This window comes from Colius striatus, chromosome 7 (genome assembly GCF_028858725.1).
Source record: "Colius striatus isolate bColStr4 chromosome 7, bColStr4.1.hap1, whole genome shotgun sequence".
Classification (NCBI taxonomy): Eukaryota; Metazoa; Chordata; class Aves; order Coliiformes; family Coliidae; genus Colius; species Colius striatus.
In genome coordinates this window covers 22,364,281-22,467,995 of record NC_084765.1, presented here as the reverse complement: position 1 = coordinate 22,467,995, position 103,715 = coordinate 22,364,281, and the positions used below count along the sequence as shown (strand labels likewise).

The 103,715-nt window shown below is 44.7% G+C and overlaps 3 protein-coding genes and 1 non-coding gene across 7 annotated transcripts; all 4 read left to right on the top strand.

The window, feature by feature from the left end:
• The first annotated feature begins 617 nt into the window (after positions 1–617).
• On the top strand, positions 618–36,981 carry MYO5C (myosin VC). Its single transcript, XM_062000387.1, has 41 exons — positions 618–717; positions 4,709–4,819; positions 5,712–5,877; positions 6,132–6,276; positions 6,679–6,835; positions 7,368–7,511; positions 8,747–8,828; positions 9,428–9,535; positions 10,075–10,181; positions 10,798–11,063; positions 11,501–11,582; positions 11,894–12,034; positions 13,468–13,593; positions 14,173–14,256; positions 15,122–15,256; positions 15,617–15,714; positions 17,742–17,828; positions 17,915–18,026; positions 18,966–19,177; positions 19,856–20,021; positions 20,564–20,710; positions 21,634–21,798; positions 22,028–22,121; positions 22,673–22,736; positions 23,726–23,906; positions 24,473–24,566; positions 25,330–25,393; positions 25,480–25,560; positions 25,770–25,950; positions 27,832–27,925; positions 28,956–29,007; positions 29,213–29,372; positions 29,630–29,717; positions 30,414–30,509; positions 31,456–31,610; positions 32,740–32,829; positions 33,974–34,124; positions 34,532–34,814; positions 35,800–35,974; positions 36,489–36,569; positions 36,810–36,981. Exons 1-41 carry the CDS (start codon positions 691–693, stop codon positions 36,960–36,962), a joined length of 5,205 nt encoding a protein of 1,734 aa, XP_061856371.1. The 5' UTR covers positions 618–690; the 3' UTR covers positions 36,963–36,981.
• Positions 16,372–16,453, top strand: TRNAS-GCU (transfer RNA serine (anticodon GCU)). The gene has a single exon. It is a non-coding gene; the product is annotated as a tRNA-Ser (tRNA).
• An 89-nt stretch (positions 36,982–37,070) lies between the features above and the next one.
• On the top strand, positions 37,071–68,708 carry GNB5 (G protein subunit beta 5). 4 transcript variants are annotated; one of them, XM_062000388.1, is made up of 13 exons: positions 37,071–38,960; positions 42,132–42,272; positions 48,054–48,165; positions 51,478–51,614; positions 53,246–53,287; positions 54,072–54,148; positions 55,674–55,806; positions 59,601–59,744; positions 62,696–62,787; positions 62,909–62,957; positions 65,463–65,559; positions 66,490–66,656; positions 66,990–68,708. In XM_062000388.1, exons 2-13 carry the CDS (start codon positions 42,150–42,152, stop codon positions 66,999–67,001), a joined length of 1,185 nt encoding a protein of 394 aa, XP_061856372.1. In that variant the 5' UTR covers positions 37,071–38,960; positions 42,132–42,149; the 3' UTR covers positions 67,002–68,708. The 4 variants fall into 4 exon arrangements, with proteins under 4 accessions (XP_061856372.1, XP_061856373.1, XP_061856374.1 ...); XM_062000389.1 differs by lacking the exons at positions 37,071–38,960; positions 48,054–48,165 and having other exon boundaries at positions 42,173–42,272; XM_062000390.1 differs by lacking the exons at positions 37,071–38,960; positions 42,132–42,272; positions 48,054–48,165 and adding an exon at positions 48,185–48,431.
• Positions 68,709–71,322: 2,614 nt separating this feature from the next.
• Positions 71,323–74,557, top strand: BCL2L10 (BCL2 like 10). The gene is made up of 2 exons (XM_062000248.1): positions 71,323–71,819; positions 73,395–74,557. Exons 1-2 carry the CDS (start codon positions 71,418–71,420, stop codon positions 73,524–73,526), a joined length of 534 nt encoding a protein of 177 aa, XP_061856232.1. The 5' UTR covers positions 71,323–71,417; the 3' UTR covers positions 73,527–74,557.
• The last annotated feature ends 29,158 nt before the right edge of the window (positions 74,558–103,715 follow it).

The following is a 103,715-nucleotide window of genomic DNA, read 5'->3' as shown; positions in this document are numbered from 1 at the left end:
CTGTGCCATGAAAGCTCTTTGGTGCCAGGCAGGAAGGGCGGGCTGGCGTGCCTCTGGGCATATATCTACCTGCCAAAACCTGATAGTAAACTTATTCAAATCTTCTTCCTCATGAAGGATATTTAAATACAATGCCTATTAGTGCCCTAAGCTTAATAAATTCAGTCCAAATTGTTTATCTTATTCTAAGTTTGCTAGAGAAGCTTCTTCACGGTGTCTTACAGGAAGGTGATTAATGTTTCTGTTGGTTTTCCCTACTCGGGCAGGAGTGGCTCCCTCTTGGCCACTCTGACTGCCAGCCACCTCGACGTTCCTAATCGTTAAAGCTGTGTCCAAGATGCCAGGTTTGCAATATAGGAAATGGGATTACTGGTCCTCTCCACGGTACTTAGGTCCCTGACAGTACCAGGCGCTAGCATGCAAGCTGTTTGCACAAGAAGCCCCGCTGAGCTGGGCATGCTTTGACCGGGCGCCGCAGGGCACTGAAGCGAGCCGGCCGCCTCAGGGTGCCCGGCGCCGGGAGCCGCCCTCCGCCTGGCGGGGAAGGGCCGTCCCCGCGTGGGTCGGGCCCGGGCTCCGCGCCGGGCCGCTGTCCCACGCCTCGAGGGCGGGCCTCGGCCACCTGCCGCTGCGGAACTTGCAGCACCACGTCCGTGCCCGCGGGTGTCCCGGAGCGGCGGCTGTGTCGCCATGGCGCTGGGCGAGCTCTACACCCAGGTGAGCGGGGCGGGGAGGGGCCCGAGGGGCGCTGGGCCGCCGTGGCCGGGGCGGCGCCTGAGGGGAGGCGGGGGCGCCCTCCTTCGCGCCCGCCGCGGGGGTAACGGCCGGCAGCCGAGGGGACGGGAAGGGGTGGCGGGGCCCGGCGGCCGTGGCCGCCTCGGCGCAGCGTCCTGGAAGGGCTCGGGCGCTCGAGCTGGCGGCGCCGGCGCGGGCAGGTGTCGAACCCGTCGCGTCACGAGCAGAGTTCCCTGGTTGGGACCTGATGGAGGGAGGGCGCCCGCCGTGTGTAAGGAGGGCGAGTCACCCGCACGGGACGGCTGCACATCTGAGCGGCTAGGAAATCCCGGGGAGCATGGGAAAATACTTCATTTTCAGAGAAATAGAAATACTCTTTTTTTTTTGAGACTCTCGGTGATCAGGTGTGTCTCCGATGTGCTGGCCGGCCATTCGGCAGTTTTAACAGCGCTTTCCTAACCTCTTAATCGCGAAGAGCTCGCCGGTTTTGTTACGCAGATATTGAATATTTGGCAGAACTTGGCACTAAAAGAACGAGTGTTCCTTTTAAATGCGACCGCTGTATTCTTCGCACGGTTTTTCCCTCTTTTCCTGTGGGCACCAGAGTGTTGTGACATCGAATTTGTTCACTTAGCCTTAAATTACAAAACATACATGCTTATTAACAGTCACATGTGGATATCTTCTATCACGAAGGCAGCTGCGGTAATAAACTCCCGTTCCACCTTGCGCTGCGGTGGTATTTATTCGTTTGTTGTGTCGGTACCGCACTCCGAGCAGCTGAAAGGACGAATGGTTGGGGGTTTTTTTAATCAGCAATAGTGTTAGGCAGGTGAAGGGGAGGAAGGAATGTGGGTGTAACTTGATACGAAAATGAGCAAACTCTCTTCTGTTTACTTGTGAGGCAGGGTTTGGAGAAGGCGAACTTTGGCAGGTCGGGTACATTTGCTAATGGAGGCTCCTGGAACTGCAGGGACCTTTCCTGAAGAATCAGCACTTTGATCACATGCTTTTTCCTCCCTTTCTTATCCATGACCTAGTGCAGTTCAATTTCTTAGGTGGGAACTATGTGCACCTGAGGCTATTTGGTGGTGATATCCTTAACTCACATAGAATAACAGCAAATAGAGATCAGATTAACAGCTGTGACTAGATAAGTATTTTTTATAAGCCTAATACCAGGCTCCTAATTTCCAGAGATTCCTATAGACCCCTTCTCATTTATCCCTCCTAATTTAATTCCATATTTCATATAAGCATGATTTGGACTTTGAGTTGAGTGATAAATGCTGAGAGAATTGCAAGCAAAAGGTTAGAAGTATTTAAAAGTGCCAGTGCCTGTGCAGGCATCGGCAAAAAAGAGGCTGCAAAATCAGCATGAGAAGTGAGCCAGCGATGTGCCCTCGTGGCCAAGAAGGCCAATGTCATCCTGGGATGCATCAAGAAGAGTGTGACCAGAAGGTCAAGGGAGGTTCTCCTCCCCCTCTACTCTGCCCTGATGAGGCCTCATCTGGAGTCCTGTGTCCAGTTTGGGCTCCCCAGCTCAAGAGGGACAGGGAACTTCAGGAGAGAGTCCAGTGCAGGGCCACCAAGACAATCAGGAGACTGGAGCATCTTCCTTATAATGAATGGCTGCAGGAACCAGGGCTGTTTAGCTTGGAGGAGACTGACGGGGGAACTCATTAGTTAGTATTTAAAAGGTGTATGTCAGGAAGATGGGGTGACACTTTTTTCTGTAGTGTCCAGTGATAGGACAAGGGGTAATGGACAAAAGCTGGAAGACAAAAAGTTCCACTTAAACATAAGGAAATCTGTTTTAAGGGTGAGGGAGCCCTGGCACAGGCTGCCCAGGGGGGATGTGGAGTCTACTGTGGAGGTTTTCAAAACCCACCTGGACACGTTCCTGTGCAGCCTGATTGAGGAGAACCTGCTTTAGCAGGGGGGGTGGACTAGATGGTCTCTAGAGATCCCTTCCAACCCCTACCATTCTATGATAAATGGCCACAATACAGCTATGTTTTGGCTATAGTAGATGCAAACGTAGCCATCGTAGTGGTTTGGGGTTGTCTAGAAAAGATCTTTGTGGGTTTGGATATTGTGTGAAAAAACACTGTCATGTTGAAGGCGTGAGCAAAGAGGTATTATAAAAGAGGCTCTTGTTTTGATTCGTGTTTATCACCTGACATGGGTGATCAGATTAGTGTACACTTGACACCAATCTATCTCCATTCTCAGAGATACTGTAAATTCAACTGGAGAGGTCACTGAGCAACCCAATATAACTTTCAGGATGTCCCTACTGAAGTCCTGCTTACCCTAAATCTTTTGGTGTTGATCCTCAGGGGTTGCAGTTGAGAGTTCTGAGGATCTGCTGGAGTTTCCAGGGCTTCCTCCAAACTGGAGAGAAAAAAAGGCATTTGTACCAAAACCAACAGCTGCAATACCAAAATGAGATGGGGTATGAGTCTCCAAGGTATCTGTGGGTATGCTGGCACTTCATTAAATCCTTGACTAGTGTTAATTTTTCAAGTAAGCAGCTGCAGCAGTTCTCATGGATTTATTTAAATGTATTTGATTTAAACTGACCATGAATACAGCTTAGAGCAGGGGAGTTAAGTTTAAGGTTCTGGCTATCAAAACAGCAAGATGCTAGAAGAATATTATACAGCATGGTTGCTTGTGTGAATAGGAATGTTTCTTTGCTTTCTAGTGTTACTTTATCACAAAGTAGAGGAGAGATGACCCATAAGAAACTCAGTACTAGCATGTACTGGTGATTTTCAGGTTTTTTTTCTGACAACACTGTCCCTCCACCCATCCTCAGTTTATATCCAGGTGTAATCTTCAATGTTATCTTCATTGCCATGCGATAACAGACTATATGGTATAAAACATATTTAAACCAAAGTTTAAAGAGAATGGTGGCATGTCAGTCTCAAACTGCAAGTCCCTGAACACAAGTGGTTTGAATGTTATTACACCTGTATCTATTAATGCATATTTGATACATTAGGGAGGCTTTTAGGAGTGCAGCTGCTTTGTTAAATCCTGGCAGGATGAGGAGGACACACTCCACATCAGTGAAAAAATTCCTGACTTACTGAGATTGCCAGCTGTGTTATATCCTTTTAAGGAATGGTGTTTCCTATAGTTTCTAGCACAGAGCAATTAAAGGTGTTGCTAATGCTTCAGTATTTTAACTTCAGCGTATGCTAGAAGTTGCTCTTCTGTCTTAGTTCTTCAAATATCTAAACAAAAACTGTAATTCATCTGCTTCGACTGGAAATACATGCTTTTAGGAAGAACGTTTTCTTCTTAAGTCAGAGCTCAAGTACCTTACTGGGACAGCTCAGCTAAAGCATCTGATTGCTTGTAAAGAAGGAAACCTGCTATTAGTCTTTGAAGTTCACCTCACAACTGGGGAAGATGTTATTTGGAGGTTGCTCTTCAGTCCCATTAAAAGAAACCTAACTGTGCAGAGTGTTTCTGTGCACACATATGTGCTTATGGCAAAATGCTTTCTAAATTCAGGATCATACATTTGAATCACAGAGAAGTGATTGTCTATATTCTGGTAAATTAGATGCTTTCTGTGGTACTTGCTAATTTGAAATCTCTCAGAAATCAGAGCTCTGCCTTATTATCTTTGTTCAGTGTTAGAGGGTTTGGAGAGCCTGGCAGCTGTCCAGCCCTTGTTCACCTTCCAGCACTCTCTTTTTCTGGAGACTACACTGAACAGGAACAGAAGAACCATGTCTGAGATGAATGAATCTGCTCTCGTTTTTTCCTACTTCAAGAAAAACTAAAATACAAAACTACAGCCCACTGTGCAGAGCTAATAATAATTATTTAAAAATCTTTACATCCAGTTCAGAATTTAGGTTGCACTCATCGTTTGAAAACTATTTTTTGGATGCTTGGCTGGTGCTATGGTAAAAGCTAAGCTAACCTTTATCTTGTTTTTGTGTTGTAGTACAATAGGGTTTGGATCCCTGATAATGAAGAAGTTTGGCAGTCTGCAGAAATCACAAAAAACTACAAAGCTGGAGACCGTTTTCTCCATGTGCAATTAGAAGATGGAACTGTAAGGAGAAAAGCCTTATTGTGGGGTTTGCTGAGATATGTTTATGTAGAAACATAGGAGTTGCTATTACAGCATCTAAATGACTTGTCTGTATTTTCTCTTATGTAGTAACTAGAACTTTATTACATAGAAATTTGTACAGTAAACAGCTGTTATCTAAAAATACAAAGAGTGCAGTTCTGTGTACAACGTTAGTCGAGAACACATATCCTGAAGATGACCTTACTTTTGAAACAAATGCTGAAGCTCACGTCTAGTTGAAGTAAATCAGAAGTGCAAGGCAGACATAGTTACCTCTCACAGAGCTGTTGCTTTTTTTCCCGTAAACTTACTTTATGTAAGATCTGTTCGTTTTAGTATCTTGAGTTCTTTATAGGTTTAATATTTTGAAAACAGTGTTTCTATATTTCTGCATTCCTGTTCTGGAGAGACGAGTATTATATATATGATTAAGTGTATTTGTTGAAAGAAACAGAAATGAGTTTTAAACTTTGTGTAAAGAAAACTGAAAGGTTGCAAGTAAGGATCATCAGATCTAAGCTCAGACCAGGTGCTTAGTTTCATTCAGTTGCAGCTGGTCTACTGTTTTCATCTGTTGTTGAAATATGCACGAGTTTAGAGGGCTGAACACATTGCCCACCTTTAGAGATTTCTGTACAAAATATTGAAAATATAGAGAATATGCCTTTCTTTTTAATAAACAATGAAGAGCTCCATCTTACTTTCATGATCTCCAAGTCTCTCTAGTTCAATGGGATATATGGAATTGATGAAATACAAGATCAGAGAGAGCTCTGTCAACCCTGCAACTCCTTATGAAGGCAGAAGATCTATTTGTGTTTGTGCAAAAATCATGTGTTTTTTTGATATTTAAAGTCGTTTGTGTTGACAGGAGCTGAATTACCCAGTAGATCCAGCTGCTTTGCCACCACTACGAAATCCTGACATACTTGTTGGTGAAAATGATCTCACTGCACTTAGTTATCTCCATGACCCAGCTGTTCTACACAATCTAAAAGTTCGTTTTGTGGAGTCTAAGCTTATCTACACATATAGTGGTAAGGAAAGTAAAATGCAAGGTTTAAAAAAAATCTTAAGGTAAAAAAAACCCCACCTTGGGATTATTTGCAATATGATGTGGGCAATGTTTTCCTCAAGTGTATTTTAACTCATTCAAATTAACTTGTTTGTTGATCAGGATCTACTGTTCAGTTTAGAAAATATTGCTGCATTTTATCAGTGTAACTGTTGTTGCCAAAGCCTGGCATTTGGTTGAACTAACCAATGTTTTATTTTGTACACTTGGTTATAGGAATAATTTTGGTTGCCATAAACCCCTATAAACAATTGCCAATATATGGAGATGCTATTATCCACGCATATAGTGGGCAAAACATGGGAGACATGGATCCACATATATTTGCCGTGGCAGAAGAAGCATACAAGCAAATGGCAAGGTTCAGTATGTTGTTTGATGTCCATTTGTAACACTTGAAGTCTAGTGGCAGTGAGTGTTGATTGTCATTTCATTTAACTGCGTGTGTGCCACCAGCTATTAAGGATACTTTTGAATAATGGGTACCTTATCTAGAGGAGGAGTCATTCCTTAAACAACTGAGGAATTTCTAGAACTCATAACTATTTTCATTCTTGATAAGGGCTGTCTTAGCTGAGTGAATGGCAATGACTTCAGCCTAGAGGTTACAGCTGAAGAAGAGTAAGAGAAAAACGGATGAAAGTTCCTGATATGAGAGTTGACCACAACTATGTTTTCATACATTTGTTTCATATGTAATTCTTACATTTACTCATGAATTTTAGACACATCTGATTTAAGCTGTCTGATTATTTGGTTTTAGAAATAACAAAAATCAGTCTATTATAGTCAGCGGAGAATCAGGAGCTGGAAAGACTGTGTCTGCGAGATACACCATGAGATACTTTGCCACTGTGAGTAAGTCAAGTAGCAATGCACATGTGGAGGATAAAGTACTGGCATCCAATCCAATAACTGAGGTAAGTTTCAGAGAGTATCTGTCAAATCTGTACTTGACAAGGAAAGAATTCTGAGAGCTGCTGGGATTCTTGCTTTGAAAACTTTAGGGGTGTTTTGCCTGCCTGAATTAAATATCTATGTTAAAAGTTTAGCCTCTGAGTTGCTGATAGAAAGAGATGGCTTCAGGAACACCCAGGTTCTGCCGAATTTACCAGTGGCCCTTTGGAGAAACTGCATTGAACTGCTGAGAGGAGGAACTGCGGTTGTTTGTTTTTATTAATTGGACTAGAAACTGATTAAGGTTCCTTATAGTGGGAAAAGGTACTTTTTCTAGTTCTCAGTTTATGAAGTATTACACCATTTGACTTGAGGCTTATCTTCAAATTTGGGCCTCAGAATTTAAATCTCACAGCTCAATGCTAAAAGTGCTCCTTGAGTACCTTGAGCTCCTTGAGCACTTTTGTTTTTAGGAACTTGTAGTTGAGTCCTGTTTTGACCAAGTTAAGAAAGATGCAAGTAAAACAAATTTTTTAAGTTTCTTATGTTTTGTAGGCTGTCGGCAATGCAAAAACCACGCGGAACGACAACAGCAGCCGGTTTGGAAAATACACTGAAATCAGTTTTGATCAGACTTACCAAATCATTGGGGCTAACATGAGAACATACCTGCTTGAGAAATCCAGAGTTGTCTTTCAGGTGGGTAAAATAAAGTTTTAAACAGTCAGTGTCAGTCTAGCTGCTAATGTACAATCCTTCACTTGTTTCATACAGAAAAAGTTCAGAATAGTGTGTCTAATCAGCATTTGATTTATTTTTTAAATAGGAGATAGTTTTATTTATAATAAGAAAATTATTTATTCCATGTTTTTATTTATTATTGCTGTGTCACAGCATAATTGTGATAATCTACTGAAGAAAGCATTTAATCTTATGAAACTGTTTTTACAAAGTTTTTCCTTTTAGTAGTATTGTAAGTTTTTAAGTACCATGAAAAATACTTCCAGATATCTGCTGCCTGAAGGATAGTTTGGAAATAAAAAGTTTTCTGAGTTACCAGAGGGCCATGTTTGAGCTGGCACTCCTGCACAGTTGTTCTTTGCATTACTTGGCAGTTCTTACTAGCAGAACACATAATCATGGAATGGTAGGAGTTGGAAGGGATCTTTAGAGATCATTTAATCCAACCCCCTTGCTCAAGCAGGTCCATCTAAATCAGGTCACATAGGGACTCATCCAGGTGGGTTTTGAAAACCTCCAGAGAAGGAGACTCCACGCCCTCCCTGGGCAGCCTGTGCCAGGGATCCGATGTTTGTTGAAACTGAAGAAATTACAGAATCACAGAATCTTAAGGGCAGGAAGGGACCTCGAAAGATCATCCAGTCCGACCTCCCTGCCAGAGCAGGACCACCTAGAGTGGGAACTCATCCAGGTGGATTTTGAATGTCTCCAGAGAAGGAAACACAACAACCCATCTGGGCAGCCTGTTCCAGTGCTCCCTCACCCTCACAGTGAAGAAGTTATTCCTTGCGTTTCTTTGGAACCTCTCGTGTTTCATCTTGTACCTGTTTCCCCTTGTCCTATCAATTGGACATCATTGAGAAGAGCCTGGCTCCATCCTCCTGACACCCACCCTTTACCTATTTGTAAACATGTTACTAGACTAGCAGCTTTGGGGAAAGAGCTCAGATTATCAGTAATGGAAATAAAGTATATTTGAATTTATCACTTTCAAAGCTCTTGTTGAAATCTAAGATGTGCTATTTTAATATTGGGCAATTTCTTTGCCAAATTGTGTTGCAGCAGGATTTAGCCTTCTGGTATCTTTGTCTCTTTAAAGTGGTGTTGAATAGTGAATGTTTTTCTGTTCGTTTGTTGGGGATTGGTTTTTTTGTTTTTCTTTCTGTAATGGTATTCTTTGCTTTAATTTACAGTCAGAGAATGAGAGAAACTACCATATATTTTATCAGCTGTGTGCATCTGCTATGCAACCTGAATTTAAGCATCTTAAATTAGGTAGGTCTCAAGAAAATAGCCTACTGTTCATTTTTGCAGTGGAGTGTTTCAAAGATTGGATTTTCAAACGCTAGGATGTTAAGTGCTTTATAGCGTAAATCACTCAGACTTACAACAGGATTTGCATTTTTAAGTCACTTAGCTATTAATCTTGCTTGTATTGAACTTGGTAGCAAATCCCTAGTAACTTGAATAGCGCATGATCAAGTACCTAAATGTCTTTGAAAATCCTACTCTAATACTTTTCTGTAGTGACAGATTCCATAATGACAGTTTAGGGGCTTGATTCATTTATCTGTAGAGAAACTGTAATGCTACCTGGAAGAAGCAGACTTTACATATATGTTTATTAAGTTTTCATTCCTGTTTGTTTATTAGATCTAGTATTAAGATTGCTAGGAATTGTATTCATACTAATTAGAGTCAGCTTAACTGAGTTAGATGTGTGGATTTCTATCGAAAAAAGAGGACCTCCGGCTCATAGCTGAAGAGCTCTCATCTGATGATATCTAATTTTCTGGAGTTCCAAGAGTCTTTAACAAGTGGCTATCCCCAATCCCAAATTTTTCGGCATTACAAATTTTGCTTTGTGTCTACAGGAAGCGCAGAAGAATTTAACTACACAAGAATGGGTGGCAGCACAGTAATAGAAGGAGTTGATGACAGAGCAAATATGGTGGAGACTCAGAAGACTTTTGCCTTATTGGGTAAATTCTTGGGGAATACCTTTTCAGTAGATTTAAAAATTGGGGTGTTTTCACTGAAATGGACAAAGGTGGATTGTTTTGGAAGTGTCCAAAATGTTAGTAGTAATTCTTCTCCTAAAATAATTTCTTTCATAGCTTATTTATCCAATTGTTTGTTTTAAAAGTACTAGACAAGAAAAAAATGGCTGTTAGCAATTAGTGCTCATTGTTCCTGGTCAAAATCGCTAAGGATTGGAGTCTTCTTGGCCCTTAAGATAACATACTGTGACATGTTATTGTGGAATTGGAAGTTTCTTTGCCCCTTTGTGACTTGTGTGAAAGCCAAAGCAGACTGGAGCTGGCACTTCGAGAGGTACAGGAGTTTATGCCTAATTGCTCCATTGGATCAGACAGGCAGAAAGTAAGCAGAGCCAAGGCTTTGTGTAGTAGTCTGCAGTGATGCTATACAATTCTCGGCTACAAAACAAAGCAAGTAATCCAACATTGTGTTATTTTTATTGTACTGAGTATCGAAAATAATCAGGACTTGATTTTTTTAGGTCTGAAGGAGGATTTTCAGATGGATGTTTTTAAAATGCTGGCAGCAATCCTACACTTAGGCAACATGGAAATAACAGCTGTTGGAGATGAAAGGTCGACCATCAGTGTAAGGAAGTAGATCATTCAGATACCAACATTTTCTTTTATATTCTATGCCAAAAGTCCTTTAGCAATGTTTTTTCTCATATCTGGGGCTCAGAGCAGCGTTCAGTCTGGTATGCTAAACTTGAGAGGTCTGTATAGAATCACAATAAGTGTTTATGTGAAAATCCTGTTTTGTGCCCAAGATCAGAAAGTCTGAACAAAAGGCAAAATGGGACTAAGACAGTCCCATATCTAATTGATTCACAGCTGTTGGAAAAGCTATTTGGGACTATCTGCAGGATTCAAGAAGCAGAGCATTGTCAAAGCTGCTCAGAATGTGTCCCAGCAGACTCTGCAAGTCTAAAAAGCAAGGACACCTAAACATAGACTGAAGTAACTTTTCCTTTCAGTGTCTTAATGCAAAGTATCTTGTCTAATCTAAGGTTTTCACTTCTGTATCAGGAGCTCTATCCAGTATTATTTGCTTCAGCTCTTCTTTATACTTTGCCAAATGAAAAAGTGACAGAGCCTCTTGTCTATCTAAAAATAAAAGTCATAGTTTTATCTCAGTGGTGCCAGGATTTCAGTGTCTAAAGTATTAAATATAATCTGGTAATATTTATTTGTCTTCATTCAAGCTGGAGAATAAACATCTCAATATATTCTGTGAACTTCTGGATTTAGACTGTGACAAAATGGCACAATGGTTGTGCCACCGCAAGATTATCACTACCTCAGAAACTGTAATAAAGCCAATGACAAGAGCTCAGGCTGTTAATGCAAGGGATGCTCTGGCAAAGAAGATCTATTCCCACTTATTTGACTTTATTGTGGAAAGAATTAACCAAGCTTTGCAGTTCCCTGGCAAACAACATACTTTTATTGGTGTTTTGGATATTTATGGGTAAGAATATCTCTGGAATCACATTTACTTTCAGTTGTGCTTTTTCTTTGGATTTGATAAGAGGCACTTTTCAGTTCATGCAGCTATTCAGTTTGAAGGAGTTTGTTTTGCTAAAAGGTCATAGTCATTTAAGTTCTTTAGGATTGTGAGTAGCAGAAATGTTCAGCAACTATAATTTTTGGTGAATGAGGTTTAATTTGACTTTTGATACTTAACGATTTAACTCTGGATTTCTTAGTTCTGTTATGTCTGATAACATTAACTTCTAGGGGACTTCTGAAATGCCTCAGCATCTTCATTAGTCTTACAGCAATTTGTTTTTCTTACAAATATTAAGAAATGTTAGGCTAGCTTCCAAGTCTTACAGAGACTTACAAATACCATTTGTATTTAAATGTTAAGAGATTTCTTTTTTTCTTGTTTGACATGTGTTTCAGCTTTGAAACATTTGATGTGAACAGTTTTGAACAATTTTGCATCAATTATGCCAATGAGAAACTGCAGCAGCAATTTAACCTGGTATGTTCTTTTATTTTGCTTTGAGTTTGAGATTACCAATAATGGGTATTAGCAAATGCTATTTGTATGTAAGTAATGGATGTTTCTGGATAATGGTTATCCAGTACTAGATGAAGATATTTTCTTTTTATATGCATACATATATATATATATATAAAATGAAAATTTCTGAGTGTATTTTCTTACGACAGACATGCAGTATGCTAAAAATACATAAATATTTTGTTTCCATCTTATGTATGCAATCACATATTGTATTTGTTTTCTTCCTTAAATGTGAATTTACATTTTCACCATTTTTACATATCTAGCATGTCTTTAAACTTGAACAAGAAGAATATATGAAGGAAGATATCCCATGGACTTTAATAGACTTTTATGACAACCAGCCTGTCATTGACCTTATTGAAGCTAAAATGGGAATTTTAGAACTTCTGGATGAGGAGTGCTTGGTAATTTAAAAATTCTTGTATTTAGAGCTTATAAAAAAACTACATAGATTTTTACAAGTGAGCTTGTAATCCATATTCTGTCATTTTAAATGGGAAGTAGAGCATTTTCCTCATAAAAGGAATATTAATGTTTGCCCTGTATTGGGTAATTTTATTGTAAGATGCGTAGTCAATTTTTCTCGCATCAAATTAAGATCCTAAAACTAGATTCTGACCTAGAAGCTAACTTGGCAACTAGATCTCCTCACTGTGAGGGTAGTGGAGTATTGGGACAGGTTGAGCAGTTGTGCAATGAGATCTTTCTGGGTTTGAGTTCAAGTGATGTAGATCTTGGGCCAGCTGGGATTGGAGTGACGTGCTGAAACATACCAAACCCACTCAGGTTTGCTGTAGGGGGAGCATTGCCAAGAGAAAGTGCTGCCATGCTGTATGCAAGCCCCCAGTTTATTGTCAAAGTTACATAATGTCTGGTTTTGGTTTTACATTCTGCTGACCTTCAGACTTTGTCTTCCACTCTCACACTGCTGTTTCTCATACTCGCAACAGAGTATTCTGTAACATCAACTCGTTTGCCAACAATCAATCTCATACTCTGACTGTAGATTTACATTTTTTGCCAATTACCAGTTCTTTCTTCCCACAAAGTGGCAACTTTATCTAGTGTTGTGGGTAGACTTGCTCTGAGCAGGAATTTGGACTACCAATCTCCAGCAGTCTCTTCCACCAGTATTTCTACAATCAGACATTCCATGAATCACTGATTTTGATACAAAAAAGTCTCCCTTTCCTGTTTTATAAGTTCTCATGGAATGCAACAAACCTACACCTCTGCTTTTTCTTCTTCAGTCTTAGTATGTTTTCCCTGTGCTCTCTCCTGACTGTAGGAGTTCCTGAATCTGTACTTTTTTTTCCCCACTACATATATGTAGTTGACTTCAGCTTCCGAACATACTGAAGTAGTTTTGTCAGGGAAGGACAGGGGAAAGAAAGGTGAGCCTTCTTAAAATGGTATCTAAAAGGTGTTTTGGTGATATTGGAAAGTTGTACTTCTCAGAATCCAAATCATGGAGTAATGTGGGAAAAACTAGGGAATACTCCCTAACTCTTTAGTTTATCTGGTATTCTGCTCATTATCCTTCTCAGGGATCAGGTTGTCTCTGATTGCAAGTAGCATCCTCTCAGGACAAAATGATTTATGACTCATAAGAAAATTAATCAGCAAATTTGTGAATTAATAGGATCCTTTTTTCTTAAAAAAAATTGCTACAGAGCGCCACTGGCTATTCTGAAAAGACAAGACCTTGTTGTTATCAGGCCTCATAACTCACTGAAGGTGCTTTATTCAGACGGTATTTGTTGATAGTAAGTAGTTTTGCTGGTTTTAACAGTCCATCAGAGTTTTGTTAAAGAGATTGCCCTTCTCATTTTTACAGTTACCTCATGGAACAGATGAAAACTGGCTTCAGAAGCTGTATAATAATTTTGTCAATAAAAATGCACTCTTTGAAAAGCCGAGGATGTCAAACACGTCTTTCATCATTCAACACTTTGCTGATAAGGTAGAGTGTAAACAACCCAATATTATTTCACTCAGTTTCCAGCAGCTCATTCAGAAAAGCACAAACTTAGGAGTTAGAGGCAGTATTAACCACACTTGTTTGGAACTTCTATAAAACTGATCTTCAATGTATAGTGCTATTTATTTATGGATAATATGGCCCATAACATTCCATATAAACAGAAGAAGTGCTTAAGTTAATGAATTTGAGGGTATGAAAATAAATCATCAAGGTAAAGTGGTGGAAAAGAGCACAAATAAAATTGTTAAGAATGTAGTCTGTACACATTTAGTCTCAGTTATTTACATTTCAAATGTAGTATTCCTTTTTTTGGTATTTTGATTTGAAGTCATAGGACAATGAAGAGAGGAAGAAAGTAATTCCTAATGAAGGGACAAGGAAATTGCAGTTGGATTGTCAGTTTGTCTTGCTACCTATATGTGTACTTGCCAGAGTTTAGCTATCATGTTTAAGAATAATAAAGAGCTGTTGGCTATCACAGCTTACAGAATGAAAATTATTGTTTTGCTCTCTTTTAATGTATTGCTGAAAAGTTAACAGTTTCACCTGTTTGCACAGGTAGAATATAAATGTGAAGGATTTCTGGAAAAAAACAGAGATACAGTACACGAAGTATTGATCGAAATCTTGAAAGCAAGCCAGGTCTGTGAACGATCACTAATGATTAATTTTCTTAATACCCGATTTTACTGGAATTAATCAAAGATTTGTTCTGATAAAGGTTTTTTTTTAGTAAGTTGACTCAGGTTACTCTTAATTTCTATTAATATTCTACAAGTGTGTATTTTTAACATCAAAATAACATTCAAGATGGAAAACCGCAGTATTCAACTTCTTCATATATGTGCATTCACTTTGCTAGTTGTGATAGGTTTGGATTTTTTTCTTAATATCTTCTTTGAAGAGCATTCTGGAATCCTTGTAACTGAACAATTGACTTTTTTTTTTCCCCTATAGTCTTTACTTGTAGCTTTGGTAAGTAGTTTATCATTAACAACTGCCTTTGTTTATTCTTCAAAAGCGAATGCCAGGGCAGAGAAAACATCAGATGTCTTATATGTGCCTGTCACTTCCCATCTGCTTGAAAGCCCCATCCCTTTCAAGTCTACAGCATTGATGCTTAAGGATTACTATTAGGAGGCTAACTTAATCCCACCAAAAACCATATTCTTAATTTAAATTAAATATTATGAAAATATAACCTTGAGAGGACTTTTTTTTTCTATATTTCTGTCCATGTTTGCTCAAAATTTGGGGTTTTTTTTCAGTCTTACTTAACTGTTGCTGAGTTTTGCCTGTGAAATGTGTAAATGCATCAGAATAGAGTTGTTGCAACTATTTCTTCAGTTGTTGTTTGTGGCTTAAAGATCTAGTTCCAAGTACTGCAATACCTGACCTAAGCATTAAGATGGATGGGTTTTTCATTTTGCATTATAGTAACTGCAGTTATTATTTGAATGTTACTGATACATAGTATTTAACTGTGATTCTTTCACCACACTTTTAGTTTCCTCTGTGTGCAAATTTCTTTCAAGACAATCCAGTGTCCGTTTCACCTTTCAGTTCAACTATAAACATCAAATCTGCAAGGCCTGTTCTCAAGGCGCCTAACAAGCAACTCCGGATGACTGTTGGCAGTAAGGTACTACATGAACGTGTTGCTCTGTGATGCTCACACTTTCAGGGAAGTGTACTGAGCAGTCCCAGACTATGATACTGTATTCTGTTACCATTCATGGGGGAATATCCAGTTTTCAGCACAACAAGAGCAAGCCACAGTGCAGTACTCCGAGTCTGGGTGTAAGGAGGTGTGTTTAATTTATATATAGGGGACTATTAAGTATAGCAGGACTGTTAAATTTCCTGTGTTCAAGTTCTGAACCATAAGGAAGTCTCTCAGTGTCCAGCTAAAACCTAAAAAATCATTAATAAACTAAGATTTTACTTTTTACTTAGCTGTAAATGGTTCATTAGCAAAACTGTTATGTCTGGTATTTTCTAGTTCCGGAGTTCTTTGTCTTTACTTATGGTGACCCTCAATGCAACCACTCCTCATTATGTCCGATGCATAAAGCCAAATGATGAGAAGTTGCCTTTTGAGTAAGTATGTCAACACTGTTGAGCTGTTTTATTACCTTTAAAATGAAGAGAGTATTTTTCTATTTCACAGTAGCTACATGTCAGCAAGCTAAATTCTTTACTGCTGAACAACTTCCCAAGCAAAACATATTTTTCCTTTCAGGGTAGCTGAAGTGAAAAAGAAATACTGTCTTCTTACAAAACCTGAGTCATTCAGTAATAGTTATTGATAAACTAAAAATTCATTACTACCCTAAAATTTTTCAAGTTGTATATTGGTGTTTGTGTATTCATCATAACATTTTTAGGGGAAAGGTTGTCCACTTTCGATTTAATTTGGTGGATGTCTTATATAGATGTGTTTGCTCTTATTCAGTATGGGTTTGCACCAATTCATATTTAGGGAATAAAAGGCATTGCTCATTCTTTCTGAACTTCCCTGTCATCTATATAAATATTTAGAAGAACTTTAGAAGTCAGAAGAGGTATGAGCAATGTTAAACATAGCCCTGGCTATGTTTTTACTTTCCCACAATTTGTGTTGCTTCAATCTTATAATACAATTCTGTATGCCAGGTAATTTGCATAGTTCCTATGACCAAATTGCTAACCACTAACTTGTGAGTAGGCGTTAACCGTGATGCATCTGCTGGTCTTTTTTGTGGGCAGACATGAGCGGACGAGGTGGCTGAGTAGTTAAGGCGATGGACTGCTAATCCATTGTGCTCTGCACGTGTGGGTTTGAATCCCATCCTCATCAAGGAGCTTCAGTTTGCCCCTCAGTTCAAGAAGGACAGGGAGCTGATGGAGAGTTCAGTGCAGAGCCACCAAGACGGTTGTGACGAAAGGCTGAGGGAGATGGGGCTCTTTAGCTTGGAGAAGAAGAGACTGAAGGGTGACCTCATTAATGTTTACAAATATGTAAAGGGCAGGTGCCAGACTCTTCTCAGTGATGACCAATGATGGGGCAATGCGTACAAGCTGGAACACAAGAGGTTCCAAAGAAATACAAGGAAGAATTTCTTCACTGTGAGGGTGAGGGAGCCCTGGAACAGGCTACCCAGATGGGTTGTTGAGTCTCCTTCTCTGGTGACTGACATTCCAAACTCACCTGGACGAGTTCCTATGTGACTACTGTAGGTGGTCCTGCTCTGGCAGGGAAGTTGGAGTAGATGATCTTTCAAGGTTCCTTCCTGCCCTTAAGATTCTGTGATTCTGTGACATGAGGAAGCACTCAAATTTCAGTTATTAAGAAAGTTTTGTATCATATCTGAGTAGGAGAGAAGAGGCAAACTTGATTTTAAATTAAAGTTTTAAAGTGTATTAGCTTGTTTCCTTGAAGCCAGAGAAGATCTCTCCATGTAAAACGTGTTACAAATGGTACTAGAATGTTTCACTGTCACTGCAGTGAGACCTCATTATTCTGTGTAATAGCAACGAAGGGAGGAATGGCTTGGGTAGTACAAAAAACTGCCTGAATTAAACTGGAAGAGCGTACCATAAGTTTGTGAAGGAATAACATAGTCATCTGTCAGCCATGGGGATTGTGTAGCTGGTGCTGGATAGACACCATAGCGTGGTGTTCTGTGGACATATCAGCTATGGTCCAGAACTGGAAAGAGTCTTTCCATGCCATATATTGATGATCTTGAACTAAATATTCATGAGTAAATCCTGATTTATTGATAATCAGTGTGCCTAAAGAGTACTTAGAGAGTTTCTTCTCAATAGACTGCTGAGGGAAATTATTTCTGTGTATGTTTTGTGCTGAGAGTGACATGATTTTTCAACCATTGCTGATATGGACTGTCACAGTTAATATTGAAATGAAACAGAACTTTTCATGGGAGAGATAAACACAATCTTCCTTTTGTTTTGAGGGAGAAAAAGATAACAAATACTCCCTATCACATATTAAAAAAAAAAGAAGACACCATATAAAAAATAGGAGACCCTGTGTCCTACGGGCAGAAATACAAATCCAGTAGTAGGATGGTTCTAATTATGCCAAACCAACAAAAATGTAAAATATAACTCTGCTTTTTTAGATTTGATTCAAAAAGAGTTGCTCAGCAACTGCGAGCATGTGGTGTTTTGGAGACTATCCGAATTAGTGCCCAAAGCTACCCATCCAGGTAAGGACAGCAGTGGTCCTCTGTATGTCAAAAAATACTTATGTCTCTCTTGATTGAATTGCATTTGATAACTTTTCACTTTCTAGGTGGACTTACATTGAGTTTTTCAGCCGTTACAGCATCCTTATGACACAGCAGGAGCTCTCTATAAATGATAAGAAGCAGATTTGCAAGATTGTTTTGCAACGGCTAATCCAGGTTAGTTTGCATGCACTGACCCAGTATGTATTATAGCTTTTGTATTATAGCATTTATTATTAATAAAAGGTATCTTTTGCCAAGAGTAGTATCTAGTACTCAAATAGGAAATATATGTACGTTATTACTGTCTTTCCCGATTTAGCATGTTGCTCATGGGCTTGTTGGTCAGTAACCTTGTGCTGTGACACAGCCATCATGTAGCCACTTCTCTGTGCTCAACAGAAGACATGAGGAAGCACATGACATGAAGACCCGAGTAGACATGATGGAAGATATTCTATCTCTATGCATAAACCAGTGACCAGTAAATGGTAAATGATATACAGTTGTTGAGTACTAAAAGTTTATTTGCACAAAAGGACTTTTGATGATTAGAATACAGCATATTGGAGAACTGTTTGATTTTGCCTGTTGCTGCTGATAAGGTCCAAGACAAACCGGCAGTTCAAGTCAGTGTTGCAGCACTGAGTTCAGACTCTGGGATATATAAGACTAAACACAAGCACAGCTCTGGCACAGGCCAAGGGCAAGAGCCTGAGCTTAAAAACAGCTTCTCCCCTTAGTTTTCGCTCAAGCAGCTTGCTGATTCAAAACCTGACATGTGCATTAAAAGGTAGTGTTGAGCCCAAGGAACTAGACATGTAGGAAGGGGTGAGAAGGTTGTTTTCAAGGCCTTGATGATAAGTCCAGATCCACTCTTTTATTTGAGATCACAAGGGCGATATTTTTGGATGTAATTCTTTGGTTCTTTCCTGCCAAGTGGATTTTCCTCCCATATACTCCTGTCTACAAAGGCAGCAGAGAGGATATTCTTACTCAGAGAGCTCATGTCATTTCAGAAGAGCTTGCCTGAAATGACAGTTTACAAGAGGAAGAGAGTGTCTGCTCTACGATAATAAATGAAAAACTTAATATGACTATTGTTTTCTTTTCCAGGATCATAACCAATATCAGTTTGGGAGAACAAAGATTTTCTTCAGAGCAGGACAGGTGGCTTACTTGGAAAAGCTGCGATCAGATACCCTGAGACACGCGTGTGTCACCATCCAAAGGAGCGTTCGAGGCTGGCTGCAGCGCAGGAGGTTCCTGCGCGTGAGGCAGGCCGCTGTTACCATACAGCAGTACTTCCGGGGACAGCGCACCCTACGGTACTTCTGCTGCAGAAAGGAACTTGTTGTTAGGGCACGCCTGAAGAGGTGGAGAAGGTCCAACTAATGCCCAGCACTGATTTGGAAGTGCAGTTTTTACAGAATAGCGATTCAGATTGTATTCCCGTTCCCTCTCGGTGGTAATTATGGACTTCAAAATGTTCCAAGTATTCAGCTATTAGGAAGAAAGTGCTGCAGCAGATTTCAGGTGTTTTGTGCCAGATTTCTGCGAAGTCGTGCCTACCTGTAGGCTCAGTCCTTAGCTAATGAGTTGAGAGCTTGGGCTTACTGCTTAGCTTCAGAGCCAGAAAAGAAATGGGATAGCAGAAAGGAAAAATAGTTTACAAGGGTCTACAAGTTAGTGTGTACAAATTATTACAAAGAATTACGCAGTAGAGAAACTGCACCAGTCATTCACAGAACAGACTGAGAGGAAGATAGCTCTATGTTGACTTTGAAATTTTCAGAAAGAGACCATCAGAACAATTTCTTGTTGTGGAACAGATTTCAGAGTTTGGGGCTAATTGTCTCCCTTTGATGAAAAAGCTGCATTTTAGATAGTGGGTGCTCATTTTCAGTATCTTCTTTTTTTTGTGTGTGTGTGATTTCACTGACTGAGGGAATGAGCATGAGAAATCTAATGTGACCTCAGTAAACTTTATTGTCTTTTGAATTAAGGAAAGCTATAACTGCAACAGCTCTGAAGCAAACATGGGCAGCTATAACTATTCAAAAATACTGTCGGGGTTACCTGGTCCGTAGACTTTGCCAGCTCATCCACGTGGCTGCTGTAACCATTCAAGCTTATACAAGAGGATTTCTAGCAAGAAGAAAATACCGGAAGGTACAGCCTATCAAAAACTTTCTTTTGGTAACTGGAAACAGTTATTATTCTGTAAGAAAGGTGGAGACAAGGGCAAAGATCCCTAATACTTTAGCTTTTGCATGTCTGTTTTTTGTCCAGGGAGGGTGTGGAGTCTCCTTCCTTGGAGGTCTTCGAGACCCACCTGGACTCGTTCCTGTGTGACCTGATCTAGGTGGATCTGCTTCCGCAGGGGAATTGGATTAGATGATCTCTAAAGGCCCCTTCCAACTCTACCATTCTATGATTCTATGTCTTCTACTCTATTTTTATGTTGATACTGTATAAATACTAATACGCAGAAGCTTAGATCTAATCTCCGACCTCTGTCTGGTTTATACTTGGTGCAGATCATTTAGTGTGATTACAACAGTAGTTCCAATATGTCTGCGGTCTGAGTGTTTCAATACTTTGATATTTCCATGAGAAGCATTGTCATTACCAGTGTGTGTAGATTCACAGAATGTTATTAGCTGATTGAGCCTCAGCTAATTACAGATAGATGTTAATATTTTATTTCAAAGATGCTGGAAGAGCACAAGGCTGTGATCCTTCAGAAATATGCCCGTGCGTGGCTTGCCAGGCGCAGATTTCAGAATATTCGGCGGTTTGTGTTGAATATCCAGCTTTCCTACAGAGTTCAGCAACTACAGAAAAAGATAGAAGAACAGGTGAGGGTTTACAAATCAGTTTATTATTGTTACTAATTTTTTAATCATATCTCTTTTATTTAGAGCTCTTGTGTTGGCTGGAGGCTTACACAAATTATGATATTCATACTGTACAAGACAGGACAGTATGTAAGGGATATAGTTCTTTATAGTAAACCACTACTATTCTTTCTACATCCAGGGTAGGAAGAATCATACAGGGTTTCCATATATTTCTTGGCTAGTTGTACCAATGAGAGGAGTCTACAATAAGCCATTTTACCATTTCTTAAGGTGTCCATCCAATCTCTGGATGAGGTTACGTGTATTAGGATGAAGAGTGTGTGAGATACTGCTCTGGTGTAACCCATTTAATAACATTTGGGAATTCCATGTTGTGTTGCAGCTTATTATTGAGAGCTATACCAGCCAAATCACCTTTTAGATTGTCCTGGTTTGGTTGGGATAGAGTTGATTTTCACAAGAAGCTGGGAGGGGGCACAGCCAGGACAGGTGACCATAACAGCCAAGGGGATATTCCATACTGTATGAGGAGCTAGACATCAGGTTCCAGGTGGTGATAATATGAAGCATCCCTCACTTCATATACTCTTTTGTTAGTGTTATTGTTGTTATGATTCTCTCCTTGTATTTTCCTGTTAAGCTGTCCTTATCTCAATCCATGAGTTTTTACCTTTGTCTTCCAGTTCTCATCTCCATCCCACCAAGGCAGGGAGAAGAGTGAGTGAGCAGCAATGTGGTGCTTAGTTGCTAATTGGGCTTAAACCACTGCAATAATCGATTGAAATAGTCCTTGGTTGGAATAATCATGACTGATATGGGATGGTGAACAGGAATAGGTTGGGTGCTTCTGTCAAAATTATGTTAATCTGTTTCAGATGTGCATTTTTCTGTTTTCTTTTCACCTGTCTTGCTCACTGTAGAGCAGAGAAAATCATGGTTTGCTGGAACGATTGACCAGTCTGGCTTCAACACATATAAATGATGTAGAAATGATTCAGAAGCTTGAATTAGATCTTGAAAAGCTAACTGCTCAAAAGAGAACGTACGAAGAGAAAGGGAAAAAATATAAAGAAGACAGTGAACGGGTAACTTTTAATTGCCATCTGTGTGCTTTTATTTTAGTTTAAATATTTTCTTCAGTTACTGGATTTATCAAATACATGATTTGAGAGTTACTAGTCACTTCAGTTTGGGGAGAGGGGGTGGCAGGGAAGGAAGGGAATCTATATATTCCTCTTAAAACATACGACCTTCTGTGACCTATTTCTTCCTCTTTTGTAATTTGTATATTATGATTACTTTTTCTCTGTACAGAGAATCTTAAAACTTGAGAGTCACAATAAAGAATTACAAGAACAGAAAGAGACCTTAGAAATAAAGCTGCAAGAAAAAACTGAGGAAATGAAAGGTACAATAACTAAACAGAGTTTTAAGGAGTTATAGTGGGGGAAGCTAAAAAGTCAGGTTTTCAGCAAAGGGAAATTACTTTCCTTCTAATAAAAGCAATATAAATGCTGAACTTACAGTAAATTAAAAATTGGTCTTAAAAATTTGTAGTGCAAATGTTTTTAATTTAATAGTTAAGTTAAATTTGTTCTTTCCATAGCAAAAAGTCTCCTATTTGTGTCCTGTTTCATGCACGTGCATTCCTCTCAAGTGTCACTTCATCCTTAGTTCCCTTAATATACTGCTTTTAAGAATCTAATTTCAAAGGACACAGGCAGCCCATGAGATCAAGTATACTTTAAATGAATAACACTTAGATGTGTCAGAACCTTTTCGTTCTATAGCACTACTTGTAAAATGTATTGTGATCATTTTGGGCACTTGAGTCATTTCAGTCTTAAAGTATGTCAAGATTTACTTACTAAAACAAAATTTATCATTGTGGTCATAATGTTTTAATAAATGCATGTAATTGCATTAAGGTCTTTGAAATATTGGAATCTTTTTTGACAGAGAAAATGGATGACCTCACGAAGCAACTCTTCAATGATGTACAAAAAGAAGAAAATCAGAGAATGTATGGAATCTACGTTTTATTGCTTTTGAAACAGCATTCATTTTTTTTCTCTTTCCCCGCCTTTCTTTTTCCTGCTGTACATGTATTATGCTGATGTCACTTATGAATCTATGTTCTTGAACATCAGTGGTAGTACAAGTTCTTTGTGTGCGGTTGAGGTGAAGCACATGCTTGTTTGTGAGTCAGTCACACGTAGGAAATGATATTGTAGACTTGGGACTGTTCTTGCTTTTGCACTTTTCTATCTTCGCATGTGTCTTTCTGAGAACTGAAAGGCAGCCCTGATCATAATGGTTTCTTTAGAAATAGTATTTTAAAAATACTATTATTTAGCAATAAATGGATGTTGCTTTGCAGCACTCTTCTCAGATCAAGAGTTTATTTCCCAGTAACTCTTTTCTGGCATAAGACAGAGAACTTCAGGTACCAGGTAAATGCTGCTCTCTGAAGTGTGAAGAGTGCAATCAGTTACTGTTTCTGAGGGTTGGAAGCTCTGTGGTTTCATCTGAGTCTGATTTCAGCTGCAAATAACCTCAGGCTATACAATAAGGAGTTCTTTGCTAGTTTTTCTGCTTTGCCCAATAGCTATTTTAGATTGGAAGCCAGACCATTCCAGCAGGGACTAGTATAAAACAGAAAGCTTCTTGCAATGTTTTATTGAGAAGGACACAGGGCTTTTTGTTGCTATGTCCTTCTTCAGTGCTGACTGTGGCTGTAAGTATGGCAAAAAGCTGCTTAGGTATACTGTCAAAGAGAGAATTAGGCTTTAAGGGAAAAAACTTCAGTTTTGTCTTAAATTCAGTCCCAATATCTGAATTAGATGTTGGAAAATCTAGGGACATTCTCATCCCATTTTGTAGATTGATTCTGAGGATGTAGGATAGAATTTTCAAGTAATTATGCTTCATTTATGTTTTCTTCAATGAAACGTGTCCTTCAAATGAAAACAAAGCCCACTCTTTCACTTGTCCTTTTCATTTTCTTGTTAGGATACTTGAGAAAAATTTCCAAAATCAGAAGCAGGACTATGAAAAGGAGCTTGAATTGCTCAAGGGAGAAATTAAGATTCTGAAAGAAGAAAAAGCTCAGCTACAAAACCAAATTCAGCAAGAGACTGTCATTCAGGATGACCTGAAAATGGAAGTAGAGCAACTTAAAAAACAAGCACAGGTAAAGTATGACACATTTAATTTTGGAGTCTTTGCTGGATAAAGCAAGTAGAGAATGTGGGTGTTTAATTCACTATTTTTAAAAATCTGCAGTGCATTTTTAGAAGTTGTAGTTAATAAGCTGTGTTTGGTACATCACTATGTTGTATTGTTTTCATGTAGCACACAATATGAGTAAGTTACTGCTTGCAGAAATAGGTTCATGTTTTGAATTGTGCCTGAATATTTGTACTTCTAAATGTGTGAACCTATTTTCTTCCTTTTTTCAATAAAGTATTCATTTCTCAGGGGATTTTTCACAAATGTAGTTTATAAACCAAACTTGGGAATAGTACGTTTGTGTAAAGCCATGGCTTTTTCTCTGAGTCAATTCCATATCCCATACACATACCGTATATTCCAAACACATATATACGTTTTCACATTATTGTTCTGCTCTGATGCCTGAGAACCAGATAGTTTAAACACAACGTATTTTAAGCCTTTTACCATATGAATTTGATCTTTATGATAATTACCTTTATGCCATTCATTCCTTGTCTCAGTGTGTTATTTTGTCTGATTCAGAAAATACCAGAGTTGCAAAAGGAAATTGAACTGCTGCAGACACAAAAACTGGATGCTGAAAAGCAGGCCCAGTCACAGAAGCGAGAACTAAGGGGTGAGCTACATACTAGATATACTAGAGAACCTACCCAGTACAATGTGAACCAGACAAGTTTCACTTGATTTCTCCCATGTAAGCTTTGACAAAACCCAGTTCTCTTTCCCATCCCATAGTGATTTCCTTCTATTTATACCTTTGCTCACAAGGGGAAACAAAACTCAACAGGTGAGTTTTACAAAACGATCACAGAATACTGACATCTGGGTATCCCTTTGAAGAAACTCTGATTTCAAACATGTCTCTTTTATGTTTATAAAACAATACTAATAATTTAAACTTAATACTTAACAAGTAGCTTGTAGAGACCCAAGAATATGAAAACAATAACTTCTGTTCATCCTGTCTTTAGCCTTAGGTCCAATAAATGTCAAATGTGCCTAAATAACTTGCTGAGTTGGGTTCTCTTTGGCACTTATAAGAAGCAAATGTATCTACAACATTTAATGTGGTAACCTAGCACTAACTGACAAATCGTCTGTACAACATTAGCAACTGTCCAGATTCAGAATAGAGTGATGTAACTTTGCATTGAAATTTTTGTGTGTTTAGAGAAAACCCAATATTGGTGGTATACCTATCCAGTACATCTTACATGTCCAGAGTAGAATCAAGTCCCCTATCACGTTCTTGTAATAAATCAGAAACATTTATTGAGTTCCAGAAAAGAAGCTTGTAGATTTAGGAAGAAATTGGTTGATTTTTATAATCAAACTTAATTTGAACTGTATGGAAAATGAATAAACTTTGTTTTTTACAGAAAAGATGTCAGAAGTTACAAAACAGCTTCTTGAAAGTTATGATTTTGAAGATGTAAGAAGCAGGTAATTTTGTTCTGAGGTCTCTTTAAAAAAGCTTAAGAGATGCATTTTGTTCACTTGCACACTAAAGATGCTGCCTCGTATTCTAGACTCTCTACAGAGGATTTGGAACACTTAAATGAGGATGGAGAACTGTGGTTTGCTTATGAGGGCTTGAAGAAAGCGACAAGGTTAGTTCAGTTCTCCATTGTTTTCATAACTCCAAACTATAATCTAGGAATTAAATGGAAAGATTAGTAATTTGACAGTGCAATACTGCACATCCAGTGTCTGCCTGTTAACCACAGTACTTTTTTCTCACTTGGTATTTCTTCTCATTTGACCCATGGCATCAAGGTCCTAATACATCTGCCATGTTTTTTCTCCTTTTTTTTAACAGAGTATTGGAAACCCATTTCCAGTCTCAAAAAGAAATATATGAAAAGGAGATTGAAGGCTTGAACTTTAAAGTTGAACATCTCAGCCAAGATATTAATCATCTGCAAAAATTATTTAGAGAGGAGAATGACATAAATGATGGTATTCGATTTGAAGTTAGCAGGCTAACCTCAGAAAACCTGGTAAGATCAAGGTGTAGTAAAGCAAAGTATGTTCTTGTAGAATGGCAACCATTTTGCAAACTCTGACTTGATGTGTAGTGCACACACAGGCTGTGGCTTCTGTTGGTAGCTAGGGAGACACTGAGAGCCTTCAGAATGTGTTTGAACCCTTGCACGTTTGAACCCTTGTATGCTCGTGTGGCTGAACGTCAGGTTTTATAAAAGGTGGTTCAGACTTTGAAATGTTTTCAGGATGTCCATTGCTGACCTCATACAAACATTTTGGTTGTGCTTTTTGCAGTTTGTCAGCAATGTGAGGAACTTTTCAGAGGTGCAATTGTTCCTACAGATACACAGCATTATACTGGAAGTCATGAAGAAACAAGTTTAGGCTTTAGGATTTTATTTACACAGAATTTTAACTAAAAATGAGTCAGAGGTTTAGCAGTGACTAGGAGGTCAGCTTCACTGTACTTTTTTAATACGTATCTAATTTAAACTTCTCATCTGATGATTTTTTTTAAAATAGCTATTTTCTTTGGTCAGGCCATATATTTTTCTGATGCAACACTTTTGATGTTTCAGACTTAAGAAAAATCAGATTTGTGATGCTGTACCTTTCTATGGGTCAGTATTCTAACAGTGTACTGAGTCTGTGTGGGAGGGAGTTAACTTTTTTGGTAGCAGTCCCTGTGATGCTGCATTTTGGATTTGTGGGTAGAGCAGTACTGATAGCATGATGGTGTTTTAACTGTTGCTGAACAGAGCTTGCACAGTATCAAAGTTTTCTCTTTTACCTGCTCTGCTCCCACCTCAGCAAGTTAAACTGAGGATAGGCAAGATGTTGGGAGGGCATGCAGCCCAGACAGCCAGCCTGAGCTGACCAGAAAGCTATCCCCTGCCATATAAAGTCATGCTCAGCTATAAAAAACTGAAGTAGAGAAAGAAGAGAAGGGGATGTTTGCCTTTATCTTGACCTTATCTTGACTCAGACAGTTTTTAGCTTCTGCTCTTTCTTCTCTTTCTTCTTCTGCTGGGGCATGGGTAGCAGGTAGTGAGCATCTTTGTGGGTGTTTGGCTGCTGGCCAGACAGGGTCAGCCCGCAGCAACCACCTTCAGTTATTATTGTACTGAGGCATTCAAGCTTAGAATTTAGTTACTTCACTCTTTCCCTGTAGTCAGAGGACAGAAGCTAGCATCTGTTTCTTAAAAGCCTCTTTAAGACTATTTCTGTCTCTCAGGTTGACAAGTTCTATGATTTGATAGTGAAAAGCCAAATGCCTGTGGGATGTATGGAGGTTACAGATCTGTGCAGTCCTGAGGCTCTCCCCACTCGAAGGCTGCTCAGTAGATCACGTTTCTTGCAAATTTTAGGCAGGGCTTACGAGGCTGCTTATTAGTACTGTGTAAAACCTAATACAAGGAAGTGCTATTGTTCCAGAAGATGGTATATACCATATTATTTTTCTGCTTAGTGAAAAATAACTAAAGATGTATTTTCAAAATAAAATTACTAAAATGGAAAATATAAGGAAAAGTTGCTTATAATGTTGCTTTTAAAAATGGATTTTATAACACACTGAGTTTTTCACAGTGTTCATTGGGTGAGGGAAATTGAAGTCACGATGCAATTTCCTCTGAACTAGGACAGATGGATGGTAGTATTAGGCCAGTACAAACATTTTGTTAGCTCACTATTTCATTTTGAAGAGTGGCCAGCAGCACATGCTTTCAGAAACGTTAAGCAAGCCGGGCCATCAGGTAATGATACTCCCCCACAGTCTCTCTCCCCTGTCTATTTGCAGTTGAAGGTCTTCCACTGTCATAGGAACTCCTTTTTTGAAAAGCATTTGAAAAGAAGGAAGGGTACTGAAATACTCAAATCTCCCTTTTCTCTTAAAGGTGATCCCAGATCTTAAGCAGCAAGTTTCTGAACTTGAAAATCAAAAATTAGATCTTGAAAACCGTCTTCAGGAACAGACTGCAAAGCTGAAAGGTAAAGTAGAAATATGGTCTCAGTGGTTCAGTTGTTTAAGATGAACCTTCTGAATTCCATAGGTTCAATTTTTTTTTAAGAGCTGAAGTAGTATTACATGACAACTTCATTGCCATATTACTTAAGGTTTGGATGTCTACAAGTGTATTCAATAGGACTCTGCTAAGAATATATGTAGTAGAGTATGCACTTTGGGAACAATCAAAAATGAAAGAATCTTGGAAATTAAGGCATTGATTTGTGAGGTGGACTTTAGGTGATGTTCAGAAATTCAGAGTGGGAGACAGAAAAGTTCCTGCTAAATTTGCTTGTTTTAAAGTTCTCAATTTAGGAAGGCATACCTTGTGGAGGATTCTTAGTGCCTCAGAACTGCAGCATCTTCCCAGGCAACCAGTTTAAAACCTGCAAGTAGTTTTACAGCCAATCACAAAAAGTTAGGAGTGTCAAAATTCCTCATTCCATACAATTTTCTGTGTGGTGTGGAATAGTCAGATTTTTCCCTGATACATTGTCTAGCATTTAATTTAATTGAATCCTAGAATCATAGAATGGTAGGGGTTGGAAGGGACCTTTAGAGATCATCTAGTCCAACCCCCCCTGTGAAAGCAGGTCCACCTAGATAAGGTTGCATAGGAACTTGTCCAAGCGGGTCTTGAAGGCCTCCAAAGAAGGAGATTCCACATCCTCTCTGGGCAGCCTGTGCCAGGGCTCCCTCACCCTCACAGTGAAACGGTTTTTTCTTATGTTTAAATGGAACTTTTTGTGTTCCAGCTTCATCCCATTACCCCTTGTCCTGTTGTTAGATATCATAGAAAAAAGGGATGTCCCAACCTCCTGGCATCCACCATCTAGATATTTGTAATTATTAATAAGATCCCTCCTCAGTCTCGTCTTTTCTGATGGAACAAAATTATGAGTGTAAGAAGACATTTACTGAATACTAGTACAGAACACTAAGCAAAAATGATTTTGTTGGTTTTTTCCTTTCTTTTGGGACTTGTCACTAATTATTATGGAAACACAATGAAAGAGCTCTCTAATCGGCTGCCCTGTGAGTTAGAAGGCAACAGAACACACAGAAGGTAAACATATCGGTTTACTTTTTTTTAATGTAAAAAATGTAGTTGCTATACTCTAAGGTAGCAAACTCACTTAAACACTTTAAAGCACCACATTCAGTGTAAGATTTGCCTTACAGACTTCTGTACAGTTAATAAGTAATGGACAAGTATGATATAACTATGCTTTAAAGAAGAACAAAAGACAAAGCTTCTTATCTATTTTTAGAACTAATGAAGCCCAGAATGAAGTAGACATAAATGAGAGACTGAAAGTCAAAACCCAAGAAATGGAGGGGCTGAGCAATGGTTTGGTGCAAAATGAAATCCAGGATGAAGTACAAAGCAAGATAAAGCAGGAGACAACTCGACTTACTGCAGAAAACATGGTGAGGAAATGAAGTCATCATTAAGAAACTGTATCTGAAATGCAGGATAAAAAGAAAGAAATCGTGATTTTGTGTTATGAACAGGATGTTTTCTCAATTCATTGGGAGAGAAAAAAGATGTCAAAGTTTTATGATTCTTCCACCAAATAGAAGTAAAAGCACATTATAGCACTCTCTGATTATGGCCATAAAACGTGGGGATATAAGGCATTTAAAAATTGTGATTGTTCTGAACTCGATGACTTTGATTATTACAGGAACTTGAAGAAAAACTAGACATGAAAAATAGAATAATAAAAAAATTGGAGGATCAGATAAAAACTCTTACCAAGACTATTGAAAAAGGTAAGATATTGTTATGTTAGGAGGGTTTTTAAATAGCTATGAATGTTCAGTGTGTGTTTGAAGGAAAGCATATTTTTTTTAAAAAAAGGTAGGATTTGGGACAGGGTCAGAAATGTAAAACATCAGAAAAACACAGTCATCAGCAGAACCATCAACAGAAATTGCATAAAAGTCCTTTACTGTATTATTTTTTTCCCAGCTAAATAGTGGGCATATATGGGACCTAGACTGTACCCTAAAGATTAAGCTAAAGGCTTAAGGTTCTGTCAGTCCACTCACACAAACTGTCTCTGAACCAACAGAATGTTAGTTTTGCATCAGATAAGTAACTCCTCCCATTAGCCTTCAAATGGCAGATGGTTCCTGATATGAAGTTAGTTTGTACAAAATTCCTATATAGCAAGTAATTGTTCACCATAGAACACTTAAAAATATTGCTGAGGTGACTAATGTAGAGATGTATTGATGCTGGTTTTTTGTCTTATTAATGCAAGTAATTCCACTGAATCCAGTGAAACTATTCACATGAATAGTGTAAATGTTATTTAACTCCCAATGCTTGGAACCATAGGCTAACAACATGATTATGACCAATGCCCATACTCTGTTTATGTAGATAAAAGTGCTTTCCTCCAATAGCTTGTTCTCACATGAAAATAGCTTAGCTGCCAGTAATGGTGATTTTGTGTTTGACAGCTGAAGTTCATGTGCCAACTCTGTCCAAAGAGTACATTGGAATGATGGAGTACAAGAAAGAGGATGAAGAAAGGATCATCCAAAATCTGATCCTCGGTATTTTAGTAACACTTCAAATGTTACCAGTAGCCGGCGATACTCGGTGGAGCAGACTGTAACAAAACCTACAAGGCACCGTGTTTCACTGATGTTCACTGTTGCCTTTTCCCCCACTCTCGTATCATCAATTGGAGGCCCTATATTGCTCTTTTTCTACTGCCAGACATTTCAAGGACAGAAGTGCTTTATCTGTGTAAAAATCATTTGTCTGACTCTATATAATTCTGACTCTATTATCTTTCTTATTATTCATTCTCTTATAAGATTATAAATCTCAAGAGCACACCAGAGACTTGAATTTGCTTTCTGCCTGGTCTTCTACTAAGCCTGTAAGTTACTGGGCTTATATCCATGTGTGATGGATTACTTTTCTGTCTGTCCTTTCCTTGTCATTTCCCTTCACTGAAAGGAACTATACTTTCATGTTTCTCTTGGAGAGGAATTTTGTCCTTCATCAGAGTTGTTTTATGATACCAATTTTACTGCTTTTTGCATTATCTTACAGTTAATAGTAAACTTGACAATTTTTCCATGTGCATTAGTAATTTTATTTAAATATTGCTTGAAAGCAACATCTTCCTTTTCTTCTCACCTACTTCAGCCTTATGAATGTTTCCATCCTTGTGAATAAAAGTGTTTCATTACGCAGTGATAGAATTTGTTGGGGCCTCCAGTGGGTAGTTAAATGCAAATTGCTTTTTGACACTGTCCTGTCCAGCATAGCCCCTGCTGGACCTTAAAATTTGCTATAATACTCTCCTACCTCTCTTATATGAACAGTAGCTTAAACAGAAGTTTTCAGAAACAAGCAATTCATCAGTACATCAATTAGCAAGTGACTGGACACTGAAGAAAAGAAACCTGTAGTGCTTGCCTTTTTTAGAATGGTACATTGAATCATCGAGTTTTTATATAATAAACCTGTTGACTCTCCTTTATGCAGATTTAAAGCCACGTGGAGTTGTAGTTAATATGATCCCTGGCCTTCCAGCTCACATCCTATTCATGTGTGTGAGGTATGCAGACTATCTGAATGATGCTGACATGCTGAAATCTTTTATGAACGTAACCATTGATGGTATCAAACAAGTTTTTAAGGTAGGAATTATGTTTGGCTGTACTCTAATTTTTGGGAATTTTTAATGTAAGGTTTACAAGATACATGCTTATACCTGGGGAATATCGACACTTTCATTGGCTAGCATTCCTCTAATAGAATAATAATAATTAGTGACACTCTTTTCGAAGTTTGCAATAGTATCCTTGTAAGCCTCCAGACAAGCTTCTCCTGTGCTTGAACACAGAATGCACAGAATCCAGTAACATAAATTGTTTCTATCCGAAGAGTTTGTTGATAAAATCATTTAAAGTGTTTTACATTTCACAATGAGCAGCTAGATACCAGCACTGGTAAAAGTTGGAATGGAGAGAAATGAAAGTTAATATGCCTGGCAGCAGGTGGCTATTGGAATTTTAAGAGTTTTTTGCACTGCCATTTTGATAGAATAATGGGAGATTTTTGACGTATCATTTGGTACTTCAGCATTACTACTCAAACGATTAAAGTTACATTGCCAGCCATGTTACAAAATCAAGTTATAAAGAAGAATTGTTAGCCTATTCTCTCATCTACATAACAAATTCAGCTATGTGAATGCTTTATTACAGATTTATAATGCAGTAAAACACTATACATGCTTTGTAGCACAGCCAGGAGCGGACCATGGTTTATAGAGTTAAATTTGCTGTATAGAGAATGCTTACAGTTTGTTCACAAACAAATTTATTTCACAGTTTATCCATTAGGAAAAATATATGTTTACTTAGCTAAGAAAAAAAGTTCCCCGTACTCACAGAGTTGTGTTTGTGTGTAGTTCAGTTTTGTTTGTGTATACTGGTGGCGTTCACACTTTTTTTACAGGAAGACTTCTGGTACACTACAACACAATGCTTAGAAATGGGTAAAACTGTGTAGTTTGGGCTAATTTATTAGACTTGGTGTTTACCAAATAGTATATTTGAATACACTTAGTATAGAAGAAGCATCTTTGCTGTGTGTGTCAGCCTGAAAACAGCATGATTTGTTCAACTAGCATGTAATAAGTGCTGTATGCTTCTGCTATAGATAGGCTCTGTTATACCAGTTCTGTAATGGTCTCAAGTTTAGTTATTAAATTAACTTCAGGAGACAATACCATTATAAGATTGCATTACTTGTAATTTTCAGGAACATTCAGAAAACTTTGAGATGCTGTCCTTTTGGCTCTCCAATACCTATTATTTTCTCAACTGTTTGAAGCAGTACAGCGGGGAAGAGGTAGGACTAATTGAATCAAATCATTTCATCGCCTTTAGCAGATTGGAATTGAAATTCAATATAATGATAATAGATAATTATTCACCAGTTTACCACTGTTCCTTCCAGATATTTACATATTTAGGTTGCTCTGCAGTGTTTTTTTATGTCTTACACAAATCATAAGACTAAGTGCTGAAGTGGGTTAAAAACATTCTATGGAAAGCACTGCTTCAATCGGATTCTTGCATATGAGTTTAATGTGAGCTGGTCTACAGATGTCCAGCTACATCTAGAGATGAAAAACAGTTTTACTATTTTTTGTGACTATTCAGATTCCTGCTGCTACCATAATAAGGTTCTATCCTGAGATTAAAAATGATTTAAATTCCTTTAAATTGAAAATCCTTACCATATTTCTTTTGCTAAGTTTTATCAGCCTAGGTAGACTGCACTGAAATATCTGTAGATGCTTAAGAATACAATCTTCAGGATTAAAGTTAAGAGAGGAGATACCATAAAGCCTTGTAATGACAGTAGCTGTAACAGTACTCCCTCTCGTGGTCATATCGATAACATCTGAAGAGCAGTGGAGAGCTGAAAACATTTAAACTTGATTACTCAGGATCTTAGTTGCAAGAGTAGGCAAAGGTCTGAATCCAGGATTAGCTACTCTGTTTCTAATGAACATTCAAGACTTTACACAAGTTAGGATACCATCTAGATTTTTGAAGCCAGAAGTTTCCTGATGAAAAGCCCAAAAATGAAATCTTTTTGCACCAATAAAATGTTTTTTTTGTTGTTTGCCAGTACAGTTTAAAGAATTCAGGTTTATCTTTTCTTTGGAAGGAAGAGTAGGATGATTTTTTTTTTTTGTTTAAGTGATCTAGAAATTACTCCAAAGTTCATTGAAATCTGTGTGTGTCTTTCCTATGGCTTTAGCAGGCTTTAGGAACAGAGTAAACATCCATATAACTGGAAAATTAAGTACCTGAAGCCCAGAACTGGAAGCATCCATTGCAGTTACTATAGCTTTGTCTCATTCTGAGACTGTGCTCAGCTGTAGATAGAATAAGTTACTCTAACATATGTATTACATCATAGTATCAATTTATAATCAAAATACACATTATGTCTAATAATTATATTTACAACTTACTTGTAGGAATTTATGAAGTGTAACACTCCATGTCAGAATAAGAACTGTTTGAAGCATTTTGATCTCTCAGAATACAGACAAATTCTTAGTGATCTGGCCATTCGTATCTATCACCAGTTTATTATTGTAATGGAGAACAATCTTCAGCCCATGATAGGTAAGACAGCAGTAATCCAAACAGACTTCAATGTAGCTTGTGAAGTATACTAATAAATAATAAATGGCTGCAAAGGATGGGACAGACTTCTTACTCCTGTTGATTTATGCATATGTGTACCTGCATGTATGTTTCCTTACATTATCAATTCCACTCAATGGGATGTCTCCACAGACTTTGGAACACTTTTTCCTCACATTTCCTAGTGTGGGACAGGGCTTTCAAGCTGAACAACATTCTAGAAAAACAAAAAGCTTTCAAAACTCTTATGTGTTCCAGAAGCCTTTGTCAGTATCTTGTTTTTCTTGTATCATTTAACTTTTAAAATGTCCTAAAGGTAGGTTTTGTTCAATAGTTAATGTAACTTAGGAGTTTCATCTTATCAGTTATTTTCTGTTGTATTTCAGTACCAGGCATGTTGGAATATGAAAGTCTTCAGGGAATTTCTGGCCTGAAACCCACAGGGTTCCGTAAACGTTCTTCTAGTATAGACGACACAGATACCTACACAATGACCTCTATCTTGCAACAGCTCAGCTATTTTTATAGTACTATGTGCCAGAATGGCTTGGACTCTGAGCTTCTAAAGCAAGCAGTGAAGCAGCTTTTCTTTCTGATTGGAGCTGTCACCCTCAATAGTCTCTTCCTCCGCAAGGACATGTGCTCATGTAGAAAAGGAATGCAGATAAGGTAAAGCCAGTAAAGTTTCAGCAAGCTTGAGAATGAATTTTTAACACTTCTATGTCTCTTCAATCTAAGTTCTGTAACCATTCTGCTGGAAGTAGCCAAATGTATTTTACTCTTTTTAAAACAGATCTTTGCATTTTGGGCTGAACTTTCTCAACATAATACAGATTGATCATTCCATAAAAGCACTAATGGAGGAAAAGACAGAGAATATTGTAGTCTGGGGTTTAAAGTACAACACAGTTAGGATTCTTTCCATTCTGATTCACTCATGATGTAACTAATAGTATTTTAAATCCTTTTTTGCTATTTGTAAACAAGTGCAGCATCTCCTGAATGGCAGACAGACAAAAGCTGACTTGTATTTTTTCTGCTCTGTGACAAGAAAGAAATTGAGACAGAACCTTTCAGGATGTAGATTGGGCATCATCTGTCTTGTTAGAGCATCAAGAGAACATGCTTGTAACTGCTTTGCAGCAGATACAGTTCATTTGTTCAGCATTAGACAGTTGGCAGACTAAGGTGAAAGAAAATCAGTAAAATCTTGACCCATCTGGGAATATTACTAGAAGAGAGCTGCTTTAACCTTTAGGTTATCAGTTATAATCCCAGCCCTGCTCTGAAGAGTGCAAAGATTGTTCTCAGTTGTAAATGAGTATTTGAAAGATGTATAGTGCTACAGTGTAATAGGCAATGCCAGTATATATTAATAATTTTCATTAAACAACAGCTAAATTAATAACTTTGTTTCTATTATTGAAGCTTTAATAAATAATAAACCAAAAGAATTTAAATATGCAAGGGATTAAACTTACAGCTCAATAAGCCAATAAATGTTTTATTTTTTGTGACCTACAGGTATGGTTGTTAACTTCAAATGCATGAATTTGAATATAGCATTAGAAGAGCATTCTAAAGAAGTCTCTCATGTAACTTACTTGTTAGGCAGAACCTGACATTTCTGTTGTTCATTCATGGTTAAACACAGATGTAATATCAGCTACTTGGAAGAATGGCTTAAGGACAAAAATCTTCAAAGCAGCAATGCCAAAGAAACTTTGGAGCCTCTATCTCAAGCAGCCTGGCTCCTTCAGGTCAAAAAGATCACAGATGATGATGCCAAGGAAATATGTGAACACTGCACATCCCTTTCTACTGTGCAGGTAATGAACCATCCGTTTTCTTCTGACAGCACCAAATTCAGTCTTAGCTATCTACAATAATTTATCGAAAAGAGCTGTAGGCCTTTCATTTGAGAAGAATAGCATTCCTCAGCATTCCACATCTCCACTTGTTACATTTCATTTTTAAGTCCTTATTCCTGATTTATAGCATTTTAACTGCTCCTGGAGTGAATACTTGCCTGCTTTATTCTATCCTGTGTTTTTATTCCACGGTTTATCTCCTTTGCTTTGTCACAAGCTTATTTGTTGTTGCTTCCCTTAATTGAATCGTTTTTTTCTACATCTCCTTGATACTGCTGACATTTCTGGAAATGAGTCATAGCAATTATATGTAACCACTCATTAGGTGACCAATCAAAATTAAGTCTTTATTGTAAAATTCTTCACTGAAACTTGAATTTAAACATCAGTGAAGATGTTGTGTTACTGCTTTTTAATTTTTGTCTTCTCACTTTTTGTGACATACTAAAATAGTCCTTTCCTATTTGAACAGATAGTTAAGATCCTCAACTCATACACTCCAATAGATGATTTTGAGAAAAGAGTGACTCCATCATTTGTTCGTAAAGTCCAGGTAGGAGCTACATCTATTATTTCTCATATCCAAGTTACAGGACACTCTGTACAGTTTTTGATGCTACATAGTTGCACTTGACCTTTACATCATATTTTTACTAAGTTTCTCAGCTTCTAGACGCTTGGAACTGATCAAAACAAGTGTCTTTAACGTCATGTGAAAGCAAGATTTGCAATGTACTGGTTTTGCTTTGACTCTTAATACAATATTTTCTAACCCTTTCTGTTACAATTTCAGGCTCTGCTAAACAATCGTGAGGATGTTCCACAGCTGATGCTCGATACCAAATACCTCTTTCAAGTGACGTTTCCTTTCACCCCCTCTCCACATGCCTTGGAAACGATACAAGTCCCCAGCAGCTTCAAACTTGGCTTTCTCACAAGGGTTTAATAAAGCAAATGCATTGGTATTTCCTCTGAGATTATATCAACACAGACAGACTTTCACAGTTCATTTTCCAGCTGGTGGATAGTATAGCAGTTTGCAGTGAATGAAACTGTTAAAAACTTGTTCTTCAGTCAATACATAAAAAGTAGGAATCATTTCAGCTTGTGATTTCCTTCTCTCTTTTCTTACTCTTCTCCCTTACAGTCCTAAAATTATGACTTCAAATCATCGGTAGCACACAAAGCTAACCACACAGATTTTCAGCCCAAACCTGACAAGAAAAGCATTTGTCTGACAAGTTTGCATTGGTGCCCTGTCAGCAGTAGTCAGAGGAGAAGACTGTCATGTGATAAGTGTTATTACTTTGCAATTTTCTTTGCCTTTGCTTCCTCTAACAAGAGAATTTTTTTCCATGGTGATCTATTCATGGCCTTGATATACTGGATCTGTTTTGCCGTAGCTTTCACCCTCCTATACTTCCTATGCCTTTATTCCTTTCATAAAAGAAGTCTTTATAACAGTTCCTTCAGAAGACTGTAATAGGAGGGAAGGGAAGGTCTTTCCACAATTGTTTTTTTTTAAAAATCAATATAAATAGCTACATTGAAACTGGGGAACTGATACCAGCCTAAGAGAATTGCTGTTACAAACCCACATTGTCTTTTTGTAAGCATGCTGGCTTGGATCACTGAATGCTTGCATTGCAGCTTAGGCACACTAGTCAGCCCTTCAGGCAGGGGAAGGGCACAGGTGCTGCTGAAGACAAATTTCAGTTTTGCTCTTTGCAGTTACAAATCTGGATTTTCATATTGGTCATTATAACAGCAAAGTCCAATACAAAATTCCTGTCATGATCTATGTTTGAATTACAAGCTTGTTTCTCTAAAAAACAGGAGTCATGTCTAGTGCAGTGTATTTCAGAATATACACTGAGTATAAACACATGTGCACGTTACCTTTCTCACTTTCCTTTTTGCTGGTTTTGCCTTGGTCTAGACTGACTAGGAGTGAATGCAGCTACTCTAGTCTGGTCCTACTGGTAAACCAAGCTTAATTCCTTACATTTCATCTTTAGTTCATTGAAATTGCAGGATCCTTAAAAGCAGAAGTGGTCCCCTTTAGGCTTTGTTCAACCTTCTCCCTGTAGTCAAGAATGCAACAGTGAGTCTATTTAGTACTGGGTCCTGTCAGAACAACTGGAAAAACAGGATTCACCTCCCCACAATGACAGTCCTTAGAAATTCCTCAATAAATAATGCTAGTTTTCTAGCTAGTCTGTTAGACATTAACATTGAGTATTAAAGCTTTGATATATTTGAAGGATTCTAATTAATTTAGTTAATTTAAACATTACAGGAAGGAACGGGTGATTTTTTTTTTATTACACAGTATTAGTACTGCCTGTTTAATTTCACAGAACAATCTGTAAATACAAACAAGACATAATTCTTGCTATTTAGTGTTCTTGGTGTTTACTGTGTACAGTGATACCATGATTCATGGTGATATCCACAGAGATATCCAGAATACATGTACAAAAATGGTTTGGTTTTGTTCATTAACAAAAAAAAGCTGTACAAATTATCACAGACGTGTAGGTAGACTAATATTTTAATCTGTTAAATAAAAAGTAGCTTTTAAATCAGTTGGTAGTGCTTTGGGTGATGCAATACTTATGTTCTCAGTATGGATCATTTGAAAGAAGTTACCTGGAACTGTGTGTGTATTACTGAATACTGTCAGTCTTGTATCGCACCATAAACATTTATTTAATGGTTCATTTGTTTTGCTGTAACATTGTGTGTCTTCCTGTCAGAACAGTATCCTGTCCTTGGCTCCTGGTGAATTTCTGTAAATATTTTAATGCAAGCTAGTTTTGTTGCTGCAATTTGTACGTAGCCTTTTTTTTGCAGTTAGTGGAGCTGCGTGTCTGATACCTGGGATGGTACAAGTGAAATCACAGCGCACTCTTATGTCTATATCACAAAGAAGCATCAGCAGGTATGTATGACTTCATGGCAAAATTGTTGATCAAGGAAAATTGTTGACATTTTGATGCTAGGTTACTCTGAGAGGTTTGCATGAAGTACACTGTTAACACTCTGTATGCAAAAACCAAAACATATTTTTAAAGGAAAGTTCAAAATGATCAGTGTCTACTGTATCTTGCTTTTGCTGGCAGGAATGCTTTCAGCCTGTGTCTAAGTACAACATTCTGTTTGTTGTCTGTAATTCTTCTAAACACAAGGAGCACTTGTAGTGAAGGCAGATAGATGAAAGAGGCATTACTGTGGTTAAATTTACTAGAATGACAGTAAGAGGCTATTTGATTCAAATGGGAGGGTGCCAAATGATAATCCTTACCACAGCGGGAAAGCAGCAGAATGGCTTATGGTGAGATGTGTAAGATACTATTGGCATCTCTGCATGTGTTTAGACATGCAGCTCCTGAGAACATGACTCGGCTGCATTGATGGTCCCTTTCAGTCTTGTGTTCCTGTAATAGTCCAATAAAGATTAGAACAGGTTACTTTTACCCAAATCTCTGCTGGGCTGAGACCTTTTTTTCTTTTTTTTTTTATTCTAATGGCATGATTCCAGTGGCTCCAGTAGAGCCTCAATACCAGCTGTCACCTTCAACACTCCAAATTTTTTGGACATATTTTTGTGAATTTCAAAAAAAATTTTTCACAGAGTGCAAAAAAGCAGCAATTTTTAATCTTACTGATCTTAAATTTATTGTCTTAAAACATGTGAACAGTAAAAATATATCCAAAGAAAAACCATCATGGAGACTAACGAAGTTGTTTGACTACATTCCAGTAAGAATATGAACTAAACTTAACATTGACTGTTGCTATTTGTCAGCATGTCAGCTTGATAGTTGAAAAAATCAGTCACATCCCCAGTATGTTTAAACTTTGACATTTGGAAACAATTAAAAAAAAATGCTGTATGGAACAGGCAGGTAATATCTAGTTTGCTTAATAGTTTATGTTCTTTTCTACACTCTGAAAGATGGCAGTTAAAGCCTTTAAACTTCAATCATCAATATATAACTGACCTGAGGTGATATAACCACAGGCTGAGCTTTAAATACCCTTTAAGTAGACTTAATAGGAAGGTTGCCTTTCTACGTTAGTAGTTGCATACAGCTTATTTGGCCATCTTGAGACTCTCCAGGTTCTTGCGGTTTGTAAAGGTGGGTAATTTTGGATACTTATCATTCATTGTACAGAATTTCTCTCTAAGTAGCGTAATTCTGAATGTTTCACCATTGTTAAATTTCTACAGTAGCTTTAAAAACCTGGTTAGGCTGTAGCACAAGAAGTTCTAATCTTTTTAGTTTAGTTTAGTTTTTAATATTTTTTGTTTAAATAGTTTATATCTTTATAAAATAGTACACAAATCCACCATTACAATCAATGTCAGGTATAATACTGCTTTTTCATTATTCAGAAGTTTTGCTGACTTCTTTTGTAGCAAAATTTTGTAATATGTCACATTCTCAGATGAAGTAAAATAGTGTGAGCAGGAATGCTTCACCCTGTATGTTACTCCATCAAATTCTCACACTTTATCAAAGATTAATTCTGCCCAGAATATTTATTCCAAGCCTAACAGATCCTTGTTTAAAGTCTGTACATCTAGTAATGCTGTTTTGTTAAAATAAGATGGCTTTTTTCCTTGTAATATCTTCTTTTGCACTTCTGAAGTGAAAATTTTCATTCCAAAGTCTAGTTGGCCTAGTGTCTTAAGGCTTCACACCAGGTATAGAAATATGTGATTACAGCACCTGAGTTGCCTTTGGTGTCAACCACTAATTCTAAGAACCTTGGAAAAACAGGTTATTCAGTTGTAAATGTCCCATTTTAAAAATCTAGCAGAACTGAGCCCTGGTGCTGTCACTTTAAAGCTGTGAACACTACCTAGCACAGAGGTGGTCTCTGAAAGGATGACAACTTATGGTCTCAGGCATACTGTTTACAAAAGAATGCATTAAAAAACTTCATGACATATTTGTTACTTTTCATCAGATGGAATATAAACCTCCTCAGCTGTGTGTAGCTGATTGAAATGCCCATGCAGATTGGATATAAAGGCACTATAGTTCCTTTCAGGATAGGTTGCTTCCCACACATTTTGGGATGAATTTATGCATCTCCTGGAGACAACAGCAAAGCTTTAATTGACTGGATTATGGGCAGGATTTCTGAGTTCATCATCTCATTTTTCATGTAGTCCACTGAAATATTTAAGCAGCAGAATGCAGGCAGGTGCATCAAGTTTGGTTTGGTTTGGTTTTTGTGTAATATCCAGCCAAACAAATTCTAAAATCTGAATTGCTCGTTGGATTTCTTTTGCTTCACTTAAATCCCTCTTGCAATAGCTTCTTTTAATCATTAGCCATAAACTCATTATCTGTGTATGTATCTACATAATGTTAAAAGCTTTCATTTTAGAAGTGGTGAAAGGTCCCATTTTCACTATGAAAAGTGTACAGAGAAAAGGGACACTACAGTATTATTCCTGTTTATTTTTTGGATTCTCAAGTAGTTTTTTTAATTCTCCATTGACAATAGTGCTTTGATCCTAGAGATGCCTGGCTTGAGAACAAAAGTGTGTTCATAATGACCCAGCTTTCAGTGTACTTGAAGCATCAGTTTCTGTTCAAGCAGCACATTGTTCATAATATTTTTGTAGCTGCTGACTGAATCCTAGGTCATCTTTTCAGCTTTAAAAATAATACACGTTATTGACTATTTAATCATGCAGGGGGAAAACAGTAACTATTGATTGGTTCAGATTTCTCACAAATCCAGCTGTTACACGTTTCTGGTTAATGTCTGCTGACAGTAGTTAAGTGAAAACTGAGTAATCTCCTTTCATGCAGTGAATTCAGTGCACAGTGCATTAGAACAATGTGTCATTGGTGCACATTAAAACACAATATATTTTTGCTTTGTGTTTTTCTTCATAAAACATAATCTGCAGAGCATGTGACTGTCTTGTATATAGTGACAGCTCATCAAGTTTGAGAGATTAGCCACAGAGAGAGATTATCCAGACTACAGATGTCTGCATACAGTCTAAGCTGCATTAGCAGAGCAGTAGTGGGAAGCTTTGTGCTGGACTGGAATGCACTCTTTCCTTTTTCTCTATCTCTTTCAGCTCTCTCCAACTGCAAAGATGGACCAGACCTTTTTAGCAGTTGTATTTGGCCCGTGTGACAAGTGCTTCAAAGAGAAGCCTCTTAGGGCTGTTTACATCAAGTCAGAACAACTCAGCTACTGCTCACTATGTGTGGAAATGGTACGTTATTGATTTTATTGGCCAGACTCTGGAAAACACTGTAAAAATGGGGGTTGGATGTACTAATGGTTTGTTAGGTTGTATTGTTCTGGACAGCGAGCATTGCTAGGCCTATAGATTGCCACACAAACACCTCTGCAGACATCTGGTGCTTCCATGAGCCTGAAACAGAGGTGACCCTGGAGTTGAGAATACTTTTTATGATTCTTGATTGGAAAATGGCCACAAGCTTTTTCCCTTAGGGTACCACCTTCCCCAACTGGCCAAATGTCATGTGCCTGTTCAACTCTGCTCTGAGGTAGATGTCTGCAAGTCTACTTGGCCTTGAGTGTTTCCCATTACCTTTAACAGAACAAAAAAACCAGTGAAACTATTGTAATAAACTCATTCACTAAGTGACTGGAGATATGAAGTTCATCTAGCCTGTCTCAACAACAATGGAACACAAATGAAGTGCTCTCTGAACCACTTCATGGCCCACATTTCATACTGAGACTGTGTGGTCTCATATGCTATGTGCAGTACTTGGTTGAGAAATTGAAGTAGCTACAATAAGGATAAGGTGGGAAAAGGTTGCACAAGAGTGGAGTGTCTTCTGTTACCATGTGTGTGTATCACCACAGAAGAGGGGGAGATTAGCAAACCTGCTAGCCTGACCAACAGGTCCTGCCAGAATTACCTGCATGGAGAAGAGAGGATGTTGGAGGCCTTCTCACCTCCAGCATTTACTACTGAGGTGATGTCCCACTCCCATGGTAGAGAGCACTGTTCTAAAGTGATCATGGGTGAGGTTTTTAGATGAAATACAAAGCAAAGGTCACGAACCTGTGTGGCTACTGAAGGACTGGTCTCCAAAACTCCTTTTGTAAACTTAAGAATTTAGTTGTTCTGATTTACACTTCAGCTTGGAGTAGTATTCTTTTATCTTCCTCAACCATTGTGTATTATCAGTTGACAAAGTCATCCTTCACTGTTTCCTCCTCTGAACTGGTCTCTGCCATGACTGATTAGGGTCCAATACTTTGTTGTATTTGAGTGTCAGATGAAAGGATCTCTGCAGGAATGCTAAAAGCTTTAATAGCTGTGTTTACAAAACACTTTTACAGGCAGATGGGAGCACTGATTTGGTGATTGGGTTGGTGGTGCAGTGTGTACAGTTCACTGGCTGACGCAGCACATTTTCATGCCTTACATTGTTTAGGAGGAAATTTAGATGTAATGACTGCAAGACAAAAGACAGTCCCTTCCTGGTTTATTTGCTTCTCCCGACTTTGAAATTGCTGCTTTGTTCAGGTCCTTCTTGGCCAACACCTATAAATACCTATTTATTTAGTACATTTTTATATGACTTGATAAAAGCATGCTGGAATTGCAGGAAACAGGCTCATTGTTATTTACAGTTCCTGCAACTTTCTCATTATTTGCCTTATGGGACCTAGACTTTTCCCGACTGGACCAGCCACTAGGTGGACACAGGTTGAGACTTCAGGAAGCATTGTGCCAGTACCTAACAGCCTGTGGGGCTTCTTATTAGCACTGCGGTCAGATCTTGGGCTTTCTGGTAGATCATAGAATCATAGAATGGTAGGGGTTGGAAGGGACCTTTAGAGATCATCTAGTCCAACCCCCCTGCCAAAGCGGGTCCACCTAGATCAGGTCACACAGGAACGTGTCCAGGTGGATTTTGAAAACCTCAAGAGGAGACTCCACACTCTCCCTGGGCAGCCTGTGCCAGGGCTCCCTCACCTCAACAGTAAAATAGTTTTTTCTTATATTTAAGTGGAATTTCTTGTGTTCCAGCTTCATCCCATTACCCCTTGTTCTGTCACTGGATACAACATTAAAAAGTGATACCCCAAGCTCCTGACACCCACCATTTAGATATCTGTAAATATCTGGCTTTAGCCAGATATCTGTAATACAGATATTTAATATCTGTAATAGAGATATTTAAGTATCTGTAAAGATCTGGCTTTAGCATGCCTCTTCATGTTCAGTTTGTAAAAACAAATATTTGTAACATAGAGCGCTCTTTGCACTAGCACTGAAATACATACAGGTAGAGAAATTGTACCCTTTTCTTAACTGATTTGCCAGAGCTGTGGGTATGCTTGGGTTTCCATCAAAATGCACAGTATATCTTTGCCGTATTTGTGCACATTTGTGGATGCATGTGCATGCTGTGGTGTATAATTGGCTGATCTTTTTGCAGCTTCCCAGTCTGCACATGCAATCCCTAATTTCAGTCTAGCAGATGCACACATGCATTTTCATCAGGCAGTGTTTGTCATTTCCCCAAAACCAACATGTACTGAAGGATAAGAGAATTAGAAATTGCCAATTTCCAGGATTGGGATCCTCCTGTTTCAATTGTTTGCCTTTTAGACAAAATAATCTTTTCCCTCTGGGTTTTTCGCCTGCTTTGGAGATTGGTGCTAATCACTAGAAACTCAAATATTGATTGCTGGTTTTGTTTCCCCACAGAAGTGTTAGTAAATTAACTTATAATTTTAAAGGAGACCAGCTGGTGAATTAGTGAGAGTGAAAACTTATTTCAAAGGTCTAACTTTTGAGACAGACAGCAATTTGTGACACACTGTTAGATCCTCAGTTTCCCCAGTGTCCTTACTAATGGAACAGTACCAACATTCTTCTGTGCATCCCCATCACCACAACCTGGTGTATTTGCCATGTGTGGAAGGTAGGTTTATGACTGCAGTAATGACTGGTTTTGCCACAGTTCTTGGTGAATTAATGTTCTATAGCAGCTCCACAGAATAATGCCCTATAGAAAGCTGACTGCTTTCAGAATGGTTACACTAAAATAGCCTCCAAATATGTGAAGCCAGCTTGCCTTTGCTCTATCAGGAAGAGTGAGAGCAAAAACAAAGCTGCCTTGTAAGAAATTGTTCTTGTTTTGGGCAACTTGGAAGCTCACTGCTGCTGAAGACATAGCAGCCAGTTTGGAAGTTGTCAGCATTCTAGGGAATGTTAGTGGTCAGTATGAAGCCACAGCAACAAATACTTTTATGTGCCAGTCGTTACTGGACAATTAATGTATCATAACGTTACAGAGTGGGGTTCAGTTACTTGTTAGTGCTTGTCCACATACCATACCTCCTGTGCAGGATGTCTTCGCAGCCTTTTGTCCTGTGCTGATGTGTATTGAAACTCCTCTAAAAGCAGAGACCAGACGAGGGGAATCTATACTTTAGCTACCTGTGCCGAATTGCCCTTTCAGATTAAACATGCCTTTGGCACAGTGAATTCTAATACTGTGCTAACAAATTATTTACTACTTAACAATTTTTAAAGCAATTGTTAATACATTGTTAAAAGTACATTGCTTTCAGTATTTTACGAAAAGGGAGAAATTAAAAAACCCTAACTGATTACTAAATTATAACATTTTTCTTTCTTTGTTGTCCTCTAAATCAGCCTTACTCTATCCAGTGGTTTTTTGCAGGGTTAGCTAATGACTACATGGGTAGTTAAGCAGCTTGATGAGTAGATGAGCTAAATGCTTAAAAAAAGAGAAATAGATGTTTATGTAGTACAACACAGTTCTATAGCTTGCTCTATTCAGTAGACGCTTCTCTTTCACCTCATGGTCTCTGCTTATCCCTGTCATCTCGGGACTAGTATCATGTATCACTATGAACGTGTGTGGTTCCCAAAGACTCTCACCTTCCATGCTGTTCTTTGTAGACTTTTTAATCCCATTTCCCAGGCAGTGAGATTGTTCATATCGGTAAGGCAAGAAAGCCCGGGCTTTTCCCTATCAGCACTGTGCCAACTGTCTGACACAGAGGCCTTATCTAAGCTAAATCCCTTACAGCTGATGGGTTCCTACCAAGGCAAAGAAATTTCCTATGTTTTTCTTGGATTTAACTTCTGGACCCCTTCAGACTTATCAGGTGCCATAAATAGGGCATTTGTCATAGATTAAAATCCTTTAAAAATTGAGTTTCTTATTCAAAATCCTTCCCTGCCACTCCCCCTGGACACAGCTGCGTTACTGAGTTTAATATAAGTCTAGTTTTTCAGACAGGAAGATAACACACTGGAAGCTTCCTAGCACTTTCCTGCTAAAAAAAGATGCTTTTTTTGGTTTTCTTTTGGTATCACTTTAAAAATACTGAATTTTTATTTCCTTGTCACTGTCAGTGTGCTGGAAAGCATTTCCAAGTGCTGTTTACTCTGAGGGGCTTTGAAGGATGTTCCCATATCCAGCAGCCTGTGAACTCCATAGATGATACTGCCTGCCTTTTTTCTTTTGTCATACTGAATGCAACTGGATCAACTCATTTCAGGATTCAAAATTTCAAGTGCAGGGGTGGGGTTAGGTCACACCAGTTTCTGTAGACAATGAGAAGACTGGAAATACATCCACTGTGTTTGACTGATGTAACCCAGCTCCTGCCTGCAGGTCAGTTGGCCAAGAGAGACATTGAGCACCTGGCCAGGCCAGGGCTGGAATTCAGCCTCCAGTGATAGTGAGAGCTCAACAGCTCTGCCACTCCACACCACTGATGAGCCAAGTGTGGGACGTATTCTCTCCCACACTGTGTCCAGGATGTGCTCAGTCTAAACAACAGCTGCAAACATGTATTTTCTTATCTCCCTTTCCAATCTTGGCACATCTCCGGGTTGAACAATAGCCACTGGATTGTCTATTTTCTGGCTAAAGGGGAACAATGGGAGTCAATATGAGCAAAGTTACTCGGTGTACATTAAGGTGTACATTAAGGATGATCACTGTAATAAGAAGAGGACGTTTTGTCAAGGAAGTCCTCTTCCAGGGAACAAAAAACTGTAAGGCCAGGTGCCACAGCTCTTCCTCTGGAAGTGTCGCATGCCCCCTGTGCGAGCAAGTTGCCCATCCCCACCGAGCAGAGCATGGAGCTGTGCCCCAGGCTCACACCAACACCAAATCTGCAGGCTTCTTTTTTCTTCTAGAGTTTTGGATACTGCTCCCTTGCAAGGGCTGGGAAGATCCTAATGTGGCTTATCTGTGCTGTGCAAAGAAAAGAGGTGGCTCGAGGGGAAAAAAAGGAAAGAAACTCTGGTAACACCAAATTTTAAAATGGGCAATTCAAAGCATACACCACTCCTGGCACAGGAGCTGGGCCAGAGACCTTGTGAGTGACCAGGACTCCTAGTACTCTTCACCCATCAGAATATAAAGGAATGATGGAGCCGAGCTGGGGTTTGCTGAGCCAGGGCTGGATCAGTCTTCCCAGCCTGGTATCTTAAAATGCCAGTGGGGCGACTGATGGCTTTTTTTTAAAACAAAATTCTTTTCATATCACCAAGTGTACAATTTCTGGTATGAACAAGTTCAGATACAAACCAGAAACACCCTTTTGTATGTATTTCTGGGGAAATAAAGCCTTTGGGCTGTCAAAATGGCTTGGGATGTACAGTGGCTATCTGCCGGTGGAAGCCTGTGAGTAGGAGGACAGTGAGAGGAGAGGCTGGTCCCAGCTGCCTGCCCCGAGGCCCGCGGGGATGCTGTGCCCACCGTGCTGCCGGGTGAGGGCCGCTGGTTCTCACGGGTGCTTTCCCGCACGCTGTACGCTCCAGGTGCTGGCTGCACACAGGACTGGAGGAGCATCCAGTCCGGCCTGGACGTCAGCATGGGGAGGGGGAGGGAGCCCACGCCGGCTCCAGCGCGGTTGCTGAGGCAGCAGGAGCCTCAGCAGCATCCCTGAGAGCTAGGCAGGGAAACTCCTCCTCCCTCCCGCTCTCAGCTCTTCTGTCCCTGCTTCCTTTGCAAAGATGGCAACCGAGGGGCTGCACGAGAACGAGACCTTGGCATCGCTGAAGAACGAGGCGGAGAGCCTGAAGGGCAAGCTGGAGGAGGAGCGGGCCAAGCTGCACGACGTGGAGCGTGAGTGGCGGCGGGGAGCGAGGGCCGCGGGCAGGGCCGAGGGCTGGCGCTGCCCCGGGCAGGGACCCGACCGCCGCATCCCGGGCACCGCGGGCCCGGGCTCGCCTCGTCTCCCCGGAACACGGGAACACACGCTGCTGCCGGCCCGAAGCGAGAGCGCGGCGGAATCCGGGCCCGCCGGCATCCCGCAGCGAGCAGGGTGCGGGGAGGGCTGCCCCGGGGCCCGCGTCCGCCGGGTGACAGCGGCGGTGCCACGTCCGCGGCGGGTACGTGCGCTCGGCCGCGCCGCTCGCACCCTGCGCGGCTGCCGCCGGGGTGAGGAGGAAGCGGATGGGGAGCGCGGGCGGCGTGGCCCCCCCGGGCCTCCTACGCTGCGCGGCGCCGGCCGGGGGCGGAGATCGCGTTGCCCTGGCTCCCCGGCAGCTCCCCGGCAGCTCCCCGCAGCGCAGCGGCCGGGCAGCTCCCGGCCTGGCTTCCTGCACTGCCCTTGGTGCGGGGCGGCGGAGGCAGCGAGATGCTTCTGTCGGTGGGTTCTGAGGTTTATTTGCGTTGTTTTAACGTACAGGCAGAAAGAACAATAAAATCCAGCTTTGTCACGGTGGAATTTGCTTTAACGAGGCTCGGATTTTACGTAAGGTGGAAGGACGTAAAAAAAGAGCGTTGTTTCTTAAAGCATCCCCTCCTTCCCCCAAGGAAACAACTTGTAAGGACCCAGTGCTGATTCAGAGGTGACGGGTGAGTCAGTGCTCGAGCTGTCAATGCGTGGCTCGCCCTTACCAGCTGCAGTTTCAAGATCCACGGTTAACGTCGCAGAAATGACACGGATAGATTTTAACATGCCCTTCCCTTACGTGCCCCCTCCAGTCCTGTTCATGAGAAAACACCCTTATTTTTACGGAGTTGTCAAATAAGTGTTAATCCAGCTGTCCTGAAATACAAAAATCCCTTTGTGTTTTTTTTATACTTACAATGACATAATATATTGCACTCTTTTTTTTTGTTGTTGATACAACATGTAAATCCCCGTTCTTGTGAAATCATGTAGCTCCCCTTATTAGAAATCAATGGGTCATTAAAATTTATTTCATCTGTTTTGATGACTTAAATGTTGGAAAGGAATCTGAGCCTGTAGGCAGTGACTTAGCTGGTAGTGTTTTAAGAGCTCTTAGTGCTGAGTACCTGAGCAATGACTTAGCTCTTAGTGTTTTGTAAGACTGAGGGACTGGCAAACGTTCTTAAATTTCAGGTCGGGAGGATTAAAAGATTTTTTTCTGAAATAAATAGAGCATTTTCTCATCTAAATTTGACAATCACATGAGCGTCCTATTAATAGGAATCATTAAACAAATGGAGATGGCCCCATTACAGAAACATTACCATAAATCATCATATTCCCTCAGTATCTCTTCTGTATCAGGAGCAGTGGGGCTTCTGTTTAACAGACCTCTTAAGTATATGCTTAAATGCATTTTTGCTCACAAGGGTTTTACCTAGGACTGCAGTGATGTTGTAACTGTGCATGTTGTTGATATTCAAAGGATACTGACGTCTTTGCCATATGCAGAATCTGTAAACTTACGTTGGAAGGCTGTGTTTGCATTGCCATGGCATGATTTCTAAGACAAAAGTCTTGTGCTGCTGTGCAGTAGTGCTCCCTCATTGGTTCTCTTTCAGAGCTTTTTTGCACTGAAATTATTCTCAAAAACTATTTCTCCAAAGATCTTGAGAGTCAGAATACAGCATCTCTTCTGGTTTTGGGGGAGGTGGGACTTTTTTGTAACTTAAAATTGTATTTTTCACTTTTTTTGGTTTTTTAGTCTGATCATGACTTTCCCTTTATAGCTCACAAACCAAACAGCTGGCTGAAATAGGATTGCCCTTATTTGTTCAACTGGTTTCAAACAGCAGCTCTCAAAAATGTGGATAGAAAGAGGAAATACCAAACGTGCATTTGATTTGCAGTCTTAGTGTTTTAAGGATTCAGTTCTATCGCTTAAAACTTTGAGTGTAGATAAAACAGTTTGTCCTGTTCATTAAATCTGTACATTTTTGAGGCAACAACAGACCAACTGACTTCCAGCACAGCAAAGTGCAATAGCATGTGCATCAAGCCCACGCCTCCTGTTCAGGCCAAATGATATGTTTGAGAAAAAACAGTCTGTCTTATCTGGACCTTTGTAAAACCACTCAAGGTACTTACTGGCTTCAGCTGATCTATTAGCCCGAGTGCATAATTTTCAACTGTTCTGAAACAGTATTGGAAAATGCTTCAAAATCATTATCTCACTAAAACCTGTGCTAGGCGGGTGCAGGATTATTATGGCTGTGGTTGGAGATAAGTGTCCTCAGAGAATCGGTAAGGCTAAACCAGACGATTCCACAGGGTCTCGGCCGTGTTGACATAATGGAAACACTTTGTCCATTGTCTGTGAAACGTTTGTTTTTTCAGATATGTTCTGGACACAAGACTCTTTCCAGCTGCCATAATAACCTCCCGTCCTGTGTTTTCATGACTTTTGATTAGATCATTTGGCAGGTTTACATGGGCAAAAGTAGGGGGAAATGTATCTATTCCTCAGTGGACTTGTATGGTACTTTCTCAGAAATTTGCTTCTGACCTCTTGTTAGAGATGGTGTGCACAAATTGTCAAGAATACTGGACAGCACTTGTGCCTTGGCTAGGTGAGACTGATTGAGCAGGTGATAACATTATTCTGGCACAGCCTGTGGGAATGGTGGTTTTGAAAGACAACTCTTGAAAATCTAATCCTCTAGAAATCGGTGTCTACCTTAGGCAGAAATTGTTCCCCTGACCCTGTGCCAGGAGAGGGGATGGCACAGTGGAGATATCTTCAGGGCCAGTGGCTAGTACCTGCGTCACGCTGCACCACTGTTGGAGGGCTGAGACATGGCTGTGGCTCGGAGTCTCACATCCAGAATAAGTGGTCTCAAGTGGTAAAACAAGTATTTTATCATTGGAGATTTGATTCTTACCCCGTTCTGTTGTATGATTTTTTTCCCCAAGACCCAGTAGTGTTTTTTTGCATCTGCTGAGTACCATGTTAGGCTGGAGGCTGTCTGTGTGCTTTGAAGCCTCAGTCAGATTGAGGATTTCCCAGTAAGGGAGTCAGGGGGGTACTCAATTTTCTAGCTATTCTCGGGTGTGAGGATCTGCAAGAGCTTCAGCTGCTACAGCCCTGGAATTCAAGCCCTGAGTGAATTCAGTATCTTTATCTGGTGAATATGTTCATACACCACCTACCTTGGTTTTGCCAACTCTTTACCAGCTCTCTAACAATCAGCTGTTTGCAGTTCATCAGGTGGCAGAGCGTGTGGAGGCACTGGGCCAGTTTGTGATGAAGACCAGGAGGACCTTGAAGGGCCACGGAAATAAGGTTCTCTGTATGGACTGGTGCAAAGACAAGAGAAGAATTGTGAGCTCTTCCCAGGTATGCTTTTGAGCAGATGTTTTCCAAAGGTACTGTTGGGTACTCTACACGTGTTTTTGTAGGTTTTACCTGTGTATAGTGTAATTGTTTTCAAGATGCCATTAAAGCAGTTCACTGGCAATGGATTTGTTCAGAGAGCATAAATCCAAGCTTCTGGTCGTCGCTACACCTGTTGTAGCTAATACCATAAATATTTCTTGTCCAGTCACGTACTAATTTTCCCCATATTCCCCACTACAATGGAAAGTAGAGAGAACTCAGCTGAGACCACTTTTATTTCCTTGCTCTTTATAGATAAAGTAGTAACAATTTCAGTTAATGTGTTCAGAGAAAACAGACAGGAAAAGAGATGGGAAGAGATGTTGATTGTTCTAGAGATTTCTGTGCAGAGAATTTCTGCAGTCTGTGTGATTGGTGTGACCTTGAAAGCATCAAACAGCCTGCCAAAATTACTGCATTTACTTGGGCATTTTGAGAAACAGTCCTAACACCTGCTCAAGAGGTGGTATTGAGCTAATTACTTTCCAGATCCCCTGGTTCGTCCTGAGCCCAGTATGGCAGTGCGTGAGCTTGTTGCATCTCACAGCTGTTCATTGACCTATATGAAATCTGTCAGGGGGTCTCTCACTTGAGGGATAAAAATAGGCAATGTGCATTGCAAGCCACCTTCAGTTGCTGAGAGTTTTTACCATTCATGGTTATCTCAGCAAAGAATAATTTTAAGTAATTGACGTCACAGTTTTAAAGTGGTTAAAATATTGGAGTGGGGGGCAGAAAGCTGAACGAGTTGTAATGCTTTTTGTACTCTGTTTTAAGAACTTGGTGAGTCCAGGTACAGCAGCAGTTGTTGCTCAGTAGTAAACATGTTGCTATGATGATATGAGAAGGATCACAATATTATGTGGATAAGGCAAAGAAGCTGGCGTGACAAAGTGATCATGTTGCTCTCTGCAAAGGTTTTTTACAATGGCCTTTCAGCAGATTGTATCAATGCATAATTGAAGGTTAAGTAAGTGTAGTGATAAATAAAGGGAAAACTAGGAAAAAAAAAAGAAAGGGAAGATGAATAAATGATGCAGTGTCTATGAATAGTCCCCATGAATGCTTCCAGCTCAGCAAATGATTTGTAATATACATCACCTCTTGTATTTGTAAGGCCCCATACTGAGCCATCGAGAGATACCACTTGGGAGAGGTGGCTTTGCAGGTGGTGACTACAGTCTGGGAGAAGCACATCATGACTGAAAGGAGGGAAATGCAGGCTCACCAGTGGTAGTTTCCTGATGAGATGATCCTGTCCATGGCATTTGCATGGCAAGTGAGAGGAGTTCTCATAAACCCACTAAAGGGAAGGGAAACAAATAAGTAAATCCTTCTTTTAAGATGACACTGGTCATCTCAGTGAGAAGGAGATACATTCTTTTGATTGAACACATAACTGGCACTACTGAGGAGTATCTCCTTGGGACTTTGCTGTGACCATTGTGCTGTTATTAGAAAGGAGAGAATTTCATGACATAGCAGACTGGGAGATGGAAATGAGGGGCAGAGTTTTCCCCAAATCTGGGAAGCAGGCTTACAGCCATGTCTCTAGAAGGCCTCAGTTTATCTCTCTGTGTGCTTTCATTTAGGATGGGAAGGTGATCGTGTGGGATTCCTTCACTACCAACAAGGTAAGTGAAACTCCAGCAGAAGTCAGATTTCTGTGCACAGAGCAAACGGTGGTGGGATAAGATGGGAGGGCTGAAGGGCTCACAGGTGTCACAGGATGCAGAGAGATGATGGGATAGCATGCAAATCTCCAGCAGCACCTCAAACCAAAGTGCCCAGGGCAAACCGCCTCTCGGGACCTGTCCCTGAGCAAAGTCCCTGTCAGGGCACTGGGGTTTGCTGAGTCTCCAGCGGGAGGCTCTGATCCAGCCTCTTTGCTGACAGGGAGAGCTCCCAGCTGGATGCAAAGCCCAGGTAGCAAAACAGGCCCTCACTGGGTAACCCCTATTCCAGGTGCCACATGTGATCACCCAGGATCTGCATGGTCTGCACTGTGAAACAGTGCAACTGCCCCTCCAAGCCCTGCCAGGGCTGCCTCGTGGCACCCTGCCCCACACAGCTGAGAAAAAACAGCTTGTTTGTATCTCCCTTTTACATGTGACAGCAGTGGGAACCTTCTGCAACACTGAATAACCCACATAAAGCATGCTCTATGATCAGTTTGGGGCTCATGAATAAGGTGGAGTGTGTCAGGGAGGGACTGGCCATATTCCTGCTTCTCTGCTGGGTTCTACAGTAAGGGTTGTTCCAGCCGTACCTGTGAGTTACAGCTGGCAGAAGCACCTGTACCTTTCACTGACCCTAAGAATGTCCCACAGAATTACTCAACTCACTACTCTGCGCTGTTTTCTTTGCACCAATTAGAGACACAGTGACATCCAAGTTTAAAGAGGTGCTGTGTTTCAGGAACATGCAGTGACGATGCCATGTACGTGGGTGATGGCGTGTGCATATGCCCCATCTGGATGTGCCATTGCTTGTGGGTGAGTTCTCAGTTTCCACAACTGCTTACACAGAGAATCTTCGTTTGTAGTGGTGTCCCGGTGCCTTCAGATGCGGACAACTAGAAGTTTGTGTGCCTCAATTGTGGATACAAGCACTACGTTCAGTGCCTCTGATCCTTTTCCCACAAGGGCTCGTACATGCTATCTCCACTGACTTCAGTGCAATAACATTTGTTGTCTAAGCATGGAAAAGAATCCTCTTTCAGCATTTATATCATGTGTTAGGAATTCTGCATGCATGCAACTTCCCTGTTCCAGTTTGGTTGTGTATGTTGGATATATCTTCTAAGGGAGTGAGGTTTTAATCCTGTATTACTTTGCACTCTTCCATGACACGGAGAAGGTTAGTCATTAATGATTACCAGCATCTGAATAGATCTTGCCAAGATGGGGTGTGGAGAAGTAACCCCATCCTTGACGATTTGCTCCAAGTTTTCAGAGGGCTCAGGTTTGAAAACCTCGAGTTTATGCAGGAGAGAAAACAAAGAGACGAGATGTTGGCAAAACATCTTCTAAAAAGAGACTGGGTGGATCAGGCAGACAAAGCAAGCTTGGGGCGAGGGAAAGGAACAAAGGGAGACTTTACTGTGCAGCTTGTGAAGCTGGAAAGCAGCAGACTGAGACAGACAGACAGACTCTATTCATGTGTATGGAGAGGAGGTTGGGAAACTGTATGCTTTTGAATAAAACTCAAAAGAATGACAGGAAAGCTGTGTCTTCACATTTGTAAGACAGACAGGGAGGACATATATACATTGCATTACCTAATTCTGTGTTCGTGTTGTGCTGTCAGTTAAGTGCTGTGCAGGTTAGTATATGGCACAGAACCGGCACCTGGTGATATGCCAGGATCCCACTGACTGGGGTAGGGCTGATCTACCACAGCTCTAGAAAAGGGTCAGGCGCAAGTTAGACCCTTTAGAGAAGTCCCACACCTGGGAGACACAACTTAACTGGAGCAACTGTCCAGGAGGGACATGCCAGCTACAGAGGTCAGTGCTTCTGTTGCCTGTGTTCCAAACTCTTCTAAAAGCCCTGTCTTCACATCCAGTATTTACCACACTGTCTGTCCCACGGGAGTTAGGTTTGTTAAGGTAGGTAGATAACGATGCTCAAACACTGAGATATCCTCACAAGGACACGATGGATGTCAACAGAAAAATGGCCACTTGTCTGTGTGTGAAACATTAACCCTGAGGTGACTGCTGTGTCACCTCCCTGATTACACTTTCATGAGGTTTCATTCAGTGCCGTTTATAAGCTAGATGAGGGTAAAAAATACTGAGGTGCAGCTGTTGAAGTTCTGTAAAGTTGCCAGGCTGGAGGCAGCTGGGGCTTCCCTGTGCTGGGAGATCCCGCAGCACAATACGGGGAAGTCGGCACTTGTAAGGCTTTGGCAGTGCAGCGCTGACAGGTGGTTTCCTTCTTATCACCACTCGCCTTTTGTTGTTGCAGTTTTAACCAGTTCTCCTCTCTCTGTTATTGCTATTATTACTCTCTTTAGAGGCCTGGACAACAAGTGTTCTGTGTACCCTCTGACATTTGACAAAAATGAAAATATGGCTGCAAAGAAGAAATCAGTTGCAATGCACACAAACTACTTGTCTGCCTGCAGCTTCACTAACTCAGACATGCAGGTAAATGCGTTCCCTACCCACTGCTCACCGTCCAGCAGCACCTAACATGAGCTGCACTTGTATGTGGTGCTGGTAACCTTCCCAGGGCCGTGTCCCACCCCATGCAGGGGCTCCTGGGAAACCCTCACTGGGGGCAACAAAGGTGCTGTCTGCTGTGGCCAGGCTGCCGTGCCTGCACCCTGTAAAGGCCTGTTGCTTCTGCAGAGAGCTTGCTGGTACCTGTGTGTGCTCTGCTCAATGGGGCTGTGCTGGCCCGTGCTTTTAAGAGCAAAAATGATACAAACATTTAAAAACCCGGTTCAGCTAGGACTATGTTGGGTATGTGCTATGCCAGCTGATGGTGATGTGTCATTTGCCTGCTTGGCCCTGGACATCCAGCCAACTTTGCTTTTGCTTTCATTCTTAGTATTTTCCATTTGTGCCAAGCGAGAGATTTGAGCCTGAGGATGGCCCCACAGAGCCAGGCCTGTTGTCCGTAGGTGCAGTGGTGTGTTCCCTCAAGGGAAGGGGATGAGGCTATCCCCATCTCACAGCTGGGCTGCGGGGAGGCAGGAGTTGGAGCACAGAAGCCCACAGTGGGAGATGGCAGCAAAGCCAGGAACTAAATGCAGATCATCTGAGACCAGGCCAGCCTTCCTCTATAGTGAGTATCTCCCAGATCTCTTTCTCCAGGAACACGAAAGATGATGAAAGCAGCTGGGATAATTGGCTTGTCCTTTCTGGTTTTTGAATTTAATTGAAGCTCTGCTCAGTGCAGCTCTGCAGCAAAATAAGCTGCAGAAGGGAGCACTTTCCTTCCTCTCTGTGTCAGCAGAGCTGCTGGAAAGGGAATACCTTGTCCCCTTTTTTCCAGATATATGGAGCTCTTCTGAAGGAGATACCGGCTTTCATTGTGTCTATTTCAGGATGTGAGATGCCCGATAGCATGTTGGTGTGTGTCATTCTAGGGTTTGTGTAATGACTCCGGAGGTGCTAATTTAAGTCCATTGCCATGGAGACAAGCGGTGGAGGTACCCAGTGCTCAGGCTTGCTTAGCCCTGACCTTACTGTGCAGGAGCCCTGCGGAATTAGAGCAGCCTGAATTACGTGGAAGGTTTTTGATGAGACAGAAAACCAATATTCCCTTTTTCTTCTCCGTGCCTGTAGGCATTGTGATTAAATCCTATGAAAGGAAAAATAGTTACTTATTTTTCATAATTAACAAGAAAGAAAAATGAGGGTTCTTTTCTCCATATTAAATACAGAAAACTGCATTAATGTTGAAGGTAATGTGTTACTATAGTTAAATAACACCACGGTGGATTTAGATGCTCTATACTTAGTGATTCAGAGGTTTTTTTGAAGACTTTAAAAGTAATTTTTCGTGTGATTGAAAGTCTGATAAGTGATCATTTATAGCACTTCATGTTACTGAAGCAAATCCAAGCAGGTGGGTTGGCTAAGCTTCTGTTAGGACACTGTTGTGTAGGGGATTCCTTGTATTTTTCCTTTTACATAATGGACTCAGAATTAAAATTATTCAGTAACTCTGAGGGTGCGTGGTGCAGGAGGCACAGTGTGCAGGAGCTTTCCTGGCTGAGTGTGGAGCAGCTCTGCTCCCCTAGCATGCATCACTGGGGGATGTGGTACCTGTCCTGAGGCAGCCCTAGCATGTGGTGGGGGTGTCCCCCAGCCCAGTGCCCCCAGAGCACCCACTGCTCTGTGCTGTGGTAGTGCTGCCCTGCCTTGGCTGCTGTCTGAAACTTGGTTTTCCCTCAGAGGAATGAAAGACAAAGTAGGAGCTGGTGTGCCTATGAACCTCTGGCAGTGCAATGGAAAGAGAGGAGATTTGGGGGTGGTTCATCATGGATTAAAGCCACTCTCAGGCTGTGGGGGTGCTGAAAGAAGGTGTCCCATCCCTGCTGCTCCTCACCACGTTCCCGCCCTGGGCCGAGACCAGTGCTGAGCTGCAGGACTGGGCGACCTGCAGACCATGTTCTTGGTGCCCTAGATCAGTCTTGCCAGAGAGAGCTTTCCCCTCTTCAGTGGGCAGAGAGCTGGAGAGCCTCTCTTGCTAAATTAGGTATCTGCAGCTCTGCAGTGTGATAGTGCTCCCCACGTGACAATACTCCATGTCTATTGATAGTGGCAGTTAATTGGGATCTCAAGTGTTTTGCATAGGGCAGGCAGGCACGCTGGCAGGGCAGCAGGACTGGGGAGCCGGCCATGGCCAGGATGGCCCTGGTGCCATGGCCCGGGTGAGCAGGGGCTGTGTCACTGCTATCCTGACATGTGCAAGGGCTGCCTTGCTGGCAGGCAGAAATCCATCCCACACTGCCAGAGCCCCTCCTGCACTGAGCTGGAGTCTAAGAGCAGAGATTGTTAATTCCTTTCACATTTGGGACATTTGGAGAGGATTTTTTCTTTGTTTGTTGTTTTGCTTTGGTTTTCAAACAGCAATTCCCTGAAGTTGAGTCCATAACATTTCTCCTTAAGCATTATCTGGAGTTCTGGGTTGTCAACTGACCCTTCCCATACCCCTTCAGCTACTCCTGTGCCTCTTGTATCTTTCTTACATGCTATTACAAGAGCAAATCTTCAGAGCTGAAAGTCTTCATTCCTCAGCCAAGTACAAATATTCCTCGGAACAGAGAAGTTCATTGATCTAGGCTCAAAAGCTGGCCAGAAAGACAAGTCAGGACTTTCTTCTGCTGCTACAATCTCAGAGTATTAGTGTCTCTGCTGCAGGATTCGGAACAGTCTGTTCTGCAGCTTTGCCGACCTCCGTTTATGGGAGGAGTTTTTAGAGCATCTGTCAAACATGTTCAGTGTTTAACCTTTATGCAACTGTATGAATGATTTCATGATTGTGTGATCATTTTCTCCTTGAAGAGTATTTTCTTTTTAGCTTCTAACCACCCACTGTGATCCCTTGAGTTTCCTCACTAACCATGAGAAAAACCTATGTGCAAGATCGCGAGCTCTTCTAAGTTCACCCTTGCCTCCTCCCACGCCAGTGCACAGAGCCCCTTTCAACCTACAGAATTTGTGATTGCATAACAGCTTTGGGTGCCAAGGGGAAATTTTGAACAATTGAGCATCATCAGGATTTAGCCACAATAACAAGCGCTGATCACATGTGCTTTCTGCAAGCACTGCAGCAGATGAGGGAAACTGTGAGCATGTTCAGTCAGTGTAAGTTCAAACCCTTTCACACACAAATGATTTTGGACAAGTGAGAGGTGATGGACTTACCAAACAAATGTCTAGACAGGCTTACTTCCCGTTCAGAAAATCCATGTCTTAAGCCCAATTAATTGGGTTTAACCAGGCTATTTCAAGCAGAAAAAAATTTAAAAAAGAGTTAAACAGGTATAGTCAACTCCGACAGTTCTTCTCCTTACCCCAGTTGAAATCCTGTAGCCTAAATATGGATAGGGTTAAATATAAGGGCAGACAGGAATAGCAGGCTGGTTCTCCCTCCTTTTTGGAGGTTGTGGAAATGCCAGCAGATCCTTACTGCCATCAGTTCTCCAAACTGCATCGCACAAAACTGACCATCATTGGAACACTGCGTAGGTAAAGCTGTGTCAGTACAGCTCTCCTTTCCTCTCTGACTTCTTTCCTTACAAATAAAAAGCATGAACCATGTTCATTCACATGTAGTAGGTTCACACTGGTTTTATGGCTTTGCTTTGTTGCATCTTTTATTAACTGAGAGCTGACCTGGGCGGATGTGTCGTATGTGTTTCTCTGTGACCTTGAAGATCATCTGCTGATTTTTGTATTGCGGCTTTTCTTGCCACATCCTGTAGATCCTGACAGCAAGCGGAGATGGAACTTGTGCTCTGTGGGATGTTGAGAGTGGGCAGCTTCTACAGAGTTTCCATGGTCATGGAGCTGATGTCCTGTGCCTGGATCTGGCCCCTTCTGAGACGGGAAATACATTTGTCTCTGGGGTAAGCAGGAGCTTCCTATACATAATATAAAATTAAGGACTGTGGAAGGGAAAACACAGCAAAGCAGGAGGCTCGTGATCTTCTGGGAGTGCTGGAGTATGTGTTGGAAGCCCCAATGCAATCCACTCATTGCAAGCACATTTTCCAAGCTGGAGCAAATTAAACCCCTGTCTGTGGGGTCAAACCCACCCAGCCAGTCTGACTGCAGTTCTGCCTACTTAGCAAATTCCACCCCACACCAAAGCAATCCAGCCCCAGATCAAAACAAGGCCTCTCCCGGGAAGGGAAATACTCAGAGCTGGAGCAGTGGGCTCGTACCACAGCAGAGGTGTGAGCAGCTGCCAACAGGAGCCTCACACAGCAGGCAACCTGCACGTTTGGCTCCATCCTTGTGCCCAGCTCTGTGGAGCTGGACAGGGTGTGCCAGACAGCTGCTCGGGGCATCAAAGTGGGGCCACCGTGTCCCTCAGCTGCTCCCCAGAACCCAAAGGGTAGCTGACTTAACCCTCATACAAGGTGGAGCAGGGACATGAGGTGTGGCCACATCTTCAGCTGTTGCTGTGTCTCCTGTGCCTTCCAGGGGTACCAGAGCCATTTACAGCCCTTTCATCAGTCAAACATTTCCCACTCCCGGTCCTGGCCCAGAGGAACACACAGACCTCACTGGGGCTGCAGGAGTGGTCTGGCAAAGTACCCAGGCCATCTTCCAGACCTTGTCCTGCTGCTGAGGGATCACTGTCCCCAAGCAGCCAAGCAATTGGTACACAGCCTGGCAGCAAGGAGGCAAGGCATAAAGCTGAGTGGGATGGTGCTCATCTCCTTTTTGAGGTGGTCTTGGTCTTTTCCACATCTGAAACTGAGTGTGCAGGTGCTGAGAGATGACCTCTCTTACTGGAGGCAGGTTGCTACCAGTAAGGTTGCTGAAGGTACCTGGTTTGTGAGCCCTACCAGCTTCAGCCCAGGGCTGGTCCTGTGCTTGCTGGTGGAAATGGACTGTGCCAGAAGGTGCTGGCTGTGGATTAGAGGATTTCACTTGTCGTGCTCAGAGTCATGGTCCCATCCCTACACAATAAACCTGGACCTCTTCTGTTATAGCTCTTTTGTCAAATTTGGCTGGCCCATCAGGAGCAGAGTCCAGCACACTGGCCCAGTCTGCCTTCTGTTAGCACAGCTGCTCTGAAGCGTGACTGAAAGCTAATTCTATCCAAGTGCATTACTCCTCGCAGGCTTTCCTGTCACCAAGCGTGCTTCCCAGAAAGGACAGATTAATTCTCCCTGGGAACAGTTCAGCTTATTATAGGGCAAAGAATTACAAGCAGCTATGGTGCTGCTAACAGACTATGTCATACTTGTGTCGATGTAGCAGCTTGGGCATGTCCATACTTACAGGGATTCAGTTCATCACATGCAGAACATCGCTTCAGCGAAGATCTGTCTTACACTGTGCCAATGCACTAAACCAGTGCAACCTGAAGGTGTGGTATAGACAGGCACCCTGTGCCTATGTAATACAGTAACCTTGAGCATGGAGGCTGGGTGCCATGACATTGAACAACTTAATTGAACACCCTGTCCCTCCTGGATGATCTCAGGGCTGCCCCCTGGGCTGTTGTGCTCAGTGCCCTCTGAGCCCTGCTGCTCAAAGTGAGTTGGGTAGCACTCAGGGGGCCCCTCTCTCTGCAGATGTTTGCTGGCTTCTCCTTCAAAACCTTAAGAGTCAAAGCACCAGTTTGTTAGATTGGTCTTGTCCCCAAACTCACAGAGAGGTCAGTAAGAACAATGCACATGGAAGCAATAGAGAGGGCTGGGCTTGGGCTGTGGTGGGGCTTGAGAGGGAAATATGCTGAGTACAAAACGTTCTCTCTCCTGTTTGGTTTGCCCTGCACAGAAACCAGAAGTTGGTACAAAGCAACATTACCTCTTTTAAATTATTACATCAGTAGTAAAAAAACCTGGGATTTCATTTTAACAAGAGAATTTAAAAAAAAAAAAAGGAATTGTGAAGAGACTGATTAATTTAATTAGCCATCATGTTTACTTAAAAATACATAGCACGTGTGGCAGGATTTGCTGGGCCCTTGGCCTGCCCTGTGCTTCCCACACAGCCCTGGAGCCAGACTCATCTACAGCCTCAGCAGGCACAGATTTGTTAGAATTTTCTGTCACTCTTATGAGTCCCTGTTCTTTTTCCTCTCACCACGATTGTAACAGCAGTGAGACTTGGCAGTTGAGATGGATCTTGCCCCAAGGACCTTGCAGACTACCTGAGCTGAGCCCCTTCCTTGCCCAGAGCATTCAGGACAAGATGCTGAGCATCTCACAGCAAGCACCCAGCATTAAACCATCTTTTCAAAGTGCAGCTTGGAAGAGCAAGTTAGGGGTGACAGTGAGGTGAAATGCTGTCGGACTTCTTTTCTCATCCCAGCCAGGCCATTGAGCACATGGGTGCAGAGCCAGGGCAGGGGTTAACTGGTAGGAGGCCGGGCCAGAGATGCTCTGCAACGCACTTATTTCATTTTCTGTTTCAGCGTGTGAAAAGAATTAGTTATAAAACTAAAGTTTTATATGATGGGTATGAATTTTTTATATTAGGCACATTAAGTGGTAAGAGACTGACTCAGTTGTGCAGGTCTGTGGCACAGTGGGACCACAGACAGAGGTACAGCAGTAGCAGAAGCAGAGCAGGGCTGCCAGTGCTGGTTGGTGGGGAACTGCCTGTGCAAACATCCGGGGCCTGAGCCTTTGGGACCTACTCTGCTCCCAACTTCTACTGCACTGGGCTTGCGGGTACCGGTGTGGCCAGTTCTGTGGCTGCTTTGCTGGTTAAGTCCCCTTGGAGCTGTGATGTTCAGGGCATTTGGATGTTAATGGGGCTTAATGACATGTGTCAGGCACATGAGGGATGAATGTTGCCATTTGCATAACTGTAGTGAACTTTTTTGTCCTATTAGGGATGTGACAAGAAAGCCATGGTTTGGGACATGCGGTCTGGTCAGTGCATCCAGTCATTTGAAACCCACGATTCAGATATCAACAGTGTCAGGTCAGTGTGTTTCTGGGAGAGGGCACATTTGTGATGTTGAGCAATGCACTGGTTCTATTTTTGAAGCCTGACCTCATCCAAGTAATGTAATGTGTTCTGGTCTTTTTTTACTCATGCACAGATATTACCCAAGTGGAGATGCTTTTGCCTCTGGTTCAGACGATGCCACGGTATGTTAATTCTGCAACCTACTTTAGGGAAGTTCTGTTACTTCCCAAGTCAGAGTTTCCTAAAAGACTAGGTCACATGCACAGAGGACTTTTAAGTGCCTGTGATACCAAAGTTGTAGAAACAATAATGCTATTATATAAAATACTATATCTAATGCTATAGGGAAAACTAGTAACACTTTGTAGGTCACCTCTGCAAACTCTTCTACATGAGGGACTGTCCAAATATTAATTACAGATTTTCTGTGTTTGAAGTTTCATTATCAAAATTAGTTGACTTACTGGAAGAGACTTGGCTTCATATAGTTGTTGGTCACAACACGGAAGGAATCTGATGAAATGCTACAGCTTGTGTCAGGAGCAACAGAGCTCAAGGGCAAGAAGGGAGCCTGCCCATGGGTGCATGTGTCCTGGCAAGCAGAGAGGCTGTGGGCTCAGCCCAGAGCTGGGCAGACCTGGTCAGCTGGCCTCTGTAGCCCGATGCATTTTTAGAGTGTAACCCCAGGGTGGCCTTGGACATCTCTCTGTCAGCCTGACTCACTGCCAAAGCTCTTCACTGCAATGAGTCACAGCATCCAGGTCATCCTAGATGATAAAATAGCTCTTACTGTATCTTACTTATCTATGAGCTGCTAAGGAGGGGCACATTATGTATTGACAGGTCATTTTGGTCAACACATTGTATGCAAAATGCCATTTAATCTCCTGGTGCCTGAATGATACACGTGGCTGGTGGGTCCCCGATGGGGGACCAGGCTCTGCCTGTAGGACAGCCCTGCAGGGACTGAGATAGCAGTTGAGTGTAACTTGAGAGCAGACATTTGGGAGGCACCCGGCACCTTTTTTCTCCTATTTATTCAAACATCACACCAAGTGGCATGAGGGTGAAGACTCTAAAGTACTGTGCCCTCACCATGTTTTGAGTCTGCCCCAATACTAGCTAAACTCAATGGGAACATTTCCTTTGTCTTCAAGGGATGTGGAGATTTTTCAAGTCTCTTCTGCAGAGCATACACTGCCTTTAGGTCTTAAAACCTGCAACTGTAAATTAATCCCTCTAGTGCTGTGGTGAGCCCAATGGCTCTCTGCATATTTGGATGCAGAACCTTGGCACTTGAGATGTGGAAGGGAGTGAGGTGGAGGAATTCCCCATCATTAAACTCCAATGAGAGCACTATCTTCTTACACCCAGTGCCACAAGCGGTAGGCTTCTGTGCTTATTAATTCATTTGATTGAGTTTTTCTGTCGTAACTGTACCTGACACCTCTGACTTGAGCAGGAGAACTGGAAATTCCATCTCTGTGCTTTTGACAGGGGTCTTGCCAGTTTTCATCTACTTCACTCTTTAAATGAAGAGGGTAGTGTTTTCAGCATTATGGACTGATACACTGATTTATCACTTGACCTGATTTATATACGTGGGGATTTCAAGGAACAGATAATTCTGACTGTCTGGAGGGAAACCATAAAAGCATGCTCACATGGCAGTGCTGTCACCTGCGCTGACCCTGACTGCCTATCAGCACAGTCTCATCAGCGTGGGGCACTGGGAGACCTGGACTTCATACACCTGGCAGCTCCCCACCGCCTTGTAAATGGAACAGCCTCTCCTTTATGTGCAGGCTCCCCACCCCAACCATTTTTCGTTAGTGAAGTCTTTATATTAACAATCCTATCTGGACAGTGTTTGCTGAAATTTAACTTACTGAGGAAGGTTTTCAGTTCCAATAGTTTGAAGAGTGTTTTTATTTCAGGGCTAACAGACTGCCTTTCTGGTGGCAATAAGTCTGGTCTGTCTGTACATTATTTCCATGTTAATCAAGCCTAAGTGTGCTGGTGAATGGTAAAAACAGGAAGAGCAGGTTGTAGAGGTGATTGGGAATTTTCCATGAGAAATGCAAACCAAGGTCTTTATAAAAATATATTCTTTCACTTGCATTATTTTCATGTAGTTTTTTCACATGGAGAAGCCTCACAGAAGGGCAAGGGCTGTTTGCAATCTTGTCTTACTATCTAGGACTACCATCTAGGCTTCCCCATGCCAAGGGACTGTCTGAGCACCATGTCCTGTTCCCAAAGATGACTGCAGCCAGAGATGACAGACTCCAGCTGTGGCCAAACACTTTATCTTTAGAGACTGTCTCCCCATGCCCCTCCCTGGCAGCAGGATGCCCTAACATGGTAGGAAACCACAGATGATGGGGGCCTCTCAGTGGGTAGCCATGGTCCAAAGCCCAACACTCATCTCTTTATAGCATGACAGGCAGGAAGCTTAGAGAACTGGTTTGGAACTCAATTTACACAAAACAGCCTTGTGTTGCTTAGATCCCTGTCAGACCCCAGAAGAGTCCCAGTTAGAGTGGGCAGAAACAGCAGAAGAAGCCAAGCGGCTGCTCCCCTGATGCTTGTTAGGCTGCGGTCCTTCCCATGTTTGCAATGACATTTAGTACCCACTAACTGCAGCCTTCACCGAGGCATGTGTGTTGGTTTTGTTTTAATCCTAGTGCCGTTTATATGACCTTCGTGCAGACAGAGAAGTAGCAATTTATTCCAAAGAGAGCATCATTTTTGGAGCGTCCAGTGTGGACTTCTCGCTCAGCGGTGAGACCTGAACTTTGGCCATTATCTTAGTGTTGGGATGTGAGGGCAACTGTAGAATTTTGCCATCTTAATTTGATAAAGCATTTGTTATTAAGTTATTTAAAGTAATTCCAAGTGCCAAAAGAAACATTTAATGCATGGAAGCCTTTTTTTTTTTTGCCTCTGTAAAAATAATTACTCTTTAAATAATCTTGCTGGCTATTTCTTTGTTGTAATAATGAAAAGTATTTTCCTGGCCCTGCTGAAGGCAGGAAATATTTTGCCATTAACTACAGCTGGTCTAGAATTTCACAATAATGATGAAAAACATTTCAAAGAAAACATTAAGCGTAACTAGACTATTAAGCACGCTTACAGAAATAGTTTTTTAAAGCATAATAAATGATTAATAGACGCTAAAAGTATGTTAGAGGAGCATTAAGACAGAGACATTGCCATTTTTCACTATAGATCTGGAGGCATGAGCTTGAGTCTTCTCTCTCCTTTCTCCTGCACAAATGCAGAGCTCCTCCATTCACCCTGCATGGGGATGAGTGGGTGGCGAACTGCCTTCCCTGGAACTGAGGCAATCCTCTCTGTTATGGTCACAAGCACTACAGCTTGTTGGGGATGATGAATCACTTACCAAATCCTCTACTAATCATTCAACCATTTGTATTCAACCTCTTGCTTAAAGTCTGAGCAAAATGTTATCACCCTTCATTAGCTGTCAAAGTGCTTTTCAGTCTCTAATGACTGAACAGATTCTATATAGTTCAACTCAATTTCAGTTATATTTTTAACTAACAAATGTTAACTGGTTCAGTGTCTGAGAGCACAGGAGAGCTGGGTTGTGTGTGGCTCAGTGGGTGAGGACTGTCCTGCAGAAGGCCCTTGCTGCAGGCAAGATGTGTTACAGCCTCACTTTGCAAAATCCCATTCTCTTTGTAGGTCGCCTGCTGTTTGCAGGCTACAATGATTACACCATAAACGTCTGGGATGTGCTGAAGGGGTCCCGTGTATCCATTCTGTTCGGGCATGAGAATCGTGTCAGCACCTTGCGGGTCTCTCCTGACGGGACGGCGTTCTGCTCGGGCTCCTGGGACCACACTCTCCGAGTGAGTGCTGGCAGCACCTACGCTGGGCGCCTCTTTCTTTTCTCGTTTGGTTGTTTCAAAAAGGGGGCAAGGGGGGAGGGTTGTTAAGGAAAATTGACTCTGGAGGGACTGTTGAGGATATAAAAACAGTGTAAAACGTGAACAGAAAATTCAAGTTAAAAAAAAAGCAACACAGTTGCTAGCACAACTGTTAAACTTTGAACTTATAGCTTAACTAGTACCGTTGCTACTCACAGTCTGTACCATTCTTCTATCTGCCTTCCCACATTTTCATTCAACGTTTGCTAGAACAGTCAATGTCATAAATGAATGTTCAACTCTCTCTCTCTGCAGATCTGGGCTTAACCTAAGATCCCATATGCAGAATCCAATGAAGACTGAAACCCTGGACTACACAAACTGCATCAAAAAGCTACTCCTCAAAATCAAATATCTGCTACACCCCAAAAGAGTGACACTGAACCCACAGCTTAACACGATTAGGTAGAAAATGTAATCTGCTTGAACACATAGCAAAGGTCAACTTGGTTTTCACTCTGTTTTGAGGCTTATCTTCTTTTATTAGATCTAGTATAGATAATTATAATAAAGAGACTTTTCCCTGAGGTCACTTGTATCATAGAATTGAGTATTTCAGTGCACATTATGTATTTATTTGCATGAATTGAGTTCCCTTTTAAAGTTTAAAAAAAAAAAAAAGAAAAAGAAAAAAAAAGATTCCTGATTTAATCAGGATGTAGCATAAGGCTTTGGAAACATTCCATAGTACTGCATTGAATCTTGGTATTGAAAAGTGGAAAGGAGAACAATTCTCATACTTTATGGTGGCGTTATGGATGACTGAACCTCATCAGTAAGTACAGGAGCAAAGGACCTACTCTGAAGGTACAGGCTATTGTCATAAAAATGTATTTTTTGTACAGAAAAGGAACCCTTTCAATCCCTGTTTTTTCCTATCATCTTTTTAGATAGAAATAAGTATTTAATCTGTTACCTGAATATAAAGAATCTAAATATATACAACCTGATAAACTGCAAAGAGGAGGGATATAAACATGATTTACATAATCATGAGGTAATACTTAACCAGTAGTTTCTTAGAAATTTTTAATTGTATCACTTGGTGAGTGAATTTTCTTTTACTTGAAGGAGTACTAAGCACTAAGGGAATCTACATGCTAAGCACTAAGGGATTCTACATGCTGAGCAGTAAGCACCGTTATGCTGATGGTCACATCTTTTCCAAGTCAGTCACAGTCATTCTGTGATCAGCCCTCTATGTGGGCATGGCAGTGGCAGACACGGCAGGACTGCCCCACGAAGACCTGGTGCTGTGGAGTTAACATTTAATTGGATAACACCGAGATACAGTTAATTATAGAATGATTGGGAAATTACATCTGCATTTATGCATTGAAAATTATTCAGAATGTGTCACTGGTGTCCAGATTGAGAGGCATTGAGTCTAACCTGAGCAGATGTACACAGGGAGCAAAGTGCTGGAGTAATGCTGGTCTGGCCTTTGAAATGCAAGTGGTGAGATACATCTCTGAAAAGATCAAAGATATGATTTATATTTAGATCGAAGCAAGAGGAAACAAGCTCACTGGAGGGAGCTTGATCACAGGCTCATTCATGGCTGGAGTTGGCTGTTTACAGAAGTTTGATGACAAGATCTTCATTCTGTTGGAAAGTGGGATTTTTTTTAACAATTATATAAAAATCGTATTAGAAACAAAGTCTCCTAATTCATGAAAGCAGGTTCCATGAATCCATAACCACTTCACCTAGGACACGGACATTGTATCAGCCTTCAGTCCCTAATGAAATAGTTCAGCTGTTGTCACTTGGAAAAGTCAACTCTGATGCAAACTATCCCTGTAACAAACTGAATGCACTATGGAAATGTCATGTAGAGCTCACTGTGCAATACTGAGTGAATAGACTGTAGACATTTTATCGAAAGATTAATGTTTAGATAGTATTTATTGGCAAGATGTTTGTTTCAAACATACTACATTGTGTTGATACTTAATGAATGGCCTAAATACAATAAATCGTATTTTACATATTGAGAACAGGTATGTGGTTGTTTTTCCCAGCAGTTAGGTACTTGCAATAGTAGCTATTTTTTGGTGGGGGTTGGCATTTACTTTTTTTTTTGCACCGTAGAATTTCTTAGATCATTTGCTCTGCAAAAATCTAGGGCAAAATGCAGATGTACCAGAAAACTGCTGCTAGAATATCTTCTGGAAATACCCAAGGTGAGCCACAGCAATGTAGACCGAGCAGTCCTTGAAAGTACCTGGAACTCCACCTGAGCTCTTTCTGCTTTCAGGAGGCCATAATTCAGGTTGTGTTTTCCTGATCAGAAAGATCACAGCTGACATGACATTTTTCTTTCCAGACCCTCATTGCCATACCCAGGAAGGCACTGAAAAGGGCAGAGCACAGGATCCTCCTCACATTGGAGTGGGATTCCAGTGAAAGCTGAGCTCCAAAATGCTCTTGAAGGCTTGGGCTGTTCCTGAGTAGATAAGCCATATCTGCAGGTCACCATGAGATGCAGCAGTCCAGCTTTCTGCTATGTCAGTGGAGAGAACTGTGCTGGGGTCAGCTGTCCTCTGTGCTTTAGTGTAGGTTTTGCAGTCAGCGTAAAGGTGGCCAGTGGAAGTGCTCGGTTTGGACACTGAAAAAAAGCACCACCTTAACTTAAGCACATTCTTTCATTTCCTGAGGGGCTGGGGAAAGTGCTGAGCCAGCTTGTTCCGAGTTACATCACTGCCCAAACCCACCACTAGTTCCAATGAGACTGAGGCTGACATCTTCTGTTTCTGCAGGGAGAGATCCTGTGGTTCTTGTATTTCAGAGCCACTGCCTGTGGACTCATAAGTCAGGCTGTGTGGACTTGTCACCTGTGAAAATCACCTTTTTGTTCCTGCGGTAATGGTGACAGTCATCAACCATGATGGGCCTTAGCTTCCCATCAGATAAATGAAGGCAGAGGAGCAGGGCACTGAAGTATCCATTTTATTTCTTACTCACTAAAGGTTGACTGGGAGGCTTTGGAAAACCCAGTGTTTTGAGACACCACCCCTCGTCTGCTCTGTTCTGTCAAGCTATTTATGTCTTGGAAACTCCTCTGCCTTTCCAGAGAATGAGGATTTTGTCCTTTCCCCAGCTCATCCCTGCCTCAGAGCACAGCTGTGTGTGTGGCTCAGAGTGCAGCAGGGCAGCAGCAGTGACACCTCAGCCCTGGCGCTGCCTTCCCAAGCTGCTTCTCAACTCAAGCCAGGAGGTACTGCAAAAGCAGTGCTCAAATGGCTACAAAGAGCTTCAAGGCATGGAGAGTGAGGGAGCTGTAGCTCTGGCAGAGTCACTGTCAGATGGCTCTGTCCTGTTAAACAAAAATGCTCTATAAACAGGAAGGGTGGAAAAGGATATTGCTAGAGAAAGAACAGCCTCTCCCCCTTGCTCTCCTACTGTGAGGAATGCAATAGGAAATTCCTGCTTCTGGATTAACAATTGTAAGGAAAACTCTCCTTAAAAAAGAATGTGTGTAAAGCACTGGTGAAGTGTACAGATACCATTCCAGCTACTGCTCTAGCACAAACACGGACTAGATTTCCCTGCTTAAAAACAAAACAAAAGCCAAATATGGGGATGTAAAACAAAGAGTTTGCCTTGGGAAGGACTCTAGGAGATCCGGCCAGTTCCTGATAGTGATCTAAGAAACTGCAGTAGGATTTATTCCAGCCATCTATTTTTAGATTTTCTAATGGATGTAAAATGGAGGCAGAGCTGTAGCTCCAAGTCGCTTGAGTGCGGCCAAGCAGTCCTGTGCTGGTGTGTTGGGTACCTTGAGCCCGTTTTTTGAGGAGAGGTGAGAGGGTGACCCAGTGCCAGGCAGTTGGGCAGCATCTCTCCTGCGCTAGCACCGGCCTCTGCGCCGGGCCACCATCAGAACCTTGCCTGCCAACTGGCACCAAGCAGGCAGCACAAGCTGGGTGTACCTGTGCTGGGTCTGCCGTAAATCTTCGTGTGTTTTTGTTTTTTATGGGAGTTTTGATGGTTAAGCAGATGATGGTTCTTGCAGCTCCAAGGGCACAGTGGGGATGCAGGGCAGGCTTCCGGCTGAGATGCCTCCCTGTTGCTGTGCCCCCTTCAAATGACATCAAAGAGCCAGAGTGAAATGAAATTCTCAGCTATTTCATTTTACACCAGCAGTAGTGGAGGGCCCCACCTTTGTACCATGAAGGTCCAGATTCTATGTTTTGCCTATATGCCCATCAAAAAAGCGAACGTATTTGTTCGGTAGATACACACTGCAGCTATCCTGCAGCCCAAGGAAAGCTGGAGCTGCTTTGACACAAAAACACCGGTTCGGGTGGCTAACGTGGAAAAAAGAAAATAATCTCGAGGTCAGCGTCCAGCATTTTGCTCGGCATTTTGCTCGAGTGCACAGAGAAACCCGCGGCTTGGCGCAGTGGCCGCCGTCCTCGGGATGCCGGCGGATCCTCCGCGGAGGCTGCGCTCGCTCCCCGGCAGCCACGCGGGACGTGCCGGCCCGGGCGAGACCTCCCCCCGCCCCGGGTTCGGCTCTTCACCGCCGCGCCGAGCTCCGCCCCGGAGGAGGGGAGCGCTGCCCCGGCGCCCCGGGGCGGGCTGGGCCGAGCCGGGCCGGGCCGGGCGGAGGGGCCGCCCCGCCTTTTATTCGGCGGCAGCTGGTGCCGCGGGGCCGCCGCCGCCTGGGCCGCCGCCATGCCGGGCTCGCTGAAGGAGGAGACGGCGGCGCTGCTGGAGGACTACTTCCAGCACCGCGCCGGCGGGGCCGCGCGGCCCCCCAGCGCCACGGCGGCCGCGCTGCGGCGGGCGGCGGCCGAGCTGGAGCGGCGGGAGCGGGCCTTCTTCCGCTCCTGCGCGCCGCTGGCCAGGGCCGAGCCGAGGGAGGCGCCGGCGCTGCTGCGGCGGGTGGCGGCGCAGCTGGAGGCCGACGGCGGCCTCAACTGGGGCCGGCTGCTGGCGCTGGTGGTCTTCGCCGGCACGCTGGCCGCCGCGCTGGACGAGAGCGGCTGCAGCGACGGGCCGCGCTGCCTGGCCGCCGCGCTGTCCGCGTACCTGGCCGAGGAGCGCGGCGAGTGGCTGGAGGCGCACGGCGGATGGGTGAGCGGGGACCGGGCGGCGGGAGGACGCGCGGCCCCGGGAAGACCGAGGGTGGGGGGAGCCCGCCGCGGCGGAGCGGCTCGGCGTGGGCGCCCGGAGGCCCGGCCGCAGTCCGCGGTGGGCAGGGTAGAGCAGCCCCCCTCGCCGTGCTGCGGCTTGGCCCCGGGGTTCGCAGCCAGGGGGACGCGGGGCGGTTGTGTATCGGGCGCTGAAGGTGCCCACGGGAGGCCTGGGCTGAGGCTCTTCGAAGGTGTCAGCTGCCAGCTTTGTCAAGCTGTAGCTATTAAAAATGCAGGGAAGATGCTACCGGCTCGTGGGGACAGGGTTTAGCTTCTCCCCAGGTCTGCAGTCTTCGGATTTGGGAGAGCAGGCTGACACAGGTGTGCTTCCAAACACCAACACAAAATATCGATGTGCATGCTGTTAAATCTGCTGTGGTGCGAAGCCACTCGTCTGCCAGACCTGCTGTTCTGGTTACTGCTTGCCCTGAAACTGGTCGGGTCGGGGCCCTGGGAAGGTGTGGGCAATAGTGCTCATATATGTTGTGAGGCAAAGCGATGGCTGCTGTTGCTTAGTGCCACCCGAGGTGCATGCTGAAAGTACAGCTTTTAAAGGCTGTACTTTCCCTGCAGCTCTGCCTGTGATCCTGAACAAAATGTCAGCTATCCTGCAGAGCTGCACATTTCCTACTTTCAATCCTAGTGGAATAGTTGATGCCAGTACAAATAAGCACTAAAAATAGAAGTGGGGGGGGTGGGGAAGCAGCCATTGGTTTCGTTGACTTTTCCAGAGACCAAAATGAACTTGGTTTTCCAGTGGTCGCTGGTCCCTCTAACTGCTCAGATCAGCACAGTGGTTGGCTCTGATGTACACTGTCACTTGGCAAAATCGCATTGCCTGTTCGCACAAATTAAAGTGTAAAGAACAAAGTTCCGGAAGAAATTAAGAGTATAACTTGTTTACATAGACATCTGCGGAGCAGAGTTCAAACACGACCATCTGGAACTGTATTGCTGCCACTTCTGATTATCGCAAATAACGATCTGGGAGAGCAGCTGCCAGCTCTGCTCTGTCATAGGTCAGCGCTGAGCAGTGTCCGCTCAGCCCTTCCAGGAGAGCCTCTGTGCTATCAGTCCTGCATCCATGAGATGGGACCAGACCCAGCTCGGCTCCTGCCTTTCAAGTGGCAATTTCCATATCCTGTGTTTCAGATGCTTTTGGAAACTTGAATGAGAGGGAACAATGCTGGCAGCTCCCAGCAGAAACTTGCCTAAGAGGACAAAAATAATGTAATGATGACATACTGAGCATCTCAGTAGGAAGTTTGCAATTGTCTTTGGAGCAAAGCATTCAAACACTTGTAGCTGCTGCTTTCAGTTGCCTTGTGCAAAAGGCTCTCACAAAGTATATTTGTGTGCCTAAGGCAGCAAGCTCGGGCTTTCATGATTAAAATAGAGACTTCTGCAGCTGATAAACACCATGCTGGGAGCACGAACCAAACTGTGCTCAAAAACCTGCTGAAAAGAAATCCAGTTCATGCAGACCAACTCAATGTCCTCTGTCTTGCTTTTGTAGGATGGCTTCTGTCGCTTCTTCGGCAGAGCTGGCTCGCAGCCAGCTGACCAGAGCAGCACCATAAGCAACGCCATCATGGCTGCAGCAGGATTCGGCATTGCAGGATTGGCTTTTCTCTTGGCGGTGCGGTAGGCTGATGAACGGATCTTGCTGTGGGAAAGTACTCTCAAAACTGACAATTACCAGATTTCACTCTATTTTCTATAGAACAGACCCTCTAAGAAGAAGTTTATATTTTTAAACTGGCTCGGAAAACTGTCTCACCAAATCCTCAGCTATAAACTGCTTCACTTGCTACCCAGTAACAACACAAGCAAATGTGTACTAAACCACCATTTGTGCATGTTCGAAACCTGTCGCCTCCAAACATCCTCTGGACTTTCTTTTTGAAGAGGTAACCTAAACTTTAGCATGGTTCATGTACTGTAACGTCCGAGTGCTCGATGTTATGTTAGGAAAACATTGTGGTGGACTTGCTCCTACCCTCTCTGTGCAAAATGTCCTCTTTACACAGAGGCGAGTCTTGGAGTCCGCCTTCCAGTCATACTGTAAAGCAGGTGAACGCTGACTGTGGTTTAACGTTGCTTATGGCTTCAAATGTGGTGCACAGCGCTCGTTACCAAAAGGCAACTCGTTGGCTGATTTAGAGCAATTAGTGCCCGTGATGTGAGAGGCATTAGGGCTTAATATAACATAAGGCTGATTTCATTACACTACAAGAAGATAAGTATTGATTACAGGTCAGTAATGGCTGCAGTACTGATTCTTACTGAAAGGAATTTAAATATTGGACCATAATTGGTATATTGAAATCCAGTGGAGGCTGGAATTTCTCTGGATTTCCTTGTCAAAACGAGAATTTCCATATATCTTAATATATTTTTGAAGTATTTATCACTGTATAATACTTGTAGCCATGACATCTTTATTTTTGTTGAAGACTTAATGCTGGTTCTTGTCACTCTAGTGTGTATCAAGCGTTGTCTTGTTTGAGTAATATTTCACTCTGTTTTCAACATGCTATGTATTTCTTTCAATGGTTGTACAAATTGCTTTATGTTTCTGGTAGCTTTTAATAACGTTCCTGGGTTACTCATAGCGTGTACAATTTTACTATGGTGACTTCAAAGGTGAATAAATGTTAAGTATTTTTATTTTAAAAAGCTTAACTTTCTTCTTATTTGATCGGATGGGTGATGGTACTCGATGAGTGTCTTTGGTGGTTACCTGGGTGCATCAGTTTATGTTCACCTTCCTGGTGCTTTGACCTGAACGAAGGAGCTGGGCAGCACCAGAACAGTATGATACCAGTCTTTATTGCAGAGAAGCAAACTCAAAACAAGCCCAAAGGGGAAAATCCAGTCCAAAAGGCCCATCTTCACCACTGCAACTGGAAATAACCATGTGGTTTTGTAGGTCAGAACTTCACAAAATCAGAATGGTAGGGCTTGGAAGGGACCTCTAGATATCATCTAGTCCACCCCCCCTGCTGAAGCAGGTTCATCTGTATCAGCTCACACAGGAACATATCCAGGCAGGTTTGGAAACCTCCAGAGAAGGAGACTCCACAACCTCTCTCGGCAGCCTGGGCCAGGGCTTCCTCACCTGAACAGCAAAGTCTTACCTTGTGTTCCAGTGGAACTTCCTGTGTTCCAGCTTGTGCCCATTAGCCCTTGTCCTGTTGTTGGGCACTATAGGAAAAAGACTATACCCCCATCCTCTCTTCCCTTGCCCTTTAAGGTATTTGTAAGCATTGATAAGGTTACCCTTGAGTCTTCTCCAGGCTAAAGAGCCCCAGGTCTTGCCACCTTTCCTTGGAAGAGACGTGTCCCAGTCCCCTGATCACCTTGGTGGCCCTCCACTGGACCCTCTCCAGGAGTTCCCTGTCTCTCTTGAACTGAGGAGCCCAGAACTGGATATGGGGCTGCAGACGAGGCCTTACCAGGGCTGTGTGGAGAGGGAAGAGAACCTCCCTCAACCTGCTGGCCACACTCTTCTTGATGCACCCTAGGATGCCATGGGCCTTGGCCATGCAGGTGCACTGCTGGCTCATGTTTGCTCTTCATCAGAACTCCTAGGTCCCTCTCCACAGAGCTGCTCTACAGCAGATCGGTTCCAGCCTGGGGGTTGTTCCTCCCCAGGTGCAGGACTCTGCACTTGCTGAACCTCAACCTCAGGAGGTTCTTCTGCCCAACTCTCAAGCCCATCTAGATCTTGCTGAAGTTTACTAACGTAGCTGGATATAGACGGGCTCCCCTGAGAGCTGCTGCCTCTTGCTCTGCCAGCTAGCTGCTGCCTCTTTCACACATGCACTCATTTTTACTGAAACTGGAGCATCTGATACAAGTTATGGTGATGACTGAGCAATAGGTGATGGAGTTCAGCCTCCTCAGATTAGTAATCCTGAGTAGCTGTAGTTTTTGAGGGTGTTGGTCTTAACTATTCTAAAAAGTGGTCTTGTGCTCTCAAGTCAGATGTTTCTGTGGCACGAGTGGCCTGTGAAACAGTGCCAGCCCACTGTGCAGCCTCCGTCCCTAGCTGCCCCTCAGCCCAGCATCCTGCCCTTCGAGGGGCCTATGCCTCTTTGGGAAGTGCAGCCAGCAGACTTCCTCTTGGGAAAGGTCAGCCTGGCAGCCAGGTCCAGCAGTGGCCGCCCAGCTTCTCCTTCTGTTGGCCACTGGGCCCCTGGAGGCGTGCGGCGGGGGCTGTGGACAGAGCAGCATTGTGCCAAGCGGCCGCAGATGCCGGGAGAAGGACAAAAAAGGACATTCAGGGATGGTAAGTCCCGCTGAGGCGGGAAGGAGCTCTGAACAAACGTCTGCTTGTTCTCTTGACTTCCAGTTCTCTAAACTCAGGCCTGGCTCTTCTCAGCAGAAGGATTGAGAGCCTGCAGTGCGGGACTGTCGTGCTTAGTTCCGAGCTCCCACGGGGCCAGCACCTGCTTCTGTGGCAGCTGGATGCTCTGGGCGTTAGCCTTCAGTCCTGACGGGATGCTGTGGTTCCTGAAATTTGGGCTATAGTGGAAGTGAGCCAAGTGCTGCAAGGTGAAGGTGGTTTCCAACCCATGGGATGCTTTGGGGGATTTGTGCTGGAAAGTGTGGCAAGTGACAGGGCAAGAAATGCTCTGAACAGATGCCAGATATTACATGGAAATGTCCTGCCGTGGATCTCAGTGTCACTCCCACACCAAGCAGAGCAAAAATACTATACCAGTATCTTGATTTCAAGTGTAACCTGATAAGGCAGGCCCCACAAAAGCAAGAGCAGAGAGGATATTACTCTGGGGTTTACAGTGTGCTCTGGAAAAGCGTATAAAACTCTGGAAATGTCCATGAATAAAGTCACACCAGTCTCTGGCGTCAAACTGAACCTTTACAAGGTGCAGCTTGGAGAACATCTTCCAGAACATCTGCCAGTCTTTCTTCGGGGGCAGGTTTCCTAACATCTAGAGGAAGTGGGGGTTATTTAGGAAAGCTGTAAAGCTGAGGCAGGAGCCTGCAGAGCAGCTCAGCAGTGCAGCAGCAACACTGCCTGCAGCTGCCTGCTCTGGTCTCTGCTGAGAGTCTGCACCTTAGGGTGCCCTGCTCAGCCCCCAAGAGCAGTGGGCACAGCCCAGACTGCTGGGGCCTGGCACGGGGTAACCTGCCCATCCCAGCCAGAGCCGTGCTCCCTGGGCTGCTCTCTGCTGCTGTGGTGGCCATGGTACTGTTGAAGACCAGGGCTTAAATCACTGAAGCCCCATCAATTTCAGAGCAGTTTAGACTAACTTACAGTTGCGTGACTCTTCTGATCAATTTTTTCTTTTTTTTCAGTTTCAGCCTGACAGTTTATCTCAATGAAGTCCTGTACTTCAGTTGAAAACTGCTGCGCATCCTCTTTTCTGCCCCAGAAAAGGGAAGCAAGATGCTACAGTTCCTTTCTTTAAATGCAGAACGAGAGAGTAGGTGGTGTTTAAGTGCAAGGCTGTGTCTCATCCTCCTGACAGCTTTCAGATCTTCACTGTTGGTGTACTGCCTGGGCAGGCAGCAGATGCCACAGGCCTATCTAATAGTAATTAGCATGCAGTAATTGCTGTGGGCTCTGCAGGGGTCAGCTTGCCTATGCCTGCAGAAGCCTTCAGCCGTGGATCACCTTGACGTGCCCGAGCATGGGCAGTGTCTGGTGTTTGAGGGAAGAGGAGGGAAGTGTCGGTGCTGGCCAAGCTGTGACTGGGGCCAAGCTGCATGTGGGGCCCAGCTGCTACTGTCAGCACTGAGCCCTTCTGCTCTGGGGGGTGTGGGGAAGGTGGTATTCCCAGCTGACAGCGCTGCTCACAATGGTTTTACTGGGGCCATACATGTCATCTGCAGGCGCTGCACCTGCTCCCTGCACAGTTCCCTTCTCAAGGGGCATCTATTGTAAAGGCAAAGGCTGCAGTGCTGCTGCAGGAGCCCAGCTGCCTTCTCATTAAAGGGAAAAAGCAATCTATTCATCAGGCTTCTTAAGAACCTTGAGCTAGCCAGTGGGTTTCTGTTTGACTTGGAAAAAATGAAATGCTGTTAAGAGCTCAAAAAACCTGTGAGTTGCAGAACAGTGTTATTTGTGAGCTGCTTTGCTGTGGTATGCAAAAAATCTGGTCTGGCGTGTCTCGCTGAAGGAATTGGTGCTGGTACTGCCTCCTTTTGTGCCCAGACCTGCTGCCATCGTGAGAGGTGCAGCATGGGTCTTACCTGAGCAGGACAGGAGAGCACTGTTACAAATGACTAACTAATGGAACAGCCAAAACCACCTCCTCAGAGAATCACTGAAAGGAAAGAAATCAATGTGTGGCATTTATTCACATAATTTCACTTCTTGTGTTCATTCAGTTTAGATAATGAGAACAAACTTTGGGTTTCACTTCCGTTGCTCCGGCTGCTTTTAGTCCCAGGCTTGAGCTGGATTGTCCTTGCAATAACACAATGCTGTGTGGGGAGAGCAGGCACAGCTGGGAAATGACTTGCTTTAAGGTTTAAAGAGTTAGTGTAATTCCTTTGTAAATACTGCTGTTATTTGGAGCACATAAAAATATTACCTTCAAGTTGTTAACAGTCATCTTGTCACAAACAAGCTCTTAAATGAGAACAGAGTTAAAAACTTTAAAAAATATAAAATCAGGATTCACTTGAAGTCAAAATGTGGGAAGTCTAAAAATCAACTCTGCTGAAGTAACACGATCGTTTCCCTGCCTGGGCTTGGTCTATTTGTTTTATTCAAATGAGAGGAGGAAGAGAGGACCTGACTTTCCTTGTCAAAAGGTCTCCTTTTAAACAGGCCGTTTGTTTCTGCCCAGCCTGTGGTAAGTTTGTAGCACTACAGCCTGTAACAGATACTGGCCAGCTGGCGAAACCATAGTTTCTGGAAGTTCACCCATTTTGTGTGGCAGCTGACGTGCGTTACACGTTTCTGTTGGTTACGAATTAAACCTATTAAAATGGCTGGTTTCATTCAGGAGGGGACTAGGCCAGCTGTCAGGGCAGTTGAAATCCATGATGTCCTGGAGTCAGAGACACCACAGCACAGGGGATTAGAAAAGCCTGTGTGCAGAGAGGCCCTATAGGCACTGCAGAAAGTTTATGCTCTCTGGATGTAATTCCTTTAATGATTCTGACCTGTGACACCAGTTCAGTTGAGGGAGTTCCTGTGTTTGACCCAACCTTCTCTTTTGTTTGTCTCTGAACAGCTCAGCATATGGTGAGTAACAGCAGGAACCCCACACCCTGCTTACAGCTTTTGGATACTGTCTGTGGTTTTCATGTGGCTTGTACCCAGCAGGGTTTGGGGGATGCTGGCCAGGTTCAGCCCAAGAGTGGGGAAGCTGTCCCTGCTGCATTGCACCTCCAGAAGGAGCAGGCCTGGTACCTGGAGCTCTGCTGTGGGCAGCCCGCTCTGCAGTGTGTGACGCCAAGGCCAGGAGGTCTTGCTGGCACTCTTCGTTTGCAATGCGTGATATTAAAAGTGCAAAAGTGCTTTGCTTCATCAAAGTGCTGAAGAGAAAGCACTATCTGTAGTGTGCTGAGCTAATCAGCTGGTTGGCTCCTTCCTTGTAGCTATTAGTGTCTTTAGAAGAACCCCAGACTATTCTAATGAATTTCCTGGTGTAGTGAAGCTTGTTGGAAACTCCTAAAATACAAGCAGAGCCATGTGGCTTTGGTGAGGAGTCAGGAGAAGGGAGTGTTAGCTCTTGTTTCTCTGGGAGCTGCCAGCAAAAGTGACCTCCTGGCACATGGCTGGGGCCTCCTGCTCCTCTGGCTGTGTGGCTGCTTTGTGCCCTCCCAGCCTGGGCCTCCCACCTCTTCCGAGACAGAGGACCTGCTCCCAGAGGTCCCAGCAGCCTGTCAAGCACAAGGCCTTGAAGGAGTGGTGACACTGGTGCTATAGTGGATGGGTGGTGCTTAGAAGATGACTTTCTAGTGATTATCATGCATGAGCAAGAACAAATTCCACCAGCTGGGTGTAAAACAGCCTTGTAAACTGGTAGTTGACGGGCCCAGTGGCAGCCAAGAGCTGGTGATGCTCCACACACAGAGCAGATGCTGGTGTCCTGAGATCCAGCACACACAGGGGGGCTTTGCTTTAAATGGTGAACCTCATTATACCAACAGCTTGCAAGTGATGTGGTTCCTTGAGCATTTCACACCTGAGCTGGATGGTGGCATTTTCGACAGGACATGGGACATGGCCCAGCAGGTGCCAGCTCTGCTGAGGAGGGCTGGATTCCTGCCCCGTCCCCTCTTGCATCCCACACGGGGCAGCACTGCTGGGCCAGGACTGTGTCCCCTGCAACAGGAGCTGGGGCTGTGGCATGGCCATTGCCTGCTGCAGGGAAACCTGGTGCGGCACTCACTCAGCAAGTGATTTCTGTCCCAAAACTCCACTGAAGCCCCTGAGTTTTCCAATGTGTGAGAGCTCTGTAAAATCTGTGTAGGCTTTGATTTTTCTTTTTTCCCTCCTTTTTTTTTGTCCCTAACTCTTACATGCCCTGAAGAAGCTGAACCTGCAATGCCTGCGGGAGCACCCCTCCTGTGTGGGGCTGCTGCTCAACAGTTACAGAGCCAAAACACAGAGAATGTGGCATCCTTAAAAGTTCTTGCTGCGAGTCATGTAGGCAGATCCCTGCCAGAGCAGCATTACCCTTGCTCTGCTCTAGAAAAAGAAAAGAAGAATTGATTTTTTCATAAACACTTTTGAAGAGAGCACATAGAGTAGCACAAAACTAGGCTGAATCTTTAAAAGGAAAAAAAAAATAGAGTCATAGAATGGTCGGGGTTGGAAGGGACCTTTAGAGATCATCTAGTTCAAAACCCCCCTGCAGAAGCAGGTCCTCTTTGATTAGGTCGCATAGGAATGTGTCCAGGTGGGTCCTGAAGACCTCCAAGGAAAGGAGCCTCCACACCCTCCCTGGGCAGCCTGTGCCAGGGCTCCCTCACCTGAACAGTAAAATAGTTTTTTCTTATGTTTAAATGGAACTTTTTGTGTTCCAGCTTCATCCCATTACCCCTTGTCATGTTGCTAGATACCATTTGGGGTCTTGTGTGTTATCCTTGGTGGTGTTCAGAGCAGAACAGCACCTGCCACTCTGGAACCCTTCCATTGCTCCTGCTCACTTTTTCCAAGCTAGGGTCTGCTCCGTGGGAGGAAAAGGTTAAGTGTGGGAGTGAGTAGGGCAAAAGATGATATGAAACAGAAATCCCAGTGCTGTTTGTTGTGCCATCTGCTCTGCACTCGATCCAGGGCTGTGGGTGGCTTCCCATGATGCTCCTGCCGCCCTCACTGCCTCAGGGCTGTGAGCTTCCTGAGCTGGCACTGCAAAGCTGGGCACGATGCACAACACCTTCCTCCCGGGGAGCTGCCCTTCGGCAGGACGAGGCCGGGTGCATGGCCTGGCCAGTGGCTACCGGTGGCCGCGGTGGAGCTGCTTCTGAGAGTCCATTCCAGCTGCCATCCAGAAAAGCAGACTTCATCGCATGTGTCATGAACAGGGTGAGTGCTGGGGGTGCTGGGATCAGCCCATCCTGTGCTGTGCACACGGGGAGGGCCTGAGCAGGGCAGCCCCTGCTTCGCTGGGAGCGCTCGGTGTTTCCATCTTTGTGGCAAGGTACTGTGGGTGCAAGAGGCCTGCCAGGGCGGGCCGAGCCCCGCGTGGCTCTGTGCTGGCACACCATCCTGCCGGCTGCAGGGCCTGGCACCTGTGCTGAAGCAGGACGGGACAGAGGTGTCACTTGTCCCTGCTTCACGGATGAGGGACTGGAGCAATAGGCTGTGAGTAGGGTCAGTGCTTGTGGCTTGCCCTCTGTGGAAGAAAGGTGTCAGAGCCCCTTTCTGTGCTGCCCCTTCCCCCAGCCCCGTCTCTCTGCTCCCCTCAGTCCCCTGTCCCAGCCCAGCTGCGCTCCCCTCTGCACCGTGTGCCTCCTCCGCCTCCTGCTCTGCTTTCACTTGGGAATGTGACCTTGCTCTCTAGATTATTTACAGACAAAATATTGCTGCAAGCCCGTGGAAGGGTTTTCTGTTGTGGGTTGGTTTTTTTTAAGTGGCTGAATTCCACAATAAATGAATTGTTTCAAGGGGCATGGGGGGCTGGTGGGAATGCTTTGCTGTGTTTGGAAACAGGCTGCCTGAAGCCATCTCCCTAAGCCAGCACAGAGGTGCGAGAGGCTCCTCATTTCCCTAGCTATAGGCAACAATCTGTCTGTGCTTTTCTTAGAGGAACCCCCACCCTGCTCAGGGAAGGCTGCCAGCATGGGACACCATCAGCCGGGCCATGGCACACGTGAGTTGGGGACCTGAGCTCCTTCCCCAGGCAGCAGTAAGCAGCTGCAGGGTGCTGGCAGTGGGGCAGGGCAGGAGCAGGGCTGCTCTCTGCCACTCCCCTCCCGCACCCCTGGAGCTGCAGCTCTCCACTTCCCCTGGCTTGGGAGCTCCTGGCTCTCCTGCTGCGCTTGCAACACAGGCTGCGTGCGGGGACCTCAGACAGCTCTGTCACATCCGATCGGAAGCAGTGGTGGGCTGATTTCTCCTTTTTTGTTTTTACTGGCAGGACCAACAGCTGCCTTTTTCCCTGCTGCTGACAATTCTTCTGTCTAGCTCAACTTCTGAAAGCCTCGTGGTGGTTTCCCACTGTGCAGGGACTTTAAGCCATTGACCTTGCACTGCTGCTGTAGCCTTTGTGTGGCTGCTAGAGGCCATAAAGCTGTTGGTTGGCACAATAATGTGAGTGGTTGGGTTTGAGCAGCATTGGTTAGTTTGGATGGGGCTGATGAAGGGTCCCTGGCTGGCACTAGTTTCCTTACAGGGTCAGCATAAGCCTTCAGGATGCTGCAGCAGCGTAGTAGTCCTTAATAAGGTTGTGTGCTCTGCTTTTATTTAGGAGTAAACACAACTGTCAATGGTGCTAAACTTGATCACAAGCAGTTCTTTTCTTGCTGTGAGAAGAGTGCTTGCACCAAAATACTTCAGTCTGGCTCAGCATGCGCCTTGGCTTGGCCTCTGCACAGAGTAAGCCGGGGCTGCTGCTGGGCTGGCAGGGCTGTGCTCTGCTTCCCGCTGAAAAGAGCTGCTGCTGGAAAATTCCTCAGCAAATGTGGCCGCAGGGGATGACCAAGAGGCAGGCGCCTGCAAAACCCTTCCCTGCCCGCCATGGGATCTCTCCCTCTGGAGTGTGCCTGACCATCCCAGCTTGAGGGGATGATGGGCTCGTCCAGGCCCTCACAGAAACGCTGGGTGCGGGATGCACAGCGGACAGTGAGAGGATGCTGAGGGAATGGAGGTGGTGCATGTCTTGAGACACTGAAAACCAAACAGGTTCAGATGGTGGTGGTGGTCTGGAGCTCCGTCTTGCAACAGATTTGTCTGAAACTGCTCAAGTTTGTGACCTAGTTTTGGTGCTGAGCTACAGGACACCGTGCAAGTGATAAATGAGCATACTGGCTATGAGTAGGGGCAAAAACCAGTCGATTTTGTTTAACGAAATTCTGAAGTTTCCCTTCTTGAGAAGCCATGAGTATGAAGGCTGGGACAGGGAAGACAAATGGAAAAAGATTTATTATTTTAGCCAAACCCTTGACTTGGCTGCAGCCAGCACATTCAGCAGCAGGATGGAAACGTACCAGGTGAGAGACAAACATTCCTGCTGAGATCAAGCGCAGCGGCAGGTAGAGCTGAAGGGCATCCCATGGCCGTGTCTGCAGGGGCTGCTCCTTATCAACTGACCTCTCTGCGAAGGCAGCCCCTTGCCACCTGCACCTTTGGTGGCTGGGAATTTTTCTGAACTAGTTGTAGTTATCATGACCCTGACCATGCCCTGCTGGCACTGAAACAGGAGCGGTGCTTGGGCAGAGGGGAGCAGTTATTGCTCTGGGAATGCCCACTGCTCTGCCTCAGGCAGGCGAGCAGCATATCATGACACTTGGTGAGACCTCACAGGAAACCCTCTGCAGTTCTGCCCCTCGTAAAGTGCCCAGGCTCCCTGAAGAGACTAGTGAGTGTGTTTGGGGCTGCCAAACCCTCCCTGCTCCCAGGCTAGCAGACAATGCCCTGCCACATGGTATGCCTGTCAGCAGGGGCGAGCCGCTGCCAGGTTGCAGGGTCAGGAGGGCTGAGAGTACTGGGCACAAATGTGCACTGTGAGTGGCTGGGTGCTGGCTGGGAAGTATGGAGAAGAAGGGGAAGGGCTTCTGTTCCAGGTGCTTTTTGCCAGGATTTGCATGGTGTTTGCTGGATGCTGAAGCATCCTTGGCAAGGCAGTGGAGGAAAGCTCAGCTCACTGTCTGCTGCAGTGCACAGCCCTCACCTTCCAATTCCCCATCTTAGCTGGAGGTAGTGAAAACACAGTCCCATTCCTCTCATCTTATAAATGGTGCCTTTTTTATCAATGGGATGTCCTAGTTATCCCTTTTTTTTTTTTTTTTTGCAGCTGGAGGAAGCTCAAAAGTGCAGCTCACGCTGTCAGTAAGAGCAGGACCCAGAGCACCTGACTCTGAATCTGCTCTGCATACATCTGTTGCACATAGTGTTGCTTCTCTGGCATGAGTCTCTGGCACGTGGCTTCCAGACAAGCATTAGCGACTCACCTGGCCTGAAGAACGAAATGTGTTGTGGGGGCACAGAGCAGCCCCAGCAGGTGCCTGGAGAAGGGGTCTGGCAAGGCAGCAACTCTCCATAGCGTCAGACCAGTGGTGCTGGAGTAAGCCTGGGGCTCTAATGGCTCCTCATACCCTCTTAGAATATGGAATTAGGCATCTTGAAGAAGCATCTTCTCTGCCTGGCTGTCCTGAGTGCCCCAAAGAGTTAACAATCAGCAGATGGATGGGTGGTACGGAGACTGATTGCCTCTCACAAGGTACATAATGTCTCGCCCTTCTGCAGAAACACACCACTTGTTCACCCAGGTAATAACTGGTTTAAAATCCCCCCTCGCAGCAGCTGACCCTACATGTGTTTATCCAAGTGACTGGAATTGTTCCAGTCCCTCTGCTAAGTGACCTTTCCCGAATTTTTCTTTTCAAGTTGACATTTAAGAAGGGGGGAAAAAGTTACAGCAACAAACAGTGTTTTAACAGCGATAAAGCTGTACCCGTCAACAAAGCCAGGAAGGCCGCTCTGGAGCCCGTGCTGGCAGCTTGGCTGTGCCCAGCAGAGCCCATGTGGGCAGCACTGGGCTGTGCTTCCCGACCTCCTGGCCTTGCAGGAACCCTCACTCGCGGTGGCCACGGGCCGCTCCTGCGTGGCTGGGCTGGGTGAGGGGCAGCTCCTGGGAAATGCTCCTGGGTACAATGAAGCCTGAGCCACTGCTGGCAGCGGGAGGTGCTCACAGGATTAGCTCATTACTGCAATTCCAATGAAGAAGGGTCTTAAATCTGTTAAAAGAATCTGGGTTTGGCAGGCAGTGGAGCACTCAGCTTATTTTGAAAATGGTTTGGACAATTTTGGTAAATGTTTTACTGTGTGTTTGGGAGAAGAAAATTTACTCCTGGTTTTCATGTTGCCTGGTTCAGCACTGCTGCTACGCACCCCCTGCCACCAGCAGCTGTCTCACACAGAGGGACTTAAGCAATGAAATCTGTGCTTTGCAGGCGGTTTCCCTCTTAAGCTCAGGTACCCAGTACAAGGACATCACAGAAGGCTGCTCAGCACTGAAGGGCTCCCCAATTCCCACTCCTTTCATGTCCTGGCTGATGCCATAGCTCCGGTGTGCTGTCTGCCAGCCCTTCCACAGGATCTCTGGAGTGTCCCTGTCTTCTGCAGCCCTTACCCATTTTTTTTCCATAGTTGCAGAGGGCGAGCAGGATTCCCACCAGCAACCGATCTGGGATATTTGAGTCTCCCTGACATCCCTGTCTCCTTGGAGTGCTGCTAGAAATGGTCTCTGCAGGGAGTGTCCCAGGGCCAGGCTGGCCTGGGGCTCTGCTCTGCACCCACACTTGAGAAATGAAACAAGGACCAGCATGGCCCTGCCTTGGGAAATGAAACAAGGACTTCTCAGCACTCACAGCTGCAGGAGGCGTGGGAGGTCCCGGGGCAGTGGGGTTCCCAGAACTGGTCATTTCTCTAGCATTTCCTGCAGAGAGTCTGGTGGGAGTGGGGATGAGCCACCAGTCAGGGTGATGCTGGGCAGCTCCACACTGCAGCTCTCTCCCCACAGACCGATGGCAAGCTCTGCTTCCAGCAAACCACTGCTCTGTCACACGCTTCAGTTGAGTAACGCCTCAGCAGCTCTATCAGCACAGTCCTGATCGATATGCCTGGCTTTGTGGCACTGCCATTTCTTGGATAAAATCTATCTGTGCAAGGGGAAAAAACAGCAGCCCCCTCGGGAGAAGCCCAATAACAAAGATGCTTTTATCAAGCTGATAGCTAGGCCTTGCCTTTGCAGTTCCCTGTGTCCCTGCACAGCCCCAACTCCGCTGCTGGGGATCCTGTTAAGAGTGTCAATCTGCAGCTCTCCTCACTCCCTGGCTGTTCCTCGGAGGTCTCTAGCCCTGAACATTTACATGACACAGACAAGTTTTTTGCTGGGCTGTTACTGGAGTGATGTTTGTGTGAGGCTCTGTGGCTGCTGGGAAGCAATGGCAATTTTGGAACCTCACCTACTAAGTTATCTTTCATCTGTCAGGGCAAGAATGTCCCATTTTGCTTTTGCTCACAGCAGACCTGGGTGTTGGCTGACCGCAGGGTCAGTACGTGAGCCCTGGAGCGGGACTGCCTGTATCTGGAGCCTTCCTTCCCCTGGAATAACGTCAGAGCTGGAGAGCGGGCAGCTATTTTGGTCCCAGGAATGCCAGTGGATGATTTCACTTTTGTTTTGTACCCAATATCCTTTCCCATCACAATGAGAGATGGCGTCCATGCTCCCTGCACTTCCGTGTGCCAGGAGAAAGCCATTCAAGTGCCTTTGAAGGGGAAAAGAAAAAGGCAGTTTAAAAATAGCTGCCTGATTGTCTGTGGAGCCAGGGCAAAGGAAGGGCAAAAGTCTCTCTGTGCTGCACTGTACACTGTGATCTGGGATCGGTATCTCCAGCTAAGCCGGTGCATGAGGACAGAGGCCGTGGGAATATTTGCTGTGCTGGCTTTTCCTGCCTGCCTCACAGGAACGGGAAGGTCTGAGAGAGACTTTCTTCTCCATGCAGAGTTGTCCTGACGTAGGACTCCAGGAGAGCTACAGAAACCCCCTTTGCCCCTGCACCAGGCCATCTCTGCCCCTCTTGCCCTTCTCCGAGTGCTTTCCCTGATGGGTTTTGTGGCTGGGACCTTGCTCAGGAGCTTGGCGAGAGAAACCCACCCAGTGCCCCAGGCGAGATATGTCTGGTCAAACTCAAATTGCTAAAGTTCAGCTCCAATTTTTGTTTTCTGTGGGGAAGGAGCTGGCTAAAGTAACTTGTTTGGGTTTTTTTTTTTCACTAGCTTTCAGCCTGTGACTTCCCACGAACTGCTGACCCATCATGTGACAGGAGCCGCAGCAGGGCCACAGCAGTGAGATGCAGCAGCATCAGCCTACCGAGAGGCCACGGGCAAGCCTGGCACCCAAGTGGGCAATGGCTGGGGCACAGGCAACACCTGACCGCCAGCACTCTGGGAATGGGCAAACCTCGATGTTCTTTAAGAGGGAAAGTTAATTACCAGCAGACCCCCTCCCCTAGGCGAGATGCTGCCACACTCCCTGGGGTGGCATGGCCCCACTCGCTGATGCTCGCCCCGGCCTTCAGAATACATTGTAGGCCATTTTGTAGGCTATGGGTCAGTGATGTGGGTACCTGGGCTCCTGTTTGATGGGTCCCATTGCCCAGTGGGAGATTGTTGCTCAGTCTCTGAGCACATGACTTACAGGGTGGTTCCAAACCTGCTCATGCCTTTCCTGAACTAAAGCCTGTTTACAAAACAGTGGCCGAGGGCTGCTATTTGTCCTTACACACACACCACATTCAGAGTTGCTAAACAGGCAAAGCCAAAATGAAAGTCATCTGAGTTTTCTTTAATTAGAAGAGGATCCTGATGAGTCATGAGGTTCCTTACCTCCAGGATGCAAGAAGAATTGACTTTGGCAACAGACATCAAGGTATAGCAGTCAGCAGAGCTTGATCCCAGTGTTGACATGTCCTGGAAAGGCTTGTTTTCCCCTCCCATGTCACATGCTAACTTGTGATCTGATCATGAGATACAAAGGATAACCTTCCAATATTTACTTTCCTCATGTGGAATTTTAAAAGACAGAGGAAAAAAAGCAAAAAGGAGCCTAAAGGAGAAAAAAAGATGAGCCCCCCCCCACCTCTTTTGGTTAGTGCTCTAGCAGGCACTTGTGCTTGCTTCTGAGACAGGGCAGCAGACCAGCTCCAGTGCCATAGGCTTCAAGTGTGTGTGTGATGGAGAGCATGGGGGTGGGCAGAGCAATTGCTACAATGTGTTTAGCCCTGTGGGTGTCCTCTCCCCGGATGCTTCTGTGTGCTGGCAGAGGCAGGCAGGGGCTGCCTGGCCCAGGGTGCCCTGTGTTGGCACGGGCAGACCAAGCTTGTCCTCCACAGTGGCTGCCCAACACCAGATTTGTGTGACCCTTCAATGTTAAACTTGTGTGATTGATTATAAGTGTCAAAGTAGCATTTTCTCCTATGGCCATCCAGCTGTAATCAGCCAGGCAAGTGGTGGTACTAGATACACGCTCCAGTCCAAAGTAGCAACATTAAACCAGAACCACCTTTGAATACAATTTCCCTGTAGAATCTTTGTGGAATTTTGCTAGTGCAGCTCTGGCACACTTACTTCTGTGAGATGATGCCTATTAAGCACTAAAAAACCCCAGAAACCCATTGTGGTGCTGACACGGAGGCTATTAGGGAATGAGAGTCTAGGCCGCTGAAAGTTTTGATGTGAGAGGAGCTCTTGCTGAAAAGAGATCAAGGCAAAGCAGTGAGGCAGGGTTGTTTATTTTCTGAGCCAGAGAGGTGTGTACCATTGACTGCCAATTTGAATATGGAGGCTGCTGCCCACAGTTTGCACACATTCAGCAGACCTGACATACAGGAGAGTTACTCTGGGAACAGCAGGCTGAGAGCAGCGGCGTGTGCATGTGTCTGTCTGTTCAGCACCAGCAGCAGCTACACAGCTGGAAAATGCAGGAAGTTATACTTTCCAAAATCCCATCACCATGGGATGCCCTTGGCTTGCACATCTGCCAGGTACTTGTGCCTGTGGGAAGAGCTGAGGCTGGGCAACCTCTGCAGCTACATCATTCCCCAGCTGCTCCCTGCTTCACCTCCAGTGCTGCTGAGCCAGGGTGTGCAGGGCTGGCAGCCCACTGTGCCATGCCACTGTGCTCTGGGAGCCCTGGGGGATCCCCAAGGGGTCTCTGGGTGCCCAGGCTCAGGGTAGGGATCAGGGAGCATGGGAGAGACTGTGTCTTCAACTACAACTGAGCGACTGATAAGAGAGGTTAAAGCAGGAAGGCACTTGTGGTTTCCTTCGAAAGTAAAAGGCCTCATAGTATTTCAGGAGGCTGGTGGCATCACCGAGCTGCTGCAGAGTGCTCCGTCCAGGGGCCGCCAGGGTGGGCAGAGCTGGCAGATCACAGGGGCTGAGCCCCGGGAGCATTCAGAAACCTCTGGTCTTTTGAGAGGCATGTAAGCTTCCTATCTTCTTAGCTAAAGCCTGCTGGTGTCTTGTCTCTGCCCGTGGAGGGTGGGAACTGCAGATCTTGCAGGGTCATGAGAGGTGAGACCTGCCCTGTGCCTCTGCCTGGGGATGGGTGCTAGGAGGGGAGATGCTCCAGTCAAGGTCAAAGGAGCTGCACCTGTGTGTGACAAGCTGTCAGCCTCACACAGGGTGAAAAACTTCACTGTAGCTGCCCTGGAAATTAGTAACTGTGAGGAGGAACACAAAGGAGTGGATGTGACAGTGGAGGGAGGCAGCCAGCACAACTCGAGTTACAAAAGCACTGGCTGCAAGTGCTGTGAGCCAGCCGCAGCCCTGCCACAGCTATTCTGGTGCTGAGCGCAGAAGTGTTTCCAGTAAAAATGAGCACTGGTGTTGAGGGGGGAGGCAGGAGGGAGGGGCACACTGAAAACACACCCCACCTAACAGGGAGGCCACAAAAGGAGGACGTCTGCAGGGCGTCTTCGATGTGGGAATGGCAGTTTGGCTGTGGTAGGAAGGTAGGCAGGTAGGCTTTGATGCTTTGGAGAAGATGGCTGAATGGTGGACTTGCAGTAAGAAGTGGATAAAATCCAGCCTGAGAGGCCCAGCTGGACCCTGCACCTTTGCCAGGACAATGGCATTCACGTGAGAGATTTTGGGTAGCTGGGATGTGGTATAGTCCCTAGGCTCAGAGCTGGGGAAGCATGAACAGGAGCTGATTTTAAATTAAAACCAAAGCAATCTGTAAAAAAAGAGCAGCTTCCTTCTGATTTCAGGTTTTAAGAAATCCTGAAACTGTTTAGGTAGGTCCAAGCTGTGTGTCTCCTGCTGTTACATGAGCTTCAGTTCGCAGTGCCCTAACCCATTCTCCCATTTCCCCATTTAATGGAAAGACCATCTTTTTAATTCCCAAAAGCTAGCTATCCTCGTTCCTTAGGCAACTATTTTTGTTGCCTCTGCAGCAGCACCAGCCAGAGATCATTATGAGCAATGTGACAGGCTAATGAGGGAGTTGGTGTACAGTCATCAGTGGTCCATGCAGGAGAGCAGCATACCTGCCCCTGGCTTGGGGGTATTTGGAAGGGATTTGGGTTTTCTGGACCTGGCTGACCTGTCTGTGCCCTGGAGGCATCTCTGAGCACTGTGGTTTCCTGGTTCACTGCCTGCTCCTATCCAAATTAGAGCAGGCCTGACCCAGAAAGCTGGCAGCAGAACTGATCAATAGTGATAGTAATTAGTCTGCAGCACTGCCTGGCTCTCAGCATCTCAGTCCCCAAAGAAATAGATGCATTCAGAAAGCAAACAGGCAGCCTGGCTCCGGTGGCTGGGGCACTGGCTGAAGGGGGCCTCAGCCCGCAGACCAACGGCTGCAGGGGGCTACGTTTCCCATTCCCCATCCCTAGGGAATGACTCTGGTCCCTCTGACCATGGGCACGGCGTATCTCCAGGAGCGTTTGCTATGCAGGGTGTTTGCAGCAGCAGCCCACAGGAGGTGCAGGCAGGGGTGGGTGCCAGGGCAGGGCACGCAGCAGCAATGGGTGCCATCGCTCCATGCCTGAGTGCCAGGGGAAGGAGAGGCATCTGCTTTTCCTGAGTGCGGTGCAGACACTTGCTCCTGGACCAGAAAGCAGTCCCTGGTTTTAAGGAAACAAACAAATCCCAAAGAATGTCCTTAAGGGGCGGCCCCCTCCTGCCTGTTCATGTCCCGAGAGGACAACGAGGGCTTTGTAACTGCCCAGGACTCTTGGGAACCAAAACAACTCCGGTATGAGCTCAGCGGCTGTAAATCAGCGGGCTCCACCGCCTGCTAGTGCTGGGTAAATTTTGTGCTGATTGCTTTGATCTGAAATGCTTTTATTTCATACCCTCTACGGAGATAGACACAAGGTCAGACTAATGGCTGGTACATGAAAAACGTATGTGGCCTTTATTGATTTTGCAGTGATTAATGATTTGAAAGGAAGGATGGTGATTCATGCACACGGCCGGTGCCTGGGAATGAGCAACACCGACTGAGGCAGCCTTTTAATTCCAGCATCGAGCCTGTTTCCCTCTGCTTGAGGGCACCAGTGCTGCTCTCACAGATGTCCTTGCACTGGGCAAACACCCGTTTCTATGCGGTGAGCTCATGCACCCACATCTGAGGTCTCTTTGCCTTGCTTTCGCTGTCCCTTTTGGAAGATGATAAAAAATAAGTGAACCTAAACCCCTACTGCAATCTGGTTGACAAAGCCTCTTGAAGCTTTCCAGCTGCTGGCCCAGTAGGCCTGAGAGGAGAGGCTTGGGAGAGGGTACATCACGGAGCCGTGCCCAGGCTCATGTCAGGAGGCATCATGGATCCCCCACCTTCTCCCCGTTGGTTAGCAGTATGTGATCTCTCAGTGAAGGATCTTCAAAGCTCTCTGCTGTGATTAGCCTTGTAGGTGATGGTTTTGGAGATGCTTTTCCACCCTCTTGAGCATATGGGACTGCTGGAGGCTGCCAAGCTGTGGCAGGGTGGGCACTTTCCTTCCGCAGCTGCCCATCCCAGCCCACACCATGGAGTGACACTGCAATCCCCCAGTTCACTTTGTGCTATAAACAGCTGTAAACTGATGCAAGGGGAAGTAATCCTAATTTTTGGAGAGGCCCTGTTTGAAGGATCTGGGCAGTGGTTATGCAACTTTCCTATTTGGTATTTGAGAAAACTTCCCCCTCCTGGCTGCTTTAGCCTTGTGACTATGACTAAAGTCATCGTGTTGCTACCAAGGCTCCTTCTGCTGTGCTCACTGCTTTTCCACTAGCTGTCTCGCCGAGTGGGGGCCAGAGACCCAGTACATCTCTTAGCGCCTGAAGATGCCACAGTTTAGATTCTACTTGTTGCTAGCACCACTGTTGGATTTTTTCCTCTCTTGCAGTTGCTGATGTCTTTTGCTTGTTAAAGGCAAAGTTGTGTTCCCTCTCAAGCAGCATCGTGGAGGAGGCAATGCTTTGCAGGAGCAATTGTTGTGTTTGGGCAGTCACTCTCCTTGGGCCATCCATCACCTCCCAAGTGGTGATTGCTGAGGCTCAGGCAGCGGCAGGGGGCAAAGTGGCCGGGGTGGGGGGTGGAGGTGAAAAGTGGGAACACCGATATGGATGGAGGGGATCCCTTGGCTTTATTTCATGTGGATGCATTCAGGGGAAGGAATTCCAGGTTTGGTGGTGATACATGTGCGGCAGATGTTGGCTAGCTCATCGCCCAGCTCTGTGGCCAAGTGAGTCCAGGAAGGGCGACTTATGGCAGTGCTGTACTCCTGTTCCTGGAGGGCTCTGGGTTCCCTGTTGCAGGAAGTCACTCTGCAGCAGCACAAACAAGCTCAGGTGAAGGCCAGAGGTGCAGGGTGAGTTCAGGCTATGTGGGTGCCAGTGCGCACTAACCCGCTGGGCTGCCCCGAGGAAGTGTATGGCTATATGTGGGAAGGTGTGTGGCTGTATGTGGGGAGGTGTGTGGCCATGTGTGGGGAGGTGTGTGGCCGTATGTGGGGAGATGTGTGGCCATATGTGAGCAGGTGTATAGCTGTATGTTGGGAGATGTGTGGCTGTATGTGGGGAGGTGTGTGGCCATATGTGGGGAGGTGCATGACCATATGTGGGGAGGTACAGGCTGGCTGCAGCTCACTCACAGGCCCTAGCTTCCAGCTGGAGCCGTGGAGGTACTGTGGACATGCCGACACTGGTCATGTCCTCATGCTCCCGTGCATCACCTCTGCAGCCCTCCCCCAGCCCACTACCTGCTGCAGCAGTGTCCCAGCACATCAGGATCACTGCCCTCAGGTAAGGGCATATTCCCAATGGCAAAGACAGGTGAAAATGTCCACCCCATGAGTGCTGCAGTGCAGGAATACTTCAGGAGCAGCCAAGGGCTGTCAGGTCCCTCTGAGGGACACTTTGGAGACACGGGATGTTGGTTCCAGTGTCATCCTGCTGCCTCTGGCACAGGAGGAGAGGGCAGGAAGTGTCACGGGGAGGCACACAGAGAGGCACTGTGTGCTCCCTAATTAGCTATCAGGCCAGGTTGGTTTTCCTGTTTACTCCCTAAGTGGAAGAGCGGGAAAAACCTCATCACCTTGGCTATAAAAAGATCTTCTTGTATGTTCAAGGAATTTTACCTTCTTTTTATTTCTTGCCCTGGCGGTGCCAGGTGTGTGGCGTGGGCTGTAGCGGCAGTAGTGCAAACACTCAGGAATAGCAGCTCCTCTGTAGGACTCACTTTGTCTCAGGCAGAGAACCGGGCCCCTTCACCAGTCTGCTGGTCAGGAGCTGTACTGGGGTTTTGCAAAGCACTTAGGGTCACAGAGGGGACATGCAGGGCTTGTGTGGGCTGTCTTGGTGGAACACAGCCAGGTCAACCGGGCCCTGACTCAGCCAGGGTGCGAGGCAGCTGATGGCTACTCACAGCTCCAAAAAGCAGGACAAAAGGTGAAGAAACCCCATCACCTCTACAGTGTTTCATAGGAAGATTGCAATAAAAGGGTTGGCTGGTGGGTTTTGCCAGCTGGAGTGAGGGGTCAGAGCAGATAACATACTGCCACGTCGGAAAACTGCCTCAGCTGCCTTTTGAGTTTACAGCATCAGGATGAGTTATTGGGACCCTAAACCCTGCAAACCCAGAGAGGTTGCTAAACCTTGTTTGCTTCAGATTGTTTGTCCAAAAGAGATAGTAAGAGATGAACTCTTTCTTCCCTTTGAAATTGGCCATAATCTTATCTGAAGCCTCCGAAGTGTCCTCAAGGAGATAACCACAAACAAAAAAGAAGTCCAAGAGCATGTATTTCTGAGGCTTGAGACTGGGGTATAGTAAAAGCTTCTCAGTCAGCTTTGGTCACCCATATTTGTTACAAAGAGAAGGAAAGGGCACCGAGAGTTTCCAGTGTCTTGCTCAGGTAGTGACTGGGCTTTCTTGCCTCCTTGCTTCTCTGGGATAATTGAAGCCATTTTGAGGCGTAAAGTCTCAAAAGTGATTTCGCTAATAATGAGGAAAGAAATAATGCATGAGAGCAGTAGGCTACAACAGCTCATGTCTCAGGCATCTAGCTGCCTAGGCCACTATGGTTTAACCATGTCCCACCAAAGTGTATTGTTGGTGTGTTTGCTGTGGGCCTGTGGATACCCTTCTGATGAGAATTTTTTCATGGATCCAGTGGTGGTTTCAAGGTACTATTTGCTCTGCATGGTTTGTGGCTTCTCACTTTCAAAAGGAGCTTCTAATAATCTCACCATGGACACTGAAAACTATGTGCAATTGTAAAAGGCATACCCCAAATGTAATCATAGAATCATAGAATGGTAGGGGTTGGAAGGGACCTTTAGAGATCACCTAGTCCAACCCCCTGCAGAACATGTCCAGGATGGTCTTAAAGACCTCCAAGGAAGGAGACTCCACAACCCCTCTGGGCAGCCTGTTCCACTGCTCCCTCACCCTCACAGTGAAATAGTCTTTTCTTAAATATAAGTGGAAATTTTGTGTTCCAGCTTCATCCCATTACCCCTTGTCCTGTTACTAGCTACTATAGAAAAAAGGGATGTCCTAACCTCATGATACCCACCCTTTAGATATTTATAAATATTAATAAGATCTCCCCTCAGTCTCCTCTTCTCCAGACTAAACAACCTCAGTTCCCGCAGCCTTTCCTCATATGAAAGATGTTCCATTCCCTTGATCATCTTGGTGGCCCTGCCCTGGACTCTCTCCAGAAGTTCTCTGTCCCTCTTGAGCTGAGGAGCCCAGAACTGAACACAGGACTCCAGATGAGGCCTCACCAGGGCAGAGTAGAGGCATAGAAGAACCTCCCTTGACCTGCTGGCCAACACTCTTCTTGATGCATCCCAGGCTGCCATTGTCATTCTTGGCCATGAGGGCACATTGCTGGTTCATGTTTAGTTTATTATCAACCAGCACTCCCTGGTCTCTCTCTGCAGAGCTGCTCTTCAGCAGGTCAGTCCCCAGCCTGTACTGGTGCATGGGGTTGTTCCTTCCCAGATGCAGGACTCTGCACTTGTCGTTGTTGAACCTCATGAGGTTCCTCTCTGCCCAACTCTCAAGCTGGTCGAGATCCCACTGAATGGCAGCACAGCCTTCTGGGGAATCAGCCAGTCCTCCCAGTTTGGTGTCATCGGGGAACTTGCTGAGGGTACACTCTGTCCCCTCATCCAGATTGTTGATGAAGATGTTGAACAAGACTGGCCCCAGAACCCATCCCTGTGGAACTCCACTGGCCACAGGCCTCCAACTCGACTCTGTGCCATTGATCACCACCCTCTGGGCTGTCATTCAGCCAGCTCTCCATCCACCTCACTGTCCACTCATCCAAGCCACACTGCCTGAGCTTTCTGATGAGGATGTTATGGGAGACAGTGTCAAAAACCTTCCTGAAGTCAAGGTAGATGACATCCACTGCTCTTCCCTCATCTAGCCAGCTGGTTATGCACTGATGGAAGGATATCAGGTTGGTCAAACAGGATTTCCCCTTGGTGAAGCCATGCTGACTCCCCCTGATAACCATCTTATCCTTCATATGTTCAGTGATAACATTCAGGATGAGTTGTTCCATCACCTTTCCAGGGATGGAGGTGAGGCTGACCGGCCTGTAGTTTCCTGGATCATTCTTCCTGCTCTCTTTGAAGACTGGCGTGACATTGGCCTTTCTCCAGTCCTCAGGCATCTCGCCTGTCCTCCATGATTGTTCAAAAATGATGGAGAGAGGCTTAGCAGTCACATCAGCCAGCTCCCTCAGCACTCTAGGATGCATCCCATCAGGATCCATTGACTTATGAGCCTTAAGCTTGGCCAACAAGTCTTTAACCTCTTCCACCCAGGGCAAGTCCTCTGCTGTGCTGGCCATCCTGTTATCCTTGCTGCACTGGGCATCCCGAGGGTCAGCCTTGGCCGTAAAGACTGAAGCAAAGAAGGCATTCAGTACTTTGGCCTTCTCTGCATCCTCAGACACCAGGGCACCCTCAGCATTTAGCAGTGGCCCACATTACCCCTCGCCATCCTGCTGCTGATGTACTTGAAAAATGCCTTATTACTGTCCTTAACATTCCTGGCTAAATTTAATTCTAGAAGGGCTCTGGCCTTCCTAGTTGCACCCCTGCATGCCCTGGCAATGTTCCTATACTCTTCCCAAGAAGCCAGCCCCTGTTTCCACCTCTCATAGATGGCTGCTTTCTGCCTGAGTTGTCCCAGCAGATCCTTGCTCATCCATGGAGGCCTCCTACCTCCTTTTCCTCCTTTCTTGCATGTTGGGACACACTGATCCTGGGCTTGGAGGAAGTGGTGCTTGAAGACTGACCAGCTCTCATGGGCACTTCTGACTTCTAGAATCATATCCCCTGAGATCTGTCCAAGTAGATCTTTGAAGAGGCCAAAGTCGGCTCACCTGAAATCCAGGGTCACGTTCCTGCTTTGTGTTCTGCCTCTTCCACACAGGATCTTGAACTCCACCATTTCACAGTCACTGCAGCTGAAGTTGCCTCCAACCCTCACATCCCCAACCAGACCCTACTTATTCGTCAGTACCAGGTCCAGCAGCACACACGTCCTCATTGGTTCCTCGATCATCTGTGACGGGAAGTTGTCGTCAACAATCTGTAGGAACCTCCTGGACTGCGCGTGCTTGGCTGTGTGGCTTTCCCACCAAATATCAGGGTGGTTGAAGTCCCCCATGAGGACCAGGGATTGTGATTGTGAGGCAGCTCTCAACTGTTTGTAGAAGGCCTCGTCCACATCCTCCCCCTGATCAGGTGGCCTGTAGTAAACTCCTACAACAATATCACCTGCCTTGCCCTGCCCATTAATTTTTACCCATAAGCACTCGACCTGCCCCTCATCCCCACCCAGGCACAGTTCAGTACACATTAATTGCTCCCTCACATAGAGAGCAACTCCACCTCCACGCCTTGTCAGTCTGTCTTTCCTGAACAACACACAGCCCTCCATGGCTGCGCTCCAGTCATGGCAGCTGTCCCACCACGTCTCTGTGGCCGCAGTGAGGTCGTAGCCCCGCATCCGCACTCACATCTCCAGTTCCTCCTGCTTATTCCCCAGGCTGCGTGCATTGGTGTAGAGGCAGCGCAGGGGCTTACTCAAACACACAGGTTTCCCTGGATGGGTGCAGGAGGTTCCTCCCTGGTTTGGCTCTTCCTCAGGGCGGTCAGCCTTCCACATCTCAGCCCAGTGTGCAGATGAAGGGCACTTATCATTGCATTCCCTGTCCTGTCCTGTTTCACAGCTAGAGGGAACAGCTTGTTCTGTTTTGCTTCTCCCCCCACCCCCCAAGTCCCTTAAAGACCTCTTTATTAAATTTGCTAGTCTACTCCCAAATAATCCAGTGCCCTTATGGGAGAAATGAATCCCATCCCACCCTATCAAGCCGTAGTCCCCAAGGAAGGATCCATTGTCAAAGTACCCAAAGCCTTCCTGCCGGCACCAGCCTCTCAGCCAGGAGTTCACTTGGCTGATTTTTCCATTGCAAACTCCTCCTTTATCTCTAGTGAACAGGACAGAGGAGAAAATAACCTGAGCCCCTCTACCTTTTGCCTGCTACCCCAAGGATTTAAATCCATCTGGATCCTGGAGATGTCATGCCTCATGACATCATTCACACCTACATGGAACACAAGTAAGGGGTAGTAGCCTGCATCCCTGACAAGCCGTGGCACTCTCTCGACCACATCCCTGATCTTGGCCCCAGGCAGGCAGCACACCTCTCTTGTCCCCCTACCTGCTCCACAGATGGGTCTCAGTATCCCTTAGCAGCGAGTCACCCACAACAAGCACCTGTCGCCTCTTCCTACAATGTCCATTACCTACTGCAGGTGAAGCAGCTGATGGGTTGTTTAGTGGGTTTTCCCCTTCTGGAGCTTGCTCGTCGAAGTCCCTCGTTGCCAGTGCCTCATACTTATTTGTAGTGGGCACTCTAGAAGGAGGGGTTTGAAGACAAGCCTTTGTGCTTCTGTTTTTTGTAACCAGGGTCCATGACTTGTTGGATTCACTGGAGGCTTGCACCTGATTGCAGAAGCCTCCATCTTTCTCCACTTCCCCTTTAATACTATAGAGCCTACTCACAGTTTCCTGCAGCTCTTTCATCAGGCCCTGCAGCTCCTCATCTTGAGGGCACCTATGACACATTTTTGCCTCAGAAGCATAGGTCCCTAAGCAGTCTAAACACTCCCTGCACTCCACCTGGACCGAAGCTTCTCTACTAACCAGCTCTGTCTGGGTGGATACATCAACCTTCACATAAGCCTTGGCTTTAGTCCTTAGGTGAGTACTCACCATTTTGCTAGGTTGAAGCTGAAGCTGGGGCACTTCTCTGACTTCTGTTTATCTAATATTTCCTTTAAAATACAGTTCAGTGTCTGTGTGCCTGACTGGTCTTAGCTGGTCTTGCCATAAAAGATTTTACAGACTGTGTGGTTCTTTTCTGGGGTCTGTTTCTTCCAGTGCCACCTGCAGCTGTCCATTTGAAGCAGCTGAGTGTAGTTGGTGACGTTATTTCCACTTCCATTGCACAAGGACTGCCCTGTGCGCTCATGGCCATGTGGGCTTGCTGGCCAGTGAGGTGACACAGGAGGGCTGCTGACCCAGAGCAGACCTGCGGGGCTGTAGGTGGCTTTGTCTGTGTTGCATGTCTCACACCCAGCAGCAGAGACGCTCCTGTGCTGCATACCCATTCCCCTGGCTCCCCTGAGGGATGATGGGCACCAGAACAGGATGTGACATGCCAGCAGCACTCATACTGGGCCCTGTTGGGCTGTTCCCATGCAAGGGTCTTTGCTTATAAGCTGGATGAGCCTTTTTAGTTCCATATGGGTGCATCACGGCCACACACGGCTGGTCCAACTGCCGCATCCTGTCCCTAAGTCCGCCTTTGCTTTAGCCGGGATTTTTGTATTTGTCAGTAGCCCAACATTTGCTGACAGTCCAGTGTGCCCAGCTCTGGAACTACAACCTGGATTCTGTGTTAATTATGGTGGTTTCATCCAGGTTACTGATTAAAAATATGAAATTTCAAAGACGCAAGAAAAAAAAATTCTTCTCTGTCTACTTGGTGCTGGTTCATGACAAAACATTTTTTCAGACCTGTGAGTTGGACAGGTTTTGCCACATTTGTTATGTGCTATGTTATCCTCTGTATTATGCTGGTTTTCTTTCAAAATGCAACATCGAGTAAGAGTTGTACCAGAAGTAAGTATCCTGTATCAGCACCACAGCAAGTTACTGTGACCGTATCTGTTCTCTGTTTCATTTCTTGATTAGCAGAAATTAACTACTTAAAGGAGGGGAAATGAACTAATCAGCACATGCCTGGGCACTGGGTCATGGTGACTTGCCTCAAGCAAGGCCTGTTTACTCTTTCAAAATACTGACATCTTAGTTTCCTTTGGGATGAGGCTGTTGACATCCAGAACAGAGCAGGGCCAGCACGGATGCCCACACCTAGTTGAAGTACAATGTGTATTTTAAGAGCAAGGAAAGCAGACGTGAAGGATCAGTGTGGCATTCTTCTAGGCAGAATGGACTAATGGGACAAGTGAGCAGTTTGTCACCCTGGTGTAGTGATTGTATTAATACAAACCAGTTCACTATCAGTAAGGACACTCTGTCAAAGCAAATTGATTGATTGCTGCTGTTTTGCTCACTAGCCAGGCCCTTTCCCGCTTGCCATCAGCTTAAAGGGGTTAAAGCCCTTCGCCTGACTCTGCTAAAACCTCATGTTGTTGCGTAGTTTGTGTGCACAGGCTGCTCTGGTTTGCCTGGGGTTTACCACACATTTTCATCGTGCTTGCAAAATGCTGTTATCACAAATTGCAGAAGCCAGCCTCATCCTCATTTCCTCAGAGCAAACCAACCCCGCTCTGCACAGCCCCTCCAGTGTGCCCACTCTGCCAAGCTCTCCTGTGGGGAACACTGACTGCTCACATCATTGTTGCTTGGGCATTGATTACTGTGGCCTGTGAAAGCAGAGGGGAACCATTGCAGACAGGGTACTCCCTGCTGTAGCCACTGGCTATGACTGAGGGTTGACAAGGCCTTTCTGTTTGTAAATGGCTGCCTAAAGCTGAGAATGGCAGGTAGCCTGTGCTGGCTGCTCCTGAGCAGAAGGTCAGGGCTGCCACCAAAGCCCTGCTGAACAAAGAAGCAGCTGGAGAGGATGATGAAGCACAAAACAACCTCTCCTCTCCCTGTCCCATCAGGCGAGCAACAGCCGACCAGGGTCACCCTGTCCTGCTGGGCCAAGGCAAGCAGGGCACCCACTGTCTCTCTACTGTCAGCACCCTGTGCATCACCTCGATAGCTCCATCCACCCCAACAGCTCCTTATGTCCCAGTAGCTCCTTCTGTCACAGAATGGTAGGGGTTGGAAGGACCCTCTAAAGGTCATCTAGTCCAACCCCCTGCTAAAGCAAGTCTAGCTAGATCAGGTCACATAGGAACACATCTAGAAACACTGTCCCAGCCCTTCTCTCTGCAACCATGTCACCCATGGGACAAGAGTGCAGGTGAACAAGTCAGTCTGGCAGGCAGGCAGTCTAGGAGGCTCTGGGTATTTCCCAGGAGCAGAGATGGCCATTAAAAGAATATGTTTAATAATTATTACAAGTTCTGGAGGCTATTTAACCTGAGTGGAGGACATAAGCCGGAGGCACCGCACAGGTTATCAGCACTAGTCCCCATGAGAGACTTATGTGCCACTAGGGTGGAGGACAGCAAGTACAAAATATTGGGGAGCACCACATATTCCTTTCACTAGAGCTTATCACACAGTTTTGTCTGTAGGAGAGCCAAGTCAGAGCACAGCCCCTTCCACATCTCCTGGCTGAGCTGCCAGCGGGGCTGTATAGACAGCTGGGCAGTGGGTTGGTGCTGAGGAGAGGACAAGTAACACACACATACACAAAATTACGGTTTTCACAAGTTGCCATCATGAACTGCAGCCTCAAGTTACAGCCATGCTCTGCCCATGCCCACAGCGTGCAGTGTCCGTGCTGAGGGAAGTGTGAGACACATGGGGCCATGGCTCCTGCCTCTGGGTGCTGTGTCATACACTGGGATCATATGGTGCATCTTGCACCGGTGATCAAGTGACTCTGAAAATCAGGGCATGAAAGTGCTTTGGCAACACCAAAAGCAAAACGTAAGGAAAAACATTTCCTCTCCCTTTACTCCATAAAAGTTCAATATTGGGCAGATGATCTGAGATGTTTTGAAGTGCTAAAGGCTGACCCTGGAACATGAGTGTGTTCCACTATGTACAGGGATCTGCTGCTGCTAAAATAGGTGAGACATTCACAAGGGGAGTCTTCACACTTTCCACACAAGAGATAACAGCAGAAACTTGATAGTACTAGCAGCTGGCTGTAGGAAGTCCAATTGATAATCGATCTTGATTGTGCTGCTGCACTTTGTACTTAAAAGCACGTGTTTTATCATGATGGGTGAAAGGAAACTGAACTTTAAAGGGGTAGTTTTCTGTAGCAGGAGGTTTGCAGGTGGATGTGCAGCGTGACTCCAGCCCAGGCTGCTGCACTGGGCAGAGGCAGGGGATAGTCCCACTTTCTCTCAAATTCCTAGTTTCGCACCTTTTCCTTTTTGCAGATTCAAAGCACTTCCTATCTCCTTGCAGGGAGATAATTTTCTGAAGGCTTTTAGTGTTCTGCCTGGGTGCCTTTGGCACTACCCGTGCAGGCATTTTTGCTTTGCCCTCCAGGAGAGATCCACAGCAGGAAGCCTCCTGGGTGTGGGTCTCAGCAAGCCCAGGCTTCAGCTGCCCCTGAGCCAGTTTGCAGGGCCTGGGTTGCCAAGGTCACTTGGCCACGTGTATGGATCCACGCACCACACAGGGCAGGAACAAACTGATTACTACTTCCAAATGAACACAGGGTTAATCTTCGAGGCTCCTATTTCCATTCCCCCATCACCTATGTCAGCTCACTTCTCTGTGACACCTGAGAATACGTAAATGAGGAGACTGTTTTGTTTGGATTCGCACTGCGGCCGAAGCAGCAGCTGAGCAATGGCATTACGCGGGGTAGCTGTCCGGGCGTGGGTGGGGACCGTCCCTTCATCCCCACTTCCCTCCTTCCATCCATCGCGTCACTCTTATCTCAGCCTCCCTCTCTCTATTCCAGCCTCCCTCTTTCCGGCTCCTTCTCTCCAACCCCACCTCCCTCCCTCCCCGCTTCACTCTCTCCACCTCAGCCTCCCTCTCGCCACCTCCTTCTCTCCATCCACACCTCCTTCTCTGCGTCCCCGCCTCCTCTGCATCCTCGCCTCCTTCTCTCCAGGCTCGCCTTCCCCTCTCCATCCCCGCCCTCCTCACCTCGCCGGGTGGCCCCTCCCGCCCCGATGGGGGCTGTAGGGGGGTCGCGGCGTGAGGGGCTGCTGTAGAGGAGAGGTCGGCGCCACAATGTGCTTCTCCCGCAGAGGGGAAATAAAGAACACGGACCCTGTGCAGAAACAACTGACGCGAACACACACATATGTGTAAATGTATATAAATTCTATACACAGGCATTCACGTCTACGCATGTGATGTGTATATCATGTCCGTAACGCACATCTATGTTCCGCGTACATCCTCGTACACAGGTACATGCTTCAGCGTAGGTTTGCGGCCGGCTGTGCGTGCTCCGGGGCGAGCTGTGCGTGCCCCGGGGCCGGCTGTGCGTGCTCCCGGGTGGGCTGTGCGTGCCCCGGGGCGGGCCGTGCGTGCTCCGGGGCGAGCTGTGCGTGCTCCGGGGCGGGCTGTGCGTGCTCTGCGGCCGGCTGTGCGTGCCCCGGGGCCGGCTGTGCGTGCTCCCGGGGCGGGCTGTGCGTGCTCCGGGGCGAGCTGTGCGTGCTCTGCGGCCGGCTGTGCGTGCCCCGGGGCCGGCTGTGCGTGCCCCGGGGCGGGCTGTGCCTGCTCCGGGGCGGGCTGTGCGTGCTCTGCGGCCGGCTGTGCGTGCCCCGGGGCCGGCTGTGCGTGCCCCGGGGCGGGCTGTGCCTGCTCCGGGGCGGGCTGTGCGTGCTCCCGGGGCGGGCTGTGCGTGCTCTGCGGCCGGCTGTGCGTGCCCCGGGGCGGGCTGTGCGTGCTCCCGGGGCGGGCTGTGCGTGCTCCCGGGGCGGGCTGTGCGTGCTCGCTTCGCGGCTGCCCGGGAGGTGTCACTGTTGGCCGCCACA

Bases quoted from the DNA above. Each gene is read 5' to 3' on its own strand.
- MYO5C (XM_062000387.1), top strand. From the start codon at position 691: ATGGCGCTGGGCGAGCTCTACACCCAG. The intron at 15,257-15,616 runs GTACTACATGAA...GGTATTTTCTAG, and splicing joins GGATGACTGTTGGCAGTAAG to TTCCGGAGTTCTTTGTCTTT. The intron at 22,737-23,725 runs GTATGGAATCTA...TTTTCTTGTTAG, and splicing joins AAAGAAGAAAATCAGAGAAT to GATACTTGAGAAAAATTTCC.
- GNB5 (XM_062000388.1), top strand. From the start codon at position 42,150: ATGGACCAGACCTTTTTAGCAGTTGTATTTGGCCCGTGTGACAAGTGC. The intron at 59,745-62,695 runs GTAAGCAGGAGC...TTGTCCTATTAG, and splicing joins GAAATACATTTGTCTCTGGG to GGATGTGACAAGAAAGCCAT. The intron at 62,958-65,462 runs GTATGTTAATTC...TTTTAATCCTAG, and splicing joins CTGGTTCAGACGATGCCACG to TGCCGTTTATATGACCTTCG.
- BCL2L10 (XM_062000248.1), top strand. From the start codon at position 71,418: ATGCCGGGCTCGCTGAAGGAGGAGACGGCGGCGCTGCTGGAGGACTAC. The intron at 71,820-73,394 runs GTGAGCGGGGAC...TTGCTTTTGTAG, and splicing joins TGGAGGCGCACGGCGGATGG to GATGGCTTCTGTCGCTTCTT.